Genomic DNA, 134,660 nt, shown 5'->3' with positions numbered 1-134,660 from the left:
GTCTTCCATCTCCCCAAATACCCTGCAGAACTGAATGGCATACTTGAGGGCTCCACTGACCCACATACAAAGCGGACTGGCTCCTGTAACATCAGGTGGGCCGTTCTGCAGACTGAAGTTTAGCATGATGACAGCTAAAGATCTTTCTTTCACGAAGATGGAGGGGGACAGAAAAGAACAAAAAGGAACAGCACTTTGGCCCCTGAACAGGTTCCTCTGCAGCTGGTGGTAAAGTTTTTGATGAAGAAAGCTCTAGTTTTACTGCCTGCCATCTCCAGGAATCCAGAACCTCTGCCTGAGATCTGACAGTACCACAGGCCTGACTCTGCTTGAACTATGTATGTTTGCTCTGCATCATTTTGCAGGTCGTCTCTGTGCATTTTAAACAAACGGACTCAGCTTTGCTTGGGATTTCCACATAGCTTTATTGAAACATTGACAATACCAGCGCCCAGTTCACAGCCTTTGTTTCAGGTTGAGGTTTTCAGCATTGCTAAGTATGCACGTGTCTTTCTCCAAGTACATCCAATGCAGAAGAAAGGAAAGCTATAGCAGCAGCTCTCCCCACCCCTGCTTTTTCACTGCCAGAACCGTTTTAAAATGGGGGGGACGGGACAGATGGGGGACAGGGCATTACAAAAATACCATGTTCCTTTAGCCGGAGAGAAACCCTGTTCTGGCAGCTTGCAAATAGCCGAAGGCTTTCCGAAACACAGACTGCGGCAGCCTTGCTTCACTCCGAGGAAGACTCAGTTGCTTCCCCGGACCTCAGTCTTTAACGGAATAGAGCGATTACAAATTACAACGGTATACAATGGTTTTCCCCTATGTTCAGGACAGGCGTGGTAGCAGTTAGTCATTTCAGTTCACTGGGCAGGTAAGACTGTAGTGCAAACTCTACTGCAGGGGTAGTCAAACTGCGGCCCTCCAGATGTCCATGGACTACAATTCCCAGGAGCCCCCTGCCAGCATTCGCTGGCAGGGGGCTCCTGGGAATTGTAGTCCATGGACATCTGGAGGGTCGCAGTTTGACTACCCCTGCTCTACTGGTTTCGAGGTGGCTTTGCTCACTTTCCTAGGAATGCCTGCAATCGGAAGCTTGTAAGCCCAAGGAGCAAAGGGGCCTTTGATACCTTTTAACACTGAAGACTTAAGAGGAAAGCAGCTCAGCTCTATCCTCCATGGATCGGCAACCATCCCTCATCATGGGGACGGCTCTGACAAACGACAGTTAAGAGTGACTTGCCCACACGTGAGCCAGCAATAACAGACCAGCTGCTATACAGAAATCATAAAGCGCAACACAGAGGGGGGTAGGGGGAAAACAGGACTGAAACGGTTGGAGGATGCCACAAGCATCTTAACAAAGGGGACGGTAGCGTAGATGGAATCGGCGTTCATTTCTGAGTGTTGGAACCACCAACACTCTTGGCTCCTATTTCAAAAGGACGCTCTGAACCGGCCCCGTGCCTTTAATACTCACTAAGAAGACCCAAAGAAAGGACTTTTTAAAATCATTCTAAAAAAATAAAGCTTTTCAAAAGATGCCTTCCAGCCAAAAAAAAGGCTGCCCCTCTAGTTAAATACTGCAGATCTTCACCCCTCGTATTTTCAGATTCCATGAAAATACATCCCGGCCAACACACTGGAGTTGCTACATAAAATAATAAAATTATCCTGTCCAGTTGCATCTGCAGGATATACATCAAGAGAAACAGACTTGAAGGGTGAAACGTCTTCTGGAACACCACACGAGGGAGGGAAAGCTTTTAAGAACGTGTTTCCTTTTTTAAAAAAAGAACCCTGGTTTTAATATAGTGACTAGAAGTAAAATTCATGATACTGGAGTGGGGGTGGGTGGGATGCCAGCATCAAAATTTTAAAAAATAAACACACACACAAAACAAAGACTTGTTTTCCTGTCAGCTCCTCCAGAAGACGTCGGATGAGGCATCGTTTAAGTTCGTGCGTAAGGGGGAAGGGGGGCTGTGTAACATTGAATGTCAAACTGGGAGGGGGGGGGGTTCTGACCTTGGAACAGACATTAAAATGCTTGTCAGAGTTCTAGCAAGGATGACACGGCAGCAGGCAGCTTACACCGGATTAGGACAACTCCTCCTTCCCTTCCCTAATGATCTCAAGGCAATTCTTCCTTGATGCTCGCTAGGAGTCGGTGTTTGCAGGAGTCCCATTCCTCAGCAGCAACAACATCATCCACTGTGGAGACTCCCTTGACCTCAGACCCCCTCCCCATCCTGCATTCCAAGGGAGCAAAGGCAGCCTCATTTCCACCCCACAGCCAACCATTTCTGAAGTTCTCCTTGGCCAGAGTCCGGTTTCAGTGGGGAGGTTTCTTTTGTTGTGTCGGGCACGAGGGAGGAAGGGGGCCCAGGAAGGCCTGCAGTTCCCGTGGCCCCTTGGGGGGGGGTGTTTGTCTTTCCCTCGGTTTCCTTTCAGGCTTGTTCCTTGTCGGCCCTCCACAGCCTCTCCTTGACCTCCAGGGGCAAGGTATTGAAGAGGTCCTCCTCCACCACCAGCCCGCTGCGCTTCAGCAAGGGGCAGTCGCCCAGCTCTACGGGCAGGCACTCCAGGCGGTTCCCCCGCAGTTCAATCTGGGACAGGCTCGTCAGCTCGCCCACCCGGGAAGGCAGAGACTGCAACACGTTGTTCCCCAGGTGCAAAGTCCGAAGCTTTCGGCACTGAAAGAGCTCAGGTGGGAGGCTCTCAATCTGGAGGAAGGGATAAGGAAAGGAAGGACAATTAGTTATTTTTTTAAATACATTCATGCCGGTTGGATTCCCCAGCCATCAGATCCCCTGGAATTGCAGCTGATCTAGAGGACAGGGATTGTTTCCCCCTGGAGAGAATGCCGTCATCCCTCCCCTTCCCTCCCCTTCCCAGGCTCCAACCCAAGATTAGGCCAATGTGTACACTTCTTCTTACTGCTCCTGTGAAACAACAACCATCTATGTATATCAGGCTTTCTCAACCAGGGTTTTGTGAAAGGGTTTCCCAAATGGATGGGACTTAATCAATTTTTTTATATATTGTTTAAATCTGTTAAACATCTATTGGGTGATATGACCATAGATGGTCATGTTGACCTCCCTCCCCCATGGCCAATGATGGGCCTGGAGATGGGCATGGGGGGGGGGAAGGTAGGTGTGTCCACAGCTTTGCTTCCCAACCATATTCTGCACAATTGCACCATTTCTGGGGTGCTGAAAGCCTGAAGAATGTCCCAGGGGCATCTCAATGGTAAAACAGTTGAGGAAGGCTGGGTTGGAAGCACCAGACCTGAGAAACCTCCCTCCGCTGACTCCTGAGGTTTTCCCAGCCGACCTTTACGGACACAGCAATGCATCTCTCCCTTGGCAAGCTGAAGTTAAACATACTATCCCTTTTACAGCCCCTTAAAAATACGTCAAGTGCTCCATTAAGCTTTGCAGTTTTGACAATAAGACCATGATGCAGCTGAGCGGTGATGCAACCAGCAACTGGCAATTTGGGTGAGGGGCGGGGCTTGGCAGATTCAAGACTCTCAGCGAGGCTGAGTAGTATGGGAAGGATAGACCAAGGTAGTTTCCTTATGGTCACGTGAACTCCAGCTTTCTGGGCTCCCGCTGGGGGAGGATGGCCGCATTCTATGCATGTCTTGACACAGAGGGCTCAGGCTCGCCCAGCCTTGTCGGATCTCGCAGGCTAAGCACAGTTGGCATTTGGATGGGGGACTGTCAAGGAAGACCAGCAAGAGGCAGGCCATGGCAAGCCACCCCTGAACGTCTCTTGCCTTGAAAACCCTGCCAGGGCCAACATAAGTTGGCTGGGACTTGACCTCGCTTTCCAAACAAAGATTTATTCAAGGCGTGAGCTGTCAAGTTCAAGCACTCTTTCTCAGACTATGAACTCCCTACATGACAGTGGGAATATAAAGCAAAAAGTTAATTCTGTTGAAATAGTAAACTGTGCCACTATATCCAAATACAGCCACATGGTATTCTTTGCTAAAACAGCCAATCAGTCCCCTCGAATTCAGTGGTCTTACCCCGCATACACCCCATCTTGGAATAATGGCTAAACGCAGCAGCTCCAGATTAGAACTGGGTTTGATTCCCCACCTTGAATAAATCTTTGTAGGTCTTAAAGGTGCCGCTGGACTCTGATTTTGTTGTGCTACTTCAGACCAACACGGCGACCCACTTGAATCTGCCCCAGGCTCAGTAACTGGGTCCACTGGGAAGATGACATAATTAAAGTAAAACAATAGAAGAATAAACTGTTAGCTGTTTTGCTGGAGATCCAGTGGACAAGGAGAAGGGGGAGAGGAAAAGGGCACTTCGCTTTCAGCTTCCCAGTTAGAATGGTAGATAAATCCTCTTTGCGCAGGCTAAAAGGAAAGAGGCAAAGGCCATAAGCTCAGAGTTCAGGGTCTTTTGAAACCCCCCAAAAAGGAACCCTACCCAGTAGCTAAAGAGGCTCTGCCTCTTCTGTTACTCTTGTGGGAACTGGGTCCCTGCCAGTGAGGAAACAGCAACCTTCTCTTTGACTGCAAAATGCCTTCAAAAGCTTTCCCATCTGCCTTTGTGCTCCAGAGCAACCAACCGCCCTCTTGACATTAAGCCTCTTTTTGTTCCAAAAAGGGTGGTGGGGGGAATTGTGCTTTTGGATCTGTTGTGAGATCTTGTACCGCCCTCCCTGCCTCCTCATCCAAACTGGAGCAGTCAGGTACAACTTTGTGGATAAGAACAGAGTGGAGAAACGAGAGAAAGAACAACCTAAACAGGACCCCACCTTACCAAATTTGATTTAGTGACATGTTGAAGAAGAAAATCATGTAAGGCAGTTGTCCCCAATCTTTTTATCACTGGGACCGGTCAACACTTGACAATTTTATTGAGGCCCGGGGGGGGGGGGGGGGGTCACTCGCTTCCTGCTAGGAGCTCAGCTGGGCAGTGGAAGGGAGCACTTCAGGGAAATGGGGGACTCGTTCATTGTCCCTGGCATTGGGATGTTGCATCCTGCAGAACCTGGAAGTGAGGTCAGCATGCCAGAGGATGCTCTAGGATTCACCCAAAGCTTAAACACGGAGTGTATGTAAATGCGAGAGTATCCTGACCAGTGTGATGACATCACTTTCAGGCTGTGCCAAAAGTATCCTCATTATGCTGGGGACACTAATGCCCCCTCTCAAAGAGTAGCCCGGACTTTCTCATCCAGGGCTCTGTGTAACCCTCACGTTTCTTGACAGCCTTGGAAATGTGTCCCAAATGGGTGGGAGTTAATCAATTTATATATATACATATATTAAACATTGATCAGGTGATATGACCATATATGGTCATGCTGACCCCCAAAAAATGGCCAATGGTGAGCCTGGATGAGTAGGAAGGGGAGGGGCCCTGAGTGGGCATGTACACAACTGTGCTTTCCAACCATATTCTGCAAGATCTACCACTTCTGGGGTTTCTCAAAGCCCGAAGAGTGTTCCAAGGGTTTCTCAAGTGAAAAAAAGTTGAGAAAGGCTGCAGTAACCCTTCTATCCCCATCCCATTTCCATTGACAAGGCCATGCATGGCTACCCGACCTGGGAGGCCCACAAGTAGGGACCCAGGGCATTTCATCATGCTGCTCCTCCCCCCTTACTATAATTCAGAGATATGCTGCCTTTGAACATGGAGGTTTAATTTAACTATCATGGGTAACAGTAATGGATAAAACCACCCATCATGAAATATGTCTAATTTTTTTAAAGCCACCTGTCATTCTGAGAGTGAGTTCCACAGGTTAATGCATTTATCAAGGCTACCAAATAATCCCATAATAGTAAGCTAATTTCAGAATTGCACAGGATGCTTGTTTGGACAGGCTGTTAAACAAGCAAAGCAGCACAGGAGAGGGGAGAAAAAGCAGCTGTTGGTAAATTGGGTAGCAAAAGCTCTGTTTAGAAGATGTAATCCTCTTAAAATGACAATTCCACACACACCCCGCCCAAAGAAAAACCTCTGCATGCTAAACCTGATTTCTTAGACACTTGACACAGAAGTCTACTGCAATGATAAAGCAACAAGCATCTCCCTTGGACAAGATAAGAGCCAGCAATTACTCAGATCTGCCTCTAGCCCTGGTCAGAACACACAGGGATGACACCAAAGACAAACATGGCAGTCCTGTTATGAGCAAAACTGGAAATTAATTTTAGGGGGTGCAGCCAGCTATACATCCAGCAGCAGGAAGTGGAGGATGCAGGGATGTATTTGACATTACACAAAACCATGGAGTTGATTTTACAAAGTGCAAAGGGATAATAGCCTTGTTAGTTTGTCCTTGCAACAGAGTCTGCCCTTAAAACTGCTCCAGAAACTTCAACTGGTCCAGAATGCAGAGGCCAGAGTTCTTCCTGGGACCCAGTGGAGAGCACATATTCGACCTGCGCTCTCCTAACTGAATACCAGGTCAGGTTCAAGATGCTGGTTATGACCTACAAAGCCCTATATGGTCTGGGAACTTCATACCTGCAGGACCACCTCTTCCCTTACAACTCAAAGGAGCTTAAGAACCTGCTCAAGATTCCTGGCCCCAAGGATGTTAAACTGGCCTCACTCTGGTAGAACGCTCTTCCTAGAGAGATCAGGGCCCTATAGGACTTGGGACACTTCTGCAAGGCCTACAAAACAAGAGTTGTTTCACCAGGCCTAAGGCTGATGTTTCACCAGGCCTAAGGCCTCTCTGCCCAAAGCATCAGCCAAGCTTTCACCATCTTTGATATCGGTACCGCCTCCCCCTGCCTGGGAAATGAGAGTGTGGTTTAAATTAATTTGGACGTAGAATGTTTTAAAAATATCTACTGCTACTTTATCATTGTTTTTATATATGTTGCTACCCAACCTGAGCCTTCAGGGAAGGGCAGACTAGAATTTTTTTAATAACAATATTTAATTCACTATAAGTTCATGTGAGCCTTGTCTAGTTTTTAGATGTTGCTGGAATTTGGTTGTATTTTGCAGGGGTCTTATCAGCCCTCTACTCCAGCCCCCTGCCCAGTGCCCAAGATCAAAAGCTAGTCCGTCCTCCACCAATAACCATCCGGGACAGAGCGCCCACCACTGGGATTCAGCTCCCAAGTCCAATCTTTGGTTCCAATTAACTCCTGGCCCATCGGCCACAGCACTGATATTCCTTTTCATTCCACGTCAGGAAAAATCTGCCCAGCTCCAGCCTCATGGTGGAGCTGCTGTATATTCAATCCTATGTTATTTAGTGCACAACAAGGCCTGGCAGACTCCACAAAGCATATTTACCCAACACTAGGCAAATATCTGAGAATAATGCTGGGCTCACGCTTGCTTGTAGCTCCAGTCTCCCTTGAGTCATGCAAGCACCCCACCATGTGAGCAACAGACTCAAAGATGCACAGAACTCTGCGATTTCACGCTGCAGCTCCGAAAGCCTGTGAATCCCGAATGACAAAGCGCCATGCTGTTGGAGCGACTGTGCATGACTGAGGAATTCAGAAGCTTCAGGATGCAAAGCGTTTGCGGGGGACAAGCTGGGTGCCCACCAGAAAGCTTCAGCTGGGGGACGGAGAAATCAAACAGAGGAAGAGGAGCGTTGTGGGTTTGCAAAGCATTTGTCTTCCCCAAAGATTTCCTTCAGTGGCAACAGAAGTGCCAGACTGTGTGTGTGTGTGGGTGGGAGGGGGGAGTGGCACTGGGTCCTCAGGCCACAGCTCCCCCCACCACAAAAGCACATGCATATGGACCCATGAAGGTGTTGATCTTGATCCATCAAGAGCGCAACTGTCTACGCTGGCCTGGCAGTGGCTCTCCAAGGTCTGGGTGCTTTCCATCACTTGTTCCTTGCAACTGGAGATGCCAGGATGAAACCTGGGAGGGGCTTTTTGCATACCAAGCAGTGCTATGACTGGGGCTAGGCGCTTTGGTGCCCAAAGTGGCCATTTGCTCCAGCTGCAGCCAGCTGGCTGCAGGAGCGAACGGCTGCTTCGGACGCCGAAGCACCCAACCGTAGTTACGACCCCTCCCACACACTTTTCCCCACTCAGTGACAAAGAACCTCAGTGTTCTAAGACAAATTCTGCTCTAGAAGCTGAAATGTTCCCATAGTTGTCAAACACCCCCCCCCCCCATATATTCGCTGTAGACTTCCCAGTCTTCTTCCTCCAGTCATAAGGGATAAGGTTACAAAATGAGACCGGAGATTGCCAAGACTCAGCTAAAGATGCTGCATTTAGCATCAGGTGTGTCAGCTCATGAATTGATGGGTCCTGATGTGTACACCTCAAGTGGCAACCAGGACACAAAACTGAGTGGTGTGACAGTCCGAGAACCCGGGCTATCAATTTCAGAAGCCTGTTCACCCTTCCCTGTATCCCCACCTTTCCTTTCACTGTGCTTATCCCTCCCAGCAGGGAGACACAGTCGGGACGGTGGTGTTTTGGAACTGCATCCGTCTTAATGATTCCTTCCCTCCTAATAAGAGTTTTGATACTATATGGCTTGCTTGTGCATTTACCCTCTTTTCTGAGTTTAGGAGGCTTCTGAACTAGCCCCTGGAAAATTATTAAGAACTACCAGAATGCCTTCCCCATTCCAAATACCATTTCATCTATTTACCTTCTTCCTGAGGTATCATATGTGGAAAAGCCACACCTTCAGTGCCATGGCTGCCTGTTCCCAAAGTTCTTAGAAGCAGCTGCACCTGAGGATCTCTTTCTGGTATACAAAGGTGCCTTACCCTCACAACTTCCTTCTCTTCACTTACCCTGTTGGCTGTCACAGCCAGATTTTGCAGGTTCTGCAGCAGCCCAATGTCTGCAGGTATGGAAGTCAAGAGATTGTGGCTGAGATCCAAATATCGAAGCTTCCGGCAATAGAATAGCTGAGTGGGAATCTTTTCGATCTTGTTGCGGTTCAGGTAAAGGCGCTCCAGGTTGGTGAGGTTGCCGATCTGCATGGGGATGTAGGCGATATGGTTGTACCACAGCTTAAGGCAAGTGAGACGGTGCAAGTGCTGGAAACTGATGATCTCTTCTATGGTCTTGAGGTTATTGTCCTTGAGGTCAATCTCTTGGAGGTTGTGGAGGCTGAAGATGGAGTGAGGGATCCGTTCCAGGTCGCAGCGGATGAGCTCCAGCTCCGTCAAGTTGACCATCTTCTTGAGACTATTGAGGACGATGAGCTTGGTGCCCTCATTGTTGATGGAGAGCTTCTGAAGGTGCACGCCAACGTCCGTCACCACCTGGGGCAGCTTGGTCAGGTTGCTCTTCAGCCGCAGCACCTTGAGCCTTTTCAGTTCTCGAAGGCCATCAATGACAATATAGCGGTTGTTTTCCGCACTCAGGTTGCCTGTCAGATGGAGCTCCTCTAACGTCTTTAAGCTGTAAATCCACAGGGGTATTTCCTTGATGTCTGTGAATTTGATGTGCAAGGACTTCAAGTTCTCCCTTAAGAAGGCAAGGGCTGGGGCCTCTATTTTGGCTGCTGTGTGGTACAGCCACAATTCCTTGAGGCTGGTGAGCTGGGCGATGCTAGGTGGGATGGTGACATCGGGAATCAGCTCCAGCTTTAAGACTTCCAGCTCAATGAGGTCAAAGACAGTGTCCGGGATGCCGCTGAGCATAAAGAGATGGAGCTCCAGCTTGTCCTGGGAGTTCTTGGTGATCCTTTGGCGCAGTTTTTCCAGGGTCCACTCGTTGTTGAGGTTCAGCTGCCGTAACTTGTTCTCGCTGACCTCTGAGAGGAAGACCGCAAAGCGCTTGGAATAGAGGGGGTCATACTGGTCAATGAGGTGCAGCATGAATGCAAAGTCATTTTTTACATCTGGGATGTCACTGTAGCTGCTCTCTTCTCGGATGGACTCGAAGGAGTACTTCTTGAGAGACCGCCGGAGCATCCACCAGAGCGTGTACATGCAAATCAGGCCATAGAAGATCACCAGGCTGATGTAGAAAGAAGCCAGGATCTTGAAGAGAGTAGCCAGTGGGTGAGCACACCGGTACATGCGATACCCAGTCAGGCTCTCTATGTCCACTTTACAGTCAACGTCAAAGGTGATGCTATTGACGTAATAGACGGTGTAGCAAATGATGAGAATGAATTTTATCACCTTTATGATGGTTTGCCTCATGTAGAGGCGATAAACGATGTCACCTTCTTCCACGTGGGTGCGGAACTTCTTGACCTTCTCAAACAGAGCTTTGGCCTGCTCGCCCTCTTTCTTGTCCAAAACTCCATTCTCTGTCCGGTCCACAATCCCTTGCTCGATCCGAGATTTCGTCCTCTGCAGCATTGGAGCTGTGGCTTCCACATCCTCGCTGACTGTGGAGGATTTCTTGTCCATGGATCCATTCATTTTCCCAAAGGCCGGCTTGGGATCGCTCTCCTCCACCACAGTCTCGGACAGAGCCCTTGTTGTCCAAGGCGAATCAAAGCACTTCAGCAGGATGGAGACAAAATGCTCCAGCTTGGAGCTGGTCCTTGGAAACTTGAACCAGAAGTTGCTGCAAGCTAGAAAGATAAGTGTGTGTAGAAGCACCAGGTAAGGGAAGTACTTGGCAAACCAGTGAAGGCGGTTTTCATAGCACACGGCATCCACGTAGTTATACTGGTGCCTGTCGAGGTCGTATTTGATCCCTGTTGGCCCAGTGTCCAGAGGTGGCACGACAGAAGAATTATAGTAACTCGAATCTAAGCTTGCAGGCGTCCAGTCTCGGGAAGAGTCGTTGCAAGCATCTTTGGTAACCCATTTGCAAGGCAAGCAGATCATTTTGTCCTGGGTGACCTGCAATGTCCCTCCAAATACCGCAATCATCAGCATCACTATAGAGATGTAATCCGTAAAGACGTCCCACCATGGCTTCAGGATGCGGTACGCTGGCTGGGTGTCAGCAAAATAACGTAGCTCTGTGACTGGAATCATGGCTCACCTGAAAGAGGCGGGGTGGGGAGGAAAACAAATCACAGAAACAACATGTTACCAGCTTGCTTACATTTTTAGACATCGACAGGAAAGGCCAGAAATACAATAAGACGAAGCATGTTGCTAGCTGGTGGTGTGGGGAATAGCAGTGAATCCAACTGAGATAAAAGTACACAACAGAAGTTTCCTAAAAGGCCCCCTAGTCTGAGAGAGACTGTTCTTAACACAGGAATGTGTTTCTCCTTCTGTCAGGAACTGACAGTCTAGCAACAAGACTTCTGAATAAAATAAATCTTTATTGCATAGCACTTCAGGATCCTAGACGTCTCAAAGTCGAATCTGATCAATAGTTGAAATGCATCCCCTTCTACACACAAATTCTCCCGCCCAAACCCACTTGAGTTCCCAGAGGCTCGAAGCACTCTGGCAGAAATGTAACAGAGAGGAAGAAGAAGAAGGAGAAGGAGAAGAAGAAGAGTTGGTTCTTATATGCCGCTTTTCCCTACCCGAAGGGGGCTCAAAGCGGCTTACAATCGCCTTCCCATTCCTCTCCCCACAACAGAAACCCTGTGGGGTGCGTGAGGCTGAGAGAGCCCTGATATTCCTGCTCGGTCAGAACAGTTTTATCAGTGCCGTGGCGAGCCCAAGGTCACCCAGCTGGTTGCATGTGGGGGATTGCAGAGTCGAACCCGGCATGCCAGATTAGAAGTCCGCACTCCTAACCACTACACCAAACTGGCTCTCTCGCTACACAAGCATCTCAGGGTTACACGGTTAAGAAAATACTGACACACAGATACAAGATGGAGTCACTCAGGTCAAGCATAAATCATGGCAGTAATCGAGAGATTCTGACATTCCTCCTTTCCAACACCCAACTACTCCCAAATTAACCTCCCACCACCTCAATGTTTGGCCATTCGTCTCTGGGTGATAACCTGAGGTCAAAGCCTCTTCCACCCCCAACAAATCCAGAAGCTCCCGCCAGAACTTGGCAACGAACTGGCTTTCGTGGTCTGAGAGGCACCAATCCGGAAGACCATGCAGTTTGTACACGTGTTCCACAAACAGAGAGGCCAGCTTGGATGCCAGTCAACCATGAGCAGGGAATGAAATGGGCTTGTTTTGAAAAAGCATTCACTACCACCCAAATCACTGTTTTCTCATGGCTGGTAGGAATACCAGTAATAAAGTCCATGGTATTTTCTTTCCAGGGGGCTGAGTGGGTCGGCAGTGGCTATAACAGACCCTTCTGTTCCCCCCCCCCCCGCCGGCTTGGCAACCAGACAAATCGAGCATCCTTTCACATAATGCTCCACATCCGTGCACAGGGTAGGCCACCAATAATGCCTACGCACCAGGTGTAATGTTTTCACAAACCCAAAATGCCCTGCTGACTTGGAATCATGGCAAAGTTTTAAAACATCCCTTCTAGCTGCCGCAGGGACATAAAGTTTTTCACCCTTACAATACACTCCCTCCTTCAGCTGCAGAGATTTCTGGAGGCGGGGAAACTCGGGATCCGAGGTGATGTCCTTCCTTCTGAATCCAACCCCCGGGCGTGGGGGCTCCTCCCTTGGCTGTACTGCGCATCACAGCCATCAACCCCAACTGGGAGGGATTGAATACTATGTCCACCAATGGTTCCCTTTTACACTTGTATTGGGGGAGGTGCAACAGCGCATGGGCCAAAAAAATCATTTTGCCAGGGAAATGGCGTAGAGTGAAGTTGAATCGGGAAAAGAACTCAGCCCACCGCATTTGCTTAGCTGAGAGAGATCGGGGCTGTTTCAAAGCCTGCAAGTTTTTAAGATCTGTCCAAACTTCAAAAGGGAATACAGACCCTTCAAGCCAATGCCTCCAATTTTACTGCAGCCGCCTCTTTCTCCCAAATAGCCCAATTTTTTTCAGGACCCGAAAATTTCTTTGAAATATATGCCTGAAAAACGGGTTTGAAAACGGCGATGGCGCTGTCTGCCGCCCTCCAGGGCCGGCGCTGGAGCGGCTGGATCTCCACGGGGCACTGGGAGCCCCGTTGGTTGGGAGCAGGCTGGTCCTGTGGCAGCTGGTTCGGCACCAGTTGGTCAGCACAACAGGTTCCCGGGGCCCTGGAACTGGCTGGTCTGGGACTTCTGGGTGCAGTACCGGACACCCCATCTCTGCAAGGAAAAAACGGGCCCCTCTCCAGATCTCGGGGTTGGGAGCTGTAGTCATCATCGCCAGCCAATTGCCCATCCGCTCCCGGAGTTCTAGATTCTCCAAGAGTGTGGCCGTCTCTTGGTCTGGGATTCCCCAGCGCAGTCCCCACGTCCAGTCGATGTCTACAGGGTCATCATATTTGGAACGTCTCCTTCGATTCGTGACATGCTTCTCCAAGTAGTAATCTGCCCCTGGGCTGTCCAAAGCTTTAGCCACCCCCGAGTGTGCAGCAATTGGGTAAGCGAACTTTGGACAGGCACCCCGGGAAATAGCCGAATCCGGTTGCGTTGGCGTTCCATCGCTCCCATCACCATCTGGCTTGGGCTGCATCGGCTCTTCCTTCGGTTGGGTTCCATTGTTGGGATCCTCCTCATGGTCTGAAATCTCGGCACAAGGAGGCAGGTGATGAGATTCGACTTACTGTCAGGAACTGACAGCCTAGCAACAAGACTTCTGAATAAAAAAAGCTTTATTGCGTAGCAGTTCAGGATCCTAGACGTCTCAAAGTCGAATCTTTGGAGGCCCCTAAATGGCACACTGACAGAAGCATTCTGCTTAGGGTTGGGAAGCCCAACTGACGTGTTGCAAAACGGCTGATACAACGGCAATCTTGCAAAATTTGCAACTGCTTGCATGCATTCTGAGAGTTGCTCTTTGCCTAACAGCCAAGTAGGTGGGAATTTTATTCCACGGTTCATTGGCGGCGGCACAGAATAACGTGCACACTTCCATGGAAAGCAGAGACTCGCTTTGTGAGAAGCAGGGGAAAGTTGAGCACAATGAAGAACCCGAAGCAAAAAACAAACCAAACAAAAAAACCCCCCTAAAATTCCTTCCTCTTCTGTCACACTAATTTACAGGACAATAGGCAAAGGGGATAAAGTAACTTGACTCCAAAGCCTTAGCTGTTTATTTCCTTTTATATTTCCATTAGCTCAGCAAGAGGAGGTAAAGACAAGAGAGATTAAAATCAAGTGGAAAAAACCCTTCTCTAGGGCCGCTGCCGCTGGGCTAGAGACCTCTCTGCTGGGATTCAAAAGCGGATTCACAGAAGAAGAGAAGCGGCAAATCTCAGCAGTGGAGCCTCGCCTCACACAGCAGCTATTCCGCACATTCAGGGTTTGCATCAGCCTCTGATGGAAGAGAGACCAGGGCCCCTTGTACAGGTTATAAAATGCCCAGCAGGTAGTTCCCCACCCCTTCTCTGGTCCCAGCGTGCACAATCCCACCAACTGGACCAGGCTCTCTCAACCAGGGTTTTCTTGACAGCCCTGGAAGGGTTTCCCAAATAGATGAGAGAACAAAACAAAATCAGAGTCCAGGGGCACCTTTAAGGCCAACAAAGATTTAGTCAAGGCGTGAGCTTTCGAGGGCGAGCACTCTTCCTCAGACTTGAAGGCTCACTCCTTGAATAAATCTCTGTTGGTCTTAAAAGTGCCACTGGACTCTGATTTTGTTTTGTTGTACTGCTTCAGACCAACACGGCTACTCACGAATCTAAACAGATGGGAGTTAAATTTTTATTTTTATATATATTTTAAAAATATGTTAAACATTTATCAGGTGATATGACCATATTTGGTCATATCAACCTGCTCCTTCCTCCCAAAATGGCCAGTAATGTGTTTGGAGGGGGTGGAGAGGGGCCTCCAGGTGGGTGCATACACTGCTCTGCTTCGAACAATATTCCATCCAACTGTGCCACTTCTGAGGTTTCGCGAAGCTTGAAGAATGTTTCAGGGGTTTCTCAACAGTAAAAAAGCTGAGAAAGGCTGAACTTGACCCTCAAGAGCCTTTAACTCAGATGAGTTTTTAGCATGCTTTGGACTAGTGCAGGGGTAGTCAAACTGCGTCCCTCCAGATGTCCGTGGACTACAATTCCCAGGAGCCCCTGCCAGCGAATGCTGGCAGGGGCTCCTGGGAATTGTAGTCCACGGACATCTGGAGGGACGCAGTTTGACTACCCCTGCACTAGTGGTTTCCAGTTAAAATGCAACTCTTCTCTCCGCCTGTCAAGGCATGCCCTCTGGAAGGTGTGTTTCTCCTACTGGGACTGTGCACCTGCACTCCCCAGAGCCATCCTTCAGGGTTAATTCGTCCCAAACCAGAGGCACGCTTTCTTCTGTAGGAGGCTTAACATTTTTTGCACAGCATGGCCTTTTCTGTGGTTGATTCACTCATTGCAATACATGCCCTAATAAGGAAACATACCACTGAAAATCTTGGCCAGCCTTTGGAAGAGAGCTAATGACTGAAAACTATCCATCTTCTTTCATTAACTGACTCTGATACTTTACAGCACTTACTTTGGAGCTTTTATTGGCTGCTGGTTAAGAACTGGTTGTTAAAACCAGACCTTTGAAGAAGCGCATAGCATACTGGTTTGCAATAGCCTATGGGCTGGACATATGTTTTTAATTCCTATCGTTGTTGTTTTTTTTTAATTATGCGCAATAAAAGCAATATAGTTTTAGCAACAATACAGGCATTCAACCTTTGAAGGTCCTAACTGTTACCAGTTGAGGATTTTTTTTGGTTCCATTTTTAATTCATCCCAAACCAGAGGTACGGTCTCTTCTGCAGGAGGCTTATAACATTCTTTGCACAGCATAGTCTTTTCTGTGGTTGATTCAAGGAACATGCAATGATGTAGTCTTTTAAAAGTAAACAGTACCATGAGAACATTTTGTCTGTGGCATGGTTAACCTAGCTTTAGCAGCGTCACAGTGAAATAGCCACTTCCTTGCTGCATATCTTGGTATAAGGGGATCTAACAATCTATCTATTAAGGAATGCCAGCCCATAATACTCTTATGGTGGGATGCACAGGTCACATTACCTTGGGGCCATCTGCTTAAAACAATGACTTAACAGCTGACTGGAAGTATCGCTACTTAATTTTTCCCCACTATTGTAGCACTGGTGCCTTAGATGCACATGACACCTTACAGAAGGCATTTCCAGTTCGGCACCTTTAGGTAGGGCCCATATCCTTGGCTTACTTACCGGGTAAACCATGGCACCAACCGCTTCTTTTTAGCAAGTGGGCGGGGTCGGGTGGGGCTTTTCTTCAGCAAGCCTTCCATTTCACTGTGAAGGTATTTAGAAAGGTTGCTTGGGCAGCAGTTGAACAACCCCCCCCCCCTCCGCCCCAAGAATCGACATTATGTGACTAAAGATAATGTGCAGAAGTCATTTTGTGGCTGGCTCCATCCACCACATTATGTCACAAGCCCAAAGATGCCCACAGGCTCAAAAAGGTTGAGGACATCTGGGCTGATTTTGCACTTTGTTTATTCCTGCTGAATTCAGATCGATTTGAACTCTGGTCTTCCTCTATCCCCCTCCCCTCCTCCATTGAAACAGAAAGTGTTCTGCACTCTATTGGGGAAGCTCAGAAGGGGAGGGGAGCCAAGTGCAGCAGGAGCTTCTTTCTTTTCTTGAAGGAGGGGGATGGAGAGAATTGGAGACAGCAAAGGGGGGGGGGGAGAAAACAAGAGGCAAATCTCTGCTGAGTGAAGACAGGGATTCTGGAGCATAGTCAAAAGACAAGCCTTGCAACTGGGAACCAGGAAGTCTTTCAACGGATGCCCTGACCAATCAGGGAAGATTGCTTTGCTCCAAGGCATGGAGAAGGAAATTAATTCAAAAAAGCAAAAATCTGCACATTTATTGATGCCAGTTTTTCAAATATCGAGGGTTATATCAACTCCAGGATATCACGGGGGGAAGGTAGAATCACCACGAATCAATCATGCTTGTTGCAGAAGGAAAATTTAAAGAGCCCAAAATCAAAATGCAAATCAAATTCAGTGTAGACAGGAGAGATTCATTTGAACTGGGACTGGATAAAAAGCCCTGTGCAGACTACACCCTCATCTAGTACCTTTTTGTCCTGCCTTCTCTCAAAGGCACTCAAGGCAGTGTGCTGCATGCATCCTCTAATGCAGGGGTGGGCACACTGCAGCCCTCCAGATGTCTATGGACTACAATTCCCATGAGCCCCTGCCAGCAAATGCCACCGGACTGACTATTGGAGGGCTTTGCGCCTGCCGATTGGGCCCTCCGATTGTCAGTCTGGGGGAAGGGGCCTATCGGCATCCTTCCTCATCACAGACAGGGCCCGCCCTCGGGGCCCTTAACAAATTATTTAATCCGCTCCGCTAGGAGCAGGTTAAAGATAAGGTCTATCACAGTGGTCCCCAGCCCCCGGGCTGGGGACCGGTATTGTTCAGTGGATCAGTCGGTACCGGGCCGCAGCTCCTCCTCGTCCTCCTCCCTGGCTGCTACTTTAGAGGCTGCCCTGCCACTCTGCTGCCGGCTCACCCTTGGTGCTCTTCGGCGGCCGTCATGGCTGGGGCTCCCCCTTGGCGTGGCACTGTGCAGCTGCTGCTGGCAGCGCCCCCCCAGCGGGCGGTGGGAAGTCAGGGGCACTGGCAGGAAAGCAAGTGGAGCAGGGGTTCAGGCGGCGGCGACGTCCCTTGGCAAAAGACTACCCCCCCCCCCCGGGCCTCAGTAAAATTGTCAAACATAGACCAGCCTCCGGTGATAAAGAGGTTGGGGACCACTGGTCTATCACACTGCTGCTAAAAAGTGTTTGCATACTGATTGCCAATGGTCTTGAAAATTAAAATTTTCTTCCAATTAGGTTGGTTTTATTTAAAAAGTTAGCAAAAATTTAAAATTAACTGGTTAATAAAAATAATTGATTAATGCAAGGCATCCCTACTTTAAGCACACTCCCATCTTCACAAGCAGGTCCTAAAAATCTTTCCAAACTTGCCCTTGACTGACACCTGATGATTCTGAACAAACCAAAGCAGAGTAGAGAACAGAATGTTGGTCAAGATTTGGAAACAGGGGTGGTGATTTCAGCCATGAAACTCATTGGGAAGCCATGGGCCAGTTACTGTCAGATTAATCCACCTCACAGGGTTGTTGTGATGATACAATGGAAAAGGAAAAACTCTTTGGACGAATGGTTGGTCCAAAATGTTACAGAAGGGAACTGGAATCTGCCCCTGTCTTATACACAAACACACACCAGCAATCTTTGTTGTAAGATAATAAACCTGTCTTTATATTAGATAGCAGACAAAGATGTGTAGGCCTGGAAAAATAACAAAAAAGCCCCCCCCCCCCCCAATTTTCCCCAATGCAAAAAAAAAAAGACATTTTGGAAAGGAGAAGGAAAAACTCCTCTTTTGAAATGAGTGAAAGGTTGTTTAAAACAAGGTGTTACTATCTCAAGATTTGTAGCACATTCTTTTTTTTTACAGCATTACATAAAGATTATTCCTGCATAAGCTGCAAACATGCAACACTTTCAAGGACAAGTTCACTGGTAATGCATTATTAAAGAGTTCAGCTTTTTTCTGTTAGGAAGCTGAATTCTCTATCAACACTGACAAGTCCTATCGTAACAGTCCATATAATGCAAGATTTACTAGAAAACTCCACCTTTTCCCTGCCTCTCAGAGAGCAAAAATTAAGAGACGGAAGCAGAGGAGCCTGAAGAACTTGCAAGGGGCATCTCGTTCCCATCCCATACTTCCCCATTTTCAGAAAACCCCCAGAGCTTCTTCCCATTTCCTGCTTCCTTCTCTCTTTTTCTGACCAACAAGAAACCTACCTTTATCTCCCCTCCCCAGCTTTCCATTCTTCACTCTCCCTGGTGAAAACCATGGCCCAGTTGTGCTGTGCTGGGCAGGGCTCATGCACAATGGAAAACCTGCAAGGACTTGACAGGGCTGGGGGGGGGGACCTCACTTTCCCCTGTACACTGCTCCCCAGATTATTTCTTTCCTCTTGGCAATTCCCACATCCTCAACTTTCCCTGTTTCCTTCTCTTCTTCCTACACACTTCCTACCTTTTGTCTCCCCCCCCCACATACTCAACTATATTCATTGATACCCTGCTTTTCTCTCCAGTTTATAAAAAGATAAGCCCTATCTGTGCATGGCCACAATCTGTGCATTTAAGTATCCATAAATGGGGCAATGTTGAGAACTGTCCCTCTACCCACAGCCAATCCCTGAGGGAGGTCTACTGAGATATACAGATGTGCCAAAGAAGCACGAGTGCAGCAATTTGCTAAGTTAAAGTTAATGAGTCAGGAGGGCTTTGTTACACAGATAACGGGGCTTTACTGTAAGGACATGCAGATGGCAACTCTGGTGGTTGAATCTTCCTCTCTATTCCCCCCACATCGAAATCAAACAGATAGTGGTTCCTCCGCCGTAAAGGCCTTCAGTGGGTAAGGAATATGGTTTGTATCTGAACAGCCCAGCTTCTGGTGGCTACCATGTGAGGAGCTAAGCCAGGAGCCTCCCATGTGACGCCTGTGGGTGCCACAGCAGCTGCCAACACCTTTCCTTGTGCCCGCCAAGTCTTTTTAGAACATGGGTGGGGTCAGGTGAGACTTTGTTCCAGCAAAGCTTTTAATTGGGAACTGGAGATTTGATTGCTTGGGCAGGTTTTTAAAAATATTGTTTTGGCAGCAGCTGCAGAAAGATTGTCACCTCAGCAGAAGGATCGTCACTGTGTGACTGAGGGTAAACTGCAGAAACCTTTTTGTGGTGAATTCCACCTTCCACAGTAGCCATTTTGTGGCTGCACCTGCTATGCTGGGTCAGAATTCCACAGATACCTGTAGCTCAAAGAGGTTGGAGATCTCTAAACCAGACCATTAGTTACCTGTGCGGAGAAGGGGTGTGCGCTTCAGCTCGGTTCGGCCAAAACGCACATCCCTAGTGCGGAGTAAGGGATAGAGAATGGGACTTGAACTGGAGTAGTGCCTGGGGGTTCCGATTCCTAATCAGGATTGAAAAGGTGTCCCAGTCTGCCCTTCTGCCTAAACTGCTTCACAAAGCAGTTGTCGGGATAAAATGAGATTTCTGCGAGTACCACCCTGTACTCTTTGGAGACAGGAGGAAAAGTCAGAATACCAAGGGCCAACTTGGTGTCATGATTAAGAATGGCGGCCTCTAATCTGAAGAACCGAGTTGTGATTCCTGGCTTCTTTCCGCATGAAGCCTGCTGGGTGACCTTGGACCAGTCAAAGTTCTCTCAGAACTCCCTCAGCCCCACCTACCTCACAAGATGCCTGTTGCAGGGAGAGGAAGGGAAGGTGATTGGAAGCCACTTTGAGATTCCCCAGTGGGATAAAAAACACCAACCCTCCTTCATCTGCACTATATTCAAGAGGCCTAAAGCTATCCCACCTCCCTGTCATTCCATTTACTCCGGAATTTCTTGTTGCAGTATATGCTTTCCAAGTACATCCTTATCCATCCATCCTCTATATATTTGTGAAACAGCCTGGGGGGTGGAACATGTCTGGCTGTCCAAGTTGGAATACGGCCAATCAGGGTGAAGCCAGTAAAGTTGGCTGCACCCTGATTGGCCCTGCCCCTGCAGCTCCCTCCCTCCCTTCCTGGACTCTAGCTTCTTTGCTCTCAGACACACCTCAGTGCCTAGAGCCAGCAGCAGGTAAGGGGAAAGGGCCCTGGGCAAAGGGGGGTGGTGGAGGGCCTCCCAACGAGGGCCTCCCGGCCTGCTAAGCAGAGCCTTCTAACAAGGGTCTCTTGGCCTGCTATACAGTGCCTCCCATCTGCTAGGCTGGGCCTGCTAATGAGGGCCTCTTGGCCTACTAGGCTGGGCCTGCTAACTGCCTGCTAAGGAGCTCTGTTCCAGGCCTGGTAATGAGCTGGCCAGCCCCCGCCCACCCCACTTGATTCAGCTGCCCAAAGCCACCTTAAGCTGCCTGGCCGGAGGCCAGGGGAGAGGGACCTTTCAAGCCCATTCTTAGGAACAGGCTTTGAAGCCAGTCCCTAATAAGAACCATCAGCCAAATAGCCAAGAACATGCTTGGCGTGGGAGTGGGGGGGAGAGGAGAGAAAATGGCACACAGAAGATAAGCAAAAGCAGGCCTCCTGTCTCACAGAGGCAGAGAAGCTTTGCATTTCTCTGGACGCTACAGAAACAGAATAGAAACAGAACTCCAGAACTGTCTGGCAAAAGAAACCAAAGGAAAGGAGGAGATGCCAGTTGGGAAGCAGATAAATGTGGGATTGCTGCTAGCATCAAAAGATTTCTCTTACAGCTAATTTAGAAAATGAGCAAAGGGCTCCAAAAATCTATCACTGTCTCCTTGCAGGTGCTAAGCTGGAAGAGCGGCCAGTTAGCGAAGGCTGTTACATATTCTGATGAAGAAAATGTTCATTGGATTGGGAAAGTTGTATCCCAGAGTCCCAAAAAGGTTTGTTTTGGAGCTTCAGGCAGTTCAGAGTCTTAATTAATTATTTGTGGGGGGAATACGCAGGACACAACTTTTTAATATACATAATCAGGTAGGAAGTATAATACAGTCTTTGTAAAGTAACACAAAAAATTCAAAATGAACAAAACACTGGGAAATGGAGGTGCAGGAGAATGGAACAAATGTGACTTCAGAAGGAGCACACCAAAGAAGCATGAGTTGCACAATAAAGCAAAGCATCTGGCCAGAACACAAAATCTGTTCTCACAGAATCATAGAATTGGAAGGGATCTCCAAGGTCATCTAGTCCAACCCCCAATTCACAACTACCTGCCCACCTACAGTGACCCCTATTGCATGCCCAGATGATGCCCCCCCCTCAAAAAAAAACAACAGAATCCATGGTCAGTCTGGCCTGGAAGGAATTCATCTCCCGACCCCCAAGTGGCAATTGGCATTTCCCAGTTTGTTCTCTTATCCAGTAAATCTATTTTGTTCTTAATCCATGTATGCTCAGCTTCTATGCATATTTAAACTCTGGTAACCATCTGCAACAGATTAATATTTATTTCTTCTATTTTCTCCTCTCCTCCATTTTATCCTCTCAATAACCCTGCGAGGTAGCTCAGGCTGAGTTAGGAGAAGCATTCTACTAAAACTTTGCAAACCAGGAGCAGCAACAGGTTCCCGCTATAATTAAGAAGTTGACCAAGAGGAAGCACAGATGTAGGCAGCATTCCCCAAGGTCATACAGATTCTTTGCTTCCTAAGAGCTGCTTCTAACACATTATCCTTTATGCAAGCACAGAGGGGACACACAAGCGCCTTTCACCTGTATCTCATACGCAGCTTTTTGCTTGAAACTACTTGAAAGGAGAAAGTGTTTGACCCTGCTTGAAGGTGACAGCTACCTCTGAAACACATCCACCCCTTTGTACCTGACAGTGGTGTTCAAGTCAAATACCCGTGTATGAAACCTGTCTCACACAAGCCTCCATGGACAACCCCACAGCAAAGAAGAGTTGTTTTTTATACCCCAGTTTTCACTACCTGAAGGAGTCTCAAAGCAGCTTACAATCACCTTCTTTTACTCTCCCTACAACAGACAACCCATGAGGTAAGTGGGGCTGAGAGAACTCTGACAGAACTGCTCAGGGAGAACAGCTATAACAGGACTGTAATGCACCCAAGGTCACTCAGCTGGCTGCATGTGGAGGAGTAGGGGATCAAGCCCGGCTCTCCAGATTTAGATTTAGCTGCTCTTAATCACTCTTAATCACTACACCAAGCTGGAACTATTTGGCTAAGGATCGGAAAGGAGGATACCAAAAGTGCTTAAGTTCTACAGCTCTGTTTTGATGTCCAGTATTTTATCAGCCCTGCAAGGCAAGCATTAGAGTCTCCTTGCTTGGTGGTTTTCAAAAAAATACCTGACTGCAATGCTTTGGGCATGTCATTTCAAAGCCAGGTCTGGAAACCAAGCACAAGCAGTGACGAGGAACTCATATCGCCAACCTGCACAAATGAGCAGCGAGCCATTTCCTGCATATGCCCAGATCCGACTTAAAGGTGTGTCAGGTATATTTAGCAGGCAGAACTCAAAACATGTATCAACTTCAGACACTCCATCAGAAAAAAATCCTTTCCCTTACTTCTAACGAACACCACAATGAATGCCACTTACAAATGCTCTGGGAAATGCCGCACACAATACTGGGAGACTCAAGATAAAATCTGGTCAAAAAGAGTAGTTGATGAGCAGGAGTGAGTAATACACAAGTAAGAGACACACAGACTTTTCTGTTTTGCTGTCAGGTTGCAGGCAACTTATGGCAACCTGGGAGAGCAGGGGTAGCAAAACTGTGGCTCTCCAGATGTCCATGGACTTCAATTCCCATGAGCCCCTTTCAGAAATTGTAGTCCATGGGCATCTGAAGAGTCACAGTTTCGCCACCCCTGCTGTAGGGTTTTCAAGACAAGAGACAGTCAGAGGTGGTTTGTTATCACCTGGCTCAACAAAGCAACCTTGGTGGTCTCTCATCCAAGCACTAACCAGGGCTGTCCCTACTTAGCTTTCAAAATCTGTCCACAAAAGTCCAGCCTGGGCCAACCAAGTCAGGGCCCAGATACATCCTGCAATTGGACCAACACAGACTATGAACTGGCAAAGGCTTTCATGGCAAGAGTCCACTGGATATTGTAGGTTTTCCAGGCTGTGGGGCTGTGGTCTGGTAGTTTCAGACTTTGACAGTTCACCAACAATTGTGCCCGGCATCTTCGGAGCTGAACACGGAATCCCTCCATGCCAAAGTACAGAGTGTGTAAACAGCTGCTGGGCATTTTATTATTTCTCAAGGCAGGATCGTAATGCATGACATTCCTGTTTTATTTGGGAGTCTGAAAACAAAAAACCTAACTGGAATTGGATAGAACCTGAAAGGTTGAGTGCACATGCCCTGACTTCATGGGCACACATCAGAATTACTTGGCAGCCTGAAAGAAGGGGACTACTATCTGATAAAGAGACATTTTCCTTCTGATCCATTTTGATTGATTTTGTTATCCTAAAAAATGTTCTTATATTTTGTTTATTTTACTGGCTGCTTTGAGTGTTTTTGCATTTTATCAATAGATGTGTGTCAAACATTAGACCTCTTAGGAAGACCCAGTATGGGTCAAAATGTGTCAGATCATGACACACATGATTTTGACCTATGGGCTTTGTGTATGTTTTTAACCTTTTAAGCTGCACACCATAAATGTTTATGTAAATGTACAACCTATTATATAAATTGTACAGACATTCAACTGTTCAGGTCCTAGCTAATTCTACTTAGGTTTTCTGTTCCATGTAGCATTTCTCTTCTCTTTGTTCTTTATTTGGGAGTCTCTTGGAGGACTAACTGGAACTAGGGAGCACTTTTCCTGTGTCTGAGTGGAGTTTACTAGTACGTCCATTAGGAAGTGCCTTTCCTGTGTCTGGCTGAAGTTCATTAGAAAAGCCATTAGTCAAGATCATGCCTGTCTAATCTGATTAACCATTGCAAGGTGTTTTTAGAGTCCCATTGTTTTAAACACAGAATGGCTCATAATAAACAGGAGTCCTGTGGTGTCTTAAAGGCAAACAATATTGTATTCCATTATAAACTTTTGTGAATTAGGGCCTACTTCTAAATGGCTCTGTAAAAAACTGACACAGTTAAACCTGAGGAACAAAAAGTCCAATTTGATAATCGCTTGGAAGGGGAGAAATCTAGATTCAAGTCTATAGAGTTTTGAATGCCTAGTCTGCTTTCTTACAAAGAACTGCATCAAACAGAGGCTTAGAATAAATTCACCATCAGCTGCTTAGAAACTGCATTATGGTTTTCTTGGGAAAATGCCAGGCTTCTTCCAGAAAAGATCATAATGCAACCATTATGCAGAAGGTGGCTGGGCAAACATCAAAGTCATCTTTTGGACAGGATTTGGACGGAAAAATCAGACCTCAGTTTGCCTCTGGCCTGATAGCCGTACAACTTATTCAATGTAATGGCCATTAATTTAGGTCACTTCTTTTTTTAAAAGGACTGGGCCAATTTGTAGAGGTGCAGTGGGGAAAGCACTGTCAAGGTGCAGCTGACTTATGGCTTGATGGGATCAGGCTAGCCTGAGCTATCCAGATGTATTCCTTTGGGCCACAATAAAGATCTCTGAACTGGGAAGGGTCTCACATGATCACCATCCTCCATGCCCTGCTTATGATCCTTCCAGAAGCCGCTGGCTGTCCACTGTCAGAGAAGCCATGCAGGCCTAAAAACAAAGTTTGCAAGTGACAAACAGGTGCAAATGCTCTCTCCCATTCCCCCCGCCCCATTATACCTACTGAGGAACTGCACAGCCATCACCAAAAGCACGATTTGCAAGCCTTTCGCGTGCAGTGGCAGGGCAGCGTGCCAAAATGTTTTTACCTGCCTGCACAGTTTAGCTGTCTTTCGTGCCTTGACAGAAATTGACTGCAGAGGGGACAGATGTAGAGAGAGACGCCAAGCCACGTTCCACTGTATCTGCATCCCCTGGCCTGGGGAGTAAGTCTAGCTTCTGCTTAACCGGGCTGGTTCCTCTGCCTGCCACTAACATCTTTCCCAAAGTATTTATAGACAGAAAGGAAAGGGCACCCAAGATCTACTTTAAAAATAACTACTTTGCTTTTAAGACCACTTTGCTGATGTTCAATACAGGAGTCCGAGAAATGCTACTATATAGATCAGAAGGGATGTTACTCCTAGGAGCATGAGGGTATCTTAAAGAGACGGCCCGGGGGGGGGGGGGGGTTGAATCAAGCACGGCCCCTGCCTTGCCATGCACAGAAGTGCTGTGTGGCTTGTGTGACACCATTTTGCTAGATGTGCCATGACAAGAGGAAGGCACAGAGCTTTTTTGCTGTCTCAAACTCGCAAGGACCAATGGGAATGACAGGGAGGGGGTGAGTAGGGAGAGACACAGCTCCACAAGTAAGTAAGCGTCTTCAAGCTTCTTGTGTTTGGGAGGAAATGGGAGAGGGGAAATGCCTTGAGTGTAGCCAACCTGGAAAAAGTGAGCAAACTCCGGGGACAGAGAAGAGCAGTGTGCCTCAAGCCGGCGGCCCAAGCCGTCAGCCAGGACAATCACACCTGCCCACCAGAAATGTCAACAGAAGTGGCACCACTGTTCAGGTGACTTGCGGCTGGCTCTCACACCACCTTTCCCAGCCGCCTTCTTCCTCAGTGAGGCGCGACATGTACTTCCGTGGCTAGCCACAGAGAATTCTCATGGGGCCAAGTTCTGTGGCAAAGACAATCTGCAAACCTTTCCATACTGAGCATATGTGCAGAGTAGGAGAGAAATTAGGATCTTACAGAAAAAATGTATACTTGGGGGTCGTAGTATATGGATGATTGACCTTATGGTACACACAAGCAGGGAGGAAATTTGCTCCTAGGCTTTAAATGAACGTTTACTGATGTGCCTCCAGGCGGCTCGCTGGCCGTACTAGTGGAGGACTGGCAGTCCGCCTTGGTGGTTGCCATCAATGAGATCTCCCCTAGATGCCCTCTCTGCCCTCACCTCAAGCAAGCTCCATGATATACCAGGGAGTTCCGGGAGAGGAAGAGGGAAGGGAGACAGTTAGAGTAAGTGTGGAGGAAGACTTGCAAGGAAGCAGCAAGAACATCCTAACACATGCTTTAGACTGGGGGTCGTCAACCCTTGGTCCGCGGTCCGGCGGCAGCCACGCCTGCCTCCACCCCCCGCAGCGGGCCGGTTAGCTTCTCGCTGCGAGAGGGGAGGAAGAGGTAGGCACGGCCGCCGGCATTCTGGTGACACAAAAGCGCATGCATGTTTGCACCTCCTGCTGGCGGAAACACGCACGCGAGGCTATTCTGCGCATGCATGTTAGCGCCCCCTGCTGGCAGGAACACATGTGCAGCAACTGCGTGTTCACACACAGATGCCGCGCGTGTGCGGCGCCCGGGCCACCGGCGGTCCTCGACCACAAAAAGGTTGGGGACCGCTGCTTTAGAGGCTGTATAAGATAGGGATGGAAGTGGCAAAATGTGACTTTTATGCCACTGACATCGCATCCTTGAGCTCTCATCCGGCCCAATTGTTTAGGGTAGTTCATGCTCCGTGGGGGCAACAAGCGGATAGGAGGCCCATTCAGGAATATTATCAATCCTTCCCTGTCTCCTGGGGAGTTCCCTGAGGCGCTGAAGGGGGCAGTGGTCTATCCCTTCCTTAAGAAGCCATTACTTGATCCACGGGATCTGACCAGCTACTGCCCAGTCTTGCATCTTGCATTTCTGGGCAAGGTAGTTGAAAGGGCCACCACGGATCAGCTCCTAGCTTTCTTGGAGCGAGCTTTGGTGCTCAACTCATACCAGTCTGGCTTCTGTCCTGGCCATGGGGTGGAGACAGTGTTGGTCGCCTTGATGGATGATCTCCGGAGCCAGCTGGAGAGGGGCGAGTCAGCTATTCTCATAATGTTAGACCTGTTGGCTGCATTTGATGTGGTCAACCACAAGCTCTTGGCCAGCCACCTGGCTAGGACTGGGATTTGTGGAACTGCCCTTCAATGGTTGCTCTCCTTCCTACGGAACCAGACACAGAGGGTTGCAACGGGGGAAGAGTTGTCATGTCCCTTCCAACACCCATGTGGAGTTCCTCAGGGAACGGTCCTCTCCCCCACGCTCTAACATCTTTATGCGCCCTCTTGCCCAGCTGGTCCAGAATCTTGGCCTGGGCTGTCATCAGTATTCTGATGACACCCAGCTTTCTCTCTTCACAGACAGCCGCCTAGACTCCCCCCCCACATACATACATTTGCCAGTTGTTTGGAAGCCATAGCTGGATGGCTCAGGCAGTCACCTGAAACACAACCAGTCGAGGACTGAGATCCTGTGGCTCAGATGGAAGGGGGCAAACCAGGAGCGTGTTTGCCAGACCTGACTGGGGTGCAACTTAACATCTCACCCTGCGCCAGGAATTTGGGAGAGATCCTTGATGCTTCTCTTACTATGGAGGTGCAGGTCACAAGAGTAGCACAGCTGGCGTTTTTCCATCTTTGCCAGGCAAAGCTACTAGCACTGTACCCAAGGTGCCCCTGGACTCAAACTTGGTTCCATTGCTTCAGACCAACACAGCCAACCTGAACCTATCTTCATGGAGAATATTAGTTAATTAGGCAGGTAGCGGGGTGGGGGGGGGTAGAGTCCAGAAGCACCTTTGAACAAACAAACATTTTTAGTACAACAAAACAAAATCAGAGTCCAGGGGCACCTTTTAAAACCAACAAAGATGTATTCAAGGTGTGAGCTTTCGAGTGCAAGCGCTCTTCCTCAGACTAACATATTTAGCGTAAGCTCATCTTGAACATATGGGTCAGTATCTAGAACTATGCTGCAGAACAAATCCAAGGTCAGATGCACAATGTCCATTTTGCCTTTATTTTTATTTTTTTTAAGACTGTTCTTAAAAATCCAGGGGCAGGGGAGAGATGGCAATAAGATGGACAGCAGAAGCATGAAGATAATCATTTACAACAGTGGTCCCCAGCCTTTTTATCACCGGGGACCGGTCTATGCTTGACAATTTTTCTGAGGGCGGGGGGGGGGGGTAGTCTTTTGCCAAAGGACATCGTCGCCGCTGCCTGAGCCCCTGCTCCACTTGCTTTCCCACTGGCGCCCCTGACTTCCCACCGCCCACTGGGGGCTCTTGCCAGCAGCAGCTGCGCAGTGCCATGCCGAGGGGGAGCCCCAGCCATGGCGGCTGCTGGAGAGCATCAAATGTGAGCAGCAGCCGGGGAGGAGGATGAGGAAGAGCCACGGCCCGGTACCAACTGATCCATGGACCGGCACCGGTCCCCGGACCGGGGGTTGGGGATCACTGATTTACAATAAAGAATGTGTTGTGGGCTTGGTCTCTGAGCAGTCTACAGCACAGATAAGCCTATTATACTTCATGAAAGGAAAGGTAACATGTCTTAACTAGTGTAGATCACTCAATGTGATTTGGATACAGTTGCCAACCTCCAGGCCATGGCTGGAGACCTCCTGCTATTATAATGGATTTCCAAGTGACAGATATCAGTCCACCTGGAGCAAATGGCCACTCTGGAGGGTGAACTCAGTCATTATAATCCATTTCCTCCCATCCCCAAACCCTCCCTAAATCCTCAGGCTCCATGCCCCATTTCCCAACACACAGCTGGCATCCCTAGCTTTGGGTATAAGGAAATGGCTTACTTCAAGCTCCTATCAAGGTTTGGAAGAGGCAAACTTCTGAGGTAGCTGGAGAGAAGGGCAGCTATGCACCTGTGTGCAAAGAAAGCAGAGCTGAGATGCTGGGGGGAAAGATTATTGGAATTACCCAGTGCATCCTTGGAGTGCCGGATCTTTTTTCTCTTGGGATCCGATGCAGAGCAATGGTTCAGCTGCCTGGCAAGAATGCCTTTTTCTCTGTCTGGAAATAAATCAGAAAGCTCCCCCCCCCACCTCTACTTGGCTTCTCCACTTTCCAAAGGGAACCAACCTTTTAAAATAAGCAGTGACTCCCACATAGTACGTTGGGGTTAAAAGGTAGGTCCCCGGCATGGAAGAGTTCCAATCTAGCAACTGGAGGTGCCCAAAGAAGTTGTAATGCTGATGTGAGGAAGCAATGCACCAGCTGTTGCCAGGTAGCTTAGGAGATCTCTGGAAAATGCTACCCATTCCCTCGGAGGTTTTGACAAGCACTGCCCACACACTTTCAAGTTGCTCTTTCTTGTGCCCATAAAGTGCTAGAAACTTTAAGGGAGAAAAGCTCTGGTTGCCAGAGGAGGAAACTGACCAGACTCCTTGCTAAGCTGACCATGTTTTGAAATGCTACTGCAGATGCTTCAGCTTCTAGACATGCATGCAAATCCTGCAGGGGACAAGTTAAATTCCCTGCTTTAGAGAAAAGTGGCACCAGCAAACAGAAGTTGCCTTGTCTGGAAAAAGAACACGGCAACACTGCAATTTCCAGTCATTCAATACCTCTGCGAGTTCAGCATGCTCTAACTTTTGAGTATCCTTAATATTTCATAGCACTCCCCTGAAGGACAAGCAACACACTGGAGCAGGGGTAGTCAAACTGCGGCCCTCCAGATGTCCATGGACTACAATTCCCAGAAGCCCCTGCCAGCATTCGCAGTTTGGAAGGCCACAGTTTGACTACCTCTGCACTGGAGCAGCTAGTTCCCACTCACCCCCCCCACACACACACACACACACCAAGAAATCTTGCCTTTTCAGCACCCAGGGCAAACATTCGACGAAACTGAAAAGTTCCCACCCTGACTTCAAGCAAGCAACTGTGTCCCTCCTTGCTAAAACAAGACGGATAAAGAAGCTGAAAGCTTGTCTAGGCACATCTCTCTCGGGACTCACCCCTACGGTGCTTCTCACCACCTGGAAATCCTAAAAAGGCATACAAAGCGCCTCTTTGTTCTGGCAGGAGAATTGCTTCAACCCCAAAGGGGCAAGAAAAGGGAAAGAGGGTGGGGAAGAGATGGCTGATCCCTCCCTTCCAGGTCCATCACAAAAGAGAGAAAAATACATTTCAGAAAGCATTCTGCACTGCTGGCTCCCCTTTTTCTTGCGGGCGGGGGGCAGTTTCCAGGCAACAAGGATCTCCAAGACTTTGGGGGGAAAGGCTGGGAAGGGAAAGTGTGTTCTGTTCCTCACACAGCACTGAAGACTTTCAAAAGCACTAGCAGAGTGCCAGAGCTTAGTTGCCAAGTCCTACTAGGGCAGGCCTAGAACAGACCATTTCAAAAAAGAATTCACCACCATCATGTTTCCTGCATTCTCAGCGGTGATGGGGACATGCAAGGGAAAAGCCAGCAGCCTTTCAATCAATGAAAACTGCCTTCTGAAAGGGTCACTAGGTAAACACACGCTCAGGCCCAGAGCTGCCTCTGCTGGAAAGAGAGGTGCAGGGAAGGAGCAACCGCTAGGACCCTTAGACCGGTTGAAGAGTTTGCTTTGGGGAATGACAGGTAAAGACTCAGCCCACCAACCTTCCTTTCTTCCTTGCAGTGGCTCTCCTGCAAGTCTGATTTGCTGAGCACAGCCAGAATTAGAGAATCTTATCCCTGTTGGGGTGCCCCCGGAAAATGCAGGAGCTGCTGCAGTGATCTGGAAGGCCACTGATTCAAATGCCTTCCCAGCCACAAATTCATCCAGTGGCCTAAGGCAAGCCTCATAGGGCTGTTCTGAGGGCTTCTGAGGTTATATACGTGGCATGTTCTGTGCACAGAAAGCACAATATCAGTGCAAAGTATGATTAAGAGCAGTCATGAATGTTTGACAAGTCTAGTTCCTGCTCTTAATCGCACAAGATAAAGAAACTGGAAGCCTAGCCATCTTATAAGGTGTGTTCCATTGCCACGTACGGTTAACAGCTGCTTCTAGGAAGCCTTAATGGGGTGCTGGAGTCTACACCACCCTTTCTCGTTTTATTTTACCACTGAGAAACCCCTGAAACATTGTTCAGGCTTCAAGAACCCCCAGAAGTGGTACAATCATGCAGGATGAGGTTGGGAAGCATAGCTGTGGACAAACCCACCTGAGGCTCCTCCCCTTCCCCCCCCCTCCAGGCCCATCAATGGCCATTCTGGGAGGGGGAGAGGCAGGTCAACATGACCATACATGGTCATATCACACAATAAATATTTAACAAATTTAAAATGCCTATAAATAATTAATTAACTCCCACCCATTCAGGAAACTCTCCCAGGGCTGTCAGGAAACACTGGTCTACACATCTGAAGACAGACCCCTGCTGCTCTTCTCACATCTTGGTGTTTTTGTTGGGTTTTTTTTTTGGGGGGGGGGTGTCCAACTCTTGTTATAGCAGAGAAAGAGCTAAACATAAGAAACCAAGATAGATTCAAGTCCGTAGCCGTGTTGGTCTGAAGCAGCACAACAAAACAAAATCAGAGTCCAGTGGCACCTTTAAGGCCAACAAAGGTTTATTCAAGGCATGAGCTTTCGAGTGCAAGCACTCTTCCTCACACTATGAAATGAGGAATGGGTGCCACTGGACTCTGATAAGAAACCAATTTGCTCTTGTTTTACATTTCTTCTGATACAGTCAAAACTTAAGGCTGGTTACAATAAATACAACATAAAAACATATAACCTACTGACATCACTAAAACAAGGAGTAAAGCCATTAAGACACACAGCCCTGAGCCCCTGTAAGTGCTTTTCAATCATTCTTTCTTACTGTTTCAATGGAAGACCCCGGGAGGCAACTGCCTCCTTTTGCTCCTTCCTGTAGGCTGTTCCATAGCAGCAGGGACAGCAACAGAACAGACTCCGGCCACAACAGATCACATCAGCAAGACACTACTGAGTAACACCATACCAGCTCATACCAGGAGACAAGATCAAGAGTTCAGGAGCACCTTAAAGACCAACAAAATGTGTGGTAGGAGTTTTTGGGAGTAACTTCTCATCCCCTAACACAAGTGTCATGAATCTTTAAGGCAAGGGTAGTCAACCTGTGGTCCTCCAGATGTTCATGGACTACAATTCCCATGAGCCCCTGCCAGCATTTGCTGTTGTTAGTCTTTAAGGTGCTCCTGGAGGACCACAGGTTGACTACCCCTGCTTTAAGGTGCTCCCATCTTGCTCCATCAGGTCCTTCAAGTACAATGCAAGACCGCAAGGAAGAGACCAAGACTGGCACAGCTGTGGACCCCAATGGGAAGCAGCGTAGGCCTACAATCTAACTTGAGTGCACCAATATTGCAACTGAACTTCGGGCTGGCAGTTTTTAAGTTCCAGTCTCAAGGCAGAGAACAGTCATGGCACCAACACGCCTGCAAACGCAGCCCAGTCAAATTAGGAAAAATTACTCAAGGCAGAGTTTCCCATCCAAGGCAACCCTCTTCCCCTTAAAAGGTTATGAGCACAGCCAGAGGTGGTTTATCCTAGTAGCACATTTAGCATGTGCTACGGGCCCCATGGCTCCAGGGGCCCTGTAGTGCTGTGTAGTTAAGGGGCTCTTCATATTTATGTGGCTTGCAGACCACAAGAATGAAAAAAGAAGCTGCCGGTGGCTTCCAAAGTTCCAGCTATCCCTGAGAAGGTTGCACAAGTAACAGCACCAGTTGTGCTCTGTTATAGCCCCACAAAGAGCCTCTTATGGTGCAGAGTGGAAAGGCAGCAGAAATGTTGTCTGAAAGCTCTGCCCATGAGGCTGGGAGTTCGATCCCAGCAGCCGGCTCAAGGTTGACTCAGCCATCCATCCTGCTGAGGTTGGTAAAATGAGTACCCAGCTTGCTGGGGGATAAACGGTAATGACTGGGGAAGGCACTGGCAAACCACCCCGTATTGAGTCTGCCATGAAAACACTAGAGCAGGGGTCCCCAACCTTTTTATCACCGGGGACCACTCAAAGCCAGGGACCATTCATTGGGGACCACTCAACCCTGGGGACCACTCACCAGGGACCACTCAACGCCTTTTACTGAGGCCCCGTGGGGGGGGTAGTTTACTCCTCTACTCTCAACCACTGCCCTAACGCTCTCTGATCGCTATGGTAATGTTTAAACATCCCTTCAAAATAAGATACAGACACGGCACAACAATGAACATAAGGAACATTTTATTTTCATGGAAATTTTAACTCATGACAACGACAAATCAATGGGAACCCTGAGCTTGTTTCTCTGCAACGAGATAGTCCCATCTGGGAGTGATGGGAGACAATGACACCCGAAGTGTGTTGTAAAGGGCCGGGGGGGGATGAAGTAAAGGGCCCGGGGGGGGGGAGAAGGCGTCCTTCGGGGCCCACCTCCAATTAGTCGAAGGACCACATGTGGTCCGCAGCCCACAGGTTGGGGATCGCTACTCTAGAGGGCATCACCCCAATGGTCAGACATGACTCGGTGCTTGCACAAGGGATACCTTTACCTTTTAAAGCCCCACAAATTTTTAAGCAGCCTCTGAGGATACAGGCCACACAAATCCTTAGGGTTGAACGCCTCGGCAGTTCGGCTACCTCAGCGCTCACTGAAGCCCGAGGCAGCCAGTGCGTCACCACCACCCCTCCTCTCCTCTGGTCTCAGGCTTCAGTGATGGCCAAAGCGCTCAACCCTACCTTAAACCAGGGCAGGACACACCCCACCCCCTGTGCGGGATCTACATTCCAGCTGTAGCAGATGGTCAGATATGCAGCTGTTCTTTATTCACCAAAGGACTGACCGCTAAGCATGAAAGGTTCCAGGCTTAAACCTGTTTGGACAACAGAAGCCTTTTGGCTTTGCCTTTTGGTCCTGTGAACTTGAGGAGACTCCCAATTTATCATGCAAATGATGCAAAACCCACCTCCTGAGGCAGCCCATTCCACTGCTGAACTAAACTCCTAGAATCCCAGAGTGGAAAGGAGCCATGCAGGCCATCTAGTCCCACCCCCTGCTTAGGGCAGGATCAGCCTCAAGCATCCAAGAGAAGGATCTGTCCAGCTGCTGCTTGAAGACTGCCAGTGAGGGGGAGCTCACCAGCTCCTTGGGCAGCCCATTCCACTGCTGAACTACTCTGACTATGAACATTTGTTTTTCTGATATCTAGCCGAGATCGTTCTCCACATAGTTTAGACCCAGTCTTGTGGGTCCTATCCTCTGTTGCCAACAGGAAGTGCTCCCTGCCCGCCTCTAAGTGACAACCTCTCAGAACAGTCTTATCTTGGAAAGCCAGTCATAGCTTTGAAGTACATCCATTGCTGTTGCCTTTCATGTGGAAGACCCACAAGCCCTTGACACAAGGGATTCTGCTTCTCGAGAGGAAATGAGTGAGATGTTGAAACAACAACATGACGAGTGGTCCATTCGTCACAATGTTGCTGCACAAAAAGCCCACAAGCCAGATGGACAGTGCCCACTTATGACTCATGAACGTGCAAAGTCACCCCATCCCACATTTCCTGCTCAAAGCCCGAAGCTGGCACTTCAGCCAGACAGGACACAGGTGCTGCCAAGGGCAGAAGACCCACAGCCAGAGAGACACGGCTGGTGCTTGCAAGAGGCAGAGAAACGCATTGGAGGGAATGCCGCCCTCCATGCTGAGCCGGGAACTTCCACAGCAGGCACTGTGACTAGGTGACCATGCTACAGAGCAAGAGTGAAGGTGGCCTGCACAGGAAACCTCCGGCTGGCCAAGTAAATAGGCTATGGGTCACATTGCAAGAGCAGGAGCAGCCCTCCTTTTTACACATACCCTCCCTCAGGTGCCTCAAGGAGATGTTCCTTCTTGTCCTCAGATACGGTGAGTGTCCTCCAGGTCTTTGCCAAGATGTACCAGCTTTGATTATTATTATTATTATTATTATTATTATTATTATTATTATTATTATTATTAATTGGACTTATAGCCCACCACTCCCACAAGGCTCGTGGCAGGTCACAACAATAAAACCCCCATAAAACCCCCTAATACATTAAAATCATCTAAAAAGGCTGAGCAACCCAATCTAACCCAACCAATCCAAGCTGCGGTGACATTATACCACCCAGCTCATAACCCAAGGAGGGAGTAAGAATCACCGTAATCATAACCCTAAGAGGGAAGGGGGGGGGTCCGATCTACTATAGAGGCCTGGTGGAAGAGCTAGGCTTTTCTTCCCTTTCACTGCCTAGCTGGGCATTATAACCAGGCTGCAGTGAAGATGTTAGGTGGTCCCAACCCTGGAATGCCACCGCCACTCAAAAAGGAAGACAGCCTCCTTCCCCTAGAAGGAGCAGCTGCCCACCTTGATCTAAGACAGCATCATTAACCCAAGGATGATACCATTTCTAATCTCAACCCACATGCCACCCACTATGGCCACACCTTCACAAGGTAACTACGGTGCACCCAATCGTTTAAAAGTAATTCTAGAAGGGCACAACAGAAATAGAATCCAATAGCACCTTTAAGACCAACAAAGATTTATTCAGACCAACGCAGCTACCCACTTGAATCTAGACAGGCAGTCACACTCCTCCATGGCAGCAAAACCAGTGGCAGCCTCTTAAAGGACCGACATACTGATTACAAAAGCCAAGGAAGCTGCCACCAAATTTGAGGAGCTACAGGAATCCTTTGCTGCTTATTTTAAAACATCCTGAACAAAGGGATGGTAGAAGTTATGAACAGGAAAAAGGCACAGGAAGTGATTGGAAAAACTGAAGACTACCATGCTCAGAGAACTAGAATGCCTGAAAGAAAACTGGAAGACACAACTAGGGAAGGAATGCTATAAAATCAGCTAATAAAGAAGGGAAAATATTGATGCTGAGAATTGCCTGTATGAGCCAGCTTCATGTAGCGAGGCTGAACTAGGACCAGGGAGACCCAAGTTCAAATCCCAGCTCAGCTCATGGACCCTGTCGGCCTAACCCACCTCACAGTATTGTTATGAAGATACAATTGAGAATTCCTGCATTCTGCAGGGGGTTGGACTAGATGACCCTGGAGGTACCTTCCAACTCTGACTCAATGCAGGGGGACATAATTGTACATGCCATCTTGTGTTCCCTTGAAAAAAGGTATAGTAAAAAAGTCATGGATAATAGACCTGCACACTCACGTATTTCTCTCCCATTTTCTCAGAGCCAGCGTGTTGTAGAGTATAAATGTCCCCAGAATTCTGAAGTCTAGCAATTGTGACTTGAAGATGCCACCTTTTCTCACATAGCAAGGTGAAGAGTTCTGAATCCCATTCTAAATAGGTGAGAGTCTCATACAGACTGGAAGCTCTCAAGTAGTCACCATGGGCCCCTCCAGAACTTTAAGGATTCTTCAACCCAAAGGACACTAAAGGCAGACACAATTCTTCAGGTAAAGGCAAATGAACCCAGTGTGCTGTCTAGAACACGCTTAAACAGGGAGCTGGCGTGGTGTAGTGGTTAAGAACATCAGACTAGCATCTGGAAGAACCAGGATCAAATTCCCACTCTGCCTAGGAAGCTTGCTGTGTGACAGCCTAGCCTATCCCCACAAGGTTGCTGGGAGGATCAAACACAGAAGAGAATGATAGAAGCTGCTTTCAATCCCCCCCCCCCCGGGGAGAAAATCATGATATCCAGAGGAGGACAATGAAAATAGGGAGGTATTTGTAGACCAAGACATATGAAGAAAGGTTGAGGGTGCTTGGTTTGTTCAGCCTGAAGACAACTAAGATGTGATAAGATCACCATCTTCAAGTACTTGAAGGGCTGTCACACAGAGGATGGAGAAGAGCTGTTTCCTGTTGCTCCAGAGGGTCGGGCCAGAACCAATGGGATGAAATTAATTCAAAAGAACATTTGGCTAAAAATCTGAAAGAAGTTCTTGCCAGAGCGGAACCTCAGCAGAACAGGCTTCCTTGGGAGGCGGTGGGTTCTGATTCTTCAGAAGGTTTTAAGCAGAGACTAGATAAGCCACTTCACAGAAATGCTGATTCTGTGAGCCTAGGCAGATTGTGAGAAGGTGGGCATAAGAGATTGGATCAGTGCTTGGCTCTTGCGGCCCATTCTTGCATTTCTAGAAAACGGTGATCTCCACTTTGGGGTTGAGAAGTGAATTTCCTCCAGTCCAGACTGGCCAGGGATTCTGTTTGTTTGGGGGGTGGGTTTGGGGGTTGGGTGCCGGCAGGAAAGCAAGTGGAGCAGGGGCTCAGGTGGCAGCGACGTCCCTCGGCAAAAGACTCCCCCCCCCCCCCGGGCCTCAGTAAAATTGTCAAGCGTTGACCAGTCCCCGGTGATAAAAAAGTTGGGGACCACTGATATACAGGATTTCGTTGTAGACAATTCAGTGCAGGAAGTAGTTCTTGAAGGCCAAACATTTGAAAGTCACTGATCCAACATTTTAAGGGGGGAGGGAGTTATAGACCAACCCGTTATTACTTTGTTACAAAACTCATTTTCCACCAGGTGTTAGTAACATTCCATATGCAACAAGGAGAGATGATTCTTTATCACAGGTATAGTTTTTCAAGAGCACTTTTTAATCCTCCATCAAGCAAGGGAAGTGAATTGGTAGTTAACGCCTGGCTTGTTCAGTTATCTCCTCTCATGGTTCAGATGCACATGACAGCAATAAATCCACTTTCAAAACGGAATGGAGTTATATTACCAGAGTACCATTCAGGTTGGTTGAACAGAGAACCTAAAATTGGTTAATTAAGTAAACACTTTAATTGAATTATGACCCCGTTATTCTTGAAAACACAAGGCTAGGATGTCCCTCGGAGATGCAGGGGCCGTGGCTACCAGAGGCAGCAAGAGACCGGGGGAAGGGGGAAGAAAAGAACTCGGAGGAAATACAAAAAGAGCAACAGGGAAGACCATCTCTATTTCCCCAGAACCCCCAAAGGGGGGGAGCAGTCGGAATCCACCTCTTAGAGTTTAATGCTGTATTATTATTATTATTATTATTATTATTATTATTATATGGTCAACTAAAAAACTGAAAGGGAAAGCCTGCGAACGGACTGCTGGATGTTCTTGAGAGGAAGGGGACATGGGCATCACACAGTAGAGGGTCTGAAAGGGTGGACAGAGTGGTCTGGTTGTGGGGAAAGCTCACAAATGGAAACAGCAGGCTGCAGTGACTGGAGAACACAGTATTGTTCGATCACAACCTGGGGACAGGCTTTCAAGCCCAGCCCCAAGACCTGAAAGTGCTCCTCACGTCTCAGCCTGAGAAGCCGCTCTCCACGTTGCACAATCAAACACTCTGCAGAGCTCCAGACTCACTTCAGAGTTGAGTCATGCCTAAGCAGGAATGAGAGACAGGAACTCCCCCCCCCCCTTTCCCACGACCCTTTGCTTTATCCTTCTGCCCTGCAGGCTTCTTCCATTTGGCTTTGCCTTCCGACTGTTGCATTATTAAATTAAATAAATTAAAAGCCACATTACCAAGGACATTGTCCCCCGAGCTGCCCCTTAGGAATAGGTCACGGGCCCTCACCCTGCGGCTGGCTTCTGCTATCTGCACTTCAGGCCTCTGTGCTGCTGACGAACGTTGTCTCCAAGGGCTGGATCCTGAGTGGTCGCTGAAGGGATGCATTCCCCAGGAGCCATGGGAGCAGCTTCCCTAAAATAAACACACAATATTGGTTTACAAAGGCTGGAAGTTGTGGGGTTCTCCTGAAATGCTCGTGGAAGGTCCTCAGAGCCACGTGCAGTGCTACAAGATCTATCTGCACCCTAATATTGGATTTGTGTGCTAAATAGTTCATCACCCTCATCACAGACGTTGCTGCTTCAGTCACTATGATTGGGGCGTGAAGGAGTGGCACGAGCCGATAATGGAGCAGCAGGAACTTATTCTGGAGCTGCCTCTTGCCAAGCATCAGGAGCACCCACCATCCTCCCTTCTCCGCTTCCAGAATCACTGCTGCTCTCATTTTTAAAGACCATTAAAAAAACCCAACAATTGCAAACCACATTTAAGTTCCCAGATGTGGAAGAATCAAAGTTTAAGCATACACAGAAAACTGGAAGCCGCCACGTGGCTATCACTTCTGAAATCCCTGAGAGACGATGCCATACATCTTCTGCCACCACAAGAATCAATCACCTCATCTGGTGTGGGTGGTTTCCCATGTCAAGCCTGTAAACAGGAACCTGCCTAGTCATCTATTGTGAGAAAGAGCCACCTCCAGGTGACCAGGCAGGAAAACATCGCAAACAGGTGGTTCTTCTCCCTTTTCAAGTCACTGATGACCAGGTATACTCTGCCAACTGTTTGCGGGCTTCTTTCTCAGGCCATCACATAGACCGTTTATTCACTGGAGGTTTCATGCCGGGCTGCAGGCTGGAGTTTTAATTGTAGCAGGTTGCCCCACCTCTTCCTGTACCCACATGGGGAACATTTGGCCTGGTGTGCTCCTGCACAGCTGGGGCAGTGAAGTTCCTAGTGCGTAAACGGTCATAGGGACGACAAAAAGGTGCTTGTGGGAGCAGTTCTCTTTACAACTCTAAAACATTTATTGGCTGCCTTTCTTCCTTACCAAACTCAAAGGGGCTTACAACACTGACGAAATAATTCAAATCACATTGGATCCATAAAACCCAAAAATTTCAAATCACAATTTGGGATTGCTAGCAAGCTTAACCAAATGTGGTCCTAAATAAAGCCATCTTCATTGGCCTCCTCAAGACTGGAGGGGGGGGGATCAGCTGCTCCTCCTTGGGCTCCCACACCTGGGTACACGCCACACCACACGTGCTTCGTTGACTGATGGGACAGTTCGGGCAGGAACCTATGGGAGAGGATGGTCTTCAGAAAACCCGCCCCAAACTTTATAGGGCTTTAAAGGTCAAAACCAGCTCCTTTCAGTGTGGCTAAAGATGTCGTCCTGAGAGGGTGGCAGGGCATCTGCTCTGCTATCTCTGAAGCCTGACAGGGGTCAATTGTGCAAGCAATTGGCAGAAAAGAGGAGGGGTACGCAAACCTCACCTCACCTTTCTACCCAGGAAGTTCTTGGGGCCGTCTCCAATCCTTTAGGGAGTATATCTCCCTGGATTATAGGCTGTCAGCGTTCCAGGTCCAGAGGACGACTGCCATTTTCTACCTCGGACTTTCTTTTCTTTCTTTAATCTTAAAGTATCTGCTTCAACCCTACATGATGATTTACCACAAATGAACGCTTTGAACTGAGGGGAGGACTTCGGCTGAGTTCCAAAACATCATTTACTGCAAGTATCTCTCGCTTTTTTTTTCTCCGTCTCTCTTCCTGCATCAAAGCCCTTTGTTTCCCCCCTCCTCTTACTCTGCTCTGCCTGAAGCCACCTCGTTAAGAGGCAGGCTAATTCTCCTAACTAAGCAGAAGAAGGATTCAAATCAACTCGAATTAATTGGCAAAAGCTCTTATTGTAATTGTTTTGGTTTTCGGAGATAGAGATAAGAGCAGTAAATGTGAAAATCTCACGAGAACTTTGTGCCAGTACGAGAATCCCTGCCTTAACCGGCTTCAATACGTCACATGCCTGTGCCGGAACATTAGAGGATAAAACAGAGGACCTCTACTGGCCACTTGTAAAATTGTTTGGGGCCGGGTTTTTTTAAAGTCAAAATCATGTCTATGTTAAAAAGATTGGCTCATCTAATAGAGATACAAACCCAAGATTACAAAGTATTCTTAGATGGATTGATCAAAAATATCTCCAAGGAGATCCAAGATGGCAAGGAAGAAGTCTTCAATAGGAATGATGGATCAATAACAGTGACTGATGACAGCTTTAAACAAGGTGGAAAACCAACAGCAGAAGAGAAATCTGAAATTCATATCTTCAAGGAGATCCAAGATGCCAAGGAAGACGTCTTTAACAGGAATAATGGATCAATAACAGTGGCTGATGACAGCTCTAAACAAGGTGGAAAACCAACAGTAGAAGAGAAATCTGAAATTCTGGAGACGGAAAATGGGATGCCGGAGTTCTGCAGCCCAGATAAGGACACCCTTTTTAAAAAGACATACAGCCATCTCAAAGCAAGAGTGTACAAAAATCAATCAAAAGAAATATGGATCTGCAGTGAAAGTAACCGATTTAAAGGATCTCTCTGGGGAAAAAATTGTATTGATATTGGAGTCCAGGAGGTGCAACGGCCTCAAGATTTATCGATGCATATTTTGCGGGAAAGAGTACAACTGCACTTTCTACGCCAAAGGCCAATGGGACAGAATATAATTTTACGGGAACGACAAGATGTAGCAAGCCTCGAGATGAGACCCCCTTAAGAAGACCGAAAGCTCATATTGTTTTATGTTTAATGTTATACCGTATTCTATATTTCCATTTTTATGAAAAAGGGGAAGCAGTGTCTCTTTCGCTCTTGTTTTTTTTTTTTGTCTCTTTTCTTTTATAGGCATATAGGTAATATAATCATTAGTGCTGAAAATGTAAAATGGGGTTCTCCCCCCTTATTTTTTCTTTCTTCTATTAGTGAATTGTCCTAGGACTAAAGCCTACACTGAGGATGGTTCTTAGAATGGGTCAAGCAAAAATTGTTTTGTAGATGTATTAGAACCAAGGATAAGGAGAAGCTATAGAAGACTGAAAGCTTATATTGTTCTATGTTTAATGTTAAGCATTTAATCTAAACCTGGAAATCTTATTATTCTCTGTATTAACAACATATACTGTATCCTATATTGCTATTTTTATGAAAAAGGGGAAGCAGTGCCTTTTTTCTCTCTTGTTTCTTTTTCTTAGTAGGCATATAGGTAATATAATCGTTAGCGTTGGAAATATAAAATGGGGCTTTCCCCTCTTATTATTTTTTTTATTGGTGTATTGTTATAGGGCCAAAGCTCATATTGATCTGTAGAAAATGCAAAGCTCTCAACTTATACCTGTCAGGATGGCTCTTAGAATGGGCCAAGTATAAATGGTTTGTAGATGTATCTGTATTAAGGATAAGGAGAAATTATGAAATCCTTTTGTAATTTTTTTTCTTTGTACATCTTTAAGGCAAAGCCCTACTTTCCTCTCCCTTTATCAGGGTATTGATACAGGGCCAAAACTAATACTGTGCTATAAGAAATGTTTAATGTTAAGCATCTAACTCAAACCTAGAAATATCTGCTAGGATAGCTCTCAGATTGTATCAAGCAGTTAATGTGAGGTCTATGATCTCTCAAGTAAGTTGATTAATAATAACTTTTCTTTTGTATATCTAAACAGGCTTTTTTTTTAATGTAGTGGAAATGTGGATGGCTCTTAGACTCATGGCTCTTAGAGTTTTGGGCAAAAGTTTATATCACTGTGGAGTCAATGTGGGGTCGTATATTCTCAAATGATGACTATATTTCTATCTTTATGAAAATAAAAAAAATCATTATAAAAAAAAAAAAAAAAAAAAAACCAGCTCCTTTGATTAGGCTTTGGAGTTAGCCAGCAGCCAGTGCAGCTGCTGTAACATTGGGGTCACACACTCCTAATAGCTGGTCCCAACTAGTAGTCTAGCTGCAGAGTCTGATACTCACTGCAGCTACCAAACGCTCTTCAAGGGTAACCCCAAGTAGAGGACTGACATGCAACCCAAACTACCATTCATGCTTCAGAGAAAAGGGGGGATAGAAAAACGGACCAGTTCCACCAGTCGTGGCATTAAAGACTGGCAAACCAGCCAGCCAAACTCACCCAACAACTTTCCCCACAGGAAGTGTCAAATTAGTCCCTCATCACCGCCAGTGAACACCTCTAGTAACAGTTATTTGTTGTAATGGGGCTAATGTGCCACGTGGAACGAATTTTAATAGCTGCAAGAAGCTTTAATTACTGTTCTTCAGCTGGTCATTTAGCTGTAGCTGCAGGTGAGGCCACAAAACATGCCAGGCAGCTGCAGGTGTGGCCCTGACACACTCACATTTTGCACGAGTCAACAGCGCAAACCTAGCGTGCCATCTAATAACTGATCTAGGCCTGGTTCAAGCATGTAAATGAATGAGGTGCCAAATGATGCAGGAGAGACCTGAGGTGACAGGATGGAGGATCATTAGCAAGTTCACACATACTGAAATGTTCCTCTATGGTAAAAACTCTGCAAAGAGAAACCTCCACTGCAGAAGTGCTGAGAAAGTGTCATCAATTTCTCCTTGCCATGCTAGCTTTCCACCTGCAAGGATGTCCATTCCATATGTCCCTGTACACCAACTACAGTCTTCTGTTGGCTAGCCCACCACTTGGGGCAGCATGCCTAGCATTGGCCAAGGCCCTTCCATTGTGGCTCCTGCTCTGCAGAACAGGCTGCTGGCCAGAACGTTCCAGAGGGTTTGAATTGGTAGCCATCTTGCCCTGGCCTGGATAGCACAGGCTCGCCCTGGTTGGTAAGAGGATGGGAGACCACCAAGGACTTCCAGGGTTGTTACTGCGAGGCAATGGCAAAACACTTCAAAATGTCTCTTGCCTTGGAAACCCTATGGCAGCAGTTCTGAACCACTGCCAGTCTGAGACCCCTACAGCAGGGGCTGCAGCAGTGTGCATGCTCACATGTGCGTGCTCACGTGGCGTTGCGCATGCACATGCACCGCTGTCGCTCCCTCTGTAGGGGTCACGGAGCAGTGGCAGCATGGCACTGGCCTCCTCCGCACCGCCTCGAAGCTTACTGAGGCAGCGCCAAGGAGGCCAGCATCGCAGGAGAGGCAGCGGCAGGAGCAGTGGTGGCAGCAAGGCGCAGGCCTCCTCCGCGCCACTTCAGTGAGCTCCAAGGCAGTGGGGAGGAAGCCAGCACCATGCTGCTGCCGCCACGATACCCCAGGAAAGGCCAAATGACCCCTCGGGGGTCACAACCCCCAGGTTGAGAACTGCTGCCCTATGGGGTCACCAACTGGATGGCAAAGAGGGTAGCAAATGGTTTCAAGTGGAAAATATTTTAAACGACTCTTGTAAGCCTCCTTGAATCACAAAGATCTAAATGTTTTAGTAAATAAGTGTCTACGGACAGAAGAGGGAAACCAAGTGGGATCAGGCCAATGGCCCATCGAGAATGGCTGAAACCCAAGGACCATCAGGAGGTCACCAGTGAGGCCAGGACATACATGGCACATTCAGAGCTGGAATCCAACACCTGCAGACATCTATTCTTCTGCCGGAGAACTCTGCCCTCTCAAAACCGCACTCTCTTGCACATCAGAATGAGGCCTAAGAAGCCACCACTACCCTCCCCGAGATCTTGGATCAAGGCAGGCTACAAAACAAACGCGCTACTGAGGCTGATGTGCATCCTATCAACTTCAGCTCTAATAGATGTGCCAACAAGGCCTTTATTTAAAATTCTACAGCAGACATAAAGAGAGCTCTGCTGGAGATACATCTACTCCCACATTTCATTGTTAAACCAGGATGCTTCTGGGAAGCTCATCAGCAGGGGCATGAACAGCCTTCCCCAATACTTGCTCAGAGATAGACTGCCTCTGAACATGGAGGTTTCCCATTTGGCTGACTTGGCTAAGAGTGATTGATAGACTTATCCCTTGTGAATTTGTCTAATCCCCTTCCAAAGCAGCCACACCTTGTGAAAGGCCATCTTCCGTGCTGTAGTTTCTTTTGTCTGCCTTGAACGTAAGGACTGCATTTCAGAGCAAATTCCTCTGGCCTAACGTCACAGGGGTAGAGAAACCACTGTCACCACACCAGCTTTTTCTTTTATCTTTTATAAAGCTATAAAACTGTATCCCCAATTATTATAACAATCCTTTCTTGCTGACTGGGCTTCCCTTTTCCTTGCTTGTGAAGTGCCTGAAAGAGAGGCAGCCAAAGTAAAGACCCACCGATTCAAAACGGAAGCATGCACAGCCACTACTTCTTGGCCAGCCCCAAGAGACAAAACTCAAGAGCTCAATGTCAAGGAAGGAAGACCGGCCACCCATCTCATCCATCCCTGCCTGAAGCCAGCTTCCTGGAATTGCTACAACTGAAGTCCACCTTGCGTGTGCAGTTTATTTTTCTTCCCCCCACACTGCAAGAAGACAGTAACCCCGGATGACCCCCTTCTCTCTCCATAGCCCTTGAGACAGAGAGAGAGAGAGAGAGGAAGCCTCTCCAAAACACATACACAAACTGGGTTGTTACAGCAACCACTTCCCCCAGGGCTGGAAGGTTCAGATACACCAAACTCAAAAGGGAGGAGAGAGCCAAGGGGCTGCAAGGGATCTGGCAATACCAAATACCATTGTTCGCATTTTAAAGCAAGAAAGGGGGGTGGGGGAGAGAGGCAGATTTAACAGCACAGATCCAGCCACAGATCCAAAGCCTCCCACAGCTCACCTACTGCCCCCAGACCCTCTCCTCCCATGATCTCCATTCCCACACCCAACCTTTGCCTTTTCCACCCAGGCTTCCTCCCGCAAACGTTCCCTTTCCCCCTTCGTACTCCTTGTTTCTCCCATTTCTGCCTCTCTGGTTGCTCCCTCCCCCCACACCCACTCTTGACCAGCTGACCTCCACACACCCTCTCTTCCGGCACCCCGCCACACGCCTTGCCTTCTCCCTGGCTCTGTTTGATGCCACCAGCCCTGTGAGAGAACCGCTGCCCACTGGGGTGCCACCCCCTATTCTCAGGACAGCCACAAGCAAATAAATAGGGACTAGTAACATAGTCGCAGCTCCCACACTCCTGCCTCCATCCCACTTTCGGCTTGCCCTTGGTCTAACTCACGAACGCCAACCCCACGTGCATCAGCTAACTCGCTTCCTATCAAGTCCCCCACCAACTTCAATTCCCCCCCAGCCCCCATTTCCCTTCACTTGGTCGGCAGCCCTGAAGTTTCCGGCAACAGGTGTGCCAATGGACCTGCCTCCCCCCAAGTTTCAAAAAGCATTCCCCCCTACAAGACAGCCTGGCCTTGAACCTCAGCCAGAGTTGGCTTCTCTGCAGCCTCTAACCTTCCAAACATTTCCATTTTTATTGCAGCTCTCCCTCCCTTGCAAACCTGCATTCTCCTCCAATTAGCAAGACGAGGTCTCGGAGAAGGGTCTGGTCCCCTTCTCTGGACTGTAGCAGACTGAACAGCTCAGACTGGCCTCAGCATAGCAGAGCCTGGAAGCCTTGGGTAGGTTTGGACAGCAGGGTTGCTACACAGAGGCAGGCAGCCGCAAGCCACCTGTTTGTCACTTGCCTTGAGGACCCACAGAGAAGCCACAGGGTTCTCTGCTGCCACTTGACTGCCCTTGATTATTATTCCTGTTGCCCACCTGCCTGAGCAGAACAGTTACCCCTCTTCCCTACCTGGACTTGGAAGGTGGCGTTCTGCTAAGGATTGCAGAGTAAGAGGCTGTTTAGCTACCTGCCCCGGAGGATGCACTTCATCTCCTCCAGTCCCCTCCTCAGCTGCCTCCCTTGCCACCCTCTCATTGCCCTCCTCCGTTTCCCTTCCTGGCATCACCCATCTCTTGGCACTGGAAGGGGAGCAAAGAAACCTCCAGGTAGCCTGGACAGCACCCTTCCCCCGGCAGCATCTTTTCACCTCGCTCTTCCCGTGCCTCACCAGTCCCCTCTTCCCACCCAAACAGCTTCCCAAAACTTCTTTCATTATTTGGCCTCATTGCCAACTCCCAACCCCATGGCCAACGGCCCCACATATCTCTGGGGATTCTCTCTTCCAAAGTCTCGCTCCACCCCAGCCACTGTCAGAATGGAAATCCAGGGGCTCAGTGGCAGAATCTCTGCTTGGCATGCAGGAGGTCCCAGGTTCAGTCCCGGGCATCTCCAGCTAAAAGGAGCAGGCAAAAGGTGATGGGAATGACCTCAGCCTCAGAAACTGGAGAACCGCCTCCATAGTTCTGAAGAAAGCAGCTTCATGAGTTGTAAGCTCACCATTGGGGGGGGGCTCCATGAAATCTTTAGCACGGCCTTTCCCCCTCCCTGCACCCCTGCCTCCAAACCAGCTCCAGAGTAACAACTAACTCCAGAGAGCCAGTTTGGTGTAGTGGTTAGGAGTGAGGACTTCTCATCTGGAGAGGTGGGTTTGATTCCCCCACTCCTCCTCCACATATGACCAGCTAGGTGGCCTTGGGCTGGCTACAGCACTGAGAAAGCTGTTCTCGCAGAGCAGTTCTGTCTGAGCTCTCTCAGCCTCCCCTCCCTCACAGGGTGCCTGTGATTACCAATGTGGCATCTAAGAACCAACTCTTCTTCTTCTTCAGTAATCTCAGGGCTCTCTCAGTCCCACCTCCCTCACAGGGTGTCTGTTGTGGGGAGAGGAAAGGGAAGGAGATTGGAAGCCGCTTTGAGGCTCCTTCGGGTAGAGAAAAGCAGCATATAAGAACCAACTCCTCTTCTTCTTCTTCTTCTTCATCTTTCTTCTCGCCGCCCTTCCTCACCGCCAGGCTCCGGGCGGGTAACATCTCCCGCTAAAAGACCGCCATAAGGGACCGTAAGCGGAGTGACGCCGCGCACTTTCCCGGATCCCGACTGAGCCCCGGGCGGGTCTCGCAGCTTGGGGCCGATGCTTCCCGGGGACGGGCGCGGCTTTCCTGGGACCGCTCGCCTTCCGCGGAGTCATCCTCCGGCCGATGCCCACCCGGTGGCCGCCGGTCCTCCCGCCTGCCGAGGCGCGGCTCTGTGGCCGGCAAGTTTCTAGTCCTCCCGCCCGTTCGAGGGCCAGGCAGTTGTGAAAAGCGCCTCTCGGCTGGGCGCCGGCAGCACCCGGAAGGGGCGACCCGAATGAGGCGGCATTCTCACGTGTCCCCGACACGCGTCTCACGGACTGAGGAGGCAGCGGCCGCCCCCTCGCCGGACCCCCTCCCCCGGAGCAGCCCCGTCAGGGTCCCGTTCCCCGCCACACCCACCTGGCAGCGCCTTCCCGGCTCGGTCCCCGGAGTCCGGCTTCTTTTGTTTGTCCCTCACTGCACCACTCCGCGCGGCTCCTCCCCGGAACTGACCTCACCCGCCGGCAGGGCATCCCCGGCAGGCCGGCCGCGCCCGGCTCTCATTCCGTCCCCGCTAGACGGCGCCATGTTGGACCAACGGCGGGAACGTCGGCCCCGGGGCGCGGCGCCATGTTGGGGAAGGGCAGGAGGCTCGACGGAGAAGAGCGGGTGGAAGCGGCCGCGGCCATTTTGCGAAAGGGCAAGGGAGTGAGTGTGTGGGAGAGTCCCGCCGCCCCCTCATTTCTTCCTCCCATCCGTCGGGACTTCGAAGCCGGCGGGCGGCCATCTTTACTGAGGGTGGGGGAAAGGGACACGAGAGGGGCCATCTTGGTAAAGGGCAGCAGCATCTCTCTTCAGGGAGTGCGCCTAACCAGGGCTACTCAGAAGCAAGCCCCATAATAGCCAATGGGACATTCCCTTCGAATTGCAGCCGTGTGCTTGTGTGAAATAAAACTGATCAGTGTCAATTAAAAAAAAAATAAAACTAGCCCCAAAAGTTACTCTCAGTTCACTACAAAATGAGCCCAATTGTTTATGTCCTCCTACCAGACCACACAACACGACCCCCGCTTTTTATCTGCTCTGATTATTTAGATGCTGCCTAAACAACAGTCAAATACTTCGGCCACCTCATAAGAAGGAAGGACTCCCTGGAGAAGAGCCTAATGCTGGGAGCGATCGAGGGCAAAAGAAAAAGGGGACGACAGAGAATGAGGTGCCTGGATGGACTCACTGAAGTAGTTGGTGTGAGCTTAAATGGACTCCGGGGAATGGTAGAGGACAGGAAGGCCTGGAGGATCATTGTCCATGGGGTCGCGATGGGTCGGACATAACGTCGCACCTAACAACAACAACAAACAAAAGTCATAAGATTGTTGTTTTCATCCGCATATCAGGGGTGGCCAAAATGTGGCCCTCCAGATGTCCATGGACTACAATTGCCATGAGCCCCTGCTGGCAGTCACAGTTCTTTCCAAGCTGTTCTTACAGATCAGTTCTCTTAGAGCTCTCTCAACCCCAGCTACCTCACAGGTTGCCTGTCGTGGGGAGAGGAAGGGAATGGTGTTTGTAAGCCACTTGGGGATTCCTTCAGCTAGTGAAAAGCAAAGTATTTTGTAAATATATATCAATTTGGCAGGAAAAGGGGAACAAAATTCAAATGAGCCCTTTGGTTGCCAACTTCCAGGTGGGGCCTGGAGTCTTCCCAAGATTGTTGTTGTTGTTAGGTGTGAAGTCGTGTCCGACCCATTGCGACCCCATGGACAATGATCCTCCAGGCCTTCCTGTCCTCTACCATTCCCCGGAGTCCATTTAAGTTTGCACCGATTGCTTCAGTGACTCCATCCAGCCACCTCATTCTCTGTCATCCCCTTATTCTTTTGCCCTCAATCGCTCCCAGCATTAGGCTCTTCTCCAGGGAGTCCTTCCTTCTCATGAGGTGGCCAAAGTATTTCAGTTTCATCTTCAGGATCTGGCCTTCTAAGGAGCAGTCAGGGCTGATCTCCTCTAGGAATGACCGGTTTGTTCGCCTTGCAGTCCAAGGGACTCGCAAGAGTCTTCTCCAGCACCAGAGTGCAAAAGCCTCAATTCTTTGACGCTCGGCCTTCCTTATGGTCCAACTTTCACAGCCATACATTGCAACTGGGAATACCATAGCCTTGACTAGATGCACTTTTGTTGGCAGGGTGATGTCTCTGCTTTTTAGGATGCTGTCTAGATTTGCCATAGCTTTCCTCCCCAGGAGCAAGCGTCTTTTAATTTCTTTGCTGCAGTCCCCATTTGCCCAGGAAAATAAAATCTGTCACTACCTCCATTTTTTCCCCATCTATTTGCCAGGAATTGAGAGGGCCAGATGCCATGATCTTCGCTTTCTTGATGTTGAGTTTCAAGCCAACTTTTGCACTCTCCTCCTTCACCTGCATCAACAGACTCTTTAGTTCCTCTTCGCTTTCTGCCATTAGAATGGTATCATCTGCATATCTGAAGTTGTTGATATTTCTCCCTGCAATCTTGATCCCAATTTGTGACATCTAACCCCACCTTTCTCATGATGTGCTCCGCGTACAAATTAAATAGGCAAGGCGACAGTATACAGCCTTGCCGAACTCCTTTCTCAATTTTGAACCAATCAGTGATTCCATGCCCGGTTCTCACTGTTGCTTCTTAACCTGCATATAGGTTTCTCAAGAGACAAATAATATGCTCTGGTATTCCCATCTCTTTAAGAACTTGCCACAATTTGTTGTGCTCCACACAATCAAAGGCTTTAGCATAGTCAATGAAGCAGAAGTAGATGTTTTTCTGGAACTCCCTAGCTTTCTCCATGATCCACTGTATGTTGGAAATTTGATCTCTAGTTCCTCTGCCTCTTCGAAATCCTACCTGTACTTCTGGAAGTTCTCGGTCCACATACTGCTGGAGCTTAGCTTGTAGGATTTTGAGCATAGCTTTGCTAGCATGAGAAATGAGTGCGGTAGTTTGAACATTCTTTGGCATTGCCCTTCTTTGGGATTGGAATGTAAACTGACCTTTCTAATCCTGTGGCCATTGTTGAGTTTTCCAAATTTGCTGGCATATTGAGTGTAGCACTATTACTGCATTGTCTTTTAAGATTTTGAATAGTTCAACTGGAATGCTGTCACCACCACTAGCTTTATTGTTGCTCAGACTTCCTAAGGCCCATTTGAATTCACATTCCAGGATATCTGGCTCCAAGTCAGTAACTACCCCATCGTGGTTATCAGGGAATTCCCAAGATTACACCAGCTGATCTCCACACAACCAAGATCAGTTCCCCTGGGGGAAATGGCTACTTTGGAGGGTGGACTCTATGATATTATACTCCACTAAGTCTCCTCCCCAAAACTCACCCTCCTCAGGCTCCATCTCCAGATCTCTTGGAATTTCCTGATCTGGAATTGACAACCATCCTCATGAAATCAAAGTTAAGTCATTTTGAACCCTTTCATTTTAAAGAGACTGTGGGTGACTGCAGAAATCAACAAGCAGGCTGAGCCTGGCAGATACACATAGCAGAGTACATCAGCTGGGCAGGGACATACGTCTGCCAAGAACAATTACAAAGCTTGTAGACAGTATCTAGGGAAATATGTAAGACAATGGGAGCCAGAATGTGGGAACTGGGTGACATATCAAGGAGCTATTGTATGAGAAATCCATCAGCAGCCCAGCCCTGCCCAGGGGCCAGTGATTTGTGTTCTGACTACAATGTGATGAATCATGTATTTTATGTAAAAGACCCATGCGTGGAGATGGTATAACCAGAAGATAGTTTGCACAGGTTTAACATAGTGCTTCCATATTATACTGGGGGGCCTCTTGGCCCTTTGGCTGGGGTCACCTCACTCTGCTTAAATGGAATCGCCCTGCTGTGTCTTGGATGGAGGTAAGGCACACCAGGCCACAGCCCCATTTCAACTATAATATGATCCTTGCGCACCCTTTTAATGTCTCCCCTCCATTCGTAAGTGTATATTTGCCTTTCATAGAATCATAGAGTTGGAAGGGGCCATACAGGCCATCTAGTCCAACCCCCTGCTCAACGCAGGATCAGCCCTAAGCATCCTAAAGCATCCAAGAAAAGTGTGTATCCAACCTTTGTTTGAAGACTGCCAGTGAGGGGGAGTTCACCACCTCCGTAGGCAGCCTATTCCACTGCTGAACTACTCTGACTGTGAAAATTTTTTTCCTGATATCTAGCCTATATCGTTGTACTTGAAGTTTAAACCCATTACTGCGTGTCCTCTCCTCTGAAGCCAACAGAAACAGCATCCTGCCCTCCTCCAAGTGGCAACCTTTCAAATACTTAAAGAGGGCTATCATGTCCCCTCTCAACCTCCTTTTCTCCAGGCTGAACATTCCCAAGTCCCTCAACCTATCTTCATAGGGCTTGGTCCCTTGGCCCCAGATCATCTTTGTCGCTCTCCTCTGTACCCTTTCAATTTTATCTACGTCCTTCTTGAAGCGAGGCATCCAGAACTGCACACAGTACTCCAGGTGTGGTCTGACCAGTGCCGTATACAATGGGACTATGACATCTTGTGATTTTGATATGATGCCCGTTGATACAGCCCAAAATGGCATTTGCCTTTTTTACCGCTGCATCACACTGCCTGCTCATGTTTAGTTTACAATCCACAAGTACCCCAAGGTCTCGTTCACACACAGTGTTACCTAGAAGCGTATCCCCCATCCAGTAGGCATGCTTTTCATTTTTCTGACACAGATGCAGAACTTAACACTTATCTTTATTAAATTGCATCTTGTTCTCATTTGCCCTTTTTTCCATTGTGTTCAGATCTCATTGAACTCTGTCTCTATCTTCCGGAGTATTTGCCAGTCCTCCCAATTTGGTGTCATCTACAAACTTGATGAGTAGTCCCTCCACCCCCTCATCTAGATCATTAATAAATATGTTAAAAAGTACCGGGCCGAGCATCGAGCCTTGAGGTACCCCGCTACTCACCTCTCTCCAGTCTGATGAAACACCATTGAATACAACTCTTTGAGTGCGGCTCTCTAACCAATTCTCTATCCACTTAACTATCTGAAAATCCAGATTGCAGTCCTTCAACTTATCCATCAGAACATCATGGGGAACCTTGTCAAAAGCTTTGCTAAAATCCAAGTAAATGACATCAACCGAATTTCCCCGATCCAGCAAACCTGTTACTTGGTCAAAAAAGGAAACCAAGTTGGTCTGGCAGGACCTGTTGGAGACAAATCCATGCTGACTTCCTTGGATCACCAAATTGTCCTCCAGATGTTTGCAGATCGCTCCCTTTAATATCTGCTCCATTATCTTCCCCACAACAGAGGTCAGACTCACTGGTCTGTAGTTTCCCGGGTCATCCTTCCTCCCTTTTTTGAAGATCGGAATAACGTTTGCTCTTTTCCAGTCCTCCGGGACATCTCCAGTCCTTAAAGAGGTTCCGAAGATGATGGACAAGGGCTGTGCAAGTTCTCTGGAAAGTTCTTTGAGTACTCTCGGGTGCATTTCATCTGGACCAGGGGATTTGAACTCATCCAGTGCAGCTAAATGCCTCTCGACCACCTCTCTATCCATGTTAACCTGCCACCCAGACACTATCCTTTGGCTACAGCCATCTCTAGATGTGCCTAAACACTTAGACCTGTGGGAAAAAACAGATGTAAAATAGGCACTAAGCCTTTCTGCTTTCTCTGCATCTTTCGTTAGAGTTTGTCCATCCGCACCCAACAGCGGGCCTATTGCCTCCTTTACTTTACGTTTGCTCCTCACGTAACTGAAAAATCTTTTCTTGTTACAATGGGCTTCCCTGGCCAATCTTAGCTCACTCTCAGCTTTGGCCTTTCTGATGATTGATCTACAGTGCCTAGTAACCTGTAGGTACTCTTCTTTAGAGCTCTGTCCTTCCCTCCATTTTCTGAACATTTTCCTTTTCTTTCTTAGTTCCTCTTGAAGTTCTCTGTTCATCCAAATAGGCTTCTTAGAGCTCCTGCAGTGTTTTCGTCTTTCTGGGATAGTCATTGATTGAGCATGCAATAGCTTCTGTTTGAGTAGCGCCCACCCTTCACATGCTCCCTTCCCTTCCAGCATTCTTGTCCATGGTATGACACTCATCATGTCTCTGAGTTTATTAAAGGTTGCCCTATGAAAATCCAACATCCGTGTCTGGCTACAAGCTTCCTTGGCTCCCCATCTCAAAAGGAATTCTATGAGGACATGGTCACTTCCCCCTAGGGTCCCCACCTCCTTCACCTCATCCACCAACTCTTGCCTGTTGGTCAGTATTATATTATTTCACTTCGGAGGGGAGGGGAATTAAGCACTGCAACCAGGGCAACTTTTTCTTTCACTTCAGACACTGGACAGTCCAGCCTTCATAGGGAACAATCATGCAGAGAGGGTGTAATGCAGTGGAGACCCCTGGGGTAATGTGTCTCTCTATGCTTAAAGTTCACAGAAATGTGCTGCATCCTCTAAGGCTCTTCACAATTTTCAAGACTTCTGTATTTATCTGCACAGACTACATAATCATGAACCCTTCGGTAGAATTCTAACAAACTGACATTACTTAATTCCTAACCCAAAACTGTCTGAAATACCATAATGCATTTAAAATCTCACCAAAATAGCATTGGACATGGAAAGAAATGCAGAATGAAATCTGTAACAACAAAAGGCCAGGCTAGATTCTGGCGTTTGTTTGTTTCAGGGGGAGGGTCACTTGGGCATGTAATTGGGGTCACTGTGGGTAGGCAGTTGGTTGTGAGTTCCTGCATTTTGCAGAGGGTCGGACTGGATTATTATTAGATATTATTATATTTATTGCCCACCAGCGGGTTACACGATATTAAATAAACCCCACATAAAATGCATAAAATATCATTAATCACCCTGTTAAAAATATATCCCAGTGGCAAAAAACTATCCCCCCCCCCCAGTTCAGATAGCTCCCTGTGTCTCATGGGGATAATCTATGGATGCTGGCAGTTCACTGAAAGATGATTATCTAACCTGGAGGGGTCCATCTGGTCCTCCGCACCCTGACCTCAACTAAAGACCCAGCGGAAGAGCTCCATCTTGCAGGCCCTGTGGAACAGAGGGCCCCAGCTCTTCCGGGACCTCATTCCACCAAGTCAAGACCAGGACCGAAAAAGCCCTGGCCCTGGTCGAGGCCAGGCGAACCTCCTGGGGGTGGGGTACCACCAGTAGGTTAGTGCCTGCAGAGTGTAAGGAAAGATATATTTACTACTGATGAAGGAAGATGGAATTGTGTTAGGGAAGTGGGCAATTAGGATCTATTGCAGGGGTACATAAGGTTCTGGATGGATTCTGCATTAGATCTCTGTTCCATGTTTTCACAACTTATTGTGCTATATTAGGGATTCTTTGATACTTGATAGTGTTGTAATTATTATATAAGAACTAACTGGAAGTGGAGAGAACAGTGCTACCTATAACCCACAACGAAAATAGCTAGCGGACCTCATGCCAAGCAGGAAACAATTTGTTCTATAAAAACAACCCAGAAAACAAATGTTCCAGAATGTGCGTCTACAAATAATAAAGTGCATTTCTAACAGTCTGGTACATTACTATGACTTTGGTTTGCCAATGGGTCAAATATTTCTGTTATTGCCCCCTATATAGTAACATTTTTGCTACCCTCTGGTTGTTCCAAATTCCAGCGTTATTTTGGTGTGTGTGGAGCATCAATAAAAGTGGTTTTTTTTAGTGCAATGGCTCATTGACTCACCATCCTTTTTATTGGTCTGTACCCTCACAGAATGTTGACCTGCACATTAAACAGCCTAAAATATTCATAAAGGAGAATTGAAAGGCATTCATTACAATCTCGTTACAGTGGAAGAGATTGTTTGGAGTGTTTAAGTGTTTGAAAATACCAGATCTTAAAATGATGTGTTTCCACAAGAAAATCTAGCTAAGCAGTGGTTTGCAGGAATGTCAATAATAATAATAATAGCAAATTCATTTATTTTGAGTTATTTTTGCCAGTTCTGAGACTTCAGGTTTTACCAGTCATTAAAAGGCTTACAAAGCCTCTGACTATGAACAGAACCAAATTTGAGTCCAGTGGCACCTGTAAGACCAAAGTTTAACTCTGAGAATAGCCTACCCAGAATTGACACAAACTGTGCCATTTTTGCTCACCCATAACCACTTCAGATTTGGTGGCAACTTGTTCCTTCAGGTCAATGGTACAGCTGTGGACACTTGTATGGCCCCTCAATACGCCAACATCTTCATGGCAGACCTGGAGCAATGTTTCCTAAATGCTATCCCACTCACACCTCTCTTATACCTGTGATTCATTGATGACATTTTTATCATCTGGACACATGGTAAAGAAGCCCCGGATACTTTCCACCAAGCATACAATGACTTTCACCCCACCATCCACCTGACAATGAACTGATCTAAGCAAGAAATACATTTTCTGGACACTACTGTAAAAATAAACAATGGATGCCTAGAGACCACCTTAAACCGAAAACCTACTGACTGACAAACATACCTGCATGCCTCTAGCTACCATCAAAAAACAGCGGTAGTCAAAGTGTGGCCCTCCAGATGTCAATGGACTACAATTCCCATGAGCCCCTGCCAGCAAATGCTGGCAGGGGCTCATGGGAATTGTAGTCCATTGACATCTGGAGGGCCTCACTTTGACTACCCCTGATCCAAAACATACCAAACAATCCATAGTAGACATCGAAGCTCTATGTTACAACTGCATCTGCTCCAATCCCACAGACAGAGATTCCCTCCTGAAGGATCTACAACCAACTTTCTTGGAACTAAAGTGCCCAGCCAATGAGGTCAAGAAACAGATGGACAAAGCCAGAAGGATACCAGGAGAAAACCTGTTGGAAGACAGGCCCAAAAGAGACAATAACAGAACACCACTAGTGGCTACATATACACATATGAACATGGACACTGGTACTAGAGCTTGCAACAAACCCAGATGCCAACTTTGCTGCCACAATTACTGGACCTAACAACATCACTTACACCATCAAAGGCTTATTCACCTCCTCATCTTCTGGTAAGGGTCTCTTTTAATCACTCTGCCCTGCAACTGGGGATGCACCTGCCATTAATCACTAATCTTGACATTCTTATTCCCTCTGTTGTATTTCTGGGAGTTGAACCCAGACAACCGGATCACCTTATGAACCCAGCTTGTTCTAGCAAGGTTCTTGAATCTGCTAAACGTCTTTATTATACTGCATATTTGTCAAATTCAAGTGGGCAGCCATTTGTTCTGAAGCAGCACAACAAAAATGGAGTCCCATCGCACCTTTGAGACCACGGTGCCTGCACTCGAAAGCCCCTACCTTGAATAAATCTTTGTGGGTCTTAAAGATGCCTCTAGACTCCAGTTTTATTGTGCTACTTCAGACCAAATGGCTACGCACTGGAATCTACCCAGAACTGAACCTGGTTCGTTTTAAAGGTGCCATATAAGATGCTTTGAGATCAAGAGTCAGTTTCATCAAAGGCACAGCTATTTTCCATGCGCCGCGCGCTACTTGGTAGTTGTGGCTTCAGGAAGCTCGGGGGGCGGGGGGGGGGGTATTGGCAATAGGATCCTCCTCCTCGAAATCCTGCCCTTCTTTCTCGGGATTGGTCAGCCGCTCTGCTCTGTCATCACCCTGGAAGCAATTCAGCAGCCAGGAGGGGGAACACATCCTCAAGAGTAAAGTCGAACCAGGGAGTGCATGGTGGATTCTCAGGTGGGAAAGAGACTTGGAGCGATTGAGTAAGTGAAGCCGTCCTTCCCAAAGCGGCTCTTTTGGCCATTTGCTTGCATTTGCTGCTGTCCTTCTCCTCCTCCCTTGAGGATAGTCGCGGGTTTTGCTTTTAGCGGGCTGTTTAGTGTTCTCTAGCAAAAGTTCCTTTGTGCAAGCTTCCCTTTGAGGCTTGAAGCAAAGAGCCGAGTAGGATCAGGTGGGGAAGTGGGCTTTGCTCTTCCTAGAGCAGGGGTAGTCAACCTGTGGTCCTCCAGATGTTCATGGACTACAATTCCCATGAGCCCCTGCCAGCAAATGCTGGCAGGGGCTCATGGGAAATGTAGTCCATGAACATCTGGAGGACCACAGGTTGACTACCCCTGTCCTAGAGGGCAGGCACTCCGAATCAGGAAGATTTGCCTCTAAATAAGCCAGCCTGATGAGAGCTGAGTTAAAGAAAGCAGCAAGTTCACATCCCTCACAGAGCCAGCTTGGTCTAGTGGTTAAGAGTGGTGGCTTCTAATTTAGCAAGCCAATTTGATTTCCTGCTCCTCCATAAGCAGGCAGCTCCTGGGCTAGTCACAGTCCTAATAGTGCTGATCTGATGGAGCAGCCCTGTCAGTGCTCTCTCAGCCCCACCTCCCTCACAGGGTGTCTGTTGTGGGGGGAGGAAAGGAAAGGCAATTGTCAGTCGTTTTGAGACTCCTTCAGCAGTGAAAAGTGACATTCAAATCCTGGAATTAACTTTTGGGGGTTTTTTTGCCCATTACTGGGACATCCTGGGCCACTCATTCTCTCAGCCTAACCTACTTCACAGGATTGTTGTGAGAACAGGACAGAGGTAAGCTGCCTTGGGCTCTTTGAGAGGACAGGAAGACAGTGGTTTGTATTTCAAGGTATTCCTTTCCATGCTCATCTTTGTTCTGTAGCGCACCACAAAAGAGATTACACGTGATGCCCCTTTCCTGACACCAGCCAAGGTTTTTTGGGAAATGGGTGGGGCCGAGTGGAGTACTTGGCCAGCAAGGCTTCTAAGTGGCCACAGGAGATCTAATCAGCTGAGCAGACAGGAAAAAAAGATTGTTTCAACAGCAGCTTCCAAGTTATCTCCCTTCTCCCTTGCACTTGGGCTCCCTCCATGCATATGGCTATGTCTCCTGTGGTGCTCATTTTGTGGATGTGCCTATCGCCCATATCACAATTCCAAAAGTGCCCGTGGGCTCAAAAAGGTTGGGGACCCCTAGCTTAGTCTGTGATGTTATACAAAGAGTCTTGGCTTATTTTGCTAATTTGCTGCTTGTTTCATTTTCAATCAATGCTCCATTTTGTCTTCAAAAGCCACTGGTTCCTGCCGTGTCTTCAAAGCAAACTTATGATGTTTTCTGACCTGGCTTTAATTGTAAGCCACCTTGAGCAGGATCCCAAAGAAGCATCATAGAGACAACTGAAAACAAGCAAGCACATTGGGTGACATCCAGGCAGCGATAGGCACACAGCAGTATGAAGAAAGAAAAATCTGTCCATGGTGAAGTCAGAAAGGCACAAAATGCAAGAGGAAGCATTTGGCCTGTCACTTCTTAGTCTTTGTCCCAGTGATCAGCCTCCAGCTAGGCCAGCCTTTCTCAACTTTTCTACTATTTAAAAATACTTCAAGCGTCAAGAAACCCTAGAAGTGGCGCAATCAGGCAGAATATGGTTGGGAAGCAGAGCTGTGTACAAACCCACCCCTTCCCACCCCCCTCCAGGCCTATCATTGGTCATGGGGGTCAAGATGACAATATATGGTCATAACACCTAATGAATGTTTAATTAACTCCCACCCATTTGGGAAACCCTTCCAGGTCCATCAAGATACCTGAATTTAATGAAATCCTGGTTGAGAAAGATGGATCTAGGCTGTGTGTTTCAGGCTGCCAGTATATGCTCATGTGACTGAATTACCTACACACACACACAAATCCTGTGCACAGAAAGCTAGCTGACTGCTTTCCCCTTTCATCTTAGTCCTCTATGTGCAGGGATTTTTCAGTGAAGAAGCACTGAATTCTGGGTGATACGGCCCAGATATAGACCGATCACCTGATTGGGAAGTAGGTCTTCTGACTCTCTATAGCAGGAGACTCCAAACATTTTGAGCCTGTGGACCCCTTTGTTCTGGCACACTGTGGTGGGCATGACCACCAGTGGCTGCTGCCAAGCAGCTGCTACAGGGGCCAGGGCCAGCCATAAACTTCAATCCCATTGTGAAGCTCTTTGTGCTGAAACATGTGCACAGGCAACATTGCTGGGCAAAAACCTCACCTGTCCCTATCCACTTTCTAAAAGTACTTGATGGGCACCAAGATAGCCCTCGGAGAAAGGCGGTATAGAAACTGACTTGATCTCCAGTGGTTTGGGATCCATTTTCTTCTTTCCTTTATTAAGATGATTATATGCCTGTTGGCAGCATGGAGATAATGTCAATGATATCCATGGGGCGTGCTGGTTTATTTCTACAGCACTGCTGGGTCTGATCTGTGCTGTGGATGTTAATAAAGCAAGTAAAGAAAGAAAAATAGTTTATCCCAATAAGCTGAGGTCAACGATGGGTGGTAACAACCTTGCCTCATGACCTTGTTTCAGCACTGCTGCCAGCTCCCATGTGTAAAATTAGATGTGGATGAGTCCAGGGATGCCTTTCACCTTAAATGAGAAGCAAGGAAGGGTCCGGTATACTCACATTCACAGGCGGTCTGAATAAAATAAAACTTTATTTTTATAACCCGCCCTTCCTGAACACACAGGGCAGATAACAACATGGCATCAATAATCAATAAAATTATAAAAACATTCTTTTTCTATTGCCCCCAACTAGTTCAGGTATTGGTTGGGTGGGGCCAAGTCTTCAGAGGGCAGGTCCTCTCTCAGTTTGCAGCAGTGAGGCTAGCAGTTCTTGGCCGTAGTCCTGGTGGAACAGCTTGCAGGACCCAAAAACTCTGCTTGCAGGCCCCACAGGACTCTGATCTTTCTTGGCAGAGTCTTCCACCAGGCTGGGGCCAAGGCAGAAAAGGCTCTGTCCCTGGTTGAGGTCAGTTTCATTTCCTTTGGGCCAGTTTGTGATGTGTAAACAGTTTTTGTCAGGTGGCCTGGTGACACTCTAGCAAACTGGGCAGGAGTGGTTTAAGGATTTGCGGGGCTTGTTGCACCAGAGCCAGTTTATGGATTCGTGGGGTCTAGCAGAATACAATCGCAGTGGGAGCAGCCAGACTGCAGGCGGAAGGACCCCCCAGAGTGGAATGGGGTTGTCCTTCTAAGTGTGCTTAAAGAGAGAAAGGTGGGGGAGGAGAGAGGCTGTGGCCCTGATCCATGGTGGAAGGCACTGCACAGGGCCCCTGGAAATGCAAGGCCTGTAGCATGTGTGACATGTGCTATACATGGGTAAACTGTCCCTGAAACTGGGCCTTAGTTGGCTTTGCACCAGGCTGGTCTTAAACATGGGCATTGATTGATGACCTCATTTTGGAACTTGTATACAAAGAATTACAGGCCACTGATCATGGTATATTCTGCCACTGTTGTACTGATAGGACAGAAAGGTCTCGAACATTTTCCTTTTTGTAGCATATTTAAGGCAAAAGGGTTTGTTGGGATTTTTTTTTTTTTTTGTCGAACAGAAGTGTTTGCTAAAGTACAGGAAATGCTTGCCAAAGCTTGTGAAAAACAGCTCATATCTGATGCTGCCTGGATTCAGTTTCTTGGATTTGCAGACTTGCCTTTTTGTAAGATTGCAAAGGTGGCTTAATATTGAGTTACACTTTGGTTTCTGCAGGCTGATTAAACAAAGTGGACTTAACCAGTGGCCTTGAGGGGAGGTGAAGAGACCCAATTTCGATCCTTTTAAAGGCCCTTGACCAAGTTATTGTTTTTTTTTAAATCCCAAGCATTTATTTGTTTTCTATTATGTTTTGCTCCCCCTGCTGGTAGTGGAGGAAATGAACAGGCACTGCATTTCAGCTGGAGAAAATTAATTCAGAGAAACATGGTTGCTGAAAGGAATTGAAGATCTGAGTATATTTGAATGAGCATATTTAATTCTGTATTTCTTTACTACGAGTGGGAAGGTGGCATCATGCTAGCCTCCATCAGAGTTTGATATTTGGTTCAAAAATTGGTGAGCCCATAGTCCTTGACCCTGCATCCAACTAAGTTTTATTCTAGGTCTAAGCCTTTAGGTACCCCAGTTTTGCTCTATTGCTTCAGACCAACCTAAATCTGGTCTTGACCCCATTCTTGAACAACTCCTCCAGAACCTGTCAGCTGTTGATTCTACTATCTCAGAACTTGCCTGTGGGCCAAAAGAATCCACAGTTCAGATTTCGCTTGGCTTGCTGGCCTTTGAGAACCTGCTGTTTTCTCAACCTTGGTCTGTAATATGCATTATGCCAAACTGATTAGCTACACACACAACTGAGAGACAAACCAGACATTCTGAATGACATGAGTTGCAGACACAAATGCCCAAACTGACTTGCTGTAATACATAATGTAAAAAGTGAGTTTTCTCACCCAAAAAGCTCCCTGTTGAGCTCTGGAGCTCTACCTTGCCACTTTCACCAGTGGAAACAGCCACAAAAAGTCCATCTGCCCCTTCCCCTCACTGCAGTCGTAGTCCTGTTAGAGCTGTTCTCGTATAGTTCTGTCAAAGCTCTCTCAGCCCCACTTGCCTCACAGGTTGTTTGTTTGTGTGTCCAAGACACGTATCTATGAGCAGGGGATTTGTAACATAGCGAATGGATCATTTGCCAGTGTTTACGAGGTGATTATACCCTTTAGAACTCAAGGCAGTAGTTATGGTGAAATAATGAACAATCTTTATTAGAAAGAAAATAATAAAAAGAAATAGACAAACATATATCTGGTACAGTTAATCGGATAGGAATTAAAAGAGGTGCCAGTCTGAGAAGGTGATGTTCACCTTGAGAAACCAGGGTTGACCCTGAGAGGTTAAGACAGCTTCAGGTGTGTTTGTATGGAGGAAATGCTGGTCTCCCTTGGAGAGATGATTGGGTGTGTTTGATACGTGGATCTTGCAAGACAATAGTTATGCCAGGGAGTCTTCCCATTGTGGTTGGTGTGGAGTTAATAGGTTTGGCCTCTAACTCTGTTGGCAATATGTTATTTAACTGTGGTCAGATATTTGCAAAGGCTCCTGCCGGCATGTAGGTGGCAGCTTCCTCCCCTCTCTTTCCTCATTCCGGGGTGATGTGTAAGCAGGGGCAGGTGCCCCCAAAATCTGGCAACGCTGCAACGTTTCTCTTGCTAGCCATCTGCCTCAACAGGAGGTGCCTCCACACTGGAAACTTGGCCTGTCCAAATGCTTTTCAAAAGCTTGACGTTTGGCTGCTATTTTGCTTTCCCCTTCATTATTATTATTATTATTATTATTATTATTATTATTATTATTATTATTATTATTATTATTATTATTAAAATATAATAAATAAATAAATAACTAGGAAGAAAGCCCATCGCAACCAGGAATGCAATGCTAGGACCCAGGAGACACCGGCAGGCTCAGATCGCTCTCTCTCCAGCAGGAGCCATAGGAGATAACCAGAGCTCCTGTGTAGCCGGGAAGCAAGGCTGGTTTGCAGATTGTCTCTGTCTGTCTCTTTCTCTCCCTCATAGCAGGCAATCAAGGGTTGTCTGTGGTCTGGCAGAGCTATCTATGTCTCTGTGTGTCTCTATCAAGCATCTGAGAGCAAAGTGGCTAGCGTCCAGGGAAGGAGGGTGGGAGCTTTGCTGGCCGTGCCCTGATTGGCCTTATTCCATCTCGGACAGCCAGGAGACTCTCCACCCCCAGGGCTGTTTCACAAATATTAAGAGGAACAATGGATGAATAAGGATAATACTAATAATAAATATTTATTATTATTATTATCTTCAGCTCAAATCAATAAAACCATGAAAACAATTCAACTTGACAATGTTTGGAAATGTAGGCTGCCACTACAAAAGAAGATGTTTCTTGAATTATTCCCATTTATACTAATCTCACCTGAAGTTGTTTGTATTTTCATTTACATTTTGGGTTGTTGTACAGCAAAAGATGGTTTGTTCTTGTAAATGGGCACAAATATGACATTTGTGGCTTTCTGCAGCAAAGAGGAGCCAGCCTCCTGAATGGGGGGGCACGCTCCATGGGACAGCACAGACAGCTTCTCAGTTGGGGGGCACAGTTAGGTCTTTGTTGACCATGGGAAGCTCATGGGAGGCTCAGATCACTTCTCTGACTCGCCACTCTTTTGCCCACCCTTGGTTGGCTTGCCAGCTGCAGCCTTTCCTTGAGGGACGTGATTTGGCCACAGTTATCTATTTCATAGTCACCTGCAAGCTAGACTACAGCAGTGTGCTCTCTGCAGGGCTGCTGCTGAAGATGGTTCAGAAGCTTCAACTAATTCAAAATGCAGCAGCAAATTACCAGGATAGCCCAGCCTTGTCAGAGCTGGGAAGCTAAGCAGGGTTGGCCCTCGTTAATATTTGGATGGGAGCCCGCCAAGGAATACCAGGGTTGCGATGCAGGGGTTGACAATGGCAGACCACCTCTGAGTGCATATTGCTTTGAGACCTCTATAGCAGTGATTCCCAGCCAGGTAATCTGGGGCAGTGGTCCCCAACCCGCGGGCTACGGCCTGGTGCCGGGCCGCGAAGGCCTCGGCGCCAGGCCGCGGCTCCTTCTTCCCTCCCCCCCGAAGCAAGAAGCTTGCCAGGCCGCGAGCAAATCGGCCGCCAAAGCCGCCAAAGCGGCCGATTAGCTCGCGGCCCGGCAAGCTTCTTATTTCGGGAGGGGAGGGAAGAGAAGCTTGCCGAGCCGCAAGCTAATCGGCCGCTTTAGCGGCCGATTTGCTGGCGGCCCGGAGGGGCCGGGAGGGGGAGCCGCGGCCGCCGGCATGGCGGCGGCGCAAACGCACATGCGTGGACTGCCGTGCATGCATGTTTGCGCCCCTGCCGGGAGCAAATGCGCATGCGTGGCAGTCCGCGCATGCACATTTGCGCTTGGGCTGCCGCGCATGCGCGGGCCCCCGGGCCGCCCTCTCCCCCACTACGCCGCAGCGGTCTGCAGCGGGCAAAAGCTTGCGGACCGCTGATCTGGGGAACCCTGGGGGCGTGTGAGAGCTCCCCAGACGTTACATGGCCTTTCCCAGAAGTATGGATGGCCATTGATATCATTAGGCATCCCTGGAGCCCACTTCCAGGCCTAGTCTCTTTCTCCACAGTGGAAAAACTGTAAATGATGGATTGGTTGATTGGCTGGTTTATCCTTTACTTTCGTGCCCACATCTCTGAAGGGGCCTTGCGCCACTTCCGGGTTTTCTCGAAGCCTGAACAATATTTCAGGGGTTCCTCCACGGTCAAAGGCTCGAGAAAGGCTGCCCTACAGCGTCGCCATCACTTAACTGTGACTTGAGGCCAATAAATGAATCAGTCATCTAGCACAGGTTTCCCCAGTTCACTCCCAGTGCTGATTATGATCTTGAGAGTTGTCCGCTGTGGTGTCATAGGAACCTGGCTGGCTATGGCTCCCTTCCTCCGAACCCTTCTTGCTGCTACTGAATGAAGGAAGATGAGGATTTTTCTGATATGGCCCTCTGCTTACAGTAAACTCTCCCCACAGAGAGTCATCTGGTGTCCAGTGTGCTGAGCATGAGACATCGAAAAACAAAAGGCCCGTGTCAGGAAATGGCCACTCTTCTCCCAGCTGCCTTTCTCAGTAGCTAACAGGCAGCGTTTTCTGAAACTTTTTCCTTCCAGAGAAAAATCCAGCATCTCCCCAGGGGAAAACATTTCGGCTCCTTCTTCCAGCTCTTGGAGCTTACTCCCTCTTCTTCGGTCCTCTTGCCTAGCTTGTGTGGAAATCACCTGAAGAGGGCACTGTTTTCCGAGGGGCAGGGCCTACCACACTACGACAAACCAGCCACGGTGTCCTAATAAATAACAAAACATGTTTGCGAGGTTTACAACCGCAAAACGAATCTCTTGCTTTGAATGTTGGCAATAACACTCGGATTTTCTTTGTTCCTGTGGCTTGAATGGGATAGTGTGTGTCCAGGCCCCTTTGACTGCGAGTGAACGGCCTCATGCGTGGCATTCTTAGGAGCTCTGGACTGTCTTTGTCTTGGGGGTTTCTGAGAAGAAATAATCCTCTTGGATCCTGCTTGTGCTACTCGAAGGTACTGAATATGCATTATTATTTATTTCATTCATTTATACCCAACTTTTCTCCCTAGTGGGGGCACAAAGCAACCTATATCAGTGGTCCCCAAAGGCTTTGGCGCCGGGCCGCGGCTCCTTCTTCTCTCCCCCCCCGAAGCGAGAAGCTCGCCAGGCCGCGAGCAAATCGGCCGCTTTAGCGGCCGATTTTCTGGCAGCCTGGAGGGGCCGGGAGGGGGAGCCGCGGCCGCCGTCATGGCGGTGGCGCAAACGCGCATGTGCGGACTGCCCCCGGGCCGCCCTCTCCCCCCACTCCGCCTCAGCAGTCCGCAGCAGCCGAAAGCTTGTGGACCGCTGAACTATATCACTCTCTTCCACTTTATCTAGACAACGACCCTATGAAGTAGGTTTGTGTGACTAGTCCAACAGGTCCATGATTGGCCCAACGTTACCCAATGAGCTTCCAGGGCAGAGTGAGATTTGAAATTGGATCTCCCAGATCCTAGTCTGACACGCGAATGCAAGGAGGCTCAATGGGGTGCTCATGGTTGCCATGGTGCCCAGTGATACCTACCAGATGTTTTTAGGAAGTGGGCAGGGGCAGGCACCCAGAATTCCACTCTCACAACATGTCACTTCCAGTCACATGCCAGAGAAAGGGGAGTGGCCACCTTGTCTCACTTCTGGTGATGTGTGAGGAGGTGTGGCCTGCTAGATATGTCACTTCCTGTAATGGGGGGGGGGCGAAATGCGCAGGGGTTCCCCAAGGCCTGGAGTTTATTTTCCAGACATTCTCCAAGGAGGTCCCAAAGGCTGAACAAAGCTAGGTCAGAGTAATTTTAGGTGGTTGCAGACAGCTCAGGTTGACTAAGCAGCAAATACACACACACAACACAGTGTGTCAGCTTGTATATTCAAAGACTTCAGTGTGGATTCTGAGTCTGTGAAGCTGGACTGTTTGGGAAGGGTTGCCAACTCCAGCTGGGGCTTGGCAATCTGCCACTATTACAAGTGCTGTCCAGATAACAGAGATCTGTGGAGGGCACGTCCCAGTCATCCTCCCCAATCTTCTTGTATCTCCCAGCTCAGAGCTGTCACCTGCATGGTCCTTTCATCCTCTGTTTGGCAGGGATCCTTGTGTGTGTGTGTGTGTGGGGGGGAATTTTTCAGGGGGTTCTCAATGGTAAAAACGTTGAGAAGGGCTGAACTAATGCATAAAAGGAGATCTATAGTAGGGGGCTATTATGACTTGGAGGCTGGTTCCCAGAGATTCTAGAGAAAGGTGCAATTGGGAGGGGCTGGGGCAGTTGGAGCCTGTTCAGCCGGCAGTTTGTCATGTTCTACTAAATGCAACTCCGCTGCTGGTTCCTGTTAGAGAACATCCTGCAGTGTCTGAAGGGGTCACAGCAGCACAGGGAGTACAGGAAACCCTTATGAGATCAACTAAGATCCCACCGCTGAATCCTGAATACGTGGAGAAGTACCAGGCATTTGGTGCGTGTATTGTTTTATTGTCTTTTTTGTACTTTAAACTGATTTTAACATGTTGTAAACTGTTCCAAACCTGTCCATGGAGAGGGGGTGGTATACAAATTTAATAATAAATAAACTGTCCAAGAATGTTTCAGAGGGGAGCAGGTGAAGGCAGCTCTGAATCTCAAAACCTTATACTTGGAGCGTCTGGTTAGTCTTGTTCCGGGGGGGGGGGGGGACCAAATGTTTTAAAATGGAGTGCTGTAAACCTGCCTTGCTCTTCTCCTTAGCAGGAACAATGAAAGCTGGAGGTGTTTAGAGCAGTGGTCCCCAACTTGCGGGCCGCAGCTGCGGTGCCGGGCTGCGAAGGCCATGGCGCCGGGCCGCGGCTCCCTCTCCCCGCCCCCCCACAGTAAAAAACTTCCCAGGCCGCAAGCTTGCGGCCTGGGAAGCTTCTTACTGCGAGAGGGTGGGGAGAGGGAATCGGGGCCGGGCCGCGCATCGCGCATGCGCGGCGCAGGCCGATGCGCGGGCCGATGCACGGGTGTGGTCTGCGCGGGCGCGGCCCGATGCCCTGCCAGTCCCCAGCCTCAGAAAGGTTGGGGACCACTGGTTTAGAGGAGTGTTTTCACTTGTGACTCTGATCAGGGGAGCAGATAAAATGTCACTCTGATGTGAAAATGCAGATGCAGCAGATCAATGCCTCTGACTGCTCTTGACCATTTTGATCCTTCTCTTCCTTCCTTCCTTCCTTCCTTCCTTCCTTCCTTCCTTCCTTCCTTCCTTCCTTCCTTCCTTCCTTCCTTCCTTCCTTCCTTCCTTCCTTCCTTCCTTCCTTCCTTCCTTCCTTCCTTCCTTCCTTCCTTCCTCTAGGCAGATATGTCCGCGGTGGCTAAGGCTCGGAGGCTGGAAGGCGTGGACAAGAATATCTGGTATGCTCCTGTCACAACTTGCTGCCTGGGTGGGGCGGGCTCAGTTGCCAGGAAGGCTTCTTGCATCACCAGCGTGGGCCCAGTTTTCCCCGGCTCCTCACCCCCACGCGTCCATCACTGGCTCTGGAAGCTGACTTGCGTGCGCTGGGAGGGGGCATTTCCCCTCTGCTAGGCCGTGGCTTGTCTTCTGGCCAAACTGAGCCATCCCGGCTGTTTCAACACAGAACTATTTCATGCACTGAAATGGAGGGGGTGAGGAGCAGGTCAGATTTTGAAAGCAAAAGGGGAGGAATTCTGGTGAGGGGTTGAACCCTCCCGCCTTCTGACTTAGTCCTGTTACAAGCCCTCTGTGAAGTGATCCAGTTTATTTAGATTCCATGTGAAAGTAAGCATCCTCCTGTTAGAGGCAGATTCACAAGATCACTCCATTGATGGCCAAAACCCTCCCTAAGATGTGGCAGCTTTAAACAAAGACTTCAGGTTAGCCTCCCATTTACATAAACTGAAGTGCCTCATTCCTTTATCGCAATATTTTCCCCTGCTTTCCCTTTCTAAAGAGGTCCTGAAGTGACCAAGGGAAGAAGCATACCCCCAGTCTGAGGGCCTATGGCTCAATGACATATGAAAACACCGAGAATTAGAACAGGCAGGCTCTCTACTTCCCCAGGAGAACAAATAGCCCAGTTGTTACACCCAGGTGCCGTGTTCACCACTGTCTCCTGGTTTCATCCTGTTAACATAGCCTTAGCAAGTAGTCTGTACAATAGGCCAAAAGCACAGCACAAAGAGAAAGACCACCTCTGATCTGATCTCTCTTTGTTGACAGGCATAGGAGAGGATTGAAAAGCGCAACACTCTTGCACTTAGCTGGAGTTCAGGCTACTATTTTCGTCTTTGCATGAGGTCGGAGGGTGTCACCATATTCCTGTTTCTCTGTTGTGTCTTCTTCTCCTCAGGGTGGAGTTTGTGAAATTGGCCTCCACGTACAAGACGGTGAACCTCGGCCAAGGCTTCCCTAACTTTCCCCCACCAGACTTCGTGAGGGAAGCATTTGTGGAGGCGATCAGCAGCAATGATACCATGATCCACCAGTATACGCGGGCTTTCGTGAGTGAGAACTTGTTCCTCCTCCTCTGGGATGGGCAGTCACACTCCCAGTTGGGTTGTTGCGACAGCTGAACCGAGGTCTGGTTCACACGCAGGAATGAGCTTACAACACAGTGCTGGTGGAATGAATCACGCCACGAAAGACAGCCGGTGGAGGGTGATATTTTGAAAGGCTCCTCTAGGTTTTAAAAACTCCCTTGCAAGTAGGAAACAAGTAGAACAACTTTTCTTCCTGCTCTGCTGGTTCTTGGGGACTGTTGGCTTTGTTTAAGGCAAAGGAAAATTCAGAGCTGGACTTCTTCAGCTCTGGGTGCAATCCCTTCTGACGCTTCAGGGATCTCCCTCCTCATTCTCCTGCAAGCGTGAACCACACCTAAGCATTGTCAGGAAAGGTCTGTGGACCGTGGGCCTGCAAAATGGAAGTAGCGGGCAGATAAAGGTTTAAAAACTTCCCAAGCTCCCTACCTCTGCTTCCCCCCCCCCACACACACACACATACACGCTCCTGCGTATGCTGGGCTCTCAAGCTCAGTATTGTCTCCTCTGACCAGCAGCAGCTCCGCAAAGGGGAGGGGGTCTTTCACATCACCTACCACCTGGTTCTTTCAACGGGAGATGCCAGGAATTGAGCACATGAGTTTCCACTGACCCCACAATCACAGGTTTGTTGGGACTGGAACTGATGACTTCAGTTCTGATGACCTCATCTTCACACAACCTCTGCACACTGTCCACTGTGCCTCAGAGCCTGTCATTTTGAAGTGACCGTGTGAAACATCAAGGGAGGTTCCTCAATTCAGTGGCAGAACCCTCTACAAGTTGCCCGTGTTCAGTCCCTGATATTTGCTAGTGCAAAGATTCTCAGGTAGCTTGCACTGGGCAAGATCCTTCTCAGACTGACACCCTGGAGAACTCTGGGCATTGCAAGTAGATAAGACTTAACTAGGCATAACCTGGATAAGGCAGCTTCACATGTTCCTGTTGTGGCATGGGCATGGCATCGGGCCAGGAGCAAGGATTCCCAAGTTCTGGTTCCCCCTCTGCCCTGACCCCCATTGGCTGCCTTTGGATCAATTGCACCTTGTTAAGTCCCAGACAAACTTCCAAAGCAGACTTGTTTGTAGAGATTTATTGAAAAGGCATGCTGATTTGCAATTAAGCCTCCATACTTATATGGCCACCTGCAGGCACCCTCCCCCCCCCCAAGTGGAATTTCGGGAGGCAAATTACTTCCCAGGTGCAAAAGATTTTCCCAGGCACGCGCTCACCCTAAAGTCCGCAGAAGCAGTGCTGGACTGTGCAACATTCCAAGCAGACCACCTCAGCCACCCAAGGGCAGGGCAGGGCAGGGCAGGAAGATATGGGGGGGGGTAGTTCTGTGAGAATTGACTACACAGTTAATTGTGGTCGACAGAACAAAAGCATATTAAGTTATCCCAGGACAGAACCCAAGAAACAGGCTAAGACTTATACAGGTTAATAAAACAAAACTATACACTGTAACCATTGCATGACAAGAACTTATGAACAGGATCTTGGCAAGCCTGCATCACGGGTTCCAGAGGGCAACCGTGCCAGTGTGCACTAGAGCAGTGAGACTGCAGTCCAGTTCAGTCTTAGAGACTAATTGAAGGCAGCTTTGACTCTCAAAAGCTTATGCCCTGAAAATCTGATTGGTCTCCAGAGTACCTGTTCTACATCACAGGGTTGTTGTTAGTGAGGAGAGGCCAAATCATGCTTCTGGGAGGAAGGGGCTAAATACAAAACAGGTGAAATAAAGTCCCTTCCTGCTGCTCTATGCCACATGAGTGCAAATTCTGTGTGTGTGTGTTGGGGTGGGGAATTCTGCAGCCATGCAAATGCCTGGTTAGCATTGCTTGTCTAACGTTCTGCTCTCATGCTCCAGGGACATCCGAGTCTGGTGACCATCCTGGCCAAATTCTTTGGGAAGTTGCTGGGACGGGAACTTGACCCGCTGACGAACGTGCTGGTGACGGTTGGCGCCTACCAGGCTCTCTTCTCCTGCTTCCAGGCTCTGGTGGACGATGGAGATGAGGTACCTGCTTGCTTGTCCCTCTCGGGAACTGACTGCTGAGTGCCTCAAGGCAGTGGACTCGCAGACTTCCCAAACTTTGGCCTCCGTTACCAAGGTCGCTTCCCGAACTGCTGAGTGTTATTTCTTAGTAGGCATTTGAGTCTTTGCATGGTGCCGAACACACAGCCTGCTCCTGAATACATGAGGAGCTGTGGATTGGGGCCCTCATAGAATCATAGCATTGGAAGGGACAGCCAGGGTCATCTGGTCCAACCACCTGCAGAATGTAGGAAATTCACAGCTACCTGCCTACCCACAGGTGACCCCATTTGCCTTTTTAGCTACCAAGTCACATTGCTGTGATGTTCAGTGTTAGGTCTGCTAAGACCCGCAGATCCTTTTCGCACGTGCCACTGCCAAGACAGGTCTCCCCCATCCTATAATGATGCCTTTGATTTTTCTTACTTAAATGCAGAACTTTATATTTACAGTATCTCTATTGAAATTCATTTTAGCCTAGTTTTCCAGCCTGTCAAGATCATCCTATATCCTGATTCTGTCTTCTGCTGTGTTTGCTAATCCTCCTAGTTTGGTATCATTTGCAAATTTAATAAGCACCCCCTCTATTCTTTATCCAAATCCAAATCATTTATAAATATGTTGAGCAACACAGGGCCCAGGACAGACCCTTGAGGCACTCCACATGCCACTCCTCCCCGCATCCTGTACTGGCCTTGGGAGAGTGAGTATCTCTGACCCCCGCTGACCAGCCAGCCAAGGAAAGAGCTGAGCAGGGGGAGCTGTGTTGGGAGGTTGGCCAGCTGGGCTTAAAGGCTCCAGTATCTCTCTGGCAGCAGCCTAGACCACGGATGTTCGTTGTGCAAAAAAGTAGGCATGTGGCCCACTGCTTAAGAAGACTGAGATTAGTCAATTACGTTAACTGTGGCCTAATTTTTTCCACTTATTGTCTTTAAGGTTTGTTGCCAAGGAACGGCCCTCGTCACAGAGTCTGGGGCTAGAGCTGAAAATCCATCTGTGAGATGGTTTGGTTCTCTTGTCCTTCAATTCCTGAACTGCTGCACACTCTTTTTTGTGTTTGTGTGTGTTTTAGGTGATTATCATTGAACCGTTTTTCGACTGCTATGAGCTAATGACAGAAATGGCCGGTGGGATTCCTGTGTTTGTTCCACTTCAGCCAGTAAGTGAATGAGTACCCAGGTTGGGAAAGAAAAGATGGTGGCGAGGAAGAGGTTAATGTGGGCTGTGTCTGGGGGTGTCCCAGGATTCCCACACAATGGGTAAACAGAGGTCCTGGCCTGCTCCCCTGTCACACAAGAAGAGCCCTGCTGGATTAGAACCAAAGTCCATCTAGTCCTGCATCCTGTTTTCCCGCAGTGGCCAACCACATGCCCTCCAAAGGTCTGCAAACAGGACATGTGTCATTGCCCCCCAGCAACTGGCATCCCAAGATACACTGCCCCTGAACATGGAGGTCCCATTTAGTCATATGGCCAGTAGCAATGGATGGACCTATCATCTAAGACTAGTAAGGAGGAAACCTGCTGGACTGCTACTCCTTACATTGTTGGGGGAAAAGCTAGGAGGGGGCTCATATGTAGGATCCTCCACAGGCTCTCTGTTTGACCCCAAAATATATTATGTTGCTGAGAAAGTGGTGCTACTCTTTAAATTAGGGGTAGTCAAACCGTGGCCCTCCAGATGTCCATGGACATCTGGAGGGCCGTGGTTTGACTACCCTTGTTTTAAATGCTTCAGTTTCTGAGGGGGGGGAGGGGAAGCTGATTGTGACACCCAACCCCCACTTTTGAGTTTAGAAAGGTGTGCAGAGGATTGGACAGGTTCAAGGGGTTGGGAATTTCACTAAGAGCCTCTTATATTTCCATATGATTTTAGCATTGTTCTGTGTTACACTGCCTAGCTTTCAGGCTGATTTCTCGTCAGGGCCTGGCAGGGGGGCAGACCTTGTCTCCCCTCCTCTCATCCTTACACCCGGATCCCCTCTTCTCTCCAGAAGGCTGCGGCAGACGGGAAGCTGATGTCCAGTGGAGACTGGCAACTGGATCCAGAAGAGCTGGCGGCCAAATTCACAAAGCGCACCAAAGCCATTGTCTTGAACTCCCCGAACAATCCGCTGGGAAAGGTGAGTGCCGCCTAGGATATTTTTGGCAAGCCAGCAGGTGTGTGGTGCCACTGGGGTAGTGCAGAGGCTGAGAGAATAAGCTGTGAGCTGGGAAGTTCCTGGGGCAGTCTCGATTTACTTAAAAAACATTGATGCTCTGCCTTCCTTACGGAGCTCAACAATACAGACATAAAATATTTTTAAAAACCCAAATATATTTCCAAATGTATTTTCCATACCTTTCCAAATATGTACTAGGGGCCAAGCCCCATACATTCAGGAATACACCGGGTGCTAGGTTAGGGGAGTGGAGTGGAAGAACTCTGCGGATGGCCTTGCCTTCCCCCCAGGACAAGGCTGTAGGTAGCTGTTAGGGAACTCACCAGCAGGGGCAGCTCTCACGCGGCAGGGATCTGCAGCCTCCAATCCTCGGAGGGAAGTGGAAGGAGGAGGGGGTGGTCAGGGGTGGGGGACGGAAGGCGATTGGCTGGCTGCTGGACATACAGGCTAGCTGGTTGGAGGAGGAGGCACTTGGGTCAGGACAGCCATCGTGAGTGGGTTGTTAAGCGCTGAGTGGCACTTAAGCCATGAGACCAGCTTCTCCTCCTAGATCTTACCAGAAACATTAAGTGGAACAAATATATATATTTTAAAAATATGGCAATTTAGGATTGCCAATTAATTAATCACATGTGGTCCTAAACAAAACCGCCTGCCTCCAAAAGTTTGAAAGTGAGGGAAGTCAGACGCACCTCGCTGGGAAGGTGGTTCCCTACCTGTGGGGCTGCCACTGACAAGGCCGTCTCTCGTGCATCCTCCCAAGGCGCTTCTTTGATTGGTGGGGGGTGTGTGTGGAGGGACTCCCCCTGTGATCTCAGTCCCAGGCAGTCTTGGGCAAGTCAGGCTTCTTCCTTAACCCTTTGTCTGCCATCTGCCCGATCTTTGCAGGGCTGTGACAAGACACTGTGTGCGAGAGTGCTTTGAAGGCTAAAATCTCTGTGATGCTATCATTAGGTGTCTTTTGTTTTGATTTCGAAGAGGTGTTTTGGAATGTTTGTGGTGGGGGACAAGAGTGGGCTTAAAGAAGTCACTGGGGACAAAATCCTATGATACAGATACAGAAGCCTTTATTGGCATTATGAGCAACACATGTAAGAAGATACAAAATGGTATAATTAAAATCAAACAGAGTTTCTCAGTTTCATTAAAAACGAAGAATTGATTCTAAAAACATTACCTAAAAACACCTCAGTTCAGGGGGATTGTGCAGGATCTGAGCCGTCAAACTATGTATTGGCAATAACAATTTTCATCTAAATGGGATTGAAAGGTGGACAAAATGTCAGATTATCAACAAGCGGTAAGAAGAAAATTTAGGGCAAGTCAAAGTAATATGATGAAGGAGATTGGGGACCTTGCAGCCATGAAAAAGAATCTCTCTGCTAAAGGAACACAGTTAAACCCCCCTAGGAAAACGTTAGTAGGAAAAGCGTTCAACCGAGCAAGCATGAAAGCTTTCCTGTCAGAGTAAGATTCAATAGTGGTGAAGTGAAGGGGGGGGGAGCTTTATATGATGGAATAATGTTCCATGCACGGGGGGGGGGGGAGCAAGATAGAGCGGAATATGAAAGGAAGGTTTAATATTCAAAATCCGATGGATTATTTCCTCTGACAGAAGGGACTTCCATCAGCGGAGCAGGTTTTCCTCTCCTACTCTCTGCAGCCCCAAATACCCTCCAAATGCTGCCCCTCAGGGACAAAGCGCCACCGGAACTGCTTTTTTTTGGGGGGGGCTAGATATCTGTAGTGGGAATGGGTAATCAATGAAAATTGCCCCTCTCTGAGATCCTTTGGGGATTGGTGGTATAAGAGGTAATTGGGGGAAATGACATGCTGGCTGAACCTTGATGCTTTAGAACAGTGGTTCTCAACCTGGGGGGTCGGGACCCTTTTGGGGGTCAAATGGTCAAGCCCCAACGAGGTTCCAAAAGCCCAAAAGTTCCCAGGGACAGATGAACAGACACAGCCACCTCATGTGGGGACAAACCAGTGCTCTGTCAAAGTCAGGGCTATCTGCTTGGCTAACAGTTTAGGATTTAAGGTCCTTCCCGCCACCTGATTCTTTGTAAGCAGTGGCTGAACCTGGGACTTCTTGCATGCAAATCAGTTTCTCTACCACTGAGCCACAGCCCCCACTGTGAATGAAACTGCTTTATATCGAGTCAGATCCTTAGCTTGTCATGGTCAGTATTGCCTGTTCTGACTAGCAGAGTTTCTCCAGGGTCTTACATCCCCAGCTACCTGATCCCTTGTGCCTGCAGATGCTGAACCTCCCGCGAACACTCTCCTTTCTTTTCTCCCTCCTTTGTGAGGCTTCGTCTTTCTCAGTCTGATAGCCCTGCCCTTTGGACTTACCATATATACTCGCATATAAGCCAAGTTTTCCAACACAGTTTTTAGCACTTAAAAGACCTCCTTGGCTTGTACGTGGGTAATTGATTAGCAGCCTGCCCCCAGTCATCCACTCACAGCATTGCATTTGTGACCTGAGCTCTTTGTAAATGAGCTAATTGCTCCCAGCTAACCATTGCCTTCTGCAAATATCTTGAAAGCTTACTCTGGCAGCTTGTAGGACATCAATGCTTCGACTGAGGTATTCCGATATTTCCCCCCCTTCTTTTCCTAATCTTCCAAACTATTCTTTTGGTTTCTGGGGGTGGGGTGGGTGGGTTTTGGGGGTGCTTTGGGATTTACTGTTTTTTCAGTATTATTTATTTTATCTGAGGGGCAGCATTGTTTGCCTTTTCTTCTTGGGGTTGTGTTCCTTTTGAAAGTTGGGTTTTACAGTTCTTTCTTTCAGTTTTCAGTTTTCAGTTTTACAGTTCTTTATTTCAGTGTTTTGTTTTCGGGGGCACTGTAGCCCCCAGGTTGGTAGCTATTGTACTTGTTGTAGTAGGTTGCCAACTTTGGGTACTATTATTCTGCTCTGGTTTGCTGGCCTGGGGGGCACTGTTTGGTTCTCCTGCCAGAGCTGTTCTCACAGAGCAGTTCTGTTTGTGCTCTCTCGGGGTCTGGCATCAAGAGAGGAAGGGAAGGCAGTTGTAAGCCGCTTTGAGACTCCTTTGGTTAGTGAAAAGCGGGGTACAAAAACCAGCAGCTATTCATCTTCTTGACTTTTCTGTATTTGTTGGGAGGGAGGCTGGATGGGAAATGTCGTGATGACTGAGCATGGATTAAGCGTTTAGGCCATCCTGTAAATTTACCAGTAGCCTGCTGCATTTCTCACCCTCGGCTTATATGTGAGTCAATAACTTTGCCCAGATTTTGTAAAATTAAGTGTCTCGGCTTATATGCGAGTATATACGGTAGTTCATTTTCACCCATTGTGGAGGGCAGAAATTCCAAATCATCCACAGCAGGCCAGAGAATTCTTCATTCAGATTTCAGTTTAATAAGACAATGAACTGAAATGACACTAGAGCTTTCCGAAATTCAGTGTCAAGAACTGCTTCTGACATGGGGCTTTATACAGTTAAGAGTACCAGACCCCAAATAGGTCACTATCTAATCAGCCACTCTGGTAAACTCACTAATAAGCTTAAGTCAGCTTAAGAGACAGAATTTCATGAAAATTATAGTATTTGACCATCTCTCAAGGAGGGAAATAAAAAATGGGTGTGATTTTTAGCATTTGAGATGGACACGATGACCGAGAGCAAATTCTGGCTCTCTTGTCTTGTGCTCCCTGCCTCAGGCATCCCTTACTCTGTACAAAGTTATGGAAGGCTGCCAAGACATGTGCAGACAACTTACTCTGAACAGCTTGAAACAAACTCCTTTTTCTAGGGGCAGGACATCTAAAGCTGACAGGAAAGCACTTTACAGAGGAAGACCAAAGTGGTCACTCCATCAAGTCTGGGAACCAGAAGCCAATGTCCCTTGAGTAACGTGAGCCCCTTTGGGAGGTGAAGAGCCGGATGTCCTGCGCAAGCAGTTTGCCTCTGATCTCCTGCCTCTCTTTGGTATGTTGCAGGTTTTCAGCAGGAAAGAGTTGGAGCTCATTGCCAGACTGTGTGTGCAACACAACGTCTTGTGCTTCAGCGACGAGGTGTACGAGTGGCTGGTCTACGACGGAAACAAGCACATTCGGATTGGTAAGGGAAGTCCCCAGCTTGGCAGGGTAGGAGGAGCCTAGAGCAGAGGTGGGCAAAGTGTGGCTCTCCAGGTGTCCATGGACTACACTACCCATTGTATAATGCTGGCAGGGGCTCATGGACATCTCGAGAGCCACACTTTGACCACCCCTAGACTAATCTCAGTCTCCTCATGCTTGGATTGAGAGAAGATGGCTAGAGGCAGCTTACATAGATTATTTTACATTATTTTAAGATCTAAGGGCCCCCCCTTAGAAGGTGTTTCATTGACATGGCTCCCTGCTACCCCAGGAGCAGGAGTATCGGTATGGGGAGTTTGAGATTTTATCTGCCATGTGTTTTTAAGTAATTATTTTGGAATGTTCATTGGTATTTTAATGGAATGTTATTGTTATGGGGTTTTATCCATTGTTACCCACCACGAGCCAGTTACTGGGTGTGGTGGGTTATAGCTTCAAAAATAAGCAAACAAATATATAGATAGCCCACGACTCTCCCAAAGTTACTGTTACTTGTCATTATATTATAATTGTGGTTTTGTAATCTTTTGATGTTTTTTTGAAAGTTGTTTTGATGTTATAGTCTGCATAATGCTTCATGTAAGTTATAATGTTCTGTGTAAACCGCCCAGAGCTGCAAAGAAATGGGTGGTATAGAAATCTAAATAAATAAATAAACAGGGCACCAGCAAGAGGTGAATGAAATTCTGCAGGGCCTGCCAGGCAGAGCTGCCCCGCCAGGCCTGGGACGAGGCCTTAGAATCGAGGAACATCTGAATTCTGGCTGGCCTGCCTGCTCAAGTCCATCCAGTGAAATCCCCCTTTGAGAAACAACAACTCCCTTAGACGGCCTTCCTCATCTCCGTCATGAAGCACAGCAGTTTTCTGTAGTTTCAGAAATATTTTAAAAATACATTTAAATTTATCACTTTTGTCCTGGTCATTTGGTAGAATTTTAATTGTGTACTTCTGAAGATTTTTAAAGTGTGTGCTGGAACTATGTATATTCGGTATGTTGTAACTCACCCAGAGGCGTGATAGAAACACGACAATTAAAAAAAATATTCTGTCTGCAGTTCAAGCAGTTATTATGACTTCTTAAGGAAATTAGTTGTATCATGATAAGAGGGTCAGAAAGGCCAAGTTTTCTCTTCTCCCTTCTCTTTCATCTCCCATAAGCAAGTGAATTTCAGTTTTGTCCTTTCTTTTCTCTAACAGCCAGTTTACCAGGGATGTGGGAGCGCACTGTGACCATTGGGAGCGCCGGCAAGACCTTCAGCGCGACAGGTTGGAAGGTAGGCCGACAGGGTGTGGGAGGATCGGGGATCTATTCATGTATTCTCCGGCCAAATATCCCATTGACTGATTGCACTCTTAAGTTTTAATGTGAAGGGGAGAGTTTGGACTTGTACTTGTACCTCTTCCCCTTTGCAACAGGTTGGCTGGGCTTTAGGGCCGGATGAACTTTTGACGCACCTAAGGACAGTCCATCAGAACTCGGTGTATCACTGCGCGACTGCTGCACAGGTGAGGCAATGGTCCTTCCGCCACAGAACAAGTGGAAAACAAAACGACAGAGGTTCTCTTGAGGAGAAGGTCTGAGCCTGTTATTGACAGTGTGTGACTCCCCAGGATTTGTGTGTTCTTTCTTATCACGGTTGCTGCCAAAACTGTGGTGTTGAGTTTTGTGGGTGCTGGTTTGAGCCAGTTTCAAGGCTCTGGGTGCATGTCCCTCATGTGTAGGCCTCAGAAGAGTAGCACAATCCAGCTCCTCTGAAGACGAAACAGGATGAAATAGGGAAAGTCGCATTTGTTGCGGATTTTTGCGCAGCTCATCTACAAGACTGGGAGGTGGCTTCCCTGTCTAGCTCTGGCGCCTGCAGGGAGCCAGGCGGGCAGAAGGTTCCTCCTATGCTGTGATAAGGCAGGTGGGTGAGGTCAATTCGCTTTCCCTCAGACCCCCTGGTGCTAAACAAGAATTAAACAAACCTCATCATCAGTCCTTTATTATAGTAGAATGAAACATGCATAAATCAGCAGAACAATTATAAGAATATATATGCAACCTTACAGCAAGAAGTATTCAAACAATAAATATGATTTACTTAGTCAGCACTATACTCCAGATTCAAGGTCTGCTAGAAGAAAAGAGGGTATAGCATTCCTCCAACCTTCCTGGGATGTTGGGGAGAAAAGGTGTGATAAATATGCATTCATTCATTCATTCATTCATTCATTCATTCATTCATTCATTCATTCACAAATTAAGCAAACCTGGTTGCTGTTGAGTCTCATATTCCAATGGCCATCAAGTGGAATAAGCTTTAAAAGGCCTCAAGGTCTGCTGAAACCAGAGCTATCCCTGTGCTCCAGTAGAATAAAGCAGTCCTGACTTGAGTGGCAGGTTCTGAGGCAGTGATGTTCTGTAATAATGGCAGTAGGGAGGGCTTCTGGAGGACTGGCCCTGCTGATAGACCTCCTGCGGAGCGGATTAAATAAAAGAGTAAGGGCTGTTGGGGAGGAGTTAGGGCGGGCTCTGTCCGGGATAAAAACTTGGAGGAGCGAATCAGGAGCCGCTGATTCGCTCCTCCGAGTGGCACTCAAGGGCCAAGTGTCCAATTGGGAGGCGCGCAAAGTATTGAACACTTTGCCCGCCTCCAACTTTCCACTCCTCCCAAGCCGCCATCCTCGCCGGATGGCCGCCAGGGAGGAGGCTCGCCCCACGCCGCTGGAGTCGGGGGACTGCTTCCCCTCCACCCAGTGACTGCCCTTCAACAACAATGCTGCTCCTACCGACTCCGCCTCCCCGGACGCGCCCATCCCCACCCTTCTCACCCCCACCCCAAACGTCTGTCGCCGCCCAGTGCCGCCTGCGACCTTCCCGCCCTCCCCACACACTTGCCACTCGCTGCTTCACTGCCTCTCTATGGAACTTGCCGTCGCCGACGCGCCCACACCCCGAGCTCCTGGGGCTGCTTCCCTGCTTGGAAGCCTCGCGACGACCTTTGCCGCCGCCACTGCGGCCAGGCCCCGCGCTCCACGATGCCGCCGAGGACTAGCAGGCCGCCGGCCACCCGCTCCACCGCCAACGCCCCGCGGATGCCTCGCCACACGGCCCCAAGATGGCCGGTGACACAATGAGCCCGCCGCGGACGTGCACAGACGCCAACGGAAAGTGCTGCCCTCGCCAGCCGCGCCTCGCCGCTTGCACGGCCGGTCCCCAACTCGCCTTTTTGCCGCTGCCGTTGCCCTGCGTCGCGCCCCAGCCACGATGAGTCTCCCCGAGGAAAGGCCGCCCCAAGACCTACACCCACCAGCCCCGCAAGCTATGCCCAGCCGCCCGCCACCACTCACTCCCACAGCTAGCGCCCGCTGTATTTATCCCACAGCGGGCTTAATTTCTAGTTTTATTATATCAGTCATAAACGGTCAATTATTTTCTGCTTTGTCCATTTGCCACTGTTTAGTATGTAGGCCCAGCTGAAACCATTCCCGTGCCAGGGACAGATGATCCAAATTGTATCCCCTAGAATTTTGAGAACTGGAAGTCGGTGCGACTATAAGATGGCTGCTACAGGAGGCAGGGACAAAATGCATGGGGTGATTCTGTGCCAAGCATCCTTCTACAATGGAGGCAGCTGTTTCAAAATAGTGCTCCCAGGCAAAATGCATATTAGTTCTTTAAGTCAGTTGCCCTTTTTCAGAAGAAGTTGTTTTTTATATCCTGCCCTAAGGCATTTCAAAGCAGCCAGTTGCCTTCCCTTCCTCTCCCCAAAATACCCTGTGAGGTAGCTGGGGCTGAAAGAGCTCTAACTGAACTGCTTTGTGAGAACAGTTCTAACAGGACTGTGACTAGCCCAAGGTCACCCAGCTGTATCCATGTGGAAGAGCAGGGAATCAAACCCAGCTCTCCCTATTAGAAGCTGCCCCTCTTAACCACTACAGCAAACTTGTTGGTTGTTAGTAATTTTTAGGGTTGCTAACTCTGGTTTGGGAAATGCCTGGAGATTTGGGGTGAGGCTAGAAGGCAGGGTTTGGGGACAGAGTGATCTCATGCCTAGAACAGGTTTTCCCTAGAACAACTGGATCCAGGGAAATATTTTAACTGTGCTGGGGAGCAGGAAGAAGTCTTCCTGTGCAGGAAGAAGTCTTCCTGATTATCCTACTTGTTCTGAAGAACACTTGTGCTCATAGAACCTTTTCCTGGGAGTAAGTCCCATTGACTAGACTTCAATAGGTTCCTGAGTAGACCTGCTTAGGTTGGCATTCATAGCTGGAAATAATGATAAAAATGATGAACAGGTTTGACAATGCAAAGCCTAGGCAGGGGTGGCCAAACCGTGGCTCTCTAGATGTCCATGGACTACAATTCCCATGAGCCTCAGGGGCTCATGGGAATTGTAGTCCATGGACATCTAGAGAACTACGGTTTGGCCATCCCTGCCTAGGGCTTCTTTTGTTGATTCCAAATGAAAATGAGAGCTTGATAAAGAGCCAAAAGAGGAGCTGAGTGAACCTACTCAGAAATAGCTCTCCTCCTGCCTCAGGTGGAAATACGTTCTCCGGCTGGAGTGCCATGAATCACTTTCCCATTTCTAAAACCTCAAAAAACATTAGGAATTGGGCTCAGGGTAGAAATAGACCTCAGAATATGATCTAAATTTTTTCACAGACTTGCCCAGTCTGTTGCCTGAGCTGCTGGGCCTTGTCTTGGCCAAACTGGGTCTCCATATGTCAGCAGCAGTGGCTCTTGGGAATTGTAGTCCATGGACACCTGAAGAGCCACAGTTTGGCCACCCCTGCCCTATGACCTTCTCCATCAGCGTTTACTTGGGGTTGCCAGCCCCAGGCTGGGAAATACCTGGAGATTTTAGGAGTGGAGCCTGGGGCAGAATAGGACCTCATGGCGGTCTCAGCCCTCGAGTCCACCCTGCAAAGCAGCCTCTTCTTTCAGGGAAACTCCCCTTGGTCATGGGGAGACCTCTAAGTGCCTAGCATTGGCATCATTACTTTTTCTGATTTCTGCGTGTGCATTTCCAAGTCTATTTTTGCACAATCTGCATCTCTTGCTTTGGTTGTTTTTATATTTATTTTATTTATTTATAATTAGATTTCTAGACTGCCGCTCCCAGTGAACTGGCTCGCGGAGGTCTACAAAGTATATATAAAAAACATACTTACATAAAAATCAGATAACAATAAACTCCCCAAATCTTACCCCAATAAAATAAAACACAAAAAATCATATGCGATAGAAGAAGGTGGCGGTACAACTAGAAGATCTCCCCAGACTCCAGTGCAGTTGATTTGGTGAGCTGAAGTGGCTAGGGATATGGAATATAGCAGGGTAGTTCGTCTAATCCCCATGAACTGGGATGTGGGGGGAGTTTGAATGCACGGCAACTACAGAATTTCCTGCAGGGCTTGTCCTCTGAATTGTCCTTCATGCAGCATTCGCTCAGCCCCAGGATGCATTGTTTTCGTACTCTGCCTGAGAAGTCCCCTTTTTATGCACACCCCTCTCCTCTTTGCCCCTTCCGGATCCAGGTAGCCGTGGCCCGCGCTTTGCAAATAGAATACGAGCGTTTGGAGAAGCCAGAGAGCTATTTTGTCCAGTTGCCCAAAGAGCTGCAGCAGAAGCGGGACCAGTTGGTTAACTGCCTGTCTGCTGTAGGGATGAAGCCCGTGGTTCCTGAAGGCACTTATTTCATGATGGTGGATCTCTCGGATTTCGGTAAGCCGTGTTCTCGTGCTGCCAGCTCCGGGCTGGGAAATCCCTGGAGGCTTTCGGGGTGGAGCCGGGAGCGAGCGGGATTTGGGATGGGGAGGGACCTCCGTGTTGTATAATGCTACGGAGGCCAGCCACTGAAGCAGCCATTTTCTCCAGGGGAATGGTTTCTGCAGACATATCATTTATATGGGTCAATTGACTGAATAAACATGCTCCAGGGGAGCTGATCTCTGTTGCCTTGAGATCAATTGTAATCCCAAGAGATCTCCGGCAACCACCTGGAGGTTGGCAACCCTAGTGGTGGAAGGATCCCTGCCCACCCCCAAGCCAACACCATATATCAAACTGAGTCTTGCATCCTCTTATTCCATTGCTAATAGCAGTGAGGACATGCAGTGGCTGAGAACAGGGCCTTCTCCTTGTCGCCCCTAGTGTTGTAGAACAATCTTCTCCCCAAGATGAACCTCTTCTGTTTATTTTAAATAACGGTCACAACACATTCCTATGCTGCTGGCTTTTGGTGCACATGCGTTTTATTTGGCTGTGAGATGAGATGGAGGACGGGTGAATGTGGTTTTTCTTTGGTCTTGTGCATGCTGTAGCTTTTGGTAGCGCTTTATCTTGCTTGAGTTTGGTTTTGGGCATGGGGCAGAAATGAGCTTCTCAAAGGGGTTTAAAGATCCCATAGAAGCAGGCAGGAAAGCATTCTGGACTTTGAACAAAGTTTGAGTCCTGTGGCACCTATAAGACCAACAAAGTTTAATTCTGCGGATATGTTTTTGAGTGTACGCATGTATCTGAAGAAATGTGCATGCACATGAAAGCTTTATACCCAGAATTAAACTTTTTTGGTCTTAAAAGGTATCACTGGACTCAGACTTCGTTCTGTTGCTTCTGACCAACACAGCGACCCACTTGAATCTATTCAGGCCTTTGGAAAGCCTCACACAGTCTGGGTCTGGGACCTTTAGTAAACTTCCTGTTCTCCTACAAACCCATTATGACCCTCCTGGGAGGACCTGCTCTGTCTGCCTCACCTTCAAAAGAGAGGCAGGTGGTTCCTCTACTTAATGAGACTTATTTACTTACTTATTTGTATTTCTGTGACCACCCCTCCTGGCAAGCTGGCTTGGACCGGTTAACAACATGATAAATAAAACATAATAAAAATGAAAGGTAACAATGTAAAAATAACAGCATTAATTAAAATAGTTAAAACAAGTTAAAATACCTCTCGCAAATTCTGTTACTGCTTCAGAGCCTGTACAAATACCTCGATTATCCCAAGGGAATTAGTCACAGGAGGGGGCCAGCTCAGCTGATGTTAGTAGGGGCTTTTCCGCACAGTGGGCATTATAGTGTGAAGCCTGCTGTATGACAAAGCATGAGAAATAATCGCGACTCACCAGCACTCCACACCTCTCAAGCTGCCTCAAATGTTTCTGGGCTTTTTCTGCACATCTTGCACTCCTCACTCGCTGCCAGAAATGCAAGGAGAGAGAGGCAGGCGCTTTCGTCTAGTTGCGCTCTGGCTTGCTTGCCACTGTCACCAGCCAATCCCTATCCGAATCTTCATAGAGGCCCAGACAATCACAGCTGAGGCACGTGTCTGCCTATTCATTGCTCCAGGCAGTTCTCCATTAAAAAAAATAAACTTCCTGTCCCAGGAAGAGGGGAGAGGGAGGCGCGTGCGAGGGCAGGACATTGGAGGCGGAGGTAGCGCTTCTTCTCCTCCGTACATTTCTTGTGCTGGTGGCCTGTGGGTTGTCCACCGGGGGATAGCACTTTTGACTTTGGTGAATCCACTTTCTGAGGCCAGACGTAACTCTCAGGGGCCAGGGATCGCCAGCCTGTTCAAATTGGCCGAAAGCAATGCCCTTTAGGGGGTCTAGTCCTTCTTGTGTACCCTTTGGTATTGCATCAAAGTGTTTTGATTTCAAACAGTGCTGATTACTTACTGCAGATGGTGACTTCAGTGTTGTTCCAGTGCTCTTATCAGTCATTTTATGCAACTTTCCCCCAGCTTCAATGATATTTTTATTATAATAATAATTTCATTCTTTTAGCTCGCCCTTCCCTGGTAGTCTCAGGGCAGGTAACATCAAAATTAAAAACATTTGATTCAGTACATTCAGATGAATTATAAAACAAGAATTAAATTAATCTAGTTTAGGCTGGCAAAATTAACTATTAGTTCAAAGGCCATTTATTTGTTATAGTTAAAAACTTTTTTGGGGCGGGGGGTTTGGCCAGTGTTTAGGACACATTTCAAGATGGTTCTCAGTTAAAGTTTTCAGATATGGAGGCCAGTACTTTATTGGTGTTAATTTCCTGGTCTCAACTGCAGGCCCGGCAGGACATCTCTATCTTACAGGCCCTCTGGAGTTGTTTAAAATCCCATTGCAGCCCCCATCTCACTAGTCGGAGCATTTCACTAGGCCGGGGCCAAGGTTGATAGCTGTGGACCCCCACCCCGACCTCGACCCTTCTGTAACCTAAAGACCAAAGAATCTTTCTTGCCCCGTTACTTTCTCTGCTTGAGCACATCTGGGATCTTATGATGAATTTGTTAGATGAAAATGCATCTTCTCCTCTGTCATGAATTAAAGGCAGTGGGGGGGGCATCAGTTTGCTTATGCAGGACAATACAGGTGGGATTGGAGTACTCAGGCTTCCGTCCTTTCACCGTCATCCCCACTTTCCTGACAAATCCACCTTTCTTGGATTCCATTTGAAATCCTCCCTGAGTCTTACAGAGCTTTATTAATCCTTGCTTGAAGAAATTTGCTTCTGTGGTACACCTCGGAACCCTGGAATTTTATTTAGATATTTATGTTCTGCTTTTCTCCCCACTGGGGGCCCAAACCAGCTTAGCACATCCTTCTCCCTTGTTCTGCTTTATCCTTGCAGCCACCACCCTGCGAGGTAGGCTGGGCTGAGAGTGTGTGGCTGGCCCAGGGTTGCCCAGTGAACTGTCTGGCAGAGCTAGGATTCGAACCTGGGTCTCCCAGATCCCAGTCCGACATTCCAAGCCCATGTCATAACGAACTTTGTTGCTGAGATAGTTTTTTCTTTCTTGTAGACGCTCCGTTGCCTGACCTTCAAGACTCCGAGGAACCCTATGACTTTCGGTTTGTGAAGTGGATGATCAAGAACAAGGTAAAGGCCCAGGATCAGGACCAGCCCTGCCACTGATACTTCAAGGGGGGCAAATGTTTGCTTGTTTTCAAAGACTGTGGGGAGGTGGAGCCATTTTGGTTTTCTGGTGAGCACCAGAGTTTAGCTGGCTGCTGCTGAGAGGGACCGCTGGTCCATCCAACTTGGCGATATGGCCTTCTGGAGACTCAGAATCTCAACCAGCCCTCCTAGCTGGAGATGCCAAGGCTTGAACCTGATAAAGCAAAAGGAAATACAATGAGCAAAATGTACAAAGTGAAAGCAATTAATACATCTTTATAAAACAGTGGTTCTCAACCTTCCTAATGCTGTGACCCTTTAATACAGTTCCTCATGTCATGATGACCCCCCAACCATAAAACTATGCATGTGTTCTTTTACAGAAATTAAACCAAAATTGACCAATGGCGTGAAGATGCATTGTTCACAATTGTATATAAATTGTTTTTTTTCCCGGTGTTTCTGCCTCTTGTCCCACGATGCCGATCTCACTCTTTTCCTCTGTTCCAGACAGACGAACGCTCTATCTCGATTTACCCCGCAAGGCTGTTGTGTGGGTGGTGCCCCCTCCTGGCCAAGCTGCTTGCCCTGCCGCGACCCCTATGAAAGGGTCGTTTGACCCCCAAAGGGGTCCCAACCCCCAGGTTGAGAACCACTGTTATAAACAAATGACATTATACATTGCGACTAAAGTGTCTGACAATACACCATAAACACAAAAATATTCTACACAACAAGTAAATATAAAGCCCTTTAAGTTTTTGGTCCTCTTTAGAGCAATGTGAAGCCAGGAATTTCCGATACTGCAGTCCAATATTTGTAGGGAACATTTCTAATTGAGGATGAAAGATGTGTATATTCAAAAGCATATCTCAATCTAGAAACAGGAGTTTGAAGGTGTCTCAGAAGGCAGGGGAGTCCCTATCCCTCAATGATGTCTTCTGCTTAGCAGCCAGAATACTTGTTGTATAAAAAGCTAAAACATTTTTGTGTTTTATTGTGTTACTTGCTGCAAAGCCCATTCATAAGAATGGGCTTTGAAAGGCGCCCGTCCCCCAGGCCCCCAGCGGCTGCCAGCGCCATGGCCGCCTCCCTGGGGGCCGCCAAGCGCTCTTGCTGCCTCTGTGGGGCCCGCCAAGTGCTCTCGCCTCTAGGGACGGGAATTTCCCCCCTGCCCACCGCTGCAGCTGCTTCCCTGGGGCCTGGCAAGTGTGCAGGTGGAGCAGTGGAGGCTTGCCGACATGGTGGCTGCAGCAGCCAGGTGCGTCTGTGAGGCAAGGGGATGAGCGCTCGGTGAGGGAGGGCAGGGCCGGAGCCACAGGGGCACGGCCAATCAGGGTGCGGTCCTATTCTAACTTGGACAGCCGGACTTGCTCCTCCCCGAGGCCAGTTTCAGAAATATAAAGAGGAGGAACCATGGATAAGGATGTTGCATTGTATTAGTTGCATTGTATTGTATTATGTCATTCGTTTATAAATGTACTAGCAAGAAAGCCCATTGCAACCAGGAATGCAATGGGCACTAGGACCCAGGGGACAACGGCAGGCGCAGATCTCTCTCTCCTTCACAGCAGGAGCCATAGCAGGTAATCAGGGCTCCTTTGCGGCATGGCAGGGATCTCTGTGTCTCTCTCTCAGGCATCTGAGAGCAAAGTGGCTAGCGTCCAGGGAAGGAGGGCGGGAGCTGTAGGGGCAGAGCTTTGCTGGCTGCACCCTGATTGGCCCTATTCCAACTTGGACACCCTGGACATGTTCCACCCCCCCCCCATGCTGTTTCACAAATATTAAGAGGAACAGTGGATAAGGATATGGTGAATGTAACAAACATTTATTGTCCCTATACATTGGGCTAATTGCTTTCACTTAGGGCTTGAACCTGAGGCTTAGCTAAGGGGAGATCCTTCAGGAGGGAGGTGCAGATCATTTCAATCATTTCAAAGACGGGATAGGTTGGTCAGCTGACCACTACTGTGGTGCCAAGGGATGTGTGCTGCAGGACTCCTTTTCTGGCCTTGCTGCAATAGGCTTAACCTGCTACCCTTCTGGGATCTGGGATGATGACACACTGGAAGGATGATGCAGCGAGTCATTTCCTAAGAGGTATATGAGGAATACTTGACCTGGCTGGGGCTAGCCCTGCCTGATCAGAGCTCCACCAAGGAAGCCCAGCGTTGCTCTGCAGAGGCCCAGCTGAGAAGAGAGAGAGAGAGAGAGAGAGAGAGAGAGAGAGAGATTGTCCAAAGGTGGTTAAAATTTAAACACAAGCTTGTACATAAGTGCATATGCCCTCATGTGCACATTACTTGAGTTTTGTGGCAGAAAGGAAATATGAACTTGGGGCCTCCCACTCCCTGCTCTGCTACCCTCCCCCAGCTGCACCCTACCAGCTCTGACACATTCCCCTGCAGTTGAAAAACACATGGCATTGCTTTTTGGATGTCCGTGCCTTACAAGGTTTTACAGAACAGAGGGAGGAGGGAGGGGACTCTCTCCTCACGTCTCACCTTCTGCCTCTGCAGGGTTTAGCAGCCATCCCGGTCTCTGCCTTCTACAGCACTCCGCAGAAGAAGAACTTTGACCATTTCATCCGTTTCTGCTTCGCAAAGGTGAATTATCACAGGAAACAAAAGAGGAGGAGAGTTGACAGCAACTGTTAGAGGAGGGCAGGGTAACACCTGAAGTTACTCTCAGGGACCTTAAGGAGCTGCTGTATTTCTTCTGTTAAGGTCTGGATAAAGGCAAGAGGCCCGGGGGACGGGGACGGGACACAGACGCATCCCCAGTTGTCTTGTACCGTTAGGCGCGAGCCCTCGTAGAACTCTCAAAGGCCCTGGCTCTGGTCATGGTGAAGGTCACCTCTCTAGGGCTGGTGATTGTCAGCAGGTTGAAGTCAGCTGAATGGAGATCCCCCCCCCCCCAGGGGACTTATTCGGAGAGGCGTTGCCTCAAGTACGGAGCCGCCAAATTCCGTAGGGCCTTGTTCAAGACCACTGTGCATGGAAATGTACAATCAAACGTTTGTATCATGTAGCACCCCCTCTGCATGTTTCTCTGCCATTGGAGGGAGGCTGGAAAAGTCTGTGGGGTATCTGCATTTGAGGAGGATGTGGGCTGAGTGCCCTTCAGCTGCACATCTCTTTTTCGGTGGCGTGTATGCCTTCACAAGCACACTACTTGAAAGGGACAGACCCGCCACGGTTGGATATGGCTGCTACTATGGCAGCTTTCCTTGGTGGGACAAATGCCTGATCACACAAAGAAAAGAAGCAGGGTCAGGGCCTTGGTGATGCCAGTGAGCGGCCATGCTAACGACTTTGCTTGCTTCTCAGGAGAACGCCACGCTAGAAGCTGCAGCTGCTATCTTGCAACAGTGGAGTGAGATGAAGCCTGCTCAATAAGCAACGCCTTCTCAACTGACTTTCTAGCCACGACTTTTGCACAAACAGGGGAAGGAGCCCCCTCTGCCCAACAGCATCATGGGATAGCAAAGGGCTGTCCCTGTCTGACGTTGCAGGGAAGTTATCATCCCCAAGGACTGATTTGATGGGGTAATGCCTTTCCTTTCTGTGCCCCAGGATTTGTGGAACCCTCGGGCATGTTGGAATAATCCTAAAGAAGAATGTTTTTGTTTTGATTCCAAGGTGATCACTTTTGATGGGGAGGATTTTGAGCAGGGAGCTAAATGCGTGTCCTACTGGACTCCTCCCTCCTACTGCAAAAGAAATTTTAAATAGCCTCTTTTTGATCGGAAAAAAGTTTTGCTTAGACTAGCCACAAGTAAAGTTGTGTTCCTTGGATTAAATTTGGCGTACTCTCCTGACAGTTGGTTTGTAATTACTATTGAGTGTTGATGTTTTCTTGGCTCCTTGGAATCTGTGTTCTCATATGAGCTTCCCTGATGCAGGAGGGATTGGTCGGTCAGTCTCTTTCTCTCTCTCCACTTCCGAGTGGCATTTATCCCCTAACCTAGTGGCATTGATCCCCTAACCATCCCTTTAAAGGATGGGACGGGCCTTAGACTTGCACACATGATATAGCTGTGTTACAGGCAAAGCAGGAGAAATGGGATCATCTGCATACAGGTGGCTTGTGTGTAGACTGCCTTTGAGGGTTCTTAAAGAGCTCTGTCACACTGTTTTGAATGCATGCATTAGGAGGAAAGTGGGTTTGCATTGACCATTCATAGGAGGTAGAAAGCAGAGTCAAGACTGGCTCTATTCATGTATTTTGACTCTGAGATGCATTCAGTCCCCTGCAGTCCACTTTAGCCTGTGCTGTCAGAACCTAGCATAGCCCCTGGGATGGCTGTATGTATTTAGAAGATCAGTAGCCTGTCTTCGAATCCCATCAGGGCCAGCAAAGGCAGGGGAGTGTTGCTTTTTCCAGGGATGGCAACTCCACTACAGTTTCATGTTAACCCAAAGAAAAACCTAGCTTTGCTCTTGACTCTAATCCTATGTAATGCTAGGTGTGCGTGAGCCTGTTAACGGCACGAACAGAAGGCCAGATGTCACTGCAAACACACATGCTCTACAGAAGCGAGCACAAAAGCTTTTGCTAACATGACCAAACATGTATCCTCCCAGAATTATAATGGAGCCCCTAACAGTGCATGCATCACAATCTGTGGCTGCTGAACTTGAATTCAGAATGTTTTGAAAATCCTCCAGTGAGGTTAGGAAGCACAGAGTTGTACAGCTGCGTAGATTCATTTATTACTGGTAGATGTTTCTTGGTCCGCTAAAGAGGCATTCCCAATCAATCATGGAGTTCGTGAACTAGATGTAAAAGGTAAAGGTAAAGGTATCCCCTGTGCAAGCACCGAGTCATGTCTGACCCTTGGGGTGACGCCCTCTAGCGTTTTCATGGCAGACTCAATACGGGGTGGTTTGCCAGTGCCTTCCCCAGTCATGACCGTTTACCCCCCAGCAAGCTGGGTACTCATTTTACCGACCTCGGAAGGATGGAAGGCTGAGTCAACCTTGAGCCGGCTGCTGGGATTGAACTCCCAGCCTTATGGGCAAAGCTGTCAGACGGCTGCCTTACCACTCTGCGCCACAAGAGGCTCTTGAACTAGATGTAACAGTCTGTAATAAACTGGGAAAGTGACCTTTGCCCTTGTCCCTGGCTCTTTCCAAGAACCAACATACGCTCACACTGGTACGTTTTTGTAAGATGCCCTGACCCCTGATGGAATGTGGGATAGAAATATTTTAATGAAAACTGCAGGATGCTTTGGCAAATCATATCTAGCAGCATGGAGAGGAAAGAAATTTGCAGCCAGGAGGGCTGAAAGGGCCATCAAAGCAATAGATGGATTCTGTGACATTTGTACACAGAGCTCATTATCAGCAGTGATTAGCAGTTAATTATTGGTAATGAGCAGACAGTGAGATGTGGCAGTAAAGAAGGCAAATGCAGTCTTGGGCCGTATCAGCAGAGGCATCACATCGCAAGATGTCATGGTCCTGCTGTGTATCTCATTGGTCAGACCCGTCCTGGAGTCCTGTGTTAAGTTCTGGAGGTCTCACTTCAAAAAGGATGTGGACAAAATGGAGAGGGTGCAGAGGAGGGTGATGAGAATGATCCAGGGCCTGGCGACCAAGCCCTATGAGGAAAGGCTGAGGGACTTGGGAATGTTCAGCCTAGAGAAGAGGAGGTTGAGGGGGGACATAATAGCCCTCTTTAAGTATTTGAAAGGTTGTCACTTAGAGCAGTGGTCCCCAACCTGCGGGCTGCGGCCCAGTGTCGGGCCGCAAAGGCCATGGCACCGGGCTGCGGCTCCCTCTCCCCGCCCCCCCCCCCCCCCGCAGTAAAAAACTTCCCAGGCCGCAAGCTTGCGGCCCGGGAAGCTTCTTACTGCGGGAGGGCGGGGAGAGGGAATCAGAGCCGGGCTGCGCATTGCACGGGCGTGGCCCGATGCGCGGGCAGCCTAAGAAAGGTTGGGGACCACTGACTTAGAGGAAGGCAGGGAGAGGTTCCTGTTGGCAGCAGAGGAGAGGACCCTCAGAAATGGGTTTAAGCTACATGTAGAAAGAGCCTCTTGTGGCGCAGAATGATAAGGGAGCAGACATGCAGTCTGAAAGCTCTGCCCATGGGGCTGGGAGTTCAGTCCCAGCAGCTGGCTCAAGGTTGACTCAGCCTTCCATCCTTCTGAGGTCGGTAAAATGAGTACCCAGCTTGCTTGCTGGGGGGTAAACGGTCATGACTGGGGAAGGCACTGGAAAACCACCCCGTATTGAGTCTGCCATGAAAACGCTAGAGGGCGTCACCCCAAGGGTCAGACATGACTCGGTGCTTGCACAGGGGATACCTTTACCTTTACCTTTAGAATGATATCAGCTAGATATCAGAATTTTTTTTCACAGAGTAGTTCATCAGTGGAATTGACTGCCTAAGGAGGTGGGGAGTTCCCCCCTCACTGGCAGTCTTCAAGCAGCGGCTGGACGGATCCTCCTGGAAGCTTGAGGCTGGTCCTGCGTTGAGCAGGGGGTGGGACTAGATGACCTGATTCTATAATGCAAGTCTTAAAGAATTTCCATGAGCCTCTTGTGGCGCAGAGTGGTAAGACCAGCAGAGCTTTCTTCAGGCATAAGCTTTTGTGTCGACGCACACGTCTTCAGCAACGGTGAAAAAAGATCGACACGCCGTCGCCAGAGTCAAGTAACTGAGCAATAAATGCAACTGAGGTTGGAACAAGTCATTTCGTAAGACCTGCGCATAGCAGGAGATACACGCAACAACAGAACAAAGTTCGAGTCCAGCGGCCCTTCGAAGACCCGCAAAATTTAAAACTGGGTATAAACTTTCGTGCACAAGCAAGCAACTATCTGAAGGAGTGCGCGTGCACACGCGAGCAATCTCAAGAATCACGCAAAGTTTTATTCTGGGTTATTCTGTGCATGCTGGCCTTTGTGTGCTTGCATGCATCTAAAGAAGTATGCGTGCCCACGAAATCTTTTATCCTGAGCAGAATTTTGCTGGCCCTCAAGGCGCCGTAGGACTCGAACCCGCGTCTCCCTGATGCTTGCATTTGCAGGAGCCCAGAAGGGGCGGGGCTGCGGGCCGGACACGCCCACTCCTTTCTTCCCCCGCCCTGGCGCTCGCCGCTTATTGTTCCCGGGTGACGTCTCCAAGTGGGCGGCCCGATGTCGCGCTGACTCCGCCCAGGCCCGTTTGGTCCAATCCGAGACAGGCACAGGCGAGCGAGGCGGAAGTTGGGAATATGGCGGCGAGGAGCGGAGGGAGGCGCATGCGGGAGGTACACGTGGGGGGGGAGGAAGAAGAAGCCGGCGCGCAGCGGGTTAACGGGCGGGGTGGAGGGGAAGCCTCGGTAGGGGAAGGGTTGAGAAGGGAACGGGGCTGGGGGGTTGCGAGGATGCTGGCCTGGTGGAGTGCATCATCGAGAGCAGCGGTGGCTCTCCAGGTGTCCATGGACTACAATTCCCATGAGCCCCTGCCAGCGGCAGGGGCTCATGGGAATTGTGGTCCATGGACACCTGGAGAGCCACAGTTTGGCTGCCCCTGTGATTTTTAGGGGAAAAGGCAACTGGGGGGGGGACATGGGAAGGAACTTTTGTTCTGGCACAATTTCTCAAGAAATGTTCAGCAAGCTGCATCTGAAAGCTACAGCTGATCCTTTGCTTTGCCATGGCCGGTCTTCTGAAGATTGCTATCCATCTGAAGAATTGTGCATGCACACAAAAGCTTATCCCCACACCTGTATCTGTCTCACAAGAAACCCAAATGAACCCTGCACGTGTTTCTCTCTTATACCCCCAGTTAAACTTTGTTGGTCTTAAAGGTGCCCCTGGACTCAAATTTCAATGCATGTACAGTGATGTGGTGAGGAGGAAGGTATCTGTTTCGTGTGAGACTGGCACTAAGCTGTACAGCTCAGGATCATTCCCTCCCCTCTATGGGGGACGCTAAGGATTGAACCTGGGGCCTTCTGCATGCAGAGCAGATGCTAGCCGCTGAGTCTGAAAGCACAGGGGCGTGCAAATTTGTTAAGAAGGGGATCCCTTTGATGGGATCCATAGAATGCTAGTTGCAGTACTTTGCACTGCCTCGTTTTTTTGTGGTGAATGCGCGAACTCTTCCAGGTGGGTTTGCCAGGGACACCCTGACATAAATTAGCTGTGGCAATTTCTACCTTTGCCTTTAGCAGTGAGAACGAGCAAGAATCCAGCTGCAAGTTAAAGACAAATGAAATTCGTGGCAGAGGAGAAGCTTTCGGAACCCATGACTCACTTCTTCAGATCTTGCCTGCAGTTGTCATTTGGCATCTGAAATCACTCCTCTCTCCGAGATATAAGGGCTGATGATGGAGTCACAGCTCAGCTGTACCTGAAGAAGGGAGCAGTGATCCAACAAAGCTCCTCTCCAGCCACCAATTTTGTGTGTTTTTAGGGTGCTCCTGGCCTCTTGCTCTTTTGACAAATACAATCACCATCTTGATCTATTTTTACCTTTCTTCTCCAGGGTGAAGAGAAGAAGATCGACTGGCGCAAATGGAAGCAAGAAAGTAAGGATTTTTTTTTTAAGATCCCTAAATATTTTCATAACCTTGTAAGTTATTTTAAAATAGCCACCAGTTTTGTCCAAAGCAAGTATCCTTATTCCAAGGTGATCATTCCATCACTAGGCATGTTGAAAACCAGAAGTGGCCTTTGGGGCAGTGATTTGGATTTTCAAGGACTGGCTTCAGAAAATGTTCCAGAAAATTTGCTAGCACCGTAAACATTGCATGAATTGATTTATTGTGTTTATTTTTACTTACATTAAACAAAAATGAAGAAGTACCCCATGTTAATGTTCTTTTTCTCAAAGTATTAAAACGTTGACAGAAAGACACCCTATGAAGTTGGTGAGACAGGCAATATATTTGCTTGTACAGAGCAGAGTTAACTTTAGGAACTCACTGCTATGTGATTTGGAGGTGCGCGCTAGCATAGGCAAGTTCAAATGGGGATTACACAGATTCATGGATACATTATTGATTTAGCTCATGCAACATTTGCAAAGGGCTGGATGTGCTCAGGGTGAACATCTGACTGTTGAACAAAGAGCCTTTGAAATCCAACAGTACCTGTTACTGTTTGAGGGGTTTTAATCCCAGCCGTGGCAGGTGCCCTCTTTATCGTGACTTGTTAACTGTCTCCCTTTTGCAGAAAAGGAGGAGAAGAAAAAGTGGAAGGAGATAAAGCTGTTGAGGAAACTCGAAAAGAAGAGAATGCAGGAGGTGATGGAGAAAAAGAAAGAAGACATGGAGCCCATGGAAGGCAAAGGTAGCCCTTCCTGTGAAAGCTTCACCACCCTCCTGTTTCCACCAACAACTCTGCCCTTTCTTCTTTACTGCCCCGATGCCTCAAACAGCCTCCTGGAACACCTACAGGAAGCTGTTCTCTTGTTCTGCTCACAGAATTCCTGTTCCGTAACATCATTGGCCTGACTCCTTCAACCTCACTCTTCTCCCCTTTGGGAGCCCAGTGCACATGTGGCTGGAATGAATTTCATCACCATACCCCTGGTTATCCCTGCCTCCACTCTTCTTCCCTTCTGTCAGGTTGTAGATTGCATGCTCTTTGGGGCAGGGACCTGCCTTGTATTAGCCTGTCTTGCACATTGATAGACTTCATGCAAGATTTTTGGCAGCCCAACTAAAAAGCTGTTGTCTGCTTATTGGGGGTCTGGGAATACATTTCAGGGTCTTAATGCCTCTTCTTTCTTAGGGCGTCCCTATACGGTCAGCATCGCACTTCCAGGCTCCATTCTCAACAACGCGCAGTCGCCAGAGCTGCGGACGTACCTCGCCGGGCAGATTGCCCGTGCCTGCGCCATCTTCAATGTGGACGAGATCGTGGTGTTTGATGAGCAAGGTGAAGATTCAAAGTGAGGACACACCTTGTTAGGTTATCGAGTTGAATCTCGGTCTCAGCCCTTGTATCCACTTGTAGTTCTTCGGTAGGAAACACAGACTGGAAACGGTCCACTGTACATGGCCAGCCCAAAGGGAGCTTCTGCATCAAGGGTCCCCATCATAGTGCCTGTTTAAGGAAATTGGGTGAGGGCTTCTGATTGGCTGTACAGATTTTTATGAACGTTGCTTTGGTAGCAACTGATGCTACAGCAGAGGGATCTTCACTGTGGGGCTGAAGGGACGCAGCGGCAGCCATTCTGTGGCTGGCTCCACCTCCTGTAGCCGGCAGCCATTTTGTGCCTGAGCCCGACAGGCTGAGCCAGAATTCCAAAGGTCCCGCAGGCTCAAAAATTTAGGAACCTCTTCTCTGTATCGTTGGAAGCCCCCAGCGGTGTGGGGATCTTTCTTGCAACTCGGGGGTGGGGTGGAGGAGTAAGTCTCTGCTCTGCAAGGCCATTGATGAGGCGTAAGACGAATCACTCCAAGGGAACTAGAAGCCACGATGCAGAAGCAGGCACTGGCAATCCGCCTCTGCAAGGCTCTCGCCTGGATGCCCGACAATCCTACAGTCGGGATTTCCTGGCTGCCCTGTGTGATAATTCATAAATAACTAATCCCCATGATGTTGGGAAATTGGGAGGGAGAGCGTTCAGAAGGCCGGACTGTGGTCTGGAGCTGTCTTGTTAGATCTGATCTCCACTACCATCAGCTCCAAACACAAATCCTCTAGAAAGCTAGATCTGAATTTGACCTCTGCCACAAACAAATTAGGGAATCCCCAGACAAGAGGTTTCTCACCCCTCCCCCATCTTTGAAGGTAATCATGACTTCTCTTGAAGTATTTTGGTGCAACAGATGTGTAGGGCTTTAAACATGCTGTATATATGTGATTGAATATGGGCAGCAACATTTATCTGCCAAACCAGCCAGATTTCCTCCTGCAGGGACCTGTGGAGTTCTGAGCTGGCCCAGCGAACCTGTGATTCAAGGGCTGCTCTGGTTTTCCCTTCCAGGACCATCGAAGGAGAATTTGAGGGGGTCAAGAAGAGAGGGCAAGCCTGTGTGCAGCTGGCCCGGATTCTGCAGTACCTGGAATGTCCCCAGTAAGTTCCACTGTAGATTTGTGAGAAGGTCTACCCAGGGGACCCAAACTGATGCCTTTCAGGGTGCCCACCAAGAGTTTTTAGAACCTGGGTGTGGCCAGATAGGGCTTCCAACTCCACTACCAACTGGCTGCTTGAGATTGGGTTGGCTATGCAGATTTTTTAAATGTTGCTTTGGCAATGGCTGCCATCTCAGCACAAGAATTGTCACTATGTAACTGAAGCTGCAGCAGCCATTTTGAGACTGGTTGTGCCTCCTGCGGCAGCCGTTTTGTGGCTGCATCCACCATGCTGTGTCAGAATTACAGACTCAAAAAGGCCCACAATCTAAACAGTTTCTGTATTACTGAGGGTTCCCAAGTCAGTCCAATCATTCAGGGCAAAAAGTGGAAGAAATTGGCATCTTGGACAGGGGCAGATTTTGGTTGGTTTATCAGATGATCTCGGTAGCCGTGATCCCTGCGGGTCCTGATCAAGGGTTCATCCAGTTCAGTGTCCTATTTGTTACCATACTCAACCAGATCCACCCCCCCCCCCAAGTCTACAATTCAGGCATGAAAAGAAGATTCCCTTGCTGCAGTTTGTTTCCTTGAGAGTGGTTTTCCCAGCTGCACTGTCTCTGAACGTGGGGGTTCCATTTAGCCATCGTAGCCAATAGCCACTGACAGATCAGTCCTCCATGAATTTGCCGCATCTCCTTTTAACGGCACCTACAGGAGTGGCTGTCATTGCATCTGGCAGTCTTCAAGCAAAGGTTGGATACACACTTTTCTTGGATGCTTTAGGGCTGATCCTGTGTTGAGCAGGGGGTTGGACTAGATGGCCTGTATGGCCCCTTCCAACTCTATGATTCTATGATTCATCTTGTGACTGTGATTTCCACATGTTCCCCAATACATGCATTGTCTGTCCTGAACTGGCTTGTATTGGGGGGTTTCCAAGTTCCTGTCACATAGAAGAGGGAAGGAAAGTCCTCCATGCTGTGAATTATTTCATAGACCTCTCTGTCACATCTCCCCCTTCCTGCCGGTGGTCTTCTTTAAACTAAAAGCCTCAGATGTTTTATTGTCTCCTTGTTGTTTCGATTGCCAGCAGTCGATAGAAGGTAACTGTCTTGTTTTCTTTTTGAAAAGGTACCTCAGGAAATCTTTTTTCCCCAAGCACCAGGATCTGCAGTTTGCAGGTAAGGCTTGAAATTCTTGCCCAAGAATTTATCCAGGCCCTTCTAGGAGTGTTTCTCCTCCTCAAGAACTCCAGTTCGGATACGTTGAATCCCCCCCAAATGGGTATTTCCCAATATTCCCAAATTCCAATACCGATATGGTATTCGGATTCAGTAAATATTCGGGAATGCTGATTTTTTCCCCCATTTCTGAGGCGTTTCAAGGGACTAAGACCTTCATTGTTTGAAGTCTGACTCAAAGGCATTTAAAGACCATTTCCGCATGGAGGTGTAAAATGCGTGTGTCGCCTTCTGCTTGTAAATGCGTGGTAGTAAACTGCGTGTTTGCACACTTCCTGACAGGAGTCTCTCCCGCGTTATCCGGTCGTCCTGTCGTGGCTTTTTGCCTCTGCTGGGGTGGCAGAGAAGCAGGAAATGTGGGCAACCTGCAGTTTCCCCCCCAGCTCCTCAAGCTGTCAATCAACACAAGCCACCAATCCCCTCACAGTGGTGGTTTTGGGGACTCATACTTCCGCCCCCCCCCCCCCCGAGTCCCAAAATTAATTTAAAAAAAACCTTACAGTTACGCATTGCTACAGGATCGTTCCACAACAATATAACATTTCTTTAGATCTCTTTTTGGGATTCTTTGTCTTTATGTTCAAGTATATTTGTGATAGGCTAGCCATGGTAATTGGACCCCAATGGTTGTGTGTTCACAATAAAGATTTAAAACACAGAGCATGGATTTAAAACACAGAGCTAAGGGCTGCTTCATCGCACACCCCACCTCCCCTTTTCCGTGTTCAGAAAACACAAACAGGAATGTGTTTTAGGTTGGCTGCCTGCCTGATCCCAAGATTACTGTGCACACTGAAGAGAACATTTTATTTTCACTGAGAGCATATTGCTTATTGCTTAGCAACGCGGAGTATGCAATATATATATACTAGCAACAAAGCCCATTGCAACCAGGAATGCAATGGGCGCTAGGACCCAAGGGACACTGGCAGGCGCAGATCTCTCTGGCAGCAGGAGCCATAGGAGGTAATCAGGGCTCGTTTGCGATTTGGCAGGGCTTTCTGTGTCACTGTGTGTCTCTCTCAGGCGTCTGAGAGCAAAGTGGCAAGCATCCAGGGAAGGAGGGTGGGAGCTGTAGGGGCAGAGCCAATCAGGGTGCGGCCAACTCGGACACCCCAGACTCATTCCACCCCTCAGGCTCTTTCACAGATATTAAGAGGAACAATGGATAAGGATATTTTAATTTCGATACAGAAATGGAGAGGAGAGTAGATGTGAGGGCAGGCAAAATGCTGCAGAGACTGTTGTGCATTTCTCCCCGAGAAATGCATTTCGTGTCTGGGTTGTGTGGATGGAAGACACACTGGGCAGATAGATAGAGTATACTGTTTGTGCAATGACTGGAGGGATAACACTGATGCAACACAGATCTTGTCATTCATGATTCCTGGCCTTCCAAATCCATCTGCATGGCTACGTGTTTTTGTCTTCCTTTCAGGGCTCCTGAATCCCTTAGACAGTCCGCACCACGTTCGGATTGATGAGGAATCGGACTACCGCGAAGGGGTGGTTTTGTCGCGGCCTACCAAGCCAGGCCGAGGGTCCTTTGTCAACTGCGGCATGCGGAAGGTATGGTGCGCGGTCAAGCAGATGGCTTATTTTGTCCCGTCAGGGCCTCTTTGGTCTAGGGCAGGGATAGTCAAACTGCGGCCCTCCAGATGTCCATGGACTACAATTCCCAGGAGCCCCTGCCAGCGAATGCTGGCAGGGGCTCCTGGGAATTGTAGTCCATGGACATCTGGAGGGCCGCAGTTTGACTACCCCTGGTCTAGGGCCAAAAAAGCCTGCCCGGCCAAGGCCCCCTGGCAGACTCACAAGAGGGGCTTTTTCCGCCTTCCTGGCCTTTCCGGCTCCCCTCAGTTTGGGACTTCTAGAGACGTGCAAAGACATTTTATTCTGGACAGCCTTTGGGATGTTTCATTCCCTGAAGGTCTCTTAACCTGTGTGGATCCTGAGATTTTTTGACATCCATTTGGGACTGAATGCGTTTCAAAAGGACGAGAACTGATGTTCTATTGATGAAATGTCGCTGGGCGTTTTTAATCTTGTGAGGATGATCAGGCAGCGTAATAAGCAGTGCCATTTATGATTGTTAACTGTTGTCACGAGCTTTTACTGTTAGGCTTGTTTGATTTTGTTGTAGTTAAAATTTTAGAAACATATATATTTTTTAAACTATAGATTATTTTGCTGACTACTGATGTAAGAACTGCTGCTTTTTGAAATGTTATTGCTGTCATAATGATTGCTTTTATTTTGCTGATGGATGTTGTTTTGCATCATTTAGATTTCTTAAAGTAATATTTTATAATACTTTTTAAAAATAATAATTTTATAATAAGAGCTAGCATGGTGTAGTGGTTAAGAGCAGCAGATTCTAATTTGTAGTGCCAGGTTTGGTTCCCTGCTCCCCCACAGGGAGCCAGCTGGATGACCTCAGGCTGGGCACAGTGCTGTTAGAGATGTTCTGACTGAGCAGTAATATCAGGGCTCTCTCAGCCTCACCCACCCCACAGGGTTTCTGTTGTGGGGAGAAGAAAGGGAAGGCGACTGGAAGCCTCTTTGAGACTCCTTTGGGTAGAGAAAAGCAGCGTATAAGAACCAACTCTTCTTCTGATCCCCTGCTCCTCCTCCACATGCAGCCAGCTGGGTGGCCTTGGGCTCAGCACAGCATTGATAAAGCTGTTCTGACTGAGCAGTAACATCAGGGCTCTCTCAGCCTCACCTCCCTCACAGGGTGTCTGTCTGTTGTGGGGAGAGGAAGGGAAAGCAATTCTAAGCCGTTTTGAGACTCCCTTGGGCAGTGAAAAGAGGGGTATCAAAACCAACTCCCAGCAGAGCAAAATTAGTATTTGCTCTGCTGGGACAGATGTGCATTCAGGCAAATAGTCTGTCTGCTTCCTTCCACAGGGCAAACAGCAACTGGAGTGGAGAATCGGAGACCGGGGGAAATAGCAGGGTGGAGAATGATTGCAGCCTCCATCCAAAAGAGGGGAGGGGGCTATAACTGCTGCTTGCCAATTAAAAACAATGGTACACAACTCATTTGCTGACTTGCCATCATCTTGTTTCATCTCTCTTAATGTTCCTCTACCTCGGTCCTTAAGACCAGCAAAATGCCAACCATGGAAAAAAATTCTGCAAACTAAACAGTGGTGGCAGGAAAGAGCAAAAGACCAGTAGCACCTTAAGACTAAGAAATGTTGTGGCAGAGGAGGGGCTTTCATGGATCATGGCTCTGTTCTTCAGTGGCATCCAACCAAATCAATTGGGCAGAGAAGTTAATTGTAAGAAGCTGTGATTACGGGCTCATTGACTGCCCGATGGATCAGAAATGTGTTTTTCATTCTCCAAAAGGAGATACAGTCTCAGGGATTGACATTTGTGGTGCCTCAAATTTCCCATAATTCTTTGCTGCAGGAGGTACAGATCGACAAGCAGCTGGAGCCTGGCCTTCGGGTGACCGTGCGGCTGGAGAAGCAGCAGCATCCTGGTAATAATCAACAGCCTGCGTGAGAAGCCTTTGAAATTGGGCGACGTGAAATGTGTGGGACAGAAAGATTGGAAATGTAATTCATGCTTGGATTCACATCCTGATTCAGTAACCAAAGTTCACTGGTTGTTCTTGACTCAGTGGCTCTCACGGATTAGTCTGTGGCTGTGTGTATTAATCGGAAGAGGGGGAACCATATATATCCCCCTCCTTAGAGGAAAGGAGGCTTAGAAATCTGCCTAGTGGACTGGGTGAGCTGAGGAGCCACCCTTCAAAGGCCATCAGGTGGCAGTGTATGGCCCCAAGACTCTGCAGCTCTCTTCAGGAGATGGAACGGGCTTCTCCTCTTTTGAGTTTTAGGAGGAAAAGTAAAGTGTCTTTTTGACAGGTGTTTGGGTTGGCTGATTTGATCTTTAGTTGCTGGATTTGATTTAAACATTTGTTTATTAGTCACTTTCGGCTTTGTGTGCCTCAAGGCTGCTTTCAATGTAAATAAAATGACAGCTACAAAAAACACATAAAAACACTGTTTGAAACATCAGGACTGCCAATAAATACAGCTAAATTAGTCCAATGCAATCCAAAAATCTTCAGATAGAAATCAAGGGAGACAGGCGGACCACTCTGGGGAGGCTACTCTATAATAATGGGGCTGCCACCAAAAAGGCTCTTTCTTGTGTGTCCACAAGACTTCTGTGATTGGTGGGACAGTCAGGTGGGCCTCTCCCTACGATCTTAATTTCTGGGAAGGAACAGAACACATGGGAGAAGATGGTCCCACAGGCTCCCATATCCCACAGGTGTTCCTAAACCACCGAGGACTTTAAAGATCAAAACCCAACAACTGCAGTTGGGCGCAGGAGTCGGTAGTCAGTGTGGTGGCTGCTGTGTTGGGGTCATGCACTGCCGGGAGCTGACTGGATTGTTCCTTCCTGCCAGTCTTCTCATTTGATGGCTGGGCAGTCGCTCTCTTGGATTTACTGTGATATTTTTGATGTGGAACACATCTTCTAGCACACTTGGTGAAATGGAAGTCCTCATGGATGTGACATCCATGAGTCATCCCCCCCCCCCAAGTGTGCTAGAAGAGGGTTGGAGGAGGATGACATGGTGACGGCCAGCGGTGATGTCGGTTGCCGATGAGGCTGGCCCAGCCACAGGTAACCCCCCCACAGATTCTTGGGCAGCAGTAGAGGTGGCATAGTCAAGCCTTGCCAATGCTGCACGGCAAGTCCCAGCCAGCAGCAGAAGTGACCCAGTCTGACCCCACCCCACCAATGCCGTCCACAAGTCCCGGAGAGCAGCAGAGGCAGTGCAGCCGGGCCACGCCAACGCTGCCCAGAGGTCCCGGGGAGAAGTGGGGATCCCCACGGTTGAGGAGAGGAAAGGGAGAAGGGGAAGCTGCATGAGTCTGTGTGTGTGTGTGTGTGTGCCTAATATAGGGAGAGGGGAGTGGGACCAGGAATGAGGGCAGGGGGGGAGGGCAGGGGGGAGTGCTGGGGAAAGGAGTCTTTGGGTGTGTGCGGCTTGTGTCTGAGAAAGGGAGGGGGGAGGGACCAGGAAGAATGTTGGGGAAGCGAGAGGAAAGGGGGAGAGTCAAGGGAGGAGTGTGTTGGGAGGAAGCTCTTTCTCCATGTGTGTGTGGACTCATGCCAGCTCAGTGCTGCACCAACCCATTCCCCCCCTTATGTGGATTTGTTCCACATAAGGGGTGAGAATCCTCGGCAGGAGATATTATTTAACGAATTCTTAACTAAGAGTTGGACGATTGAAGCAGCTCGGACAGCACTGAAAAGCAGGATGCCCTGTGAACCCTGGTGAGTTGAGGCCAGGCTGTGCTCTGTTGACGCTGAGGCACCCTCTTCTCTTCCAGACAGCAAAATGCGGAAGGGCACGGTAGTATCCTCACACCAACCCCGAACCGTCTCCGGCCTTTACTGGGGCTACAGTGTTCGCTTAGCCTCCTGCCTGAGTAAGTGTGTTTCTTTGTTTGACTTGCTCCTCTCTTCCAAATGACTACTTACGTCTTCGTAAGGCAGGCGTGAGGTAGCTAAGCCATGTCACGGTTCCAGGACTGGAGGGAGGTGACCCCTGGGACTCCACCCTAACCCTTCCGTGCTTCCACTGGTGGGGGAAGGGGGGGACCCAGATATCTGTAAAGGGAAAGGAAATGGTTGGGGCTTGTGCCTGGTTGCTGAGCTCAGTTGGAAGCCTTCCTCCATCCCAAGGAACCTGCCTCCAGCTTCAGCGGCAGTTCCGTCACGGCCTCAGGTGTGTCAGTCTGTCAGAGCGTCACTGCCCAGCAAAGGACTCGATGACTTCTGTCCTTTTCTCCAGGTGCCGTCTTCGCAGAATGCCCTTTCAAAGAAGGCTACGATCTTTCCATTGGGACCTCTGAGCGGGGGGCCTCCGTGGACCAGGCTGTTGTCCCCTCTTTTAGGTAACCAGGCGGGCGGGTTGGTTTGCTTGTGCTGTGTACAGGCAGGGCTGGAGGCTGCCGTCTGTCCCATAGGGATTTCAGCACGGGCTGCAGAGTTTTATGAGGCACAGAGTGTTCTTGCACCCTTCCATTCTGGCTGATCACGGATGCATTTCCCTCCAAATTGTGGCTCTGTCCTGTCCACCCAATCACTGATCCACCTCAGGGAATGAAATTTCCCTCCCTGTTCCGCCTGCCCCCTCAGTCCCAGCAGAGCTAAAACAAACCAGAGAGGACCGCCTGTCATTTCACAGGGGGCAGCAGAGCATGGTCCTCGTGTGCACAGCTTCCTCTGCTGCCTCCAGCCAAGGACCGGGCCTTTCCAGTGGAAGGTGGGTGGGCCCTCTGCCATCCTTTGGGAACTGTGGTGACCCCCAGGTTTCTTCTCTCTCCCAGCCACGCTCTGATCGTTTTTGGCGGCTTGCAAGGCCTAGAAGCTGGCGTGGAGGCCGACCCAAACTTGGAGGTCTCAGATCCGAGTACCGTGTTCGACCTTTACTTGGACACCTGCCCAGGGCAAGGAAGCCGCACCATCAGGACTGAGGTTTGGTGTCCTCCTTCCTGCCTGCTCCCATGGCCAGGGGTGGGGGGTGGGGGGATGGAGGAAGGATTTCATCCAGTTCCAGAAGGACTCACCGCACTTAAGATGCTGATGCCTTGTAAAGCCGGCCATTGGGATAATCTTAATGGCTTTTTTTCCTTTTTTTTTTTGCTAAAAAAGTGGCAACCCCTGCAGGAGACTCTAAAGTTTTCAAGTCAAGAGGTGTTGAGAGGTGGTTTTCCGGAGTCTGCCTTTGCTTAGCGGCCCTGGTGTTCCTTGGAGGTCTCCCATCCAAATACTGGCCAGGGCTGACCCTGCTTAGCTTCCCAGATCTGACAAGATGGAACCACTTTGGATTCTAAAGCTCTGAGCAACAAACGCTTGAGCAGTTTTTAAAAATGCTTTGCAGGCTGGTATTATTTGGAGGCGAGGGGGTGTTCAAAGCACGTTGATGTTCTCTGCTTTTCAAATACTATTTGTTTCCATGATCTCTCTGAAAACTGCGTGAAACACAATGGGATTGCTAATCCCCTATTGCAGGTGAGGGAACAGAGGCTGAGAGAGAGAGAGAGAGAGAGGGAGAGAGAGAAATGAACTTGTTGGATGCCACCCCCTGACTTCTGAAGTGGGGGCTTGAGAACCGCTGCAGTAGAGTCATGTGCTTCTGTAGGTCTTTCCCTGAGAAAGAGCAAGACTGAAAACTGGGCAGGGGATTCTGGCTCTCCCCTCCAATCTCAGCACTTGCTTGACCTGAACCTCCTTCAAGCTGCTTTAGCGATTCATTTACTGAACCTTCTGCTCCATTGGGGAAGGGACATTTTGTAAATTAGGGAATCAGTGCAGGAGAAAATTCAGTTCCTCCTTCCTCAGTGCTACACACCATGCAGCTATGTACAAATATCAGAAGGCCCCTGCTGGATCAGACCACGGGTCCATCTAGTCCAGCCTCCCATCTCACAGTGGCCAGCCAGTTCCACTAGATGACCGATAACAGAGCATAGAGGCAGAGGCCTTTCCCTGATGTCTCCTGGCTCTGGGATTCAAAGGTTTAGTTCCTGTGAATGTGGAGAATATAAGAACATAAAAGCCCTGCTGGCTCAGACCAAGGGTCCATTAGTCTAGCTTCCTGTCTCACACAGTGGCCAGCCAGTTCCTTCGGAGGGGCAACAGGTCATAGAAGCAAAGGCCTTCTCCTGATGCTGCCTCCTGGCTCTGGGATTCAGATTTTTGCTGCCACTGTATTTGGAGCAGTAGAAAAGAAGAGTCTAGGAGCACCTTAAAGACTAACCTGATTTGTGGTAGGAGTTTATGAGTAACAGCTTGCTTCTTCAGATTTCCCTTTAGCCACTTTGGCCAGTAGCTGGATAGACCTCTCCTCCTTGAATCTGCCTAATCCCCTTTTAAAGGCATCTGCCTGGGTCCATGACACCCTCTGGTGTTGAATTCCACATTTTCAGCGGTCTCTGTATAAAAAAAGGATTTTCTTTTGTCTGTTCTGAATCTACAGTCCATCAGATTCCCTGGGTGCTTTTAAAAAGCAAAACACACGACTTGGGGGGCCAGTTGCAAAACTCAGTCTAGAACCTGCCTGCAGTTGGATCCTCGTCTTAAAATGCTGCACAAGCTGTCCGTTTAGTTCGTGGATTTAGGATGTCCGTGTTCCTCCTTCCTGGGAGGAGGGCATAGTTGGCTCCTTTTTCCATGACAGGTGGGCTGTGTAGCTGAGTTTTCTCCAGGACAAGAGCCCTCTCCCCCTCTAACTAAGCAGCCAACAAGCTGTTTGCTCTGCCTCTGGATCTTAGCTGGGGGTGAGCAGTTTGCATGTCTTAAGGCTGCTGTTTTGGGTTTCCTTTTAGGAAGCAATCCTCATCTCTCTGTCAGCTCTGAGACCCCGGATTGAGGAAGCGGCAAAGAAAAACAGGAGCAATTGAATGGAGGATCCTGACCTGAAAATGTGCAAAGTCTAACTCTTCCTGCTGCCCCTACCTCCAAATTTGACCTTCGTGGCTAAGCTAAAAGAGAAGGCAATGGGGTTTGTCAGTTGCCCAAGCTGCTCAGTTGTCCTTCCTGCCACCTGGGAAGGATCAGGAACCAGGTGAAATGCAGTTTGATGGAAACAAACCCTTTTGGAGCACCAGAGGTATGCCGAGGAAGGACCAGGAAAGGGGCTGTGGCTGCATCATCTTGGAAGGAGAAAATCCCAGCTCTGAACCCTTCTGTGGCTGTCAATCAGGAACGTTGATAGTTTGCATAGTCCACTGAGCAGACTCGAATTTTAAAAACTGAATGTCTTTGACATAACAAAATAGGATGTTGCAGAAGTATTAATAAAATTGATTTGTAAGTACAAGTTTTGAGATTATTCTTTTTCTGTACTGCAAGAAATGAACATTCTGTTCCTTCAGAGCATATTACACTGATTAAAATTTACAATAAATATACAAAACTAGAGATTTAAAATAAGTTATTAAAATCTAAAATTAGAACTCATTTGCCAAAGCCTTCTCAAAGGAGGAATACGGGGGGATTGATATTTCCCTCCAGTGGGATTTAATTGGTGGACTTGGGTAGGGAGGCTAGTGGATTTTTGGTTTATTTTCAGACTTATTGAATTGATGTGGAAATATCTACTGGTGCAACCCCTGAAGCGGATGTGACATCCGTAGCCCTGCCCCAGGGAGTGTGCCAGTAGATGGTAGCTGGTGAAGCCTGGCATTGTGGCACCACTATGTCTACCGCCCATCCCAGCCATCAGGAGAGTGGAGACAGCTTGGGAGACCGACAGCAAAGAGCGAGGGAGTGCAAACGTGCAGGCGTGGCAGCTCTGCGCCTGCACGTTTGCCAGTGGCTGCACCTCCCTCTTTCCCCCCAGCAGCATGGCACTCGCTACGCCGGAGTGATCGGCCAATGAAGCGGCCGATTCTCTCAAGCCTAGGCCTGTGGGCCTAGGCTTTAGTGAATAGACCACTTAGTCGGCCGATCGTTCCCAGCTTTTCTGCTGCTTTTCTGCTGCGTAGTGAGCGCTGAGCTGCGGGGGGGTAGAGGGAGGTGTGTGCGTTGGCAAATGCGCAGGCACCTGTGAGGTGCCCTCGTTCCCCTCCCAGGGCTAGGCCTTTCTCAGCCATGACGCCTGCTGGCTGTGTTCCTCTTTGCTGCTTGAAAACATGGAGACCGGTGGCATGTTTCAAGTTCCTTTAATGTGCTCCTCTCCACAGCCTTTACCAACCGTCTCCCCACCCTTTTCCCCATCCTTCCTTATATTTCCCCGAGTGACTCCATCCCCATCTCTGTGACCCTCTCGCTCTCCCTTCCTGCCCTGCCCTTCCTGATTCTAGGTGCATCAGAGCTTCCCATGTCAAGCAGGTAAGTTTTCCTCTCTTCTAGGTGCCGCAGACTTCATTCTCTCAGCCGGGCCATTCCCTGGGGCGGGTGAGCTGGGAGGTTTGTTTTATAACTCTCTCAATCACCACCCCTTTCACTGGCTAACTGAGAATACTCCCCTGCTTCTGGTTTCTTTTTCTGAAGCGTCGCCAGCAATGGGTAAGCATTCCTTCGTCTCTCTTCCTTTCCTGCTGCTGTCACTCTCCTCAGCCTCTCCCTTTCCCCCGTTCTCTCACAAGTCCGGGTGGGCCTCCTGCGAGACCATGGGCTCGCAAGTGGGGAGGCTCGGCCAACTCCCGCTCAGTCTGATGCTTAGTAGTTGCACTGCCTAGAAGCTACGATGGACCTCCAGGACACTCACCCCATCATCTGCAGTGAGTGTGAACTGATTGCCTTCCTTCCTGGAGACAAGATGGACTACAGCTGCCCCAAGTGTAAGCTGGTAAGACTTTTGGAGGAAGGGCTTAGGGTCTTAGAAGACAGGATTATTACTCTGACCCAAATTAAGAAAGGGGAGGAGTTCAAAGCTGTGCAACTCTGAATAAAGAGGATACAACCAGTCCTGAAGAGGATATGGGGATTGATCTCCTTAAGGAGCCTCTGTAGACAGAAGAAAGACTCAAAGGCGTAGAGCGAGATGGTTCTCGGGGCCTTTGGAGCTCCAGAATACATCTCAGGCCCTTGCAGAGAAGGTGCAAGTGCCAACGAGGGAAGAGGTCCCTAAACAAAGTCTAAGAGTGAAGAGGCCACGGGAATAGAAGGAAATGGTGTTGAGAAAAAAAAAGAAGAGTTCTGTTAATTGGAGACTCCCTGCTAAGAGGAATGGATCGCCATGTGGCTGGGCCCGACCCCCTAACCCGAGAGGTGTGTTGCTTACCAGGGGTGAAAATTAAAGACATTTCAAAACGGCTGCCCAAACTCCTCAAATCTACGGATCACTACCCATTTATGATGGTCCATGTGGGAACGAATGACCTGTCCCTGAATACCATCGCTCCTATTAAAAAAGACTATCAAGATCTGGGGAGGAAGCTCAAGCAAATGGGGGCACAAGTGGTATTCTCTTCAATCTTGCCTGTCAAGGGAAGAGGAATGCGTCGGGAGAGGAAGATAATACAGGAGTCATTGCTCTGTTCTTTCTGTTCCTTATGCTGGTGTTTGCTACCTTTGGGCTGCAAGTTTATGCTTAAAACTGCAGACAACAGACTAAACAGGCTTCATCCACTGAGGGAGCAGGTACTAGGATTACTGTGATTAGCTTGTTGCCAATTCAATGTGATCCTGGCATTCTCCCTACCCCTGCCGCTGTTGTTGCTGCTATCAACTTTGAGCTAAGAGGGTTGGAGCTGTGATCCAGAGGCGTGTTACTTGGCTGCTTGATAATGGAGGTGAATCAGTGGCTGCGTAGTTGGTGCTGGCAGGAGGGATTCGGTTTCTGGGACCATGGGATCGGCTTTCTTGAGGAAGGCCTACTAGCTCCTGATGGACTGCACTTATCGAAGTTGGGGAAGAATGTGTTTGGCAGGAACCTGGGGAGATTCATCAGGAGAGCTTTAAACTGAAGCCACAAAGGAAAGGAGATGTTCACCATACTGCGTGTAAGGAAGGAGACCGATCGAGGGCAGCCCAACCAGGAAGGCCAGCTCATAGGGAACCAAAAGTAAAAGGATTCAGATGCCTTTATACTAACGCCCAAAGCATGGGCAATAAGAAGGAAGAACTGGAACTTCTCATGCTGATGGAAAGGTATGATCTAGTAGGCGTCACAGAAACTTGGTGGAATGATTCTCATGACTGGAATGTAATAGTGGATGGATATGAACTGTTCGGGAAAAACAGAATAGATCGAAGAGGTGGAGAAGTGGCACTGTACATGAGGAAAGGGATTACCTGTCAGGAAATTCTAGTGAAGGAGAGTATATCTCCAGTGGAAAGCATCTTGGATGCTTTAGGATGCTTTGGGCTGATCCTGTTTTGAGCAGGGGGATGGACTAGATGGCTTGTGTAGCCCCTTCCAACTCTATGATTCTATGCTCCCTTCCTGGCCATTTCCTGACTGTCGAATTCCCTTGCGGCCTCAACCTCCCAGGGACTCCTTTCCTCTGTCTTTTCTGCGGTCTCTCTTCTTCGGACAGAGCCGACGTTTCTTCCTTTGTGTTTATTGAAATGTTTTCCTGGGCCCCTCTTTCTTTCCACCAACTTTCTCCCTCTAGCTCACCCCTTCCAGGCCCGCCCGGACAGCAGAGAGCTGCCGCGCCTTCACATTTGCGCAACCCCCCCCCCGCAGCACGGTGCTTGCTACACTGGAACAATGGGGGGAAGACGGAGGCACAAATGCTCAGGTGCAGCAGCTCAGCACATGCGCGTTTACACGGCAGCTCTGCTCATGCACGTTTGCCCCTGCACGCCAGCGTTTGGGCCTCCCTCTCCCCCCCCCCCCCCCGCAGACCGGTCCTCAGCCTGGAAGAGGTTTGGGGGCCACTGATTTAGAGCTTAGGAGAAATGCAGCACCATATAGGAGAAGCACTGCCTCAAGGCAACACAGCTGACTCCTGCACAAATGAATGGTTTGCAGAGTACATGGATGCTATGGAAAGACACACATTTTTATTGACATAATCTGGGAGACAGAGCTCTGGTCTCACACAGTGTTTTTATCTTGCAGATAGAACAAGAATCAGAGTATTTTTTAAATGTTCTGCCCCTCTGATCTTTTGGCTATGCTTGTTATCAACATTCTTCCTGGGATTCTTCTGGTAAGTGGTTCATATTACCATGACTTCTGTTTTCAAGTTCTGTTCCAGGGAACCATGTGGGTTCTTCTATGGAAACTCCTTAGGAGCTTTCTCACTGAGAAGGTCAGTCAATTACTGCAGAAAGGATCAGTTTGCCCACTATGGACCATCATCCTCACAAATGACCAGAAACAGGACAAATAAAGATCCAAAGAAAATGAAAGGATAAGAAGCTAAACAGGGATTTCCGCACCCAACTCACCTGTGCAAATCAATTAAGCTAGATGGTAACTAAAGGGAAGTAACAACAACAAGAAGAGTTGGTTCTTATCTGCCACTTTTGTCTACCGGAAGGAGTCTCAGAGCAGCTTCCAATCACCTTCCCTTTCCTCTCCCCACAACAGACACTAGGGTTGGGTGCTTCGGCTCCTGAAGTGGCCATTCACTCCTGCCAGTTTGGTGTAGTGGTTAGGAGTGCGGACTTCTAATCTGGCATGCCGGGTTCAATTCTGCACTCCCCCACATGTAGCCAGCTGGGTGACCCTGGGCTCGACACACCACTGATAAAACTGTTCTGACCGAGCAGTGATATCAGGGCTCTCTCAGCCTCACCCACCCCACAGGGTGTCTGTTGTGGGGAGAGGAATGGGAAGGCGACTGTAAGCCGCTTTGAGCCTCCTTCGGGTAGGGAAAAGCGGCATATAAGAACCAACTCTTCTTCCTCTTCTTCTTCTTTTGCCGCAGCCAGCGCCGTGATGCGGGGGGGGGGGAGGTGCGGGCATTAGCCCGCCAGTGGGCACACATATGGAGGCATGTGTGCAACCGCCAGCATGCTGACGCCCGTGCCTCCCCTCCCCCCGTGGCGCAATGCTGGCTGCGGCGGGAGCGAATGGCCACTTTGGGCACCAAAATGCCCAACCTTAACAGACACCCTGTAAAGGAGGTGGGGCTGAGAGAGCCCTGATATTACTGTAGAAGAGTTTGGAAAAGCTGTATGCGAAACGCGTCGGGACTTGTGAAAAATAGAATAAAAGAATTTTGAAACTGAAGAAATATGACTCTGTATAAGTCCAATTTGGATATTTCTTATTGCCATATTGGTTTCCCAGTGCTTCTGTACTAGCCAATAGGGAGAGAGCACTCTCCCAGTGAGGGCTGATCAGTTCAAATTGCATGCAGACAACTCACTCCCTAAATGATTGGCCATGTCTGGGGTGTGTGCCTCCAATAGGGAGCGAGAACTGCTGTTTGCTGGGTGGAATAGGTGCCAACTTCTCTGAAGGGCTCTGCTGCTGGTACGTTGCTCCATTCTCAGCCTATTCCCACCCTCCATCTTCCCCAGGCAAGGGAGGGAAGCCAGTTGCTTTCAGTGCTTTCTGTGTTGGTCTCAGGTTTCAGCTCTCTGCTGAAAGGAAGCACAGATGAGCTTAAAGGGAGGCACTCACCTTTATTACGGCTGAATTTTTGTCTTCAGTTTTTAAACTTAAACTGATTGATGTATCCTGACTATCTCTGTTCATTTTGCTAATTTGCTTTATGCCAATAAAGGTATTGTGTGTGTGTGTGTGTTATAGGAAAGCAGAGAAAATCAGTAATTAAAAAACACAATTCCAAGGGACAGACAGAATGCAAAGAGTTGGGATGAGAGAGATTCAGACACACATGCAGGTATCTGAGTGTCAGGGAAGTCTGCCCACTTTCAGCCGAGCCCCCCCCCAGAACAGCATCTTTTATTAACTTCACTTGCACATAACGATAGATTCAAATGAGTAGCCGTGATGGTCTGAAGTAGCACAATAAAAGGTCATGTAACACCTTTAAGACCAACAAAGATTTAATCAAGGCGTGAGCTTTCGGATGCAAGCACCCTTAGTCAGACTATGATCTTCTTACATGACAGGGAATATACAGCAAAAATCAGTTCTGTTACATCTGTGTCACAACCAGATACAGCCAATGAATCCCCTAGAATTCAGTGTACTTTACAAAGAGAAACCAAAGTGTTGCTGGTAGAGAGATCAAAGGCTATCACCTCCCCATACATAACATGTATCCATGTATCTCTTTTGGCCTTCAGGCCAGAACTCAAACACAGAAGCTTCTTGTATGTACAAGCAGCTATTGTTCTTTGTGCTTTCTACTTGCATTGCGATAACAGCGTGTTCAGCAGTTCACTTTAGCAATGCACACACACACACACACACACACATATAGGGCCTGCACCACATTCCACCCTTTTTTATTTTTAATTTGTGAGGGGTAGCAACCTATGAACTTTTAGATCTAGGGGAGCATTGTCTGCGCCTCTTCCCCACCTGAGTCACTGTACCTCCTGTTCTGCCACCACAACACCGCTGCCTGCATACGGTGAGGTGGAGCAGCGCAAGATTTCTGTGCCAACAGAGTGGGTAAGCATTGGAACAAACAGCATGTCCCTAGAATGGCAAGAAAGCCAAGACAAACTAATTTAACTATGGTTCCGAATAAGCCAGTGGGCATCCAGCTCCAAAGTGAAGCCCACCATGTAGGAAGAACATCCTTGCGAATAGTGGCAGCCAAAGTGTGGAGAGAATCAATTTGTTTCTGCACAACATTTGAATTATCAGAAAGATTGGAGCAACACATATTTGCTACAGACTGGCAACCTTGAAGATACAGCAGGAGTAAATGATCAATGACAGCTCGAATATCTAGTATTGCATGTCTCAGTTCTTTTTGTTCTTCATTAAGCACTGCTAGTGCTGTTGAAGTAGCATTTATACTTTGGGCTAGGCTACAGGCCAGGGGTAGTCAAACTGCGGCCTTCCAGATGTCCATGGACTACAATTCCCAGGAGCCCCCTGCCAGCGAATGCTGGCAGGGGTCTCATGGGAATTGTAGTCCATGGACATCTGGAGGGCCACAGTTTGACTACCCCTGCTACAGGCAATAGCAACAGTCATTCCATGTTTAATAACTGTTAAACTTGGCACTCCCACTAGAGAGATGGCGAGAGCTACAGCTTCAGACTTATTTAAAAGAGTTACATCTGAATTGCAAGATTCATCTAAAGAGGCCTCGTCTCTGCGAACTCTCTGACAAGAAAACCATTCTTTGCGTGGTAACACAACTGATAAGCGACTTAAACAACACAATGAATCTGACACATTAGCTAGAATATAGTTAAAAGTGAAAAAACATCCTGGGGGAAGAAATGTGTGAGCATAAGCAAACGAAACATTTTCAACTGAGGAACAATGAAGTACATTAGGACCAACTTTAAGATAGTGGGGCTTCTTGTGATGTGATGTGCAATTAATGACATGTGCACAGGTAGTATTAGAAGCAACATAAGGAGTATACAGAGAAATAGAAAACTATCTTTAAGTTTTTTCCCCAAGCATACATGTGCCCGTAACTGAATTTGTTAGCAGGTACTGCACTTTCAATCGAGTCTCATTTAACAACAGATGCAGAGGCGTGCAGACAGGAATTAAGCATGTGGAGAGTAAATTGTGCAAGTTCATGGTGGATTGCAAACAAAAGGTGGATGCATTTACTTGCTGTGCTAGATGGGTCCAGGGATTAAACTTAAGGCGGTTGAGAAGTAGTTGCACTGGACTGGTGGATAGCAGCAGAAGGATTCCCAGCAGGAGGAGAAGTGACCTCATGATGCAAAGAGGGTGTGTGAGCAGAATTGGCAGTGATGGCCGCAGAAAGTGCAAGGAACAGATTCTCTGGTGTCTCCTGGGCTCCGGTTTGTTGCAGAAGCTGGTGAGCTGGGAGAGTCGTTGCTTTGACAGCCCCCCAGGTCACAGGAACTGCTTTGTTGGTTGTTGGCACTCTGTGGTGTTGGAGAGAAATATTCGGGAACTCCAGTACTGGGTTGGGCTGGTCTTGGTGCCAAGCCATGCGACCTATGGGCGACAAAAAGTTACATACCCTCTCCCCCAGGTTAACAAAGGAGCCGGTCCATGCCAAGTGGACCTGTCAGGTAAAAGAAGATAAAAGACCATGGGCAGGGGTAGGACTGGGCGTGCCCAAAAATGCCGGTCCAAGGCTGAAACCGGTGTTGCAGAGGAGCCAAGTGAGGGTGTCAAATTTGAATGATTATAAAGAAAAAGAGCCTTGGAGACCAGGGCAGAGTCTACACTTACTTTCTTTATTCCATTGTCAATCCTGTTGAATTGAGATCGCTTTGAACTCAGGTCTTCCTCTCCCCCCCTCCTCCCCATTGAAATAGGAAAGTCTTCTGCACGTGGTTAGGGAGGCTCAGAAGGGGGGAAGGGGGAGCCAAGCCTCTTTCTTTCTTTTCTTGAAGGGGGGGGGGAGGAGCCAGGCAGGCAGCCTCTTTCTTTTCTTGGAGGGGAGGGGGAGAGGATCGAAAAAGGCAGAGGAGGGAGGAAAAATCCAGGACTGACAGAAATTGAGAGAAGTTAGGGGCTTCTCCTTTAAGGCAAGCGAGTCACATGACCAGGTGTAGCCTATCAGAGGTTCTTTACCACGGAGCTTTCTTTATTCAGGATTAACAGCACTTTGAGATATCCCACAATAAAGGTAGTGTCACTCCGGATCAATAATTCTTGCTGCAGAAGGAAAATTTAAATCGCCCAAAATCCAAATGGAAATCACATTCTGTGTAGAGGGCAGGGACTGAATCGATCTGGGGTTGGAATAAAAGCTCCGTGCAGTTTACACCCAGATTAAAAGCCCATTGCTGGGTAGGGGGATGTCCACTCTTTTCTATTAATTTAGAAAGCAGGGATTTGAAGGAACGATTAGCGCGTTCTACTATGGCCTGGCCTGTAGAGTTATAGGGCAAGCCATGAATGAGCTGAATGTCCCAGTGTGAGCAAAAAGCAGCAAAAGCCTGTGAACAGTAAGAAGAACTGTTGTCAGTCTTGAGTCGAGCTGGCCAACCCAAGGCCACAAAAGAAGCCAGACAGTGAGATATGACATGATTAGTGGTTCCTCCACACTGGGCAGTAACCCAAATAGTGCCAGAATAGGTATCCACACACACATGAAGATATTTCCAGGGATTTAAGCGAGGTTCCTGAGTAACACCCATTTGCCAAAGTTGGCAGGCCTCTAGCCCCCATGGGTTCACACACTCAGGAGCCAGAGGAGTGAGACCAGCACATTGAGAGCAGGAACGAACAATGTGATGTGCTTCAACAAGAGGAAATTAAAATTCTTAGCAAGACTGCAAGCATTCTGATGAAAAAATAGATGACTGCTCAGTGAAGGCCCCCCAAGTAAGAGGGAGGCATGTGTAGCTTCATCTGCCTTTGCATTCCCTTCAGTGAGAGGTCCAGGATGAGAAGGATGACTACGAATGCTAGTTTACCTACTGGATGGGGGATACGCTTCTAGGTAACACTGTGTGTGAACGAGACCTTGGGGTACTTGTGGATTGTAAACTAAACATGAGCAGGCAGTGTGATGCAGTGGTAAAAAAGGCAAATGCCATTTTGGGCTGTATCAACAGGGACATCACATCAAAATCACAAGTTGTCATAGTCCTATGGTATACGGCACTGGTCAGACCACACTGTGCAGTTCTGGAGGCCTCACTTCAAGAAGGACGTAGATAAAATTGAAAGGCTACAGAGGAGAGCGACGAGGATGATCTGGGGCCAAGGGACCAAGCCCTATGAAGATAGGTTGAGGGACTTGGGAATGTTCAGCCTGGAGAAAAGGAGGTTGAGAGGGGACATGATAGCCCTCTTTAAGTATTTGAAAGGTTGTCACTTGGAGGAGGGCAGGATGCTGTTCCCATTGGCTGCAGAGGAAAGGACGCGCAGTAATGGGTTTAAACTACAAGTACAACGATATAGGCTAGATATCAGGAAAAAATTTTCACAGTCAGAGTAGTTCAGCAGTGGAATAGGCTGCCTAAGGAGGTGGTGAGCTCCCCCTCACTGGCAATCTTCAAGCAAAGGTTGGATACACACTTTTCTTGGATGCTTTAGGATGCTTTTGGCTGATCCTGTGTTGAGCAGGGGGTTGGACTAGATGGCCTGTATGGCCCCTTCCAACTCTATGATTCTATGATTTATTTGCAAATCTTTTAGTAAGAAATACCTTGGTCAGTTTGCCTATTTCCTTCAATAAAGAGATTTCTTTTGCACCACAGAGTCTGCTTATTGGGAACTCAACAGGACTGACGGTTGGCCAAAACATGCCATACTACATGAGCCACTTTCAAACAGTTGTTTCCTTATAGGCTTTCCAATTGCAAGGGATTGCAAGGGATCAGAACAGCTCCCTTCCCAGACATCAGAAGCTGTCCAGTATGGAGGATGTCCATCAGAACTTGGTCAATTTGATTGAGGATATTTCTGATTATTAAGGGCTGTATGCACAAAGCAGTCCTAGGCTGAGTAGGCTCTCTCTCTCTCTGAGGTGTTAGAGATCTTCATATTCGGCAAACATTAGGAGCTTCAAGTAGGCACAGCTCAGGGCCCTCCCACCAGCCAGTTCCTATAAAAGTATACTTTGGGCAGTGAAGAGAAGGGACAGACTCACTTTCCTTGAATTCTGTGTAAGTTCCAACTGATCCCTCACTAGAAAGAAAATAGAAAAAGGGAATTGCGTGTGTGTGTGGTAATGCCACATACAGATCCAGGCAAGCTTTGTGCGGGTGAGGCTCAGGTGCCTCTCACAGGGAATCCCAAAGGACAGATCTGTAAACAGGGTAATGAGGTATCCTTGCATTTTGTCACCCAGGTCTTGAAGCATATGTTGAATGTGATATGAAGTAGTAATGAAAATGGCCTCTGAGCATGCACGGAGTGATGAAGCTAGATATGAAGGCAGATAGCTGTAGAAGAGGGGATGTTGGCAGCTGCTGTTTGACATGGGGAAGTGAGTGAGTGTGTTATCATGGTTATACTGGGGAGTTTGGGGTTCAAATCTTCGTTCAGTAATTAAGTGCATGGATCTCATGGACTCTCAACCATACTAACCTCATAGGGTCATTGTGAGGATTCATCTACACATCTGTTGGAATTGCAACGAGCAAATAATTTGGTGCAGTCAGCCTTGAAGTGCTGTTGTTTAAGCAGCTGAGCTGCACCTATGTGCTCACTAGGTTCCCCATGATGTTCTGATGGATAAATTGAAGGACTGCAATCTGGATTTTCAGATAGTTAGGTGGACAGGGAATTGGTTAGAGAACCGCACTCAAAGAGTTGTTGTCAATGGTGTTTCATTAGACTGGAGAGAGGTGAGTAGCGGGATACCTCAGGGCTTGGTGCTCGGCCCGGTACTTTTTAACATATTTATTAATGATCTAGATGAGGGGGTGGAGGGACTACTCATCAAGTTTGCAGATGACACCAAATTGGGAGGACTGGCAAATACTCCGGAAGATAGAGACAGAGTTCAACGAGATCTGAACACAATGGAAAAATGGGCAAATGAGAACAAGATGCAATTTAATAAAGATAAGTGTAAAGTTCTGCATCTGGGTCAGAAAAATGAAAAGCATGCCTACTGGATGGGGGATACGCTCCTAGGTAACACTGTGTGTGAACGAGACCTTGGGGTACTTGTGGATTGTAAACTAAACATGAGCAGGCAGTGTGATGCAGCGGTAAAAAAGGCAAATGCCATTTTGGGTTGTAACAACAGGGGCATCACATCAAAATCACAAGATGTCATAGTCCCATTGTATACGGCACTGGTCAGACCACACCTGTAGTACTGTGTGCAGTTCTGGAGGCCTCACTTCAAGAAGGACGTAGATAAAATTGAAAGGCTACAGAGGAGAGTGACGAAAATGATCTGGGGCCAAGGGACCAAGCCCTATGAAGATAGGTTGAGGGACTTGGGAATGTTCAGCCTTGAGAAAAAGAGGTTGAGAGGGGACATGATAGCCCTCTTTAAGTATGTGAAAGGTTGTCACTTGGAGGAGGGCAGGATGCTGTTTCCGTTGACTGCAGAGGAGAGTACACGCAGTAATGGGTTTAAACTACAAGTACAATGATATAGGCTGGATATCAGGAAAATATTTTCACAGTCAGAGTAGTTCAGCAGTGGAATAGGCTGCTTAAGGAGGTGGTGAGCTCCCCCTCACTGGCAGTCTTCAAGCAAAGGCTGGATACACACTTTTCTTGGATGCTTTGGGATGCTTTGGGCTGATCCTGCGTTGAGCAGGGGTTGGACTAGATTCTATGATTCTAGTGCACCTAATGGTCAATTTGAGGAAATTGACCCAGCACATCCCTGGGAGATCTATTTGTCTAAGCTGGGATCCCACCCACTTCCTGTCTTTTCAAAAAAAGAAAGAGCAGATCAGTGTGTGCTATGAAGTAAGGAGCAGTGTCCTCCATTAATAAGCTGCCCATCCATCTCGATTCTGGCAGGACAATCACGCTTTTAAAAGAATTGTCCCGCTTCCCGCACAGTATTAAAAAGTCCCGATTTTAAGGCTGAATCCCTCGGGTGCACCCTTTGCTGCCGCTTGCCGTTGTCGAGAAGAGCGCTCCCTGAGAGCAAAGGGAACGGACGCGAGGGCGGCTTCCCCAGGCCCTTGTGTGGTGCTGCCCCCCTGCAGGGCGCCTGCCTGCCTAAGTGCCTTCCTTCCCGGGTGAGTCATGCGGCAGGGAGGGGGGCTGGCTTGTTTCCTGTCTGCAGGCTGGTGGGCGGGCAAGCCCAAGGCCAGGGGTCTGCGGCACGGGGGGGGGCACTATCCCCCCCCCCCCCGGTCAATGCTGTCCCACTTTACCAGTTTTAAAATCAGGTCACTTTTTCTATTAAGGCTCTCCGCTGATGGGTAGGCATGTATTCTGCTTGAGCCAGCCACAGGGGCTTGCACTGTATTTTCTTTGTAACTATCTTTGGCCAGTTCTGCATAGTGGTGGCTGCCCTGGGCTGCCGCTGATGCAATGCTGTGGAGGATAAAACTCCACAGTTTTCCATTTCCCAACTAGGGACACAAAGCAGTGGTGGATTAGTTCCACCAAGTGGGGCGCTGTGGGGTGTTTTCATTTTCCATGCAATCCCATCTTTTTGCAAAATATAAGCACCGTGAATGCCCTGGTCACTCCGCAGTGCGGCAAAGTGCCACAAAGCTGACTGGGCCACCATAGGGCAGAGAGGAGCTGAGCCTTCGCTGTCTACAGGGGCCTGCCATGGGACAGGCCCTGTTGACTCCCCCCCCCCCGGGGGCGAAGGGAACCCAGAAGACTCTGTGTCCCCTTAACCTGGGGCTTCTAGGGCCTGATCCACGCCAGGTTTGGAGGGCAATGGCCTGGCGGCAACATCATATAGAAGCAGAGAGTTGCCCTGTTTCCATATGACTGCCCTCTTGGCCTTTTCCACGCATGCAAAATCGGCCTTTTAAGCTTTTGTATTCTGTGTCAGTAAGGAGACTGAAGCAGATGAATATGATATATTTGTAAATAATCTTTTAAACCTCTTTTAAACCTTATGGCCCCCATAGGGCCCTCCGCTCTACGGGTATGAATCTGCTGGCTGTCCTGGGTCCACGGAAAGTGCTCCTGGCCTTGACCAGGGGCAGAGCCTTTCAGTCCTGGCCCCTACCTGGTGAAATGAGCTCCTAGAAGAGCTGATGGCCCTGATGGAGCTCTCTGGGTTCCACAGGACCTACAAGATTGAGCTCTTCCCCCAGGTGTTTGGTTGAGGCCAGAGTAATATGATTGGGTCCCTCCCCACAATTTATAATCTATACCCCCACCCATTTTTATCATCTGTACTCCCCCACCCCGGCCATACATCACCTGTGGTCAGCTATTGGGGCAACAGCGACTGCCAGCAGAAGGGTTGAGGGTTGTACGAGAGAGTAGCTTGTTCTTTGTTGCTGCCAGGTTTTATGCTGTTTTTATATTTTCTGTAAAGTCCCATGATCCGGCTGGGCTGAGAGTGGCGGTCTATAAATTTATTTATAAATTAAAAGTGCTGTGAGTCTGGATCTGTGCCTCATCCACCAAGATGGATAACTGTATACTTTCAAAGTGCCCTGTTAGTCTGCAGCTCTATTTTTCTGGAGGACCCTAGGACCAAGTCTAGTCCAAAAGTCCTAACATCATCTCTATCATATTTTTGCCTCACCATTCCCTCATGGGTCCCGGGACTATGTGCAGTCGCCTCCACTTCATCATTTTGCTTTCCAGCCATCCTTTGAGGTAGACTTGCCATGAGTGGCCACAGGACAATGAGCTTCATGGTTCAGTGTGGCTTTGAACCTGGCTCTCCCCAGTCCCAACTCAGCACTTGAAATGCATCACCATGAGGCCTCCCTGTTGTACTCCCATGGAAAGAGTGGGGTACACATTCTTTCTCCTGCTTTGCTTTCAAAATGACCCACCTTGAGTTTAAAGCAAAGGAGAGGTAGAATGTGGCCTGCACAACATGAGAGATCCCCCCCCCCAAAAAAAAACCCTACATGTATTAAAAGGGATTTTTGATATTTTATTCCAGGCAGACATCTGAAGGACACTGGCTTAACAGAGGGATCTCAATATTATGTGAAACACAGAGGTAATATGCTCCTGGGTGCAGGGGTCCCTGGGTGGGATAGGTTTTAAAGGGGACTGCCATGAGGCTGATTTTAAACAAGACTTAACAGACTTAAAATTTTGTTTTTTAATATTCATTCAATTGATTTATAAACCCACATTTTCTCATCCAACTAACAATATTTTAAATTAATTTTAATTTAACTCATTTTATATTGTGCGGAATGGTTACTCTGACTTTCATTTATTTGCCTCCAGTAGACTCAGCAGAAACAAGACTGATCTCTTGGATAATTCACCAGAGATAGAGTTACCAAGGTACCATTTTGAGTTACTTTGGTTTGCATTGGAATATGGGAATGAGCTGTCACTGTGGGGTCTCATACCACATGTCCAGATGGAGTCTCTAGCCATTTGTATTGTGGAGCTGGGGGGGAATTCAGAATTGCTGCCAGAAAGTTGTGGGTCATTGGTACAACTCCACGAGACGCAGGACACTCCTCCCAACAGGCAAGCTGAGTAGTTTCATTGCTCCGCCCAGCAGCATCTATCCCCAAAGCATTACATTCCCCCTTTTAGAGTGGTTTACCCAAAGCTACAGATCTATAAACCTGTATCTAGAGCTGACTCTGCTTAAGATTGGGCCATTCAGGGAAGTAAGGGAAGACTATTGCAGAGCTTACTGTTCCATCTCTTGGAGTTTTGGCATCTGAAATAAGGGGCACTCCAAACAGAGGGTCTTTATGGGCTACTGAACAAATTTCTAGACTCAGAGATGTAGCCTAAGATAATGCTGCTGCAGTCAGCTGTCGCCCCTGCAAAAGTTAGAGCCTGCCTTTCTGAGAGCCTTGATGGACCTGATCCTACGGTGAAACCTGCAATGGCTCTGAGTTCCACCAAGTCCCCAGTTGCCCTGAACCAGACAAGTGAGCTGAATGTAGCCTAAAATGTTTGCAGAAAAGCCTGCAGAGATTCTTCTCTATGAGGAATTATCCCTAAAACCCAACTACTCTCTTTCTTTCAGAATGGTTTACACAAAAGCACACATCTTTAAGCCACTGTAAGTAATGCTCAGAACAATTCAGCTCTGCCCCAGGCCCACTGGGGAAAGTTTGGTGATTACAGAGAGCATTTCCGCATATCACTAAAAATAACGTTACACCAGCTGAATGGTGTAGCGCTAAATATTATTGCACCTTCTGGCCATTCCTCATCTTCTTCCTGTCTCGCTATAGTCTGCCACCTTTTTGCGCTTTTCACCCTCTACAAGTGCTGCTGAAAATGGCGGAAGACAGCAACACTGTTTATCCATTACTCTCTTCCGCCTATCAAGCCAGGCAGCCAATCCCCTTTCTCCTTTTTTTAAAGGTCCCGTGATGCCTGACAATTTTTTAATATTAATAGTTCTCTGTTGAAACGCCGAGGCATCTAATCATAGATGCATATTGCTTTTCAGAATGCCACCCCTTATGTAATCATAGGTCTTGAGTGTTTTAAAATTTAATCTCATTCCTGACTTTTTGGGGGGGAGGGGGACTTTAGAGAGGCATGCTTTGTGTTTTAACATTTGGGGAAAAGTATTTTTGGCTTTGCTTGCATGCTTGTACTCCTATTCGTTGCTCCTGACAGTTCACCATAATAAAAAAATTCCATCCCCAGAAGAAGGGAGGGGAAGGCAGGTGCGAGGGCGGGACATTGGAGGTGGAGATAGTGCTTCTTTGCCTCCATACATTTCTTTTGCATGTAGTCTGCTGGTTGTCTGCTGGGGGAAAGTGCTTTTGCATTCACCAACTTGAGCTTTAAAATGGTGGATATTGTAAGTAGTTTGCTTGCCAGACGCAGAGGATTGGCGACGTCATGTGGAGTGCCCAGAATATAGCGTCTTCAGGGGGTGAGTGTAACACTAAATTTATGGCATGAGGAATGGCCTATAGTTCTTCAAAAGTAGGCCTCTTGTCTGTGTAGTTCTGTAACATGATCCTGAAAAAAACTTATTTCCCTTCAGGAGAACTGACGTTCTTACTGTGACTCCTTGGTTTGCCCCAATCGTTTGGGAAGGGTCCTACAACTTGGATATCTTGAACGAGCAGTTTAGACAAAAGAACATGACTGTTGGATTGACGATATTTGCCATCAAAAAGTGAGCATAGCATAACTGGACAATGAAGCAAGATTAGGACTCTTTTCCTTTCATGTGTATGAGATTTTATTTTGCAGCCAGCTGGGTGACCTTGAACTAGTCACAGTTCCTCCGGGTTTGTTCTCACAGAGCATTTCTGTGAGAGCTCTTTCAGTGCTACCTCCCTCACATGGTGTCTGTTGTGGGGAGAGGAAGAGAAAGGTGGTTGTAAACTGTCTTGGGATTCTGTCAGGCAGTGAAAAGCAGGATATAAAAACCTTACTCTTCTTATTCTTGTTGCTGGTGGTCTCTCCTCCCCTTCCCTGTCATTCTACAGTCGGAGGAGGGTGCTGGGGGTGCTGCTGGAATCATCCAGGCATACCTGTTGCAGAAATGTAGGTATGGTTCCCACCAGTGTCTTGGCAAATGCCAGAAGCTTTTGAGGGCAGAGCATGGGGAGGATGTGACATTGCTTTTGGGTGATGACTTGTAACTGTCTCCTCTGTTCTATAAACCTTTGAGTCGTGGGGAAATTTCTGGTGTATCACCCTGGAGGCCATATTCTAGCCATTTTGTCCTCCAGCTCCTCAGTTTTGTGATGGCAGCTTTGAGCCAAAGCTGAGGCAAATGACAAACCTAGTCCTGATAGAATCTCCTGTCCTGCTTGCAAGTTGATGGGAAGGTTGTTGCTTCAAAGTTCTGAAGCATGCAGAGACACAGTAGGCAGCCTCATCTGTCTGTGGAGGTCTTCCATCCTGCATTAACTCACTGATTCCATTTTGGATGCTAAGCCTCCCTTTTGTGCTGAAGACTACCTCCCCCTCCCCACACCCTTGGATATGCATTTTGGGTCGACTGCTGCAATGCTAGAAGTCCCCGGCTCAAAGAGCACTTTAGCTGTTGCCCACCGATGGCTTCAGTCACTGCTGCTATGGAAAGTGCTGGGGCCCTGAACTCCACTTGCCCAGTTGAAGAGAAGCCATACCCCAGCTATTACTTTGTCCCTGATCCTTAATAGCACACTGCTCAGGGAGGGGCTGTTTGATTTAGGGATTTTACAGTGCAATTCTAAGCAGAGTTGCATCCTTATAAGCCTATTACACAGAAGGCGTGTCGCTGTTAAGCTCTCAGGGTAATAGCAACAGTAAAATCTAAGATGTGGGAGAAGACATTCTGCATCATTATATCCTTACTGCCTTCATCAGTTACATTTGATTGTCTTAGTATGTGTTATTTTCTTTGTTGTGCCTTACAGTGTGGTCTAGTGGTTAAGAGTGGTGATTTTAATCTGGGAAGCCGGGTTTAATTCCCCACTCCTCCTCTACATGCAGCCAGCTGTGTGGACTTGGGCCTACCACAGCACTGATAAAGGAATATCAAGGCTCTCTCAGCCTCATCTCCCTCACAGGGTGTCTGTTATGGGGAGAGGAAAGGGAAGGCGATTGTCAATTGCTTTGAGACTCCTTCATGTAGAGAAAAGCAGCATATAAAAACAGATCTTCTCCTCCTCCTCCTCCTCCAGTGGTGCGTTAGGTGACCTAGAAAAATTCTAAATAAACCAATTCCAAAACTTTTGACCCAAGCATTATTTAATTTTACAGCAAGAAACAACACGCAATCGCTCCCTTCTTCCCTAGATTAATGTTTTAGGAACTAATGCTGCTCAGTAGAATGATATTAGACAATTTCCTATCTTTTGTTTGAAAAAAATGTGCAAAATGTACTTCATCCCCCCCCCCCCCCCAATGCTCTCTTGAACTGGTGCAGTTTCTTTTTGGGTTTATATTCAATAACTTATGATAGACATCTTCTTGTTCCTTCTAGGTATGTTGTCTTCCTCCAGAGGTTTCTAGAAACTGCAGAGACTTACTTCATGGTTGGGCATAGAGTGAAGTATTATGTCTTCACTGATAGGCCTGAAGCTGTTCCTAATGTAACTGTGAAAGATGGAAGGGAGATAGTCCCTCTCAAAGTGCAAAATTATTCCAGGTGGCAAGAAATCTCCATGCGCCGGATGGAGATTATCAGTTACTTCTCTAAACAGCGCTTTATCAATGAAGTTGGCTTTCTGGTGTGTGTTGATGTAGACATGAGGTTTAATGACCATGTTGGAGTAGAGATTTTGAGTGAACTGTTTGACACAATTCACCCGGGTTTCTATGCCTCTGAACGCAAAGCTTTCACCTATGAACGTCGTAACAATTCGAAAGCTTTCATTCCACAAGATGAGGGTGATTTTTACTATGCTGGAGGCTTCTTTGGAGGAACTGTGGACAAAGTTTACCAGCTCACCAAGAAATGCCATGAAGCCATTATGGCTGACAAAAACAGAAGCATGGAGGCGATCTGGCAGGAAGAGAGCCACCTAAACAAGTATTTTGTGTACCATAAACCGACAAAAATACTTTCCCCAGAATACTTGTGGGACAATAATTTTGGTAGCCCACAGTTCCTCAAGAAAAAACGATTCCTTGCTGTGCCAAAGAACCATGCTGTTATCAGAAATAGAAGAAATTCACACCTGAAATGTTAGATTTTTTTATTGTACAATAAATACTTAAAATAAAATCTAATTTATTTCAAAAGACAGGGCTATGTTTACAAGGTCTTTATTAATCATTTTCCCCCCATGAAGAAGTGAAGGATCGAAGGAGTTTCACAAAAAGGCAGGAAGGCCATCCTAATTGGTTCGACCTCTCCTTAAGAAATCATCACTGGATCGGCGGGACCCGGCAAACTACTGTCCGGTTTCACATTTGGCACTGGGCAAGGTGGTTGAAAGAGCTACAGCAGATCAGCTCCTGGCATTCTTGGAGGAAACTTCGGCTCTCAATCCATATCAGTCTGGCTTCCATCCTGGCCACGGGGGGGGGGGGGGGGAGACGGTGCTGGTCGCCCTGTTGGATTTCTGTCACCAGCTGGACCAGGGCAAGGTGGCTGTGTTGGTTCTGTTAGATCTGGTGGCCTCCTTTGATGAGGTCGACCATGACCTGCTGGCTGTCAGGAATCAGGCTGAACCCAGCCCGTAGAGTCCATGATAAAGACACATCCAAGATCTAACAGGCAGTTGAGAATCCAAGGAAGAACTTTATTAAACAGAATCTACAGAGTTGCTAGACAGGGCCAAGATCTCCTAAGCAAAAGATCTTGGAAATTACAAAGAATAGACAGAACAGATATAGGTTATTCTCGATAAGGGAGGGGGGAAATAGGCATTTAGGCGGGAGAGTAGAGGGCACCAAAGGTGCCAGGGTTCACAGGCTGCCAGATGGCCAGAGTCTAATCTCTACAGCTATATTTCTGTTGAATCTGGGCTGTCTATGCAAGGTCACAGGAAGAATTTAATAAAGCGAAAGGAAGAAGACTCCCCGCTGGGAAAGTAGGGGAGTCATGGGACCTGAAGACAGATTTACAATTTTACAACACCCGGCCTTGCCAGGCTTGAGGAAACGAAACTAAACAGGCATGAATCGGGGTTCATAACATTCGACTCTCCCTAAAGCCTCCCCTCGCTTAACCCCGCTCACCCTCCTGCCGCAGGCATGGTCGGGCCCGGCTTGTCCGGGAAGCGAGAGTGAAATTTATGCACCAGAATTGGGGTCGCAACATCTTCAGCATCCACCCACTCGTTGTCAGAGTCAGGGAAACCCTTCCAAACCACCAAATATTGCAATCGTTTTCAGGAGATCCATGAGTCCACTATCTTAGACAATTCATAGTGCGCCTCATCCACTACCATGACCGGGGGAGGAGGCAGAGATTTCGGGTGCCACTGGTGAGGTGGCGGGGCTTTCTTTACCAAGCTGACATGGAAAACAGGATGAACCTCTTTGTAAGCAGCCGGGAGTTCTACCTTCACGGCCACCTCATTGATGACTTCTGTGATTTTAAACGGCCCCACAAATTGGTAACTCAGTTTCTTGCAGGGCCTATGATTCTTTAGGTGTTTTGTGGAAATGAACACTTCTTCCCCACCACATGGGGGGGCAGGCTGTCGTTTATGGTCTGCCCATTTCTTAAAGTCTGCCTTGGCTTTGTTCAAAGTTGCGGAAACCTCAGATCAAGACGCCCGGACTCTAGCCGCCCATTCCTCCACCCCGGGAGGCATTGCTGCAGCTTCGCCGGGAGGTTTAACCAGCACCAAGAATGGGGGGGAAGAGTACCCATACACCACTTCAAAGGGAGACTTCCCTGTGCTCACAAACGACGCATTGTTATACGCGTATTCTGCCAGCGCTAGCAGGTGGGTCCAATCGTCCTGGTGATAGTTAATAAAGGAGCGGAGGTACTGCTCCAAAACCTGGTTAACTCTTTTGGTTTGGCCATTTATGGCCGGATGGTACGGAAAGCTTAGGCCCCAGGTGACCCCTGCCAGGTCCATGAGGGCCCCCCAGAATTTGGCAATGAACTGGATCCCTCTATCACTAATTATCTTATGGGGGAACCCGTGCTGCCTCATCACGTGGGAGATGAACAATTCTGCCAAATGCTGGGCGGAGGGAAGCCTGGCACAGGGAACTAAGTGCGCCTGCTTTGAAAAGAGGTCCACCACCACCCAGATGACCGTTTTGCCCAAGTTGGGGGGCAGATTGGTGATAAAATACATGAAAATGACCTCCCATGGTTGACTGGGAGCTTCCAAGGGCTTCAACAGTCCCTGCGGCTTCCCTTTTGTGAGTGAGACACACCGGGCATCCTTTCACATACTCCTCCACATCCTTTCGCAATTTCAGCCACCAGAATTGGCGATGGAGCAGACCCCAGGTCTTGAGGAACCCAAAATGCCCCGCCGTTTTGCTGTCGTGGCATACCTCCAACACCTGCTTTCTAAGAGGCGGAGGAGTATACAGCAGTATACAAGCTTGGCAACTAGCACCCTACCTTTCCCCCGACTAGGAAGGCACAGGTGGTGCCAACCTCCAGTGGTGCCTGGAGAGCTCCTGGAATTACAGCTCACCTGCAGAGTATAAAGATCAGCTCCCCAGGCAGAAAGGGCTACTTTGGACAGGGTTGTGGTAGAGAAGGGGCTTTTTCTGTGGCCTCTCTGTCAGCCAACACCAGGTACCCTCAAAAGGAATGCCCTCAGGCTCCCCTGCGTTGCTCTCTGAAGGCTTTTAATCCTGGGCAACTTCAACCTTCACGTGGATGCGCCCTCTTCAGGACTTGGAGGGGACCTGGTGTCATCCATGGTGACACTGAGGCTCTTGCAAGTTGTTACCGGGCCCACCCATCACGCCAGCCACACACTTTACTTGATTTTCGGTGCCGGGATAGAGGTGGAACTGGATGCAGCTTTGGCTGTGCCGTGGTCAGTGCCGTGGCTGTGCCGTGGTCACTATGCCCTGTGGGCTCGGCTCAAGATACCGCCCCCTCCCCAGTTGAGCGGCGAGCGCATTTTTGTCCGCCCACGGAGACTCATGGATCCGCTCGGTTTCCAGAATGCTCTGTGGGACCCGATGCCTCCTGGCGACTCACTGGCGGCCTTGGTGGAGGACTGGCAGTCCTGCCTGACAGCCGCCATAGATGAGATCACCTCTAAACGTCCTCTCTGCCCTTGACTCAAGCGGGCCTCCTGGGAAATGTGACGACTGGAGCGAGTGCGACGGAAGACGAAGCCACAAGAACATCTTATCGCATGCTTATGAAGGCGTATGAGATGGCGGTGAAAGTGGCGAAACGTGAGTTTTTTGCCGCGGAAATCGCGTCCGCAAGCTCTCACCCAGCCCAATTATTTAGGGTAGTTAGATCCCTCACCACCCTTGAGGGGTGCCAAAATACTAGACAATTGGAACTTGGCTGTGAGGCATTAGCTAGCTATTTTGCAGACAAAGTCCTGTCACTCTGCTGCGATCTTCCCGCCACATTTAATACAATAAATGAACTGGAGACCTGTTGGCTGCCTTTGGCAGTGAGGTTTGATGGCTTCAGGCGGCTCTCTTCTTCCGAAGTGGACAAGTTGCTGGGTTTGGTTAGGGCAACCACCTGCCCCCTAGATCCCTGTCCTTCCTGGCTCCTCAAGGGGGTTGGCCGGAAGATAGGAGGCCAGCTCAGAGACATCATCAACTCCTCCCTGAGTTTGGGGGCGTTTCCTGAGCATCTCAAGGAGTCGGTGGTTCGCCCTCCTCTGAAAAAACCATCACTGGACCCATAGGACCCTGCTAACTACCGCCCAGTGTCGCATCTAGCGTTCCTGGGTAAGGTGGTGGAAAGGGCTGCTGCAGACCAGCTCCTGGCATTCTTGGAGGAAACTTTGGCATTCGATCCATATCAGTCTGGCTTCTGTCCTGGCCACGGGGTGGAGACGGTGTTGGTCGCCCTGCTGGATGATCTCTGTCACCAGCTGGATAGAGGTGGGTCAGCCGTGTCGGTCCTTTTAGACCTAACAGCTGCCTTTGACATTGTCGGCCACGAGTTAATGGTCCATCGCCTGGCTGGCATGGGGATACACAGGGCATAGCCTTGCGCTGGATACACTCCTTTCTCCAGAACCGGTCCCAGAGGGTTGAGGTGGGGGAAGAGTTTTCGCGGCCCTATAGACTCCCTTGCTGGGTCCCTCAAGGTGCGGTCCTCTCCCCCACACTCTTTAACATCTTTATGCACCCTCGAGCCCTGCTGCTACGGAGCTTTGGGCTGGGTTGCCATCAGTACGCTGATGACACCCAGCTGTATCTCCTAATGGACTGCCACCCGGACTCTCCCCCGGAACCATTTGCCAGATATTTGGGAAGCGATGTCTGAATGGTTTGAGCAGAGTCGCCTGAAACTCAACCCCTTGAAGACGGAGGTCCTGTTGCTGGGTGGTAAGGGGCGGGAGCAGGCAGCGTGCTTACCCACTCGAGCAGGGGTGCAACTTACCATTGTGCCCCAAGCTAGGAATCTGGGTGTGACAATTGATGCCTCCCTGACTAGGGAGGCACAGGTCAAAAGAGTAGCGGGTCAGGCATTTTTCCATCTTTGCCAGGCTCGGCTCCTAGCGCCCTATCTGTCCCCTGAACACCTGGCCACAGTGATCCATGCGACGGTTACCTTCAGAATAGATTTCTGTAACTCGCTCTAGACAGGCCTGCCCCTGTCCCTGACCCGGAAACTACAGGTGGTGCAAAATGCAGCTGCTAGGGTCCTCACTGGTACACCTTGGAGGGCCCACATCCAGCCTGTGCTGAGGCAGCTGCATTGGTTGCCAATTGCTGCCTGGATCCGGTTCAAGGTTTTGGTTTTAACCTTTAAGGCCATACGCGGGTTGGGACCCACATACCTGAGGGACCACCTACCCACCCTATGCCCCCCGCAGGGCTTTACGCTCTGTGGGTGAGAATCTATTGGTTGTCCCCGGCTTCTGGAGAGCAGTCACTTTAAGACAAGTCTTACAACTGGGAACCAGGAAATCTTAGAACTGATGCCCTGGCCAATCAGGGAAGATTGCTTTGCTGCCAGGCATGGAGAAGGGAGTTAATTCGAAATAAGCAAAAATCTGCACACTTACTGATGCTGGTTTTTCAAATACCGAGGGTTATATCCACTTCTGGATATCGCGGGGGGAAAGTAGGGTCACTCTGGATCAATCATGCATATTGCAGAGGGAAAATTTAAAGAGCCCAAAATCAAAATGGAAACTGAATTCAGTGTAAATGGGAGGGATTTTTTTGAACTGGGACTGGGTAAAGAACCCCATGCACACTATACCCAGGACGAGTCTATCTCTTTAAGACTCCCACACAGCCTCCTTCCCACTTAGTTACCTGATCCTAGGCCTCCAGGTGCTTACTCCACACAACGCCTACTCTTCTTGCTATCATCAATGGAAGCACACGGGCAAGACGGTATATTTCAATGCAGACATAAGAATCCAGAATTCACTTGGAACTCAAGGCCACAAGCTAGAGATAGCAAAACAATAACAGACTTAGCAGTTGAGTGCACAGCCTCCTCCACCTTCCTCATTCCACCATGCGGCCCACTGGTAAGTCAAAGTCAAATTTTATTGCACTAGGCCATAGGCCATTGCAAGATAAAATAACAATAAAATTGTTGAAAACAAACGCAGAATAAAAATTACACTTAACCCATACATTCTGTTCATTATCCCACAGTATTTGCCACAAGGCCCGCTCGGATCTTTCTTGCGGCCAGAGCAAAGGTGGCAACCCTTTGTGTCACAAATGGGTCCAGATCAGACAACAAATACCTTAATTTATCATGAGCTGAAGAAAATGCCCCTGGAATAATTTTATTTAGAAATTTCCTCTTTGGATCTGTGTAAAGTGGACATTCCAATATAGTGTGGCAGATCTTCAACTACTGGGTTACCCTCCACTTATAAGCTGGCTGGACCCATCGCAGAGCAAGTTGTGACACCTTGTAAGGTAGGTTAGGCAGAGAGAATGTGACTGGCCCTGGGTTTCATGGCAGAGCAAGAATTCAAACATGGTTGTCCTAGTATCCTTCTATAACCACTTTGCCATACTAGCATGTGTTTATTATACTGGCACCCAAGTTTTCAGACATCTCTGGAGGGAGGTCACATGAATCCACAGACAGAGATGTCTACCCTCAGGCTTACAAATATTGTATTCTACAATAAAATTCCTTGGCTAGAGCCCACTACATCAAGTATAGTGGTCCAGAGCAGCCAGTGGGGTGACTTAGGGCTTGTCATAGCCCTGATAGAGCCGTTCTGACTGAGCAGAGATACCAGGGATCTCTAAGCCTCACCTCCCTCACAGGGTGTTTGTTGGGGGGAGATGAAAGGAAAGGTGCTTATTACCTGCTTTGAGACTGCAACCCCTCCCCATCTTTGCATTCCTTAGGAAATTTATAGCAGGATGGCACTTCAGCCATCCCCCCTCCTCCTCCCTGCAGGGAGCTCTGCCTTATTAGTCAATGTCCTTGGTACACAAGGGAAAGACAAATGGTCAACGGGAGATTTCCTAGCATCCAGTAAAAAATGGACTAGATGTCTCCAGAGTTTGAGCCTGAAGAGATCAAAGGCCGCATCAATATAAATACCTTTTATACCTATAAAAGGTTGTGTAGATCCTAACTCCTTGTCTCTGTCAATTTACATTCCTGCCATGTCCTGAGATTCCTGCCATGATTTGTGGATACTTTAAATAAAGACTTCAATAAAGATATTTTCCTATCTACTCTCCGGAGTTGTTTGGACTGAGTCAAAAGAAGGGGTTTTGCCAATGCCACAGAATCCTGGATTTGTGACAGCCCTGATATTACTGCTCGATCAGAACAGCTTTATATAAGAACTAGTAATTAAGCCCGCTGCAGTTAAAATACAGCGGGCGCTAGCGGGCCTATGGAGTTGGGTTGGGTGGTTGTGCAGCCTGAGACCCTCCCCCGTCACCCGTCGGCTCCTTGAGGTCTCCCCCCTGCGCGGGCCCTACCTGAGTCGTTGTAGGTTAGGGAGGAAACGATGTTGGACATGCTCGTCGGCGAGGCTGGTGTCGGCCGTGCTCGTTGCTATGTCGGGGCGGCTCGGGGCGGCTCTGCCGGTTCTGGTGCAGCGGAGGCCGGCAGCTGCTCGAGGCTGGCCGGGCCGACGGCGAGGTGTTGTCCCCTGATGCGGGGCGGGTGAAGCTGCTGGTGGCGCTGCCATGGGTGGCAGCGGGGCCACGGCTGCGGGGAAGGCGATGGCGGCTTGGCCGCGGGTGGTAGGAAGGCTGGTGCATGGCCGTGGGTGGTAGGAAGCTGCAAGGCGGCCTGCTCGCGGCTGGGGCCGGCGCCAGCGCCAGCTCCTCATCGCCGGGCTGGCAGGAGGCAAGCTGCCGCGTCATGTGCGAGTGAGGAAATGGCGGCAGCGGGCGCTAGGCAAGGGAGCGGGCGCTAGGCAAGGGAGCCCCCGGCAGTCGCGTGGAGCGCAGCTGGCGGGGGCTCCCTCGGCCGGCGGCCTGACGCAGCAAGAGGCGGCTGCCGGGGGCTCCCTTGCCTAGCGCCCGCTCCCTTGCCTAGCGCCCGCTGCCGCCATTTCCTCACTCGCATACGACGCGGCAGCTTGCCTCCTGCGTCAGGCCGGTGGGAAAGGAGCAACTGCGGTGCTGGGGCTGGGAATCGGAGGGAATCGGATTGGTCCCTCCGATTGTCTGTCTGGAGGAAGGGTCCAATCCGGACCCTTCCTCATCCCAGACACATCCTGCCCCAGAACCCCTTACCCTTTTATTTAGTCCGTGGCGCCCGCGGCACCACGGGCGGTGTTAAGACTAGTAATTAAGCCTGCTGCACTTTAAATACAGTGGGTGCTAGTGGCCGTCATACCCTTACCGGGGCACCTGTCAGCCTTCCCAGCCTCCCCTCCGCTGCAGCTGCAGGCAGCCGTGTGCGAGCCTGGGAGGCTTCTCCACCGCCACCGTGGCGTCCTCTGGTATGGCCGCGCTGCTGCCTGCCTTTGTTCCTTGCGGAGAGGGAGCATATGTCGGTGGGCGACACGTGGCGGGCCGAAGCGTGTGGGCAGCCTGGGCAACAGTGGAGGCGGGCTCAGGATCAGGAGAGAGGTTGGGGACCGGCAGCTTCTCGTCGCCGCTGGCCAGCACCGCGTCTTGCCGCTGCCGGTGCATCTTGCTGCCGCGGGGTCTTGCTGCTGCCTCTTGCCTCCGGTGGTTGCCGCCGCCGCCACCTCTCGCCACCGTGGGTCGTTGCGCGACTTGCCAGTGAGGCAGCAAATGCTGGCGGTCGGCTCACGGTGGGGC

The 134,660-nt window shown here is 48.6% G+C and overlaps 4 protein-coding genes across 18 annotated transcripts; 3 read left to right on the top strand and 1 right to left on the bottom strand.

Moving 5' to 3' along the window:
• Positions 1 to 400: 400 nt before the first annotated feature.
• Positions 401 to 48,271, bottom strand: LRRC8A (leucine rich repeat containing 8 VRAC subunit A). 2 transcript variants are annotated; one of them, XM_077305269.1, is made up of 4 exons: positions 48,202 to 48,271; positions 38,873 to 38,998; positions 8,779 to 10,942; positions 401 to 2,729 (listed from the first exon to the last, which is right to left on the bottom strand). In XM_077305269.1, the coding sequence occupies exons 3-4, from the start codon at positions 10,933 to 10,935 to the stop codon at positions 2,454 to 2,456; spliced, it is 2,433 nt and encodes an 810-aa protein (XP_077161384.1). In that variant the 5' UTR covers positions 10,936 to 10,942; positions 38,873 to 38,998; positions 48,202 to 48,271; the 3' UTR covers positions 401 to 2,453. The 2 variants fall into 2 exon arrangements, with proteins under 2 accessions (XP_077161384.1, XP_077161385.1); XM_077305270.1 differs by having other exon boundaries at positions 38,821 to 38,998; positions 48,202 to 48,263.
• A 9,175-nt stretch (positions 48,272 to 57,446) lies between these two features.
• Positions 57,447 to 90,304, top strand: KYAT1 (kynurenine aminotransferase 1). 7 transcript variants are annotated; one of them, XM_077305134.1, is made up of 14 exons: positions 57,447 to 57,549; positions 65,625 to 65,756; positions 68,083 to 68,141; positions 69,098 to 69,248; positions 71,155 to 71,304; positions 72,395 to 72,481; positions 73,316 to 73,444; positions 77,457 to 77,577; positions 78,795 to 78,871; positions 79,014 to 79,103; positions 83,124 to 83,310; positions 86,390 to 86,466; positions 89,004 to 89,090; positions 89,814 to 90,304. In XM_077305134.1, the coding sequence occupies exons 2-14, from the start codon at positions 65,664 to 65,666 to the stop codon at positions 89,880 to 89,882; spliced, it is 1,377 nt and encodes a 458-aa protein (XP_077161249.1). In that variant the 5' UTR covers positions 57,447 to 57,549; positions 65,625 to 65,663; the 3' UTR covers positions 89,883 to 90,304. The 7 variants fall into 7 exon arrangements, with proteins under 7 accessions (XP_077161249.1, XP_077161248.1, XP_077161251.1 ...); XM_077305133.1 differs by having other exon boundaries at positions 57,468 to 57,575; XM_077305137.1 differs by having other exon boundaries at positions 57,534 to 57,575; positions 68,087 to 68,141.
• A 3,315-nt stretch (positions 90,305 to 93,619) lies between these two features.
• On the top strand, positions 93,620 to 107,615 carry SPOUT1 (SPOUT domain containing methyltransferase 1). Of its 3 annotated transcripts, none has more exons than XM_077305141.1 (12): positions 93,620 to 93,745; positions 94,969 to 95,011; positions 95,658 to 95,774; positions 96,219 to 96,378; positions 97,420 to 97,509; positions 98,643 to 98,692; positions 100,191 to 100,321; positions 102,173 to 102,245; positions 104,119 to 104,217; positions 104,583 to 104,685; positions 105,121 to 105,268; positions 107,122 to 107,615. In XM_077305141.1, exons 1-12 carry the CDS (start codon positions 93,710 to 93,712, stop codon positions 107,194 to 107,196), a joined length of 1,125 nt encoding a protein of 374 aa, XP_077161256.1. In that variant the 5' UTR covers positions 93,620 to 93,709; the 3' UTR covers positions 107,197 to 107,615. The 3 variants fall into 3 exon arrangements, with proteins under 3 accessions (XP_077161256.1, XP_077161255.1, XP_077161258.1); XM_077305140.1 differs by lacking the exon at positions 93,620 to 93,745 and adding an exon at positions 94,120 to 94,206; XM_077305143.1 differs by lacking the exons at positions 93,620 to 93,745; positions 97,420 to 97,509 and adding an exon at positions 94,120 to 94,206.
• Positions 107,616 to 108,740: 1,125 nt separating this feature from the next.
• On the top strand, positions 108,741 to 126,555 carry LOC143821472 (histo-blood group ABO system transferase 1-like). 6 transcript variants are annotated; one of them, XM_077305457.1, is made up of 7 exons: positions 108,741 to 108,805; positions 111,312 to 111,402; positions 121,810 to 121,869; positions 122,109 to 122,165; positions 122,872 to 122,907; positions 123,853 to 123,987; positions 125,791 to 126,555. In XM_077305457.1, exons 1-7 carry the CDS (start codon positions 108,802 to 108,804, stop codon positions 126,497 to 126,499), a joined length of 1,092 nt encoding a protein of 363 aa, XP_077161572.1. In that variant the 5' UTR covers positions 108,741 to 108,801; the 3' UTR covers positions 126,500 to 126,555. The 6 variants fall into 6 exon arrangements, with proteins under 6 accessions (XP_077161572.1, XP_077161571.1, XP_077161574.1 ...); XM_077305456.1 differs by having other exon boundaries at positions 122,106 to 122,165; XM_077305458.1 differs by lacking the exon at positions 108,741 to 108,805 and adding an exon at positions 109,837 to 110,392 and having other exon boundaries at positions 122,106 to 122,165.
• Positions 126,556 to 134,660: the final 8,105 nt, after the last annotated feature.

This window comes from Paroedura picta, chromosome 12 (genome assembly GCF_049243985.1).
Source record: "Paroedura picta isolate Pp20150507F chromosome 12, Ppicta_v3.0, whole genome shotgun sequence".
Lineage (NCBI taxonomy): Eukaryota > Metazoa > Chordata > Lepidosauria > Squamata > Gekkonidae > Paroedura > Paroedura picta.
This window is presented reverse-complemented; position numbering and strand designations above follow the sequence as displayed.

What these genes read in the sequence shown, in the direction of transcription:
- SPOUT1 (XM_077305140.1), top strand. Translation starts at nt 94,135, where the DNA reads ATGGCCGGTCTTCTGAAGATTGCTATCCATCTGAAGAATTGTGCATGC. An exon ending in GCGCAAATGGAAGCAAGAAA is followed by an intron (nt 95,012 to 95,657) that starts GTAAGGATTTTT and finishes TCCCTTTTGCAG; the next exon opens with AAAAGGAGGAGAAGAAAAAG. An exon ending in TCGCTTAGCCTCCTGCCTGA is followed by an intron (nt 104,218 to 104,582) that starts GTAAGTGTGTTT and finishes CCTTTTCTCCAG; the next exon opens with GTGCCGTCTTCGCAGAATGC.
- LRRC8A (XM_077305269.1), bottom strand. Translation starts at nt 10,935, where the DNA reads ATGATTCCAGTCACAGAGCTACGTTATTTTGCTGACACCCAGCCAGCG. An exon ending in TGGCTGTGACAGCCAACAGG is followed by an intron (nt 2,730 to 8,778) that starts GTAAGTGAAGAG and finishes CCCTTCCTCCAG; the next exon opens with ATTGAGAGCCTCCCACCTGA.
- LOC143821472 (XM_077305456.1), top strand. An exon ending in ATATTATGTGAAACACAGAG is followed by an intron (nt 121,870 to 122,105) that starts GTAATATGCTCC and finishes ATTTGCCTCCAG; the next exon opens with TAGACTCAGCAGAAACAAGA. An exon ending in ACGATATTTGCCATCAAAAA is followed by an intron (nt 123,988 to 125,790) that starts GTGAGCATAGCA and finishes TGTTCCTTCTAG; the next exon opens with GTATGTTGTCTTCCTCCAGA.
- KYAT1 (XM_077305134.1), top strand. Translation starts at nt 65,664, where the DNA reads ATGCGTGGCATTCTTAGGAGCTCTGGACTGTCTTTGTCTTGGGGGTTT. An exon ending in TGGTGGACGATGGAGATGAG is followed by an intron (nt 71,305 to 72,394) that starts GTACCTGCTTGC and finishes TGTGTGTTTTAG; the next exon opens with GTGATTATCATTGAACCGTT. An exon ending in GGTGGATCTCTCGGATTTCG is followed by an intron (nt 83,311 to 86,389) that starts GTAAGCCGTGTT and finishes TCTTTCTTGTAG; the next exon opens with ACGCTCCGTTGCCTGACCTT.